Genomic DNA, 144,179 nt, shown 5'->3' on the forward strand with positions numbered 1-144,179 from the left:
CCACCGCCGACGTCGATGCGGTGGAGAGCTTAGGTTAAAAAAAACAGGAGAGCATTCTTACTTGCTATCTTATAACATGATGACAACCCTTCCTAGCTACCTCGGTAACTATGTAGTGCATACTCTGTCTCTGAGTCTTTTCAACACAAGTAAAGGGGGGGAATTTATCGTTGGTTCTATTCTCTTGCCCTTGAGGTACCCCCACCCCCCCTCACCCCCCAGCTCTTTTCACACAGGAAAGATGGCTGGTTTCACACCATTAGCACTCTGCTGCGGCTATGCAACTGATGCACACCTCACAACAACAGGAAGCAAGTGGAACGTCACCTCACAACGTGAGCGATGGAGATGTCCTCGGATTTACTTCTCTTAAAATTCTGAATAAATAAAGGTTGGCGCCAATGCTACCCGGCTAGTGCACCGCCCAGAAATCAGAACCCCACCTCATCAGGATAAAATGAGGGAGAAGACGATCTGGACTGGTATCTCTAACCATTGTAAGTCTGTGATTTTGATGCTATATTAACTAATTTTGCTGGATCCCGGACCCCACTTTGGGAAATCATGTCGCCAACCCTGAAAATGATAAAGGCCGACTTCGTACACAATCTCTGAAATGAAACTCGGCACCACCATTCTTATTATGAAATGTATGTTGACTTGATTATGAGGTGAATAAAAAATAAAACAAATAAAAAAATAAACATTCACTCAATATGATCTATAGCCCAGTGAGTGTGAAAAACATACTTGACACACGTGCGCACGCACTCACACATCCCTGATTCTGACTCAAGACTAAACGAGGTCTTAGCACCGAGATTTGACTAGTGCACATGCGAGCACTCACTCTCTCTCTCTCTCTCACACACACACACACACACACACACACACACGGTAAAAAGTGCCAACTGGCAAAATCTTCAGCACGTGCTTGAGTGACTTTCTACCATTCTAGTCAAGAGAGTTTAAGTGTGCTCCTATGATAGCTACCTCACTATTGCAGTGGTTCTCAAACTTTTTAATTTCAAGGACCCCTTGGTTTCATTTGTATACTCTCAGTGTTACAAACCTGTCAGGGTCAATTTGGAACCCCCACAAGGAACCCAGAGGGTCCCTGGACCCCACTTTGAGAACCACTGTTCTATTGATTAATACTGTATGAGTGAATGGCAGTCTGAAGGTTAAAGTACTGAAACTGATCATGACAATAGTGCTTCCTCTATTAGTGGACATTATGTTCCCCTTGCACCCACCGATACATACATACATACATACATACATACATACATACATACATACATACATACATACATACACACTGTGGCACGCACACAAGACAAGCAGACATGTGAACGACACCAGCTCTCGAAACAGGAGACCGTATTACTCAAGACGTACAAATAGTGTGACTTAGTGTCCTGGCAATGAGGTTGAAATTAAAGCTATTTGTTAGGTGACTGGCTAGTTTTATGTCTCTCCGCACCCAAACGAAACCACGCCGATCTCCAGCCCCCGACTGCTACTTCCCCACATACACTCCTCCGGAGTCTTTGGAATGACAACAAATGGCTCTTTTCGTACAATGAGGGGTTAAACCCAGAACCTCCCATAACCTGTTTAGGTTTCCATTGTAACCAGAACCACCCCTGAAGGGGGAGGTACGTCCTAAAAAAAGAGAATCAAACTCACAAAAAAGCGTGAGTTTGTAGATCTGTCATTTTAGACACATGTTGAAAGTATACGTTCTGAATTCTGGGTTCTCAGAACTCTGGGTTAGTACCACCTCCTGAGCAGGGCCCAGACTGGGATCAGAGGAACCAAGCCGTAGCGTATGGAAACAAATCCAGAACCTGTGAATAAATGTTTCACAGCACGGCATGGTTCACAGTTTGTGTAGTCAAAAAGAGCCAAACATTGTTCTCCTGTGCAGCGGCTGGTCGGGTGGTCTCTGCACCGCCTACTGACTGTACTGTCATTAGGCGTGTCCACAATCATGTTAGCAACAAGTGAATGAAGCATAGCATCTACAGTATTGCGCCAAAATAAATGGTGTATAATGTGCGTTCTGTGCATATGAACGCGTGTGCGCACGAGCGCACAGGTCTCCTTCTGCACGCCCTGTGGGCCGTGCGAGCGGTTCCAAGCACACGACAAACTCATACAGTACATACACAGTGTCTTGTAGTAATCGTTAAGGGGCAGACGGGGGTAAAATCTAAAGTGAATCATTGTAGTGTAGAAAAGTGTTAATCCCAAACATTAAGAGTTGAAAACGGAGCAGCCGAGGAAGTTGAAGTTATATAAAAAGCGGTATGATTAGTATCGCAACGAGTCACTGAGGCATCATGGGAACAGCCAGGAATCGAGAGAAGTGGCGTCCTGTGGCGGTGAACCCAGCCAGTGGGGTGCAGGACAACATGGGTGTGTGTGTGTGCGTGTGTGTGTGTGTGTGCGTGTGTGGATGAGGTTTGTCCATTGTAGTCTTCAGTCTTTTGGCCCAAGTGTGGTTGTAGGACTCTGAGTAATAAAAAAACAAAAACAAAGAAAAGAAAAGATAAATAACTGCTGCAATTTTTACAATTTGGAGTCCTGAACATTTCTCTAAAACAGTGGCTTCTCAAACACGTCACATTTCATGTCAAGGACCGTCAAATTGATATGTATTTGGCCGCGGACCCCCACCTGAAAAAATATTTTGCCAGGGAATTGATTTGTGTAAAAAAAAAAGGGGATTTGTGGGGGAAAATATAAAAACTGTTACAATTATTCAAGATTTTTCTAAATGCTTAAAAAAAGTATAATTTAGGGTTAAAGCGGTAAAACAATTTTGGATGCTTTATTAACCTATTCTACTGGGGACCCCCTGGAACCCCCACAAGGACCCCGGGGGGTCCCCAGACCTCACTTTGATAACCACTGCTCTAAAGGCAAACATTACTTTAAGTACCACATCATCAAAAGCATTTATTGAACATGGTTATTGAAGTTTGCATTAAAATCTACTCAGCACTGAGTGCCACAGCACTCCAGTTACACAGATAACTGGCTCTATAGCACACTTCAACCGTACAAGGTTTTTATAGTTTTCCAATTATTCATTCGTTTTTATTTTTATTTTGTTTTGACTTCATTAGTTTCTACACTGGTTTTGCTGGTTTTAGTTACATTTTTATTTTGTGTGAAGACTTAAGTTTTAGTTTGGATTTCATAACTTTTAGCGTTTAGCTAAAATAGCAGAAGTTTTTCTATTTATTTATTATTTAAGTAAGTTTTAGTTTTTCTAATCACAGTTTCAGTTGGGTATAGCATTGTTCTTTTTCTATTTCAGTTAACTAAAATGTTTTGTCAACTCTAGTTGGAGTTATTTAGCTAGTTTTTAGTTAACTATAATAACCCTGCAAGCATCTCACCAGAGTGGTGTGTCGTCAGACGAAGATCTTGGCGAGTGCGTCGGCCCCGGCGCTGGCGATGAAGGGCTGTGAGGAGTGGAAGGCCACGTCGTGGATGGCCTCGTCGTGCTTCTTCCTGTGGGCCGTGATCTCCTGCACGCACGTCCTGTTGTCCAGCATCCACAGGCGCACCGAGCAGTCATGGCCTGCAGAGGGCGAGCGAAAGGGTGAAGCGGTGGCAGATATAGAGATCAGCATGGAACACAATAGGCTCTGTGCATAACCGTTAGTCGTTTCCTGTTACGGCACATTTTGTGGCTGGCCAGCAGGTTTGAACTGGAAACACATAATGACACCTTCACATGTGTTTCCAGTTCAAAAGTATGCCACCTTCTGGAAACCTACAGTTATGCACACAGCCTATTACAACAAAAGATCTCTTAACTTGACTTTGTTTCTCTTTTCTTCGCTGTGAAGGCGTGGACCCTGAATAAGCCCTTATGCTGGGCATCTTCCCTTTCCTGCATAAATGTATGTACATAGGTATGTTGTCCACAACTAGTTAACTGCTGCCAACAGCGCCGGCTAGTGGTTATAGTAGTCGACTAGCTGGTGAAACCCCTAACCTAAGCGTTTCAAAACAATCAATACTTCACAAGACAATCAGGGCTGGTCAGTACAGTAGTTTTTAATATTTGCTCTCCCTGGAGGAGTCCGATTCCAAAAAGAAGTTCAGATGAACAAGTTCCTATTACTGTATGGAAGCAGTGGTGGAAAAAGTACTCAAATGTTTAGATTAAGTAAAAGTATCAATACTGCAATGTAGAAGTACTCCGTTGCAAGTAAAAGTCCGGAATTAAAAATGTACTTGAGTAAAAGTACAAAAGTATTGGTATCAACATGTACTTAAAGTACCAAAAGTAAAAGTACTAAAATGTTTGAAAATAGCAGATCTACAAGCTCATCGCGACGCGTTGTGAGCTTGTAGATCGGCTATTTTCAAATAGCCTTGGTATAAAATAGGGCTAAAGTGGTTAATGTATGTTTTATAATGTAATAATTTATATCTACAAAGTAACTAAAGTTTTCAAATAATTGTAGTGGAGTAAAAGTACAATATTTGCCTCTTGAGATGTAGTGGAGTAGAAGTAAAAGTATAGACAATTGGAAATACTCCAGTAAAGTAAAAGTACCTCAAAATTGTACTTTAAGTACATTACTTAAGTAAATGTACTTAGTTACTTTACACCACTGTATGGAAGCCAGTCAGAAACTTACTGCCAGAGATGAGGTAAGTGCCTTTAGGGTCTGTTGTGAGACAGGTGACTGCATCCAGGTGGGCCACCATTGAATGAACCACTTTTCCTGGAAACCAATACATGAAAGCAGTTTCAGTCACATGCCACCACATCCAGGATAGGACTGTCTGCAACTATCCATTATTTTCTGAGCGATTACTTTTCTCAAATAAGTCATGTGTTCATTTTGTCGACTAAGACTAAAAGACTAAGGTTTTTGATATTTAGTCGACAAAGACTAGACTTAAGACTAAACAATTTCAGAAGACTAAAATAGGACCTAAAACTAAATGGTGCGTTATTCAAAAGACTAAATCAGAATTTGCTTTCAAAATTAACACTGGAATAAGTGATTGATTGAAAAGCATATTTTTATATATCAATGAATCAACATGGAAAAATGCTGTGATTTCCTAAATTGATTAGTCTGATTAACCAAAATGGCAAATCCGATCTACAAGCAATATTTTTGCCATTTTGAAAATCAATAACTGCTGTAACCCCTAATCCAGGAACAAGCTGATGAAAGGAGAAAAAAAAAACCTTATAGAATCACGGATAAACCAGCAGGCACACCAACACACACACCTGTCTTGTTGTCGAGGAAACGGATGGTGCGGTTCTCATGTGCTGTGATGGAGACGGGCTCTAATGGATGACTGACCACACGGTTTATCAGCTCGCTGCCTACAGAGGAACACAAACGCACAACAATGATCCCTTGAGCCCCTGAGATCAACAACAATAGAATATCTTGCCGTCGGGCAGAATCCTCCCACCTCCATATTCTAACTCTTTGTGTTTTTTCGTAAATTAACCCTTTAAGACCTGAAGCCGATTCTACATGTCTCCTAAATCCCAACAGTTTTCTGAAAAACATATGTTTCTATATCAGTGGTTCTCAAACTTTTTCATGTCAAGGACCCCCAAAATTATATGTATTTGGCCGCGGACCCCCACCAAAATATTTTTTTTTTAGATAAAAATATTCGCTTTACAAATATATGTATATTCAAAGATTTTCACGATTTTTCAAAAATAGCAGATCTACAAGTTCATAGCACGGCACTCGGTGCCGCGCTATGAGCTTGTATATCTGCTATTTTTGAATAGCCCAAAGTGTAAAATAATGCTTTTTAGCTCAAATCTAAAAATGACACAGTTCCAGGTCTTAATGGGTTAACACCCTACTTGATCATACTACAGTACAGCGTCATACAAAAACATGGCGTTTTTTTATTTGAATCATGAAAAGTAACAGTTTCGGACATACGAGGTTTCCACCCGACAGAGACGATATAATGTTGCTGAGATGAAGCGTATTATGAGAGACGGTTTCTACAGCACTGTATGGTTCTGAGGACAAAACGACAGTACGGGGTTAGAAAAGGTTAGTATTGTAAAGGGAGGCTAAATGACTTCACAGCATTCATTGTCATGTCCGAAACCTACCGTCCTTGGTCTGCGTGTCGAGGACCACGATGCTCTGCTCTGTGTTCAGGTCATAGAGCAGCGTCTCACCAACATCATACGACACCACCACCTGGTTGGGGTCAGTGGTGACAAAGGCCACCGAGGTCGGTGTGCCGTGCTCTAGGAGAGGACACAAAGAGACAGGGGTCAGGACACCACACGATGTAGAGAAACAAAGTGCATGCACACATGCCCGACTGCCCGCACACACTCACACACACACACACACACACACGAGACACCACCACCACACAAACACTGGTACCTTTCTCCTTGTTGAACACTGACAGACAAGGAGCTGAGTTCTGGGGGTCCCAGATACGGACGGTGCCATCGGCTGAACAGGAGGCCAGTCGATGGTGGGCTCCCGAGTACGCCAGTCCCCACACACTGTCATCATGACCCACAAGGGTACTGCTTTCAATGCCAGGGTCTGAGCACACGCACACACAGAGATATATAAGAAACACAACAAACATTCAGCATGTAAACTAACTAACAAATTATCAACCTTAACATGTTCTGTTACTTTGTATTAATAAGATTATGTAAACTACCAGAATTCCAGAAGGGGAAGGTTAAAAAAAGACATGAACCAAACAAAACATGACTTAATGGCAGGGCGGTACAGAACTCACCATAGTTGTCATAAGGATCCACGTTGAGGTCTGGGATCTTCCAACCTCTGATGGTTCCGTCCAGACCTCCGCTGTAGCATGACTCTCCATCGTCTCCCATGGCCAGAGAGAGGACAGCCCCACTGGACATACCACAGAACAATGCATGTATGTAGGGGTGCCACAGTTCATAGCACTAATCCATTTGAATTGGTTATATAAAAAAACGTCTACAAGCCCACAACGCGCCCCATCGCGACGCATTGTGAGCTTGTAGATCTGCTATTTTCACTCTTTTCGCAGGATACTGTTGTGCAACACAGTAGGAAATAACATTTGTGTGAGTCTCTGCTCACCTGTGAGCTCTAAATGTGTAGATGGGTTCAACGTCCAGCGCAGCATTCCTGTAAGAAGACCAAAGTGCTTTAGTTTTCCATCAGCCCTGCTACTACCGTTGAGTTAACCATTTTCAGCCAGGCAAACCTTCTTATTTTGGGCATGTCATTATAGTCAAGTAATTCAAAAAAAAAATTATCCCACATTTTCAAATTGATTTCACTTGGGAAAAAAAAAGAAGAAAAAAAGAAAACACTAATCAGTGGTCTCCAAAATCTGCATCGGACCCAAAACGGTGGCCTGGGTGACTAGGGATCCTTACTTCTTGGAGTGCATGGCCTTGTTGAGGTTCCACAGTTTGAGCGTTCCGTCCTCGGAGGCTGTGAGCAGCACGGGCTGTTCGGGGTGAAAGGTCACAGCACGGATGGCATCAAAGTGGCTACGCAGCGTGAAACGAGGGTTCCACGTCTTCTTGAACTCCTCACGGTTGTCCTGCATCTGACAGCGCGCACACACACACACACACACACACACACACACACAAAGAGAGTGATCAGATATTTTAGGATGGGGGGGCTATGCGAAGATTCCGAAAGTCGATCTACAAGTTTGCAATACGTTGCAATGTGACGCACTGTGAGCTTATAGTTTGGCTATTTTCGCTATTGTTGCATGACACCTTTAAGCGCTTAATCAGAGTTTTTTCACCTTGATTCAATTTAAATGATAAAAATTGTACTTCTTTGTTATTCTATGAATCAAAAAAGCAATCAATAGAATAATCACTGAGATCAAATAAACAGTTACAGCCCTAATAAATAAGTCCACTCACATCCATGGAGAGGTCATTGTCATTGTTGACAGTGAGGTCAGCCAGCTCGCCCAGGTTCATGTCGGCTCCGGCCACGGCGTCCATGATGAAGACGTCAGAGGAGAAGCCCAGAGCGCCACCTGCAGGTTCCAGAGAAGGGGGAGGGAGAGTGCAACGGTCACTGCTGTCGCTCCGCAGCAACAATACCACCATTCTTTATTACATCACGCTGTCGAACAGACACACTCAGATGTTAGGCTAAGTTTTAACCATATGAACCCTAATGTCCCTATTCTGGGGGCGAAAACCCGGCAAAAATAGCCGATCTACCAGCTGACAATGTGTCCCGTTGTGAACTTGTAGACTGGATATTCTTGGCGAAGAGATTTGGTGTAGAGGGTTAAATGAAGGTGGTCAAGTATAGAGCCCTGAGCAACACTAGTCAACAAAGTATATAGAGTTTAAGTGCAACTTCCCTCATCTTCTGAGGAGGAATTTAAGTCTCCTTTAAATTAACTTAGAAAAAACAGAGAGATAAAGAGAGAGAATGCAAGACAAACCAAAACGATAAATGCTAAGAGTCAACATGTGATCTACAACCATGCGACTAGGAGACAGGGGAGAGTGAAGAGGAGTATTTGTGATGGAAGAAGGGGGTGGGGGGGGTCCTACACTGTAGGGATGGGGGATTCTTACCTTCCCCGGAACGAGCTGGTCCTGATACAGAGGGGGGTGGGCAGGGTTTGGGAGGGAAGTCCGACATCATGCCCTGTAACTTGTTCCTGCGGTTTTCTGAACCCGGCAACGAGAGAGAGAGAGAGAGAGAGAGAGAGAGAGAGAGAAGGAGAGAGAGAGAGACGGAGAGAGACACAGAAACAGAGTGTTGTGTGTGTGTGTGTGTGTGAGAGAGAGAAAAAGAGAAACACACAGTCATGCAGAGAGATAAGAGTGAGGACAGAGAAGGGAGAACAGATGGAAGCGAGACCAAGAGAAACGGACCCGTAGGGAAGACAAAGGCACAGAGGCAAATTATGGTACAATTTATACTGCACAGGAATAGAAATACATGTGGAGATGCCTGGAATATGTCAACTATGATTGAAAAGGAACAGATAGCGAAACGGGAAAATATAAATAAAAGGGGGTGAAAGACGGTAAATGTGCCTCAGAGTATCTAAATTGTACGGGAAAGCCTCATTAATACTGCATCTCATGATGGTGTCACTCACGGATTTTCACATTTTAACAGATTTTCAAGCTGACAGCTAACAATGCTGGCGGGCATTCGGGTGGCGCAGGGGGAAAAGTTCCTGAGCACCACTGCAGAGACGAGGGGTTTGATTAGTCCACGGTGCAACCGGCTTGGCCAGGCACTCCAACACACACAACTGGCCGTGGTTGAGGGCGGGAAGCCGGCATGGGAGGGCGATCTCTGTCACTACATTAGTGACTACAATAGTTTGGTCAGGGCAGCTATTTGGCCCTCCCAGTGAAAGTCCTCACCAGTGAAAAGAACCCGGACACGTGGTTGTCTGCACCATCCGCTCAAAAAAGATCACCAGCACACACTTGAATTCCTTTTAGGATCTGTTATTTATTGATGACCCGGTAGCAATTCAAGACACAGGCGTTTCGGCCCACGGCCTTCCTCAGTGGCTGTGGGCCGAAACGCCCGTGTCTTGAACTGCTGCTGGGTCATCAATAAATAAGAGATCCTAAAAGGAATTCAAGTGGGTGCTGGTGCTTTTTTAAGCAAGCGTTTCATGCCAGAGCGTGAACTGAAACTTTTTAACTGACAAGTGCTCGCAGTCTCTTTTTTAAGTTATCCCGTCTACACCTCAAAGGGGGAAAAATCCAATCAATCATTAGCCGTTAGCTTAAAATCAGTCGCTTTCAGTGAGTAACACCATAGTGCAAGGAAGTATATCTGAGGCTGAGGACAGACAACATGCACAGTGTCCTTTGAGCATGATCTCTGACCAAAAGAGACTCACAGAGAAAACAGGAGTGAAATCACAGCTGAAGAGCGACAGGATCGACAGAGTTCATGAAACAGGCACAGAGAGACGAGTGCTTGGGAATGACAACAGTTTTATTTGACAAAAAAGAGGAGATGCCAGGACAATAGCGAGAAAAAGATGGGGGGAGGGCAAGAAGAAGGAGGGGGGATAGATATATACACTGGTGGCAGTGATGGAGGCAGTGGTGCCAATGCTGGCGGCAGTTGGCGTTTGCTACGGCAACAGCGTACCTAACTCCCGTCCGTCCCCTGAGATCCGGGCCTCTCCCGCACCCTCCCCCTCCTCCCCCGAGCCCAGGAAGTCAAACTCGCTGAGCGCGTCCTCCGAGTCGTCCTCGTCCTCATCGTCCTCGGGGTCCAGCTCTGTGGTCATGGCCTCCGAACCCATCTGCAGGGACAGGACCATGCAAGTATGCAAGAGAGGAACACACAGACGGAGGGGGGAGATTATTGAGGAGTCCTGGACATAAATGTATTTTTTCTTACGCTCATTTTATATCTGCTTCAATGTTTTATGTATTATTTATTTTTATCATTATTATTATTTGTCATGTCTTCGCGCTTTTTTGTTTGCCATTCCGTCTATTAACATACAGTGCTTTTCATTCATGCTTAATATACAAATATTGCCACACTTCCATGGTAACGGACATGCTAATCTAGTCTAGATAACATCACGTTACCTTTAGTCATCCTTTTCATTGTTAACCATTGACTAATTGCATTATTAAGATACATATTGCTTTAAATAAAAGAAAGTCCTTCTCAAGCCGACCTTCAGCTTGTACAAGTCTTCCTTCATGACAGTAAACATACCTTGATGACGCGGGACTTTTTGTTCTTGCGTGGACCGTCGATGCAGTCCGTGGCCATGCCTTGGAAGTCATCTTCTTCGTCGCTGTCATCCTCATCGTCATCCTCACAGCCATGCAAGAACGGGATCTTGTCGAGAACTGAGCCACCCAGACGCTCCTTAGAGCTTTCTTTCCCCGCGTTCCTAAATGTGTACACACACATACACACACTTTAACCCCTCTGCTCCCCAATGCACAAAGTATGTGGTTAAATTAACCACTTAAACCCTACAAAACATACTTCGTACAGAACCTTGCTAAGTTATTTACTTCGGGTCATCCCTATGTTCCCCAGGTTCTATGTTCCCCAGGTTCTATGTTCCCCACTTACCTTAGGTTTAGGGTTTAGGGTTAGGTAAGCGGGTAACATAGAACCTCGGGAAAATAGATACGCTCCCCCTCCTTTCTTCCGTCTACACCAAATATCTTTGCAACGTGTCGTGACGCGGTGTGTTGTGAGCTTGTAGATCTGCTATTTTTGCCGAATGTTTGCCTATCATGACATGCCGAGAATAGTTAATGTAATATAATGTATGTGGTTAAAAAGGCAGCGGATGAGAGGAGAGTCTGCTGCACACTGCAAACTGCTCCCTTACAGTGTGTTCAGACTGCCTGTGACAAAGCAACAAAACATCCAAGCGTGGCCAGCTACATTGTCGTTGATTCGCTGTTGTGTTATTCAAGCACTCGTACCTCCACCCTCCATCAAGCTGCAGCTTTTTTTTCATCAGTGTCCCAGAAAAGTAAAAGGGTAGGGTTAAATAGCACAGGGTATGGGCTCAGGGCAAAAATTGGTTTTTCTTCCATTTTACGGAACAGAACTGGAATTAGGAGAAGACAGAAGAGAAGTGGCAACGGTGAAACAAAAACATATGATTGGCTGATGCTTCACCACGTCACTGGAGTCAGTGGAGTGCTGAAAGAAGTTGAAGCCAGCTCGGCTTTGATTTGTAGCGTGTCACGCCCATCATGCAGTGGTCAAGTGTCAGGCCTCAGTTTGTAGCTTCGTGTCGCTGGTTTCCACTAAAAATGACTTGTAGCCTGTTGCCTTGTTGCCGCCAGTCTGAACACAGCATTACAGAATGTCAGATTTATGACCGCAGGGTCAAGTAAGCGCAGTGTTTAATGTCAACGGCCATGCAGCTGCCCACATGCCTTAACCCAAGCTGTGTCAAAGAAATGACATCATAGTTCTAAGAAAAGGAGAACACCACACCAGTTTTCATGAGAGAGTGGGTGTGTGTGTGTGCGTTACTTACACATAAACTGAACTTTATTTTATTTAAACAATTAAGCCCTATAACAATTTTCTAAAATAGCAGATCTCAAGTTCACAAAGCATCGCAACACGTTGTGACCTTGTAGATCTGCTATTTTAGAACGTTTGTTTTTTGTTTTACTTTTGAAAATTTCCACCCATAATGACATACAAAAAATAGGCAGACCAGGTTGAAAGTGGTTAAAAATCTAAACACATAGGTTGCATGATTGCAGATACCGATGTTGTCAAAAAAGTCAAATAATGGCAGAGTGAACACATTTTTGCTGTTTCATTTGTTCGATGATTCAATGATATATAAGAAATGAACAAAATATATATTTTTAAAAAAAACTCTCTGCGATTATTCAATTAACCTACATGAGCAAGATTAAGCCGGTTATCGGTTGTACATATTCAATATATTTGGGGTTAATTGCCCAGCCCCAGACTGGAGTCTCACCTCTTAATCTGCTCCTCTATCTGTCTGACCAGCAGGGACTCCCCCCCTGCCAGGGGTTCAGGCTCTGGTGGGGGGTCGCTGGGCGGGGGGCCGTTAGCCTCAGGGCTGCTCCGGCCCAGTAGGGAGCGCACACGCTTTGAACGCATGTCCAGGATGGTGTCCGAGTAGCCCACCTCCTCCAGGTACCTACACACACGTTTGTATTACTATACTTGTGAGGACGTCTGTTTTATTAATACAGTTTTTACAGTTTTTTTGCAATTTCTAATCCCAAAGCCAAAAATAGTTGATTTAATCAAATTCAACTATACTTGTGGGGACATTTGACTCATTTGAAGTATAGTAGTATAGTATACACACACACACACACACACACAGAAACACACTAATTAGCCAAGCTAATGTACACAAGGTGTACGTATGTACACCAGATGGAACACAAGTGCAAGTACATCATGTCGATAATAAAAAAGGAAGGCTTACTTGCGTAGTAGCTGACGGCCCTCTTTCCAAGACATCTGATTGGCTTGCTCAGAATCTGACTCAGCAGGCCCATTGGGTACTACGGGAACAAGGAAGAACTGGTCATGATATATAAGAAATACTAATATTATAAATGATGAAAAAAAAGTCCTGCTTCTCGATTATTCAATTAACCTACATAAGCCAGATTAAGTCAGTGACTGTTCTTAATATCTTTTTCGATATGTTTTTGTCTAATTGCCCAGCCCTACAAGGACCACAAATGTAAACACATTAGGCCAGAATTCAGGTTGTGTGGCCAGGGATAACAGAGAGAGTGAAACCTATGATCTGAATAGTCATGCTTACAAATGATCTAATTGGGCTACTAGCCAGTGAAACAACGGTGACATTAAACTGTTCCTCATTTTGCTGAGGACCCTCTGGGGTCCACTGTAATACATACGTTGTTCTGCCTCCGTCTCGGGCTTCTTGTCTCCAGGACTCTGGTCACCACCAGTCTTCAGCTTCTGGTGCTTGGCCCTGCAAAGCACACAAAACGCCACACGGGGGCAGCATTACAAGAGAATTCCTCTAAAAAGGAAGACATCCAAAGCATTTCCATACATACAGAATGCATATTTGTGTGTGTGCATGTCTAACCTCTCCTGTTTGAGAGCATATTCCAGCATCTTGATCCGTCTAACCAGGTCCTGCTTCATGTTTTCCTGCCCTTTCCTCTCGCCTTGAAGGAACGCCACCTGAGCCTGAAAATACACACAAACAAACAGATACAGAGCAAAAGAGAGGTTGGTAATGGTAAGGCACATATCCACTGAATGCACACGTACACGTTAACCCAGTTTAGAATATCACATCTGCCTGAAGCTGTTGAAAAGCAGACATCGTTTCATTTAGTGGTGCAAACTAAATGGATTTAATTTATTATAAAAACAATCGATTGAAATATAATAATAAAATACTGTACTGAAATCTACTAGCTCAAATTGTGAGCTTGTAGACAGGCTATTTTCTATAGTTTTGCACATTGTACAACAAATGATGAAATAGGACATAAGTGGTTCGCTCTAATCGATTTAGTCGATTCATTGATACTGTGTATATATAAAATATTTTAAAAAACAAGCTTCTGGATTATTCAAATAATCTGAAGAATTAGACAGAGAATCGCTAAGAAAATAATCGATTGTTGCGGCCCTAGTTTCATGCTCACTATAGAGTTGTTTATTTGATTCATGTCAACAAAGTTTCACATAAAGAGAGGGTAGGATTTAAGGTTGAATTCTCCGAAACCAAAAAGGAATAAGTAGAGGGTGGCTGTTTATTTTTAAACTCCTGACCGAGCGAGCTCTCACCACACACACACATCTGCAGCAGAGAGGATAAACACGTCCTGGCCTCGCTCGCTCACATACCTACTCTCAAGTCACATCCTTCCTCTCTCTTTGCTTCCTTGCTCCAAATTTCCTTCCTTTTCCCTTTTCTGTGAGCTGATGGGAGACGAAACAGAAAGCTGTGTGTGTGTTGTGTGTGTGTGTGTGTGTGTGTGTGTGTGTGTGTGTGTGTGTGTGTGTGGCTGTGTGCCACTGGTCAAACTGGTCGATATTCGGACCCACCACAGAGAAGGGAAGTAGGGAGGGAAAAGGATGCAATTTGAAGACGACAGGAAACAACTGGGCCTTAAAGCTGTTATGAACATTCTTCAGACTACTGTTTCTCAACATTGGGTCCGGGGACCACCAGCGGTCCAAATGGACCCTTACAGGTACAGAATTTGGTTCCAATGGTACACAGGATTTTACAGTGTAGATTGGGACAGAGATTTTTATGGTAACAAATGGGGGTCTGTGGCGTGGACTAATTCATATCAAACTGGGGGTCCTTGAAATTTAAAAGGTTGAGAATCACTGCCTTAGATGTCTCCTCCTGTGACCTGCTTGAAGGATCTGAACAGACATGGATCCTTGAAGGACCCTGGAAGGTGGGAAGGTGGTATATTATTGGGTTCAATTAATTTCTCCTGTCAACACCTTAAACCTGCTAGCAATCAGGTGACATCTGAAGACAGAGGGGTGACTAAACCACAGTATATGAACTAAGTTCTAGTACAAGAAACCAAGAGAAGGGTTTGTAGCAGTCCAGCGGCAACATGGTGCCCTCTTCTGGTCGGGGTGAGATACATGCCAGGAACCACAGTGAGTCCAGTTCAAAAAAAGTAGGTTAATGAGGAACCCTCGCTCCAGATAAGCTTTTCATCTCTATCTGAACTCTGTCAGTGGAAGGGACAATGATTGGGCAGATGCCATCGCCATCGTCGTCTCCATCTCTCCTCGTTTGACTTTGTGTCCATCTCCCTGCCTCGCTCACCATGCCTTGCCAGCTCCCTCTGCCAAGCGGAGCTGGACGCTTCCACTCCACTCATTTCACAGTCCATTTACCCTCTGCATGCCTGTGTGCGTGCGTGTGCGTGCGTGTGTGTGTGTGTGTGTGTGTTTCTGCTCCCATACTCGCATGCAGTCCCCTAAAAATGGAGCAGCCTAAAAAGTGCCATCTCATGGGACAAGCACTCGGTCTACATGAGAGTACAGTCAATCATCCAGGACAACACACAGTCACACACACACACACACACACACACACACACAGTGTCATGTAACCCACTACACAGGCTACTGAAGGGTGGAAAAATATGCTTAGCAAACCTCACTTCTGCCGATGGTGAGCCATCCTGCTTAATGCAGCATGGTTTTACACGCTAATCTAAGCATCCCGGAGATCCCCGTCAAAGTCGGCATGTCAATGATGATGTGTGCCTGATCCAAAAGCTCTTTGGATAGAAATAGCTTACTAATGTCTACCCTAACTGAGGTCATACTGAATGACAAGCCTCCTGAAAGTAAAACATGAACACGCCACAAGATCTAATAATGCCGTTTACTACAAGGAGCATGTTGCTCACAGATTGAATTTTCAACTACCCACCTACGGGAACTGCAAATAACCAATAAAGAATCACATCTGTGTTGTACTGTACAAGAGGTTCGGGCCGCTACGCAGCCCTCACATCTAGTAGCCTACAATATAGGCTATATACTATTATTTGAATTATTGTGGTCATGCACATGGCTACATATTTAATGACAAATACGATGCAACAACAGAGGACGCACAACAGATGAGCACACACGTACACACACAGTCTGACTGGCCGTGCACGTGATTTTACACACACACACACACACACAGGCCTTTAAGATGAGATGAAGTACGCTAATGTCATTTTAATAAGAATATGAGAAGGGCTACTTGGGGGCAAGTATATTGCACTAGCGTAGATTCAAAGAAAGAGCAGGGATCGTGGAATGTATCTAGCTTGACAGTGGGACAAGCTATAACTCGCTTTCTCACTCACTCATTCCCCACCACACAGACACACGCACACAGATAACCATCAAACACCCCTGAATGACATTGTCACACTGTGCTCTGTGTTCCTTGAGAGACAAGTTCCCACCAGCCTTTTCCTACACTGGCGCCCAATAATCTCACAACTTTGACATGGCTTCAGTTCATTGGTCAAACAAGATGGCAAGTCGCATACAACAACACAGGCGTGCATACATACCCACTTACACATAACAGTGAGCACACACGTGTGTGTGCAAGCACAAAAACGAGCATAGGTCAAATAGTAAGTAATAGTAACGAAGTAATGGCTTTGTCAGATATGTTAAGTTGAGGCATGACTGTGTCGTTATGTTTGTACCACATGCCTCACCATGTTGCGTAATTGCCATCCTCAACCATTCCATCATGAATCACAATTATCTAAAGGGAGTGTTAAGAGAGTTAAGTGGTGTTTTCCGTTAAAATAAGTGTTCAATAGCTCTAAAGTCTGATAGTTATCATTGCTACAGAGTTTTTGTTCAACAGGGGTCTACCCATCTCTCTCCAGCTCATTGGTAAACAGAAAATACATTTTCAGGTTGGGAAACCAATTTCATCCAAAATGAGAGAACTCAGACAGATAAACAAGTGAAATCGGTGAAACAAGAATAACTAGCAGACAAATTTGAAACTGGGACGCTATAACATTGAAGCTGAAAAATGGGTTCTCTCTCCTGATTGGATGAAATTGATGACCCACCTGAAAATGAATTTTCTGTTTATTGAAGTACTGGAAAGATGGGGAGACCTCTGTTACTGAACAGTGAACACTATAGCAATGATTACACCTTTAATATTGATCCTCTCTTTTCTCCTCCATCCATTTCCTTTCTTCGACTACACAATAGTGCTAATAGGACTGAATGGGTAACATAAGTTAGACTCATTTATCTATCCAAGCACATCACTACTTATGAGGCTAACTCAAGGGCAGGAACAAAGTACGAAGATGGATGTAGAAAGATGAGAAGGGTGTATATGAAATGCTGAAACCAGGGCTGGTGATTCAATCAATACAATACACCAGTGGTTCTCAAAATGTGAGAACCACTGCTCTACACAACATATCACTTGTTTAACAGTGGCAATAGAGTAACATCAATGAGATTCCATATAACTCTACGGGGTTATGCCAAAACGATATATGAGCCATAGGCTAAAATCACTGACCATATTAAACGGTGGCCATTTTGCTCTTACGTCCTACTCAGGGGGTGGGAAACCCCAGCCTGTGGTGGGTGACTGTATAGACAATGCTGAGTGGACACAAAGTAAAAGGAAACGGTGACTAATCTCTGGTTGGTTCTCTGTAACATTATAACCTGGTTGGTTCCCTGTAACTTTATAGTGTATAATGTGTTATTTGGGTTCTGTAGATGAACAAATTAAAACTAAAACTGAGAAAGCAACCTCGTTGAGAGCAAACCTGCCATACTACAGGTGGGCGATATGGACAAAATCAACCACAATATTTTTGACCAACTATCTCAATATGGATATTGTGATTTGTGACGATACTGTGGGCATGACTATTGGAGCTTTCACAAAACATTTAGATAAATAGGCATAATCAGTAATTACAATATAATAACTAAGTGAGTAAAGACAAATAGAGCAGCTAGAACAGTTAAGTTTACAGAAAGAAAATTACATAACTTTACTGTAATGCAGCCTTTAAACCCAGAAAAAGACAACATTTAGGCCAATGCCATATCACAATATTATGATAATAATACAGTCTCATAACATGATATCAATAAACTGTATTGCCCAACCCTACATCATTGTAATTCCATTTGATCTCTGTATCCTGCAGGTGACTGTTGGTCTAGGGGTGCAACGGTTAATTGAACTAATCAATGATCAATAATTTAATAAAATAATCTATTGATAATCGCTCCCTGTTTTTGGCACGTCATTACTTAGAGGCGAAAAGTTTTAGTAGTGAAAATAGCCGATCTACAAGCTTGCAACAACACCTTGTGAGCTTGTAGATCGGCTAATTTAACTATTTTTGCACGACGCCGTTGTGTGATGAAGTACAAAATGAAGCTTATGTCGATTTGTTGATCAATATATTTTTGAATGGCTTCTAGATCACTTGATTAATCAAAAAAGAATCAATAGAATAATTGGTAAGAAAATAATCTGTAGTTGCAGCCCTAAGTTGGTCCACATAGCCTACCAGCGCTAACCTTTTCAGAGCCTGTGGACCGCTGAGGAGAGCAGACACATTTAGCCTACTCCGTCAGAACAGAACCACTCTCCTGCTATCAGAACAGGGTCAAGGGCGGCTTTCCTTTCCTCCACATCTCTTCTGCTGGCCTCCCTCCATCCCTTCATCTCTGCATAGCCCAGGAGAGAATCAATGAGCCAGCAAGTAGAGCACTCAACTTTTCTGGGACAGTGTTTTTGGAATCAGAGTGCGTTTAAGAGTGTGTGTATGAGAGAGACAGAGAGACAGAGAGAGAGAGAGAGAGATTGGGACATCACAGAAGTTACTGCTTACTGCCTGTGTATGTTTGGATGAGCCTCTACCAACATGCAGTCGAGTCAAAAGACATGAGAAGTAATCCATTAGAGTGCTATGCTAAACAAAGAGTGCCGAGAATGAATAACTAAATAGCACAGACTTTTTCAAAGCTTTGCAGAGTTGTATGAAAAGAAAGCCAGGTCTAACTGACACACACAGAGAGCATGTATCGCACTCACTATACACCTCTGTGTTAATGGACTCGTACAGGCTATAAGCTTATGAGGGCTGCAAGTGTGTGTGTGTGGGCAAGTGGCCCGTACTGTATGAGTACAGTACATAAGGATGTCATATTGTGTGTCGTTGCTGGGAGCACAGGGCTATTAATTATTAGACACACAAGTACCCAGAGGCCCGCTTGGCCACACTCAACAGGAAGTGATGTCATCTGGGTCACCAGTATTCTATGCTGTGATACTACTGATGTCACTAATGCATCTAAATGTGTCTGAATAACACGTTTGTCTTTTAACCACAAGAACCCTGGCGTCACTATTCTGGGTAAAAAAATGGCAGGTGCTCTGTCCTCTAATGTGGTACTGTCATCATAATGGTGACACTAAAAAGCATTTGGCCAGCAACCTAATGAAAAAAGATTCCTCAGACTTCATATTGTCATAGCATGAGAAAATGTGTGTATATCCAACAGGGAATTAGCTTGAACACAAACATTGCTTAAACCATCTCAAAGTTGTGTGTGTGTGTGTGTGTGTGTGTGTGTGTGTGTGTGTGTGTGTGTGTGTGTGTGTGTGTGTGTGTGTGTGTGTGTGTGTGTGTGTGTGTGTGTGTGTGTGTGTGTGTGTGTGTGTCTGGCCCTGGCCACCTGTCGCTCTTGCTGTTGTCCCACCTGACCCAGAGAGGGGTGTGGCTTCCATGCCTGGCCTGTCACTGGAGACATTTGACCACAGGTGTTAGTTTTTTAACGACCTGATCCGCACCAATAAAAAAAAGAAATGCCACATGCACTATTGCACTCACTGTTCGTGCATCATATGCTCTGTCACACTGTACTGTGTAACATAAGCGCATGTGACCTATAAAACACAGACACAACTACGCAGAATCCAACAGTGACGGGCCAAGACAGAGAATGATCTCCCATTAGTGTAACTGCCAAATTTTGCAGCCCACGCATTCACTTTCTTGGGTGACCCAAGGTCACCCAATTCAAACATAAACAAATGGGTCGCCCCATCAGCAAAAATTTAAAAAAGCAGTGGCGCCAGCAACATGTTTTGATTCTCTTGGTGATTGACTAACCTCTTGATATAAGGACAAACACCCTGACCCAACACAAATGGTTTTTAAACAATATTTGCTGTATTGGCTTGTTCAGTTTATGCAGGAGTAAAGTAAGGTTCCACACAGACTATCTACAAATTAAACTCTAAGAATGTATGTGCATAATATGCACATACATTATAATGTTATAAAAATCGCAGATTGTCCCTTCTTGCATGCACATTTAATGCCTAAAGCTACATGTGTGAGCTATGAACATGCATGTGCCTCTAACTCTATAGCACACAGCTGCAGTATGCTAATGGTCATACCGAGTGAGCCCAACATGCATGTTAGCAATATAGATAGGACTGTGTGTGTGCTTGTGTGTCAACAGTCAGTATATCTGACAGTATGCCCAATGTTAGCAGTCAGTGAGTATCTTTATGTTAGACAAACCAGTGGTTTAACATGGCTGCACAATGCATTACTCTCTTAATTTTAGTTTAGGACATGGTGACTGATAATTCGAAGACAGACACACACACACACACACACACACACACACACACACACACACACACACACACACACACACACACACACACACACACACACACACACACACACACACACACACACACACACACACACACACACACACACACACACACACACACACACAGCTTCCAACATCTCCGCTCATCCACATGTCCGTCTATAAAAGCAGTGAGCATACAGCACAGTCACTTTGTTATTGTTCATCCATATTTTATCATGCTTCTATTTATAACTACCGTCCATGGCTTTGAGTTGAAGGAAGAGAACGAGGCACAGACAATCAGCCAGTGATATGATGATTCTTCAGAGCTAATACAACTTTATGGAAACCCTAAGATAATATTGCAGTAAAGCAAACTGTGGTTACCAGCGAGACAGAGGGCTGAGGTCATTGAAAATTAAGAAACACACTTGGGGAGAGGGAACTTTGTCTGTGTGCAATGCATAACCTTTGTTTATCCAAGGAAGGTGTGATTATCATGCCTTGCTTTTTTCTTGCAACGCCCTGCACACACCTGCTGGGAGTCACCTAGCAAAACTACTGTCTTCAGTCTTTTTAGCAGCTCTACTTGAGCCACTGGTTATTAAATGCCTTCCTCAGAGGCATGTAAATCACTGTTTTGATGAAAGCAGAGTGCATCGCTCATTCTCATTCACTCTGTACAGATTTAGGAATTTGAACCTAACGCTCTTGTCTTGTGGTGAACAACCCTGCCTCTCCAGCGGTGTTGTTTGGCTACAACCATGTGTATGGTACAGTACAGTATACATACCACAATACCTCATGTTTTAGGTGTAGTGACTGAGGATGTTATATTCAGAATTGTTGTAACTGACAAGTCAGGATGTGCTCAGCTCAAAAAGCCTGGACAGAATCCCTCAAAGATAAACAACAGACATGGTGCTGTTGAACTATCACAGCCTGACTGACTCCTGACTCTTCCATCGGTGTGAAAAGCTGCATTGAACTGAAGCACAGATCCATCCAGGTGTGATTTGGTCCTCACATTGACACACACTTAATAACAAGAGACTTCAATAATTGTCCCACTGGGCTTCAACTATCTGGACAAACCATGTGTTCTCAACTTCTAACATCGGTCAAAATAATACTGGTAGGCTAACATACAAATCAAATCATGCATATATTTTTTATATTTACGTATTTGATATATAATAACCTTGTCATAGAAGGCTATACAGCTGTAATGTTAGCTACCTAGCATCATGTTATCCTGAACCAGCCTGGAGGAGAGACTGAAAGGGGGACAAACCTTGCAGGAATAATCACTTTGGTTTGTGGATCAATTGAATAACCTTTATTCTCAGTGTTGCCAGGTCTGCTATTATAAGCGACTTTGGGCTTGTTTAAAAAATGTTAATAATAATATTTAGTTTTTTGTTGTATGTGTATTTTTTGCTGTTGTGTGTGTGTTGCTGGCACAACATATTATGTTGTGCCAGAGAGACCCCCATACAAGAATTTGTGGATTTGAAAATATTCCTAGATTTTCACTTTTTTCTCCAAGATTGTTCTTTGAAAATAGCAGATCTACAACCTCACGTGAGCTTGTAGATCGGCTATTTTCAAATGGTAAATGTATATATATATAGGATTAGAGAGTGCTCATGTAGCTTCTTTTGGGCTTGTTTTCATAGACCTGGTTGCTTATTTCTCTCGCACAATCTGGCAACACGGTTTATTCTCCCAATCTCCTGCATGTTGCAGCAGCGCAAACGAAACGGGAACAAACAAAACGCTGAACTAAACTAGTAAATTACCCTGAGCTCGTCTCTCTCGGCCTCCCAGCGGTATTTCTCGGCCTGGAAACGTCCCCACTCGTACTGGATGAAGTGCAGGATCCCGGGCAGCGACAGGCCCACGTCCCCCCCGTCCTGCGGTTCCCGTTGCAGCGATGACCCGGCAGCCATCGCCCCGGCCGCCGCTGCCGCGGCTGCTGCTGCTGCCGTAGCCGCCTGACCGAGCGCCGCCTTCGGCCCGTTCGGGTTGCTGCGCCCCGCCACGCCGCCGCCGTTACCCCCTCCTCCGGAGTTCTGGTGGTTGTTCGGTCCGCCGGCCGCCCCGCACGATCTGTCCGCCTCCATTTTGCCCGTTCGACGCTGTCTGTCGGCCCACACACAGGACAAGGAGGTGGAACCAAGGCAGAGAGGATAATAATAACAACAACGACGTCCCCGTCCGTCTGCCTTTCAGACCCAGCAGCACTTCTCCCACTCCAGTCTAAACCCCCTTTCTTCCTTTGCTCGTTACGTATAAAATCCCTATTCACTCGCGACATACGACACTTCCGTTTCACAGCCAGTGTTGCCAGGTTTTGAGAGAGAAACAAGCGACCAGGTCTATGAAAACAGGCCCAAAAGAAGCGACTATTAGGCCACACGAGCACTAACCTACCTACCTGTATAATATATGCATCGGATTTGAAAATAGCATAGAAAAAAATGTTATAGAAAAAAAAATTACATTTGAACACAAATCTGACAAAATATTTTCAGATGGGGGTCATATTAATTTGGGGCTGTTGTGATTTCGGATGACCAACCATGTGGTCACTTAAGAGTCTCCATCTAACTAAGGGTGGTGAGTGATGTTTCTGTTCAGTCGCTGGTGCGGAGAACATGATCATGATGAGTGATGACACCAGGCAGTATCACACGACAAGCTCTGAAGTTTAATACACACATAGAGAATATACAGAACAGTATTGGACAGTGGACACGTGACGTGACCAGAGGATATGAACAAGGACAAGAACAGAATGGATTAGGAATAGAACATGCATCTCGTATCATTGTGCACAAACGTCAGTCTCTCACAAAGTATACTGTATGGTCATCGTATCACATGTATCTTATGCGTAGACGAGTTTTGATTGATTGATGTACTTTATTTAGTAAGACATGAGAACATCAGTACATGGAAGTATAGCCCTGAAACATGACTGTCATACCATGACAAGCGTCATGTGAACCATGGCTAATGGAAGAACAAATTCACAATACAAGGTCTACTAAACTGGGAGACTCATTAAGCACTGAGCTTGTTTAAGATGAGATCCCCATGCACACAAATCATGATGACAGACAGACAGATATACACACTACATGAGTGGTTCACCACATGTGTGTAGCCTGGGTCAAGCAGATAAATATCATAATTCATAACAGGGGGCCTTTATTTGAAGACACTGGTTTAAGCAACATTAGGAAAAAGCCCAAATAAGCAACTACACTTCAGAAACAAGCCCAAAAAAACGCAACCCGCAAATCTACGGAAAATCAAGCCCAAAATCACTTACAATAAGCGGACATGGCAACACGGTTTCCCCAGCCTTCAAAGTAAAGCGCCATCAATATTATTATCATTATTATTATTATTATTATTATTATTATTATAACAATTAGTATTATTATTATTATTATTATTATTATTATTAAAGTTCATTTGTTGAGCGCTTTATCTAAAGAAAGTTATAACGTGCTTTACATGTAAGACGAAACTGAAGAAAAATAAAATAAAGAAATAAATAATAGAAATATTCTTAATTATCAATGCTTGCTTTTTTTTGTTGTTAAAAGCAAGCATTCATACATGTGTAAAACTAATTGTAGTACAATATTTTAAGAGAATAAAATGCATTTACATCAAATGTCAATTGACGTTTCCACGGTGGAAACGTCAATGTGGAAACATTAGCTGAGATTTAGTTCTCCCGGATTTGGATTTGATACACTTCCTGCCATTTAGTGGTAAATTTGTTGAATTCCAAAGTAAAAGCAACGCAAATGTTGTTTAATCATTGTGAGAGAATCGTTCGTCCTGAGTGTAAGCCATTCTGACTACGTAAATAAATATTTACTACATAAATATTCTAGTTTAATTTGACGAATATTGCACTGGTGTACAGAGTATAGTCTAGTAGCCTAAAAGTGTAATATATCATATTTCCATCAAGTAAAAAATAAATGAGTCACAGTCCGATTCCTAAACATTCGAAAAAGATTAGGTGAAATAAATAAAATTAGATTTTCGGTTATGTTCGTAGAAGAAGTACGAAGAATTATAAATGATCCCTTATTTTGAAAAGTTCACACAGGAAGTCTAAACCGTTATACGGCTGACGTGACATATTTACGCTAAAGGTGCAGATTTATTCTAAACCGTTTTATTTAGGCATCAAATGTTGTTCATTTCATCAAATCGTGTTGAGTGTGTAGTTCCAACATAAGGATGGTTCCACACAAACATGCGTAGGTATCTGTGTTCTTCCACAGGATCCCTCCTGTACATAGATAGAATCCTACTGGATTGCAGATGGACCAAACAGCTATATATGGAAATGAAAATATAAATGGTTATCATCGATCGTGTCACTGTCATACATGGGTCGGAACTGCCGACTGAATAACTAGCACAAAAAAAAGAAGGAAAAAAAGGTGAGTTATGAACAACAATGTATGTCAATTGTCAAGCATGTTTTTGTGGCATTTTACTGCTCTAGCCTACTACTCTTAGCTCCAATAGGAACCTCTCCCTCCGCTGTACAGCTCCGAGATGAGGTTCCTCGTTTGTCGGTGCCGTTTTAGCAGGACATTTAAAATTTGTTAGGAATATTTTCCACTTTACATGTTTCTTACCCCTTTCTGCACATCGCATCCAAAAAGTAAAGGTTTTCTGAAATGCTCTCAGATGTTTTAACTTCTAGCGCGCAATAAAATCTATCCAACGAGTTGAATAATACTAATAATAGCTTATCTCGAGTCCTAAATGTTTTTAAGGCATACCCGGAAGTTGCGCCCGCCGAGAAAACATTACTGATTCCCCTACTGGTCAAATGTTGAATTGCATCTTCTAATGCAAAATATTATAGAACCGGCTGAGGAGAGAGGCGAATTAAATACTTTTTTCAACTCGTTGGATAGCTTTTATTGTGCGCTAGAACTTAAAACATCTGAGAGCATTTCAGAAAACCTTTACTTTTTGGATACGGTGTGCAGAAAGGGGTAAGAAACATGTAAAGTGGAAAATGTGCGACAATGTCCTACTAAAACGGTACCGACAAACGAGGAACCTCATCTTGGAGCTATACAGTGGAGGGAGAGGTTCCGTAGGGGCTACTCTACTCTATGTCCAGTGCATGTTAGCCCTAACAAGACCTACACTATACTGGACACAGGTGCCTGCTACGGATTATGCAGACTTCATAAAAGTTGTTTCTGTGCCTTTGAGGGCAATTCAAAGTCAGTGTAAATGGTAACTGGCCTTCTTGTCTGCACCTAAATTGTGGTAATAATCCAATAATAACATGTTGATGTTAATTATTTCCACAGTGATAGTATTAAAGCCATATGTGAACTATTTGGATGTGTATTGAAAAATGATATATTATGGTAAATGGGATATTGGCTATTTTAAATGTCCATGTGCTCTGGATTTCACCTTTCCCACAGCTCTCCCTGAACTCTCATGAGAGATACACAGCTCTCCAGCTCTACACTAATGGGGACCTGACTGCCAGCCATCTAAACTTCAACTACAGAGCTCAGACTCAGAGAGTCTTCATTCCTCCATTGAACCACTGAGACAGTAACCATCAGGTGCCATGCGTGTGAGCTTCTGCCAAGGCCTGTTAACAGCAGCCATTGTGCTCAACCTCCTGATTCTCTACTATGTTTCTCGAGCCCAGCAGCAGATGATGGAGAAGAGGAAAGACCTCGCCAGGGGCTCTAGGAGAGCTGCCCTGCCAGCCTCCGGACTAGGAGGAGGCCTCGGTGGTCTTGTGGGGGCCGGTGGTGGGTTGCCAGGGGCAGGAGTGGTCGGGGTGGAGGGAAACGGCCACGCGCCTCGCGTGACCGTTCTCATCCGGGAGTTTGAAGACTTTGAGAATTATGTCGGAGACGTGGCGGGTTCGTTCCTCCACCAGAGGCCCGAGCTTCCCTTCCTGGCTGTAGCGGACACCTACCCCTACCCTCCCCTGTTCCTCCCGGAGGGGGCTCGGCTTCTGGTGCTATCCCCCAGCCCAGATCAACCACCTCAGGCTCACAGGCCGGAGTTCCATGTCCAGACCGAGTTTGTGCTGCTGGTTCCTGACGGGGTGGAACTGGAGCAGGGCCGGGCGGTGGAAAGGCTGATAAGGGAGCTGGAAGGCGAGGGCGGGGGGCCCGTGAGGCTGGTGGCCGCTCCGGTGCTAGCTCGAAGCGCCGTGCAGTGCCTCCACCTACGGGTCAGCCTGAGAGAGTGGACAGCCACCTACACGCCAGCGGCGTCTGGGAGCAGTGGGAGTGTGTGTACGGCTTTACATGGGGATGCGGTGGTCCTCATCCGCACTGAGGATCTCTTCAACCTCTCTGTCCCACTGGGGCGGCCTCTTTTCTCTTCACTGTTCATCCAGACCTCGCTAAGAGGCTGGAAGGTTAAGCTGCTGGAGAGCCCCTGTTTCTCCGCGAACCACCGACCACTCTTCAGCTCGGCCCACAACCAATGGAAGGCTGACACTCGTCTGAAGGAGGCTACAGGGAAGCTCATGAGAAGCTTTGGCTTTAAGCGGCTTCTGTTGCCTGATGGGAAGGAACAGTGGCATGGCTGCAGTAAGGAGACCCCCCGTTGCTTTGGCACAGTGCGAGATGACACCCCCGACTACCTCTATCTGGAGCGCTGGACCCCACCATGTTGCCTACGGGCGCTCAGAGAGACCACAAAATATGTCATTAACATCTTGGAAAGCTCTGGCGTACGCTACTGGCTGGAGGGGGGCACCCTGCTGGGCGCCGCACGTCATCAGGACATCATACCCTGGGACTATGACGTTGATCTGGGCATCTACTTGGAGGACGTGCCCAACTGTGATCACCTGAAGAACCTGGACTCAGGCTCTCTGGTGGACGCCAATGGCTACGTGTGGGAGCGTGCGGTGGAAGGGGACTTCTACAGAGTCCAGTACAGCGAGGCCAACCACCTTCATGTGGACTTGTGGCCGTTCTATCCACGCAACGGTGTCATGACCAAAGACACGTGGACAGAGCACAAACAAGATGTGGAGTTCCCCGAACACTTCCTGCAGCCACTCGTGCCCATGCCCTTCGCCGGGATCACCGCCTACAGCCCAAACAACCACCGCGCCTTCCTGGAGCTCAAATTCGGAGAGGGGGTGATTGAGAACCCCCAGTATCCCAACCCTGCCAGGAAGAGACTGGACAGGAGCAGGCTATGAGAGCAGGCTATCGGATCAGGCAGAGAGCGACTCGTTGGCTTTTTGCATTTTTAATAGTGTGTTGTGTTTTTTTTTGTGGTACTGAACAATTCAACAGACTGGTCGCACAATTTCGAATTCAGCCCAAAAGAAATATGTGGAGATTCTAATACGCTGCCAAAATGATGAATGTGTTTACTGAAAGTGACACCAAATATTCTACTGTATATTATATCAATTCAGCTAACAATGCATCACATTCACGGTTGAATTTATCTGTTTATTATCAGAAATGGTGTTGAAATCTGGCTCTGCATTGGTTTATTACTTCTCCTTCAGTGTGATATGTTTTATTTCTCCCTCAGTGTGATATGTATCATTCACAAGGAGGAAAATGTATTTTAAGTCATGAATCATAAAGAGCTATCAAAGATTTTAGGAAAATTGTAAAAAAAAACAAGATAATAATAATAACTGTTTGGCTTTCATTTTAGATCTTGGACGTCATGTTGATTCCTTGGCCTATTAGTAGCATGCACAATACATTTGGTACGATCGGTCCAGTGGTTTGCAAAATTTGCCCCAGAAATATAGACAGACAGATACACAGACAGACAGAAAGGACAGTCACACACGCACACACACGCGCACACACACACACACACACACACACACACACACACCCTTTTCTAAGTGGGTCACCTCATAAGCCATGCCATAATAAGGGTGTAAAGGCTGAAAAAAGTAGATTAAACACTGACTATGAACAATCTCATACTGTAGATGCATATGCATCCCATTGAAAGCTGCATTATACATTGTATTTTTAGCATTATGTGATATGGTACAATAACATGTTACTGTATCTATCCCTTATGTTGAAGCGTTTACAAAACATATTTTTTTTATGAAGTATTATGTGTTTTTGCACTGACTCACTTTCTAATTTCAGGTTTACACAATTCATGAATGAATGTCTCTGAACATTGATGCCACTTGGATCTTGATGGACAGCAAAAAGAGGAACATGCTAATCCAAAACATCAGGGCAGGCATTGCAAGTACACTGTATAATCCTAAATGTCAATTTAACTGTGAAGGTGTGAAAATTGGCCTGTAAAAAGGCTGTTCACACCAAGCACTATAACTATATAACGATATATCATTCACCATTGTTATAGTTCTGTGGACTCTGCCATCCACTTTAGTTAGAACCATTTTTAAAACTATATCTTTATGTTTTAGTTATCATGCTTGGTGTGAATGGCTATACAGTCCATTATTACAATCTGAGAGTTAAATCAACACTGAGGATGTTGCTATGCAATGGGACAGGGGTTCTGGTATGTCTTCATTTTCTCACTCACAATAAATCTTACTTTAAAGGTTTTGCTAAATTTGACCCATTGGCTGTCTATGTGTGTCTTATGTAAATGGTGATACTACTGCGCATGTGTGCTGTATTGGAAGAAATGTTGGCTGAATTCAGTGAATCTTTAGAGAAAGGGAAAAAAAGAGAGAGAGAAATATAGATATGCATTAATGACAATACCAGCACTTATTGGAAACCTTAGTTTAATTGGTATGTTGTTGTTTAATATGTTGTTATTGTACTGTATACTTGTGTATGATGTACTGAGGTCTCTCTCCATTTCATTAACTAGGAAAATAAAGGAGTTCAGTCTAAGACCTGATATATTTTTTGAAGATTGTTTGTGAAGTGAATACCTTTGGTCACTAGGTGGCAGAAGACACTTAATGATGCTATTGTAAGTTTACAAGTCTTAAAATTGGACTCTAAAGTTGTACAACACTTACATGTGAGGGTGAGTTATGAACCATGTGGGTGACGCTTTGGTCACGGGACAATGTGTGACAGCACGGGACTGAAGATTCATCATCTTCCACAGAAAAGCCATGTGAGAAATACCCACATATACTCAAAAAACAAGTAGACAGTACTGCTTCATTTGTTGATGTGCAGACACATATTACATTGGTTGCATCATTACTTGACCCTAAACTTATGGAAGACCATTTTCACCGCTGAATAAAAATAAAAAGGCCTGAATTGTGAATTTCCTTCACAGTTGCAACTTTATATCACCTTTGAGATCACATTTGTTGGGATTCTGATATAAAGTTAGAAGAAAACAATATAAAGTTGCAAGCCAAGAAAACTCACAATTCAGGCCTTTTTATCTCTTCAGTGGCAGGAATGGGCTCTGATAGTAAACCGCCATGTACTCTTAAATCTCAGAATTCAGTGATATAAAGTCAGTTTGACAAATTAATGCTCTGTGCTCAGCTATGAACTCGGAATTGTGAGAACTCAATTCAGGCTTCTATATTTTTATTCAGTGGTGGAAATTATCTACCATAAAAGCCTGCACCATTAGGGAGGTGAAGTGAGAAGTTATATTTGGATGGGAAGAGTCGCAGTCAGTAACTCGATATGACACAACGATGACAGACATGTCACCAACATGACTCAAGTGCATCAACCTACCATGACGCAGACATGCCACAAATCACATGGAACCATATCAAAGACTAATGCTTAATTTATACACCATCGTACAACAAAGTATAAATCAGGCGTAACTGGGTGTAACTCATTTTCTTTCAGAGCTTAAGTCTATAATTAAGATAGAACTTAGAAACAACTAGAAAAAGGGCTCCTCGGAGCACAGATCTCCGCCAGGTCTGGTAGGTTATTGTGGGCCAGCAATGTTGGGAATTTGCCAATCAGGATGAAAAATCAGACGGATCAGTCTCCATCACTTGACTATAGAGATAATGTGTACCGATTTGCGTGATGTTTGGACCAAATTTGTAGGAGTAATATGAAAAAAATGTTTTGCAAAAATCTGCCTCCTAGTGGCGCTATAATAATAGGGTAATGATAAAAGGGTGGCATTTGTTCCTCAACGTAGTGCGAATGTGAGTGCAAAGTTTCACCACTATCGGACGCTGCGTTCATGATTTGCGTAATTAAACGGGCCAATCCTGCAAACTTTAGATGTCAAAAATTTGGTGTAGAGGGAAAATAGGAGCAGACCAGGTATAGAGCCCTGAGGATCCTGTTTATACGGTTTTAGTGGTTTAAAAAAATCCAATCATGTGGATCCAGATGGGAACGGCGTGGCTCCAATGTGGATCTCAGACTTCATGTGACATGTCATCAATGATGTCAGTCATCTATGACATATCACTATGTATGACTCCACATTTGTGCAAAATTTGAGCCTAATCATTGCGCCATTGACTTCCATTATAAAATGGGAATGAAAATGAGACAGAGTGTTTCTGTGGCCTACTAACAATGTGCATAAAAAGTTTGGTGTCAATGGGTTCAGCGGTTTGCGAGATTAGCTCTGGACCCAGACCCTCTCATAAATGGCTAGCCTCTTGGAGAGCAAATGGTATGTTCATCTGCCTATAAATGCACAAAATCTCTGTGTGTGGGTGTGTGTCTGTCCCCCACATATGTCGGGAACCGTCTGACCGATTGACTTTAAACTTGGCACGTGTATTGCCAAAGACCGCAGAGAGAGGGATGTGCCTGGTGAGACGCTAGTCGGATTGGCGGTTGTCCAGAAATGTCTATAAAGCCACACATTTCTGTTATCTGTCTTTCTGTGTCCCTTTTATGCCCCTATATGGAGATCCCTGATGTCATCAATATGATTTCATGGTACTGACATCATAGACTGACCTCCAAGTGCTATGATAATGGGTGCTGCACCTGGTACAACTGGTACAATGGTCATTGTACCCTTAGAGCCTGGTTAAATCAAAATGTGTCATGTCCTAATTGTTGTGTATACAGATACGTACTATTTACAAGCAATAATCATTATCATTCACCAACGTAATTATTGGTTCATCTATGCTTCCATGAAGCAAGAGTTTGTAATAAACAGTCACAGAGCAGCAAATACAAAAATGACTTTTTATTTTCTGAACTTAAAGGAGAGTACATTCAGTCTAGCCAGAATAAGAGTTGTAAAAGATGAACTTCAGGGACAGATGCAATCGATGCAAGCATTGTTTGCTTGAATTGATTGCACCAGCTTATACACCTGAAACAGAGCAGAAGTTTCTGTCATTTCATCCCCATTAATATGGAGTAAATAGTAAGGGATGTCAGATCTCCGATTAGCTAGTCGATCATTTTAAAATAAACAATCAATGTGCCTCCATTCATACTTTTAACAATGTCCCATTATATGGGTTGAATAAATGAAAAACTAGACTTTCAAGAGAGCATCATATTTTGTAATGTGTGATAGTGCTTAGTCTATTTGATTTTGGTGATTTATCAGATATTTGACAGATGAACAATTTCTCCCAAGTTCTCACAAACAAGTCTCTAAACAGACTTCAAGAGAAGTCTGTGAACAGAAGCATACAGTACCATCCATACACACCACATATACCGACACATGAGCAAAAAGTCAAAATCTCAACAGAAAAAAGTTATCCCCAAGCAATGGCTAAAACATGACATATCACAAAAATATTATTTTAAAACATTTTTAAAAAGGTCCAAAAGAAATAAAACAAAAATTGTGTTAGTGACAATCATTTGAGACAAAGCAATAAAATGATGTACAGAGAGGTCTGGTATACTCCAAACAACTCACTGTCTTATTTGTTTTGGATAGTTTCATTACAGAAATAAATATAAAATTATTATCAAATTACTACAAATAATGAATTCCCCAAAAAACTGGTAAAGCTGGCTTTTCATATTTACCTCTGAATTCATGACATTCTCACCCTTTCACCTCTAAGGATGTTTACGCTTTGGCAAAATCATCTTGCAGTGAAATGTCAAAGAAACATTTTCACTGAAGCAAAATTAGCCTTAAAAGTCCTCCAGCTGTTGAGAGCCCAACAGTCACAACCTGACCTATGTCCCCAAGCTACTGTCACTACTGTGACAATAGAGGTAGCCTTGTAGTGGAGGGAATATTGTTTGCTAAAAATTGCATATGTACATATTAGAGTTGGGCGGTAACCCAATTTCTGAAACCGTTAAAAATTCTCCAAATTTGACCTGACATCATACACGAAACATTGTCAACCCAGAACTTTGTTGGGCCACATAAACCTAGCTTTTAATTAGTTGCACTTTTGAATAGAATTCATTCTGCTAATCAGACTTTACTAAAAAACACTGAAGTCCTTCTTGGTCAACAAGCGACTATCTGCTTCTGCTGAAGAGATATTTGCGATCGTTGAGACAATTATATCCAGGGGATTTAAACGTAACACACACTGTGGCAGAGTTCTTTAAATGCTGTTGCTGACGATGTCGTCAAGATTCCATATTACCGCAGGATACCCTAACACTGTGTGTCTGGGACTTACGTAGGGCAACAACAGCAGGTTGGAAAAAAGAAGGGCGCTGGTTTCCATGGAAAATATCTTACAAACAAAGGTGTGGTAACAGCTTAATGATCTACTTCCTACTTGCTGGGTCTGTGTGAGTTTTGGTCTCAGAAGGTTGAAAAACAGACACGGGACAGTCTTTCAGCAACACAATGCCTGTCACAGTACTGAGGTCACTTTGCATGGATGGGTTTGGTTTACATCTTCAGCCCTTGAGAAAAAAACAGGTCCTTTGTTCAACTTCCAATAGATTTGAACTTCATTTGGTGTGTCGCAAGATATAAAATAAATTGTGAGTATGTGAGTGCTTCATCACCTTCACCCACTCTCAGAGAGGCATTGTAGTTCATTAGCAATAACATGGCATACATGGAGTAACAGACTGATCACAGCCTTCAAGAAAGGAGGAAAGAGGTTGGTTGTGAAATAAAAATAAAAATAATCTGAAACAATAAAATGCCAAATATGAAGACTAATGTTTCCAGATCAGAGACGCCTCTCACTTTTCTTCAGGGCAGATTGAAGCGAGAGAGAGAACTAAGGTTTCAAAGTGGCAGGGTCAAGAATGCGTTGGTGGTGGGTTCATCCGCAAAGTCATTGTCTTTCTTACATGTTGGATTCTCTGTCATCGCGGTGAGCCGAGGCGTCCCCCTCTGCCCGTTTTTTCTGAATGAGCGGCGAGTCTTCGAGCGCGGCCGACGCAGGGGTGTCTTCCAGCCTCACCTCACTCAGCTCCGTCCCTTCTGCGGCTTTGGCGGCGCTTTTGTCCACAAAATGCTGCAGAATGCCGGCTCCGAAAGCGTCGCCTTCCACGTTGAGCACAGTGCAGGTACGGTCACTGTGGAGGAACAGACAGAGGATGACTCCAGATTCATTACTCATGTTGAGTGGCTGGTTTGTGTCTGAGCATCACAACCTTTTAGGGGTGCAACAGTTAATCAAACTAATCCATTTAATATATTATTACAAAGATAATCTAATAAAATGATTGATTAATAATTGATCCCCCTTTTTTTAAATAGTGAAAATCTGCAAGCTGCGCTGTGAGTTTGTAAATAAGCTATTTTCAATATTTTTGCACAACACCGTTTTGTGACGCAATATAAAATAATGCTTTATTTCATACAGAGGTATGGTCTTCCTTCTAGGCCTTGGGCCTGTCGCACCTCCAACAGTGGTTAATTGATTTGTTGATATCATTTATAAATATATTTTATATTAAATAAACGTGCTTTTGGATTATTCAATTAATTGAAAAAGTAATAGATAGAATAATTGCTAAGAAAATAAATCGATAGTTGCAACCCTACAACATTTACAGGAAAAAGGAGATATTAAATACTCACACGAGCCAGTCGACAGCCAAAATGAGAGAGATATCATGGGTGGGCAGTCCTACTGCTTCCAGGATTATAGCGAGAGTCAATACACCCCCTGCAGGGATCCCCGCCGCTCCCACACTGGAGGCTGTGGCCGTCACTCTGACAAAAGGAGAGGGACATAGTCGCAACGTCAAAACAATGCTAACGAACATGCATGTTCAGTATGGAGTCAAAGTGTATGAAATGGATTCAGCCAGTACACAAGTGAATCGTTATATCAGTCTCATATTCACTTGTGATAGTCTGTCCGTATATCCATACGTATATCCATTGACCATAGATGTATATTCATGCATATATTCACTGGTGATAGCTTGTATATCGCTCAGAAAACAGTGCAGATGCACCATCCTGTCTTTCATGCTTACTGCTGTTGCTGCTATGACTTCAACAGCAGCTGTTTTGCTACGACTTCAACAGCAGCTGCTGCTGCTACGACTTCAACAGCAGCTGTTACTGCTACAACAAAAACCTCCACGCGGGGATCAATAAAGCTTTGTCTTATCTTAACACTGTTAATTCTGAAGTCTGAATTCTGATGGAGTCTGTGGCTGCGACTCAAGTTTGTGTTTGAGGTGGTGTTTCAATCTCACTGCCCTGTACATGCGTGCGTGTGTGTGTACGTACAGTATGGTGAAAATTTGGATGAAGTTGAGAGGGATGTCATTGAGCTGGGCGATGAACACAGCAGCCACACACTGAAAGAGCGCGGCTCCGTCCATGTTGACTGTAGCACCAATGGGCAGGATGAAACGGCTGATGTGTTTGGACACCCCGTTCTTCTCCTCCACACACTTCATCATCAGGGGCAGGGTGGCAGAGCTACAGAGAAAAACAAAGACGTTAAGCAGATGAATGACAGAGGCAGTGTGTGTGTGTGTGTGTGTGTGTGTGTGTGTGTGTGTGTGTGTGTGTGTGTGTGTGTGTGTGTGTGTGTGTGTGTGTGTGTGTGTGTGTGTGTGTGTGTGTGTGTGTGTGTGTGTGTGTGTGTGCGCGTGTGCGTGTATGTGTGTGTGTGGATAGTAGGTCTGGGTTATCGAACATCACAGCATTCTGTGTGTGTCAATAGACTGTGTGCATAACTGTAGTCCCAGATCTCAGAAGGTGTGCTTCTGGTTCAAATCTGCTGCTGAGCCAATCAAACAAAGCTATGGGGAAATGAACTGGAATAGCAAACGGGTATGCCACCTTCTGAAAACCTGCGACTACAATTATGCACAGAGCCGAACTTCGGCACTTGACAGCTGTTAGAAAAGTATAGCTAGGGTGAGCACTGAGCAGACTGATTATTCAGTACGGATTTCCGGATTTAACTGCTGGCTAATCTAAATTTACATATTTTACTTTCCATCCTCAATTTCTGTCGTTCTGCCAATTACCCTTGAACAGTGCACTACTACACTATACGATCCCTGTCGCTGGCAATCCTCACTGTTGTACTGGGGAGGGTGTGTAGACAACCTTTTTATTTACAATAAGAGAATAATAGCCAGCCCAGCACTCTAAACCTTCTTATTTAACCAGTTTCATCAGGAGGGCGTAACATGTGTGGGGAAACAACATCCTGCCAGTTCCACTCCTTGCCAAACAGATGCCCCCACCAACCAGTAGGAGTCGCTAGTGCAGTAGCATAGGCACAATACCTGCTTGGAACCCAGATGTATATTTGGAGGGAGGTAAACAAAAAGGTACAGTACTTCCTAAAAAAAAAATGTTTCCAATTGGGAGGTACACCAGTGTGTATCCATCTATAACTGTCTTTAGTCCATTTAGTATTTTTACTGTTTTTATGTCCTCCTGTCTGTCTTATTGTTGTTTACCGTTGTTTGTGATTACATAAACTCATCGACACAGATAATGAGCGTAGCCTCAGAACACCTCGAGCATAAATAAAGGTTTGAATGAAAAGCTCTGCAACACAAAAGCGCCCCCTGGTATAGATTATATAAATATTCAATACATGGGTATCGAATCCCAGGTATAGAAAATATTCCAATGTTGCCCAGCCATAGTAGAGATAAAGCACAAACACGTGTGGTTTGTCTGGAGACAACAACAGTGTAGATGAGAGGAAAGTTACCTAGAGCAGGTACCAAAGGCAGTTGCCAGAGCAGTGAATATCCCCCACAAGAAGGAATAGGGGTTCTTCCTGGTGATGATGAAGTAGATCGCGGGCAGCACCAAGATGCCATGAATGGCATGGCCAATGATACAGCAGGCTATGTATTTTCCCAGACTGGAAAACAGCGTGGCAACATCCTCCATCTCAACAATTTTACCCGCTACAAGGAACATAATACCCAGAGGGGCATACCTGGGAAGAGACAGAGAGAACAGGACATAGGAAGAAAGAGAATTAAGGGGAGTGCAATGTATAATTATTATGCGTCAATGGTAAGGCTTATTCATTATTATCCTATTGAAAAGGATCATACCAGTGTCACTACATGTCACTGTCAACATTGGAAATAGTTAACAAAAACCTTGAGGCTTTTTCTCAAAATTGCTTTTTTTAAATGCATTACATTGGTTCATGTTTTGTACACACATTACAGAATGTAACTGAACATTTTTGTCAACGTTACCTTAAAGTCATTGTATAATTAAAAGCCAGTTAAATCTGTCTCAACGGTTGTATTTAGAGTAATACAGTAATTTTAGACCTACAACTAGCAACTTTAAAGTCTTGTACAGTGTTTTTCCACAGTGCTTTTCATTGAAATCAGCAACAAACTTTGCCAATAGTGGCTTTAAGACTTAAAGGAACAGCATTACAATGTCAGTATAAAACCCACAAACAGCGCTGAAATAAACAACAGTAGTCTTCACTCAGTAAATTAAATCCTTTTCAGCACGTGCTAAAAAAATTATAAAGTCATAATAAACTGAGTGCAGATTAGAGTACTTGAGTAGAGTTTTTTGTATAAGGACTCAATATTTGTCCGATTAAACAGTCCATATATGTTTTACAATTATTCATTGCAAATGTGACTGTATACCATATACAGTACGTCCAGTAGAAGATGGAACGGCACGGGGCTTACCACATGATCCAAGACACCAGTATCATGGTGGCTTCATTGAATGAGTTGAAGAACTTGATGAGGATCTCTCCTTCCTCTCCAAGTTTCCTCAAAGCCACACCAAACACAATGGCAAACACCACCAGACCCAGAATGTTCATGCCGTCTTGGTCATATCCAAAGGGCACCTGGACACATAAACATATTCAGTTACAGACAATCAGACAAAAGCATGCCAATATAACAATATATTGGCTCTGTCATAATCTGTCATTATGTTGAGTAATATACTGTACAATATCTTCCTATATAATTTTAGGAAAGTCAGTCAGTCAGTCACACACACACACACACACACACACACACACACACACACACACACACACACACACACACACACACACACACACACACACACACACACACACACACACACACACACACACACACACACACACACACACACACACACACACACACACACACACACACACAGTCTGTCTTGCTTGGTTCTCCTCAGTGGCTGGAGCAATTGATCTGAATTTGCACACGGGCATTGACCATTATGTAAACACCGGAGATTCGGAGTTTGGGCTATGGGATCTATCGTCGTCATGGTTACAGCCCGCAAGCTATGGGTATTTAGGTTTTTTCCCTTATCTTTTATTTTTTGTTTTGTTAAAATGAATGTTAATTATCTCTATATTCTGATAGCAATAGAGTGTTTATTCAGTATCAGGGCTCTCCCTGCTCCAATGCCATTTTCAGGTCGGGATACCAATTTCATCCAATCAGGAGAGAGAACTTATACAGGACACAAGATAAACGGGTGAAATTGGAAGTGATAACACGAGCAGACAAAGTTGGAACTGGAACACTATAAAACTGAAGCTGAAAATTGGGTACTCTCTCCTGATTGGCTGAAATTGGCCACCACCCCAAAAAATCACTTGCACTACTTTTCTTCCCAATTTTAGTCATTGCCAATTCCCCCACGTGTACTAGGATCCCTGTCACTACCAACTACCACTGTTGGTCTGAGAGTTTGGAGACAACCACATGCCTCCGCCGATCCACATGGCGTCACCAGCCACATCTTTTCAACAGAGCAGCGTTAACACACATGGAGGTTCACGGCATCTTCAATTGTTCCCAGTTCCCTTCCCTATCCAACAGGTGAACCGACCAACCAGTAAGAGTCTCTAATGCAGCGTCAAAGACACAATGTCCTGTCAGCCTCCTCCTCAAACACTACCAATTGTGTTTGTTCCAATGCAGGACCTCCGGTTTGGCCCAGCAATGGAGCAAACACAATCAGCTCACAGGTCGTGAACCAGGGCCTTTACGGTGGTGGGATATTGTGATACCGAAATGTCATGGCCTTTTGTATGTCTGTTAAATAGCTCACAGTATTCATTCTCGTTTACCTTCTCAACAGTGACGTTGGGCTGTCCATTTGTGCCATTCCTGGTAATCAGCTTGTAACTCGTGGCATACTACCAAACAAAACAAAGGACTGAAAGTTTAGCGTTGTCAAATCTACTTAAATTATTTGTCAAATGTCAGATATACAATATGAAATTGTCACGTCACCAGAGACAACTTACCGACTGGAAGGCAGCAGACACCAGGTTGGAGGGAAAGAGGTTTCTGCAGGAAAAAATAAGAGGTATATTCAGTTTCTGAACCCTTCATGTGCTGGACTTTGGGCATCAGCGGTGGTTCACGAGATCTGAATCACAAGGTTTATCATGTGGAAATAACTGAGAGAATTTTACTATTAATCCTCTCTTGGTTTGACCTCGATATAGTACTGACTTGGATTAACATCCCTAAAGACCTGCCTCCTACCCATAGAGACCCCGATTACTAGACAGACTGCTGCTGAGGTGTTTACTTAAGAATTACACACGTACACACAGTCAAGTACAGTTCCTGGCTCACGTCAAAAGCCTCAAGAACTCAATGAACTCGACGTACCCCCATCCTCACCCTACCAGTACAATAGGTTTCTAGTAATGATGGATTCAATGGATTTTAAGTGCCCGTGTGCCAGAAATGTCCAAATTGGGCTACAGTCCAGTTTCTCTTATGGACTACCTACATTCTGTTCAGTACCTGGCTACCTGCCCAGATATTTGGATGTTCGTGCATACTCTTGTCTATAATCAAAATGATTTCCATAAGCCACTCCATGCATTCATAGTATACATTTGCTTTATTTGTGATAAAATAACTATTTTCAAATGTCTTCATAAATATCACCCCTTTAACTAGCAAAAATAGTCATGTACAGTGTATCCTTTAAGAGGTTTACAAAAATGGTAAATTATAAAACATTATACTTTTACTCTCACTCTGAGACCTAGGGCTGCTTAAACATTCTGGTGTGCAAGTGCACAGTGTCTAAGTATGTCAATGTGTGTCTCCACCCATTCCACGTCCCTGTTATGCTGAGTCACGACTACCTGGCATATCTGATGTCACCCCAAAATAAAAAACATCCATGGCGTTTTCCAGGAACATTCAGTGGCAGTATGCTATAGCTATACCACTGAAAAACACAAATAAACACATCCACAGTGTTTAACAGGAACATTCAGCGACTGTGTATACCACTCACTGAAAAACAAACTATACAAATAGATTCACTCTACCTCTTCTGGAAGCATTGCCTATGCCAAGCGTTCCCTCATTAACGCTGAGCTACCTTTAATACACTAAGAACATTGTGCCTATGTGGAAACACTTGATTTTATTTTATTTTATTTTTTTCAAGTTTGACTAATACTTTAATGGGAATAATGGCCATTTGGTCTATTAAATGGAATGGTTGAGGAATGCATTGAAAAGGCTGCTGTGACAACACCCTGTACACATACTGTCACAATCCTTCACAATGTGACAAGGCATGAGATGGGTATCATGGGAGTGTTGTTTATAATGGGTCTCTGAAGGTTTGAGTGTTTAATGCCAATTTCTTTGACGACATCCATCCTGTAATCGTGTCACACCTCCCCAGGCACGTGCACACTGACTGTACACTACAGTATAGACGCCAACCCGCTACCGAGCACCCACCTGTCATCATAGGAGAAGTGCCAATTTTCATGCCTGCATATTTTTTCTCATTCCTTTCTCTCTTGCTGAACTGAACTCATTCAATACTACGGCAAGACCAGGTTGTTTTGTTGACAGCGAGGGTCCCACATTTTCCCCTACTCCTGATAACACTGGTTTTAGGACATGCATAGCACATCTATCCCATGCACACATCACATCTAAAAGTGTGAACTTGCTAAGTAAGCTCTGTTGATAAGCTTTTTAATGTGTTAATACAATAGGCTAAATGATTATCTATTAATCACGCTTTTGTTTGACTGGGCCAAGGGCGGAGCTTCTCTGGTTTCTAACCTTGCTACTGCACTCTGTTAATGAATAGGCTATTTCATTTCATTCTTTCTATGAGTGTTGGGAGGGGGGGGGGGCAGCTGCCCTTACACTGGTCGAACTGGATCAACCTGCAGTCAAGTGCGTTGACATATCACATACACGCATTGTCACAAGGTTTGTGAGACCAAAACACTGGTGAAATAAAGAAATAAGACGCAACAGATCTTACACGAACACAATTCGTGTTACATTATTCAACTTCCTCAGTCTCTATTCACACTGTGCCTGTGATTATGTCCCTTACATAACATTGATATAATGGAAGGAGAAAGATGGCTTGGGCATGAATGATGCAACAAAACCTATACTTACATGGTTAACACTTACACATAACAGTTGTTTGAAGAAAAAAGGTGTTTTGTATTATAATGATATTATTTTGTTTCAGGGACCCCAGAAGCAAAGATTTGAGTTAAAAATGTTCTGTTAAAAAAATACATATTTGCACAAATGTTCACGATTTTTCTAAAAGAGCAGATCTCAGCTATAGCGTGGCATGAAATGACATGCTATGACCTTGTATATCTGCCATTTCTGAATAGCCAAAGTATAAAACATGGTTAAAATGATTGTGACACTATTGTATATCAACTACTAAAATGACACAGATGCTTTCCCGGATTTAATGGGTTAAAGCATCTGTCAAATGACACATTTGGGTACATCTGCATTGTGTTAACTCACATACATTGACATTTGCTGTCAATGTGACTTTTATCTAGGAAGTATTGCTTGTTCAACAATCCCCAAGTTTGCAGTGTAAACAGCATGGATCCCTGTGGAAGAACAAGCAGAAGGCAGGCGATGGGAGATATGAAAACTAAACAAGGACTTGTGGGCGGGGCTCCAAAGTTCTACATCCTTCTTTATAAAGTGACACAACCACATACATGCCACGTGTTGAGGAGAGAGCATTCATTCTCACGAAGATTAAGTGCCACAGATAAGATAAAGGTACGCTGGAACGTGTAAGAGGTTAGGTTATGTTTTTGTGTGTGTGTATAGTTAAGTCATTACGCTGTGTGCTGCTGTGCATCGTGGGTATGTAGTTAAAGGAAAAATGGAGAGTGTGTTTACGCTTACTGAGAAGGCCCTTAGTTTCCACTGTGATACACACAGCTCCATGGTCAAAAACCCCTCCGGTCTTTGTTGCCAAAACGTATTAAACACTGATTGAGAGCTCACAAGACACACGAGGCTCAACACCACCCAATTAGACGGGGACAGTATCTCTGTGTGTGTGTGTGTGTGTGTGTGTGTGTGTGTGTGTGTGTGTGTGTGTGTGTGTGTGTGTGTGTGTGTGTGTGTGTGTGTGTGTGTGTGTGTGTGTGTGTGTGTGTGTGTGTGTGTGTGTGTGTGTGTGTGTGTGTGTGTGTGTGTGTGTGTGTGTGTGTGTGTCTTGATACGCAGGTGGCAGTGGGTCTGCACGGTCCCAAAATGACTAATAATTCGGTTTTAGAATAGCAAGCTTCACCACGGGCATCCAGCTCAAAGCACTGAGGTCATGAGAGCCAAAAGACACTAAAACATCAGAGCACGGCTAGCTGAGGTCCTCCAAACAATACAGACCCAAGTCTAGTCTTTAAAAAAAACTCTGGACGGTATCATTACACATTAACCTGTCTTGCTGGGGGGTTTGAGGGCAGTACCTTTCTCACCATTTCTTAACTAGGTTTCTAGACTATTCCTTCAAAGTGTCTGTCAGAACAGATAATCTTTATCAACCAAAACTCACAACCATGCCTTGCCTAATGGGTGGTGTCGATTTTGGGTCAAATACTTCTTGTTTGAAATGCATCTTACTTGCAAAAAAGTAAACAATATCAAGTATTAAACATTAAGGATGAATCATTATGTCATGTTAATCTGTCTAGTTTTTTGCCCCATTACCCTTGCAGCATGACTGCTCTACATCTGGCAGTTTAAACTACTAGATGGTCAGACACCTAGTTTTTCAAGTGTCAATCAGTCCATTCGATTTAGAGATATCTTGTGTGCAATTGGAAGTTTTGGCCTAATCTAGAGAAAGGCTGATGGATCACCTAAATCACTATGGTTCATCCTCTGGGGACCATGTAGGACCTACATGCTGATGCTAGGTAGTACACAGCCAATTCCATGGCAATCCATCAAGTAGTTTAAGATATCTTGCCTGGGAATAAAATTTGTGCAAATTGAGATTTAGTCTCCAGGAAAGGCCATTGAGTGAGTCACCAAAATCAATAGGGGTCATCAACTGGCGATCATGAAGGTGCATAATAAATTCCATGGCATTGGCAATCCAGTCAGTAGTTTTTGAGATACAGAATGTTGCCTGGGACTAAATGGTGGACGGATGGACACTACAGACAGAAGGACGTATTACTTTGACTCATACAAGGCCTACACAAGCTATGTTAAAAAATTAACCGTGAGGAATGCTCAATGTATATGGACAAAAGGCAGGTGTAGTGGATTAGGGTGAAAACACACTATAACTACAACATAGGTGAATCTCAGTTAGGGGGAAATAGTTGTGTTCGTTTATGGTCTGTGTTGTGTCAATTATGACCCATACCAAGTTCCATACAAAGTTACGAGTAGAGTTACTAAACCACTAATGTGGCTCCGCTCCACCAATGAGCTAGGGAAAAAAAGAGTAAATGAGACCCTCAGCACATTCTAAACAAAACAATGGCTACAGTGTGGAGGCTGCTAAATCTACACTAGGCTACTTTCTAATCTACCTGAAGGGAACACAGGTCAGGCTCTTTATGTTCAGATCTGGCAGCAGAACAGGCTTTTCTTTCCCCAGAAATCTTCTGATAGAAGAGTAGGCTATAGGCTCATTACACGTATTAACTAATCAAATGGCTAGCCAAGGATATCTAGGGCAATCTGTGGCTCATTGGGCAAATGTTCGAGAACAAAACAACATACAGTATATCCATGGTGTGTTTGCACCTGTAAGTAAGACAAGGTGAAGTTGAGTACTATATTAACACAAAAACAGTACCATCTTCGCTCATTGCATGGTGGAAATACTGTATGCTCTCAATCAGAAATGTAAAATGAAAGTCCCCTTCAAATGACCCAAGTAGTAGTGTGGTTTGTGGAAAACAAAATTTTTACAACATGGCAATGTGTATTTAAAATGACCAACTTGTTAACTTGTGACCCACATTAGGTCTTCATCAGGGTTAGGCAGTATTGAGACCATTATTCCACCCATGAGCCCTTCACAACATGGAAGAAAACTAGTGCTACTCTGAACATCTGCACTGTGGAATGTTTCCATTCAGTTATTGCTTTTTTTGGGCAACATAGCGCCTGGCTGAGCTGTTGCACAAGAAACTCACACAAAGAGCTGCTTTAATACGTAGTTCTATTTGGGAGATTTGTGCAGGCTTTGAAATGCTACCTCCAGGTAATTTCAGTGGCCATGTTATCTAAGTGTAACATGCCGTCTAGATCAAAACAAAAGACAACTGGAAACTGCACAACACCCACCAAGAGTGGTTGAGAAATGAGTAGCCTGTCTCCCAGTGTAGACAGGGAGGTTAATAGATGTTTCCTGACATCAGAAATTTGAAATGGCAATAAAACCATTGTTTGGGCCATTTAAAAAACAGTTTGATGCAAACATGTTTGTTGTTATTACAACACCCGAAGACTATTACAACTGAATAAGCTTGCACAGATGTAATACAGACATATTGTGCCTTAGCCATTCTCTACACAGCATATGTCACTCATCAGCTAGAAAAATCATACCAAACTACAATGTTGGCTCAAGCTGATTTATTAAGCAAAAATATGGACTGAATGTGCCTCCTTGACATCTGCTTTTGACATAACAGTGGGCTGTCCCAGCCAGAGAGAGGCACTGAGAGGTCTCTACTCTACGTAGCCTAGTTGTTGTTATGACACAGCAGCTCACACGCTGAACTCCTTAGTACACGTGTATGTATCTTCAAAGTACCATATGGGTCTCTAACAGAACAGAGATATGAACATAAAACTGAATTATTTATAGACTGACTCTGGCATGTCTGCTAGAATATGGTGTGACGTCACAATGCCAATGGAGCCTGTCTGTCATCCGGAAGGAATTAAAACCTTGACGGAACACATGGCTCAGCTGATGCAACCAAGATCTGTCCTTGCAGCAAGCACACACACACACACACACACACACACACACACGTAGCTATGTAAAAGCGTGATAAAGTTTGATATTGTGGGGGTTTTTTCCTTTCTTTTTTGTGTAAAGAATTTTGGGCTGCATTTGATGTCATGAAAGATGTCAAATAAAGTTTATTATTATAACAACTTTTTCCTTTGTCAACTTGATTAAAACAGACAAAAACAGACATAAAATAGGGTCCTACTGTTAAAACTGCTAAAAGTCTCAACTATCTAGTGGCGGGTCTTATGTTTATTTTGTTCAATCAAGCATCTATTCGGGCAAAACGCATAGAAATACACGTTTTATACCATTATCACGCTAGTTTCACTTGAACCCTTTGACATTCATGTTGTGTTGAGGGGGGGGGGGTCGCCGTGTGTTAAAACTCTGCATTAATCATTGTCTCAGAGGATGGAGGATGGGGGGGGGGGCAGGTAGGTGTCTTTGTTCCATGTTTATCATCCAGCTGGTCACATGTGTATTTCACTCACTTAATAATAATGATGATAATGTTACCTGATCAGGTCTAGGAAAGAGTCCACCACCTCCTTGGCCTGGGGGATGTCATCGTCCAGCCCGGCCACCTTGGGCTTGGCCCCTGTGACCACCCCGGGGTTGATGATCAGGGCCATCACCACGCCGATGGCCGAGGCGATCAGCGTGGTGACCAGGAAGAACAGCATGGCATAGCCGCCCAGCTTGCCCAGGGCTTTGGGGTCGATGCTGGCCGCGCCGGACACCAGGCTGCACACCACCAGCGGGATGATGATCATCTTCAGCAGGCGGATGAGCAGCTCCCCGGGGAAGCCCACGTAGATCACCTGCGTGCGGCTCAGCTCCATGTTGCGCACGCCGAGGCCGATGAACACCCCGATGATCACCCCCAGCACGGTGAGGATGACCAGCAGGTTGGCCATCACTATCCGCCGGACCCGCTGGGACAGCGGCTGGGCTTTTTTGCTGCCCTTATGGTCCTTGAGACCGTTGGCCACCGCTGGCTCCTCGAGGAGCGCGTCGCCGTTGGACGCCTTCGCCTCCTCCATGTCGATCTTCTTCTCGGCCATGATTCGTGCGCCCTGGTGTCCAGAGAAACGGGAAACAAAAACTCGGCGTCGAGGAAACTTCAGTTGTAATGTGGATGTTACGGTTATGGATGGATGATGTGGTGGCAACGGCCAGTTAACTAGTAAAGAACCTCTTCTCGTATCGCGGAACAAGCGTGCGTATACTACTGCCGCGCCCTCTATGCTTCACCCCCATACACTAATCTGTCTCTGCGAGGGCCGCTCTACTGAAGGCAACCCCCTGTGGTGACGTAAAGGAAAGGGGAGGGACTCGACATCTGTGTGTGACTACCTCTATGAGTAGTAGGCTACCCTACACAGTCCTTTAATGCAGATTTTGTGGTCATCATTGATTCATCATCATTGAATCAATCAATCATCATCATCATTCATCATTGATTGATTTATATTGATTGATCATTATCATGATGACAAACGGATGTGAGTATAGGGTTAATCTGAGGTAAATAACATAACATCGAATTTGAACATAGTACCACACCATGACACGCAAATTTGTGAAGCGTTCCTCATTTCATCATGATTTGTGTGCATGGGGTTCTCATCTTAAACAAGCTTAGTGCTTAATGAGAGTTCCAGTTTAGTAGACCTTGTATTGTGAATTTGTAGCCTACTTACATGTACTGTTATGTACTGTCATGTACTATTCTCATGTCTTACTAAATAAACTACATCAATCAATCAATCAATCAATCATGTCATACATCTCGAAAATGGGCTCCCTCCGGGCACAGGTCTCCGCCGATTTGCGTGATGTTTGGACAAAAGTTGTAGGAGTAATGTAAAAAAAAAAGTTTAGCAAAAATCGGCCTCTGGTGGCGCTTTAAGGGCAATGTTTAAAGGGTGGCATTTGTTCCTCAACATAGTGTGAATGTGTGTGCAAAGTTTCACTGCAATCAGACGCTGCTTTCATGATTTGCATTTTGTTCAAAACGGTCAATCTTAGCCAATTGGGATGGAATATGAAAAATCGAACTGATCTGTCTTGATCACATGACTATAGAGATCATGTATACCGATTTGCGTGAAATTTGGATAAAATCAGAATGAGTAATATTTAAAAAATCTGTTTTACATAAGTCAGCCACCTGGTGGCGCTATAAAAGGCATTCCTTGGCCTTTAGGCAGTGCGCATACAAAGTTTTACACAGATCAGTGCAGTTATAGGTAAAAACACAAATCAGCCTGTTACAGGGCCACCATAAGGCTGATTTGAAAATGTTCAAGTGGCATTTCTTCCTTGGCCCAGTGGGAATGTGAAACCCACTAGGAAATTCCACGGAAACCGCAAGCTGTGTTTATTATTTGAGGCATTTTGTTCAAAACAGAGCACTCCTGCAAAGATTGGAAGTCAATCTTAGCCAATCAGGATGGAATATGGAAAATCTGAAAGACCCGTGAGACAATGAGAGAGGGTTCTACAATTTAGAATTTAGGGATTTACTCTTATCCAGAAAAACTTACACAAAGAGCATCATTCTAACTCTTCCAAATGATACTCTTTCAAAAGCTACTTTCTTTGACTCTTTGCCTTTGTAAAGCAGTACAAAAAGACAAAACTGTATTAGTACATATAGATATAGGCCTTAGACAGTAGCATTGATTGATTGATTGATTGATTGAAATTTGTATTAGGCAAAATAATGTAAAACTTTTGTCTAAAAGGTCAGCCAAAAAAGTCCTTGCGTACTTGTTTCCGTTGGGGTCCTTGAATTAATTTCATAGACATATATAGTAGCAACCAAACAGTTCAAAAATCAACATAAAAATTCAGAGGAAAAATACCACAATGTACCAAAAAAAAGCTTGAAAAATAAAGAATATATGCAAAAAAAAAGGGGGGGGGTCGTCTGTCTACAGGGAAACTGGTACTAGCTCCTCTTTTGGCCTCCAGAAAGATTAGTTTTTAGGGCTGTTTTGAATGAGCCCAGCAAACTGCATTTTTTGAGGGATGGGGTTAGACTATTCCATACCTTGGTGGCTGTGCTGTAGAAGGAGAATTTGCCCATGTTTGTTTTATGGGTGGGTGGTACCAGATTGTTGTTTGCGCTCCCTCTAGCTTCGTGACTGTGGGTGTCACTAACTTTTTCGAGGTATTTATACAGATATGCGGTTATAGGGGGCATTTCGGGCAAATCTGCATTTACAATTTTGAAGACCAGTCCCATTTTTTGTTGTTTAACCCTGTCTTCCACCCTGAGCCAGCCTAGGCTGGCAAAGTGAGTGGGAGAGAGGTGGGTCATGGGCCCCAGTCCGAGAAGTAGTCGAATCAGTTTGTTTTGGATTATAGCATTATACTTTTACTAATCTCTCAAGAACAGCTTCTGCACTGCGTTGGAATCTGTCGGGGAGGTTCGTCATAACGAGTGCGCATTCAGATCAGGAAGTAGGCCGCGCTTTACCCAATCACATGTAGTGGGCGGGATTCACATGTCCGTCGATCTTTCCCCCTCGAAACAAACCAAAACTAATTTAACAATAGCGTCCGCGGAGCAGACAAAACCACGGAAATATATTCACATTTTAACTTACTATTTCATCATAGAAACAAGTGGGCTTATAACCAAAACGATCCATGTTCTCTGGGAGAAGTGGTGTTAGTGTTCCGTGTAGAAATATTGTTAGTGGGAATGAAAACATAGTCGCACCAACCGGAGTTTGTGATGCGCTGAAGGCGCATCACAAACACCGGTTTCCTTGTGCTCTGGTGTTACGTTATCGTCCGCCCAGAGCCAACAGACATAGAACAAACAGCAGAGGGCGCTGTTTTTCATTTTCAGTTGGCGATGGGTTCCCAGATTGTACTTTTACAAACACATTTTGTACGTTCTTCACAGTCCGTTCTCAATGTTGCTGCTACGAGTCGACACCTGCATTTCCCCACGGGGATCAATACAGGTTTATCATATGAATGTGCTCAGCAAGTTTCAAGTCAATATCTTGTGTGCAAGTGGAACTTTTGACCTAAGAGCAACGATAGCGTAAAGGCTGGGGTCACCTCAGTGGTGTAGCCTATGTGCTACATGCCATATCTATCTAGAACATTGCAGGATACCATGTGCAAAAATATATGACAATATCGTTTTGTGGGAGCTTTGTGGCAACTTTAACTTTCAGTGATTTTGTTTAGCAAATACCAGGTAGAGTATAACTGAAATAAGATAAAGTCCACAGGCGAAGCCATCTCCTCTCCTTCATTCACACTTCCATTCATGAAATTCACTCTGTGTCTTCTGTGTTTGTTACTGAGCACTGCAAATGTGGGGAGGACCTTTGAGTTTGGCTATGATGACCCCGTAACCTTAACTGACCTGATTGACCAAAATTGCATATCGTGTCTTGCCGCCGCCCTCAGTCAGTTTTGCTGCAGCCTGCACCCGGACAATTGGTGCCTGGGTGGTTAACCGCTATCTATTGTTTACTTAGTTCCCACAACAAGCCAGGCAGCAGGAGAGATATAGCAGTGAGAATTCAGCGTGAGAACGGCTGTCCTGCAGGTACATACTAATGAGTGCAAACCTTTTCTTTTCTCGTCTACCCCAAATCATCCTGTGTGTCTAGTCTTTATTGTAGTGAGTATACTGTGTATATTCCCTACAAACTACTAGAATACACCGCTAGGTCAGCAAAATCAGCTGGGTTCATCCTCCAGGGAGCATGAAGGCGCACAACAATCCAACCGTATCTTGTACGGGACTGTCTGACCAATAGAAGTGGGCACAGTTCAATATGTCTGAGAAATGGAGCTGTACACAGCTGTACACAGAGCCGTACACAGCTGTGGAGGCTGCCACTGTCCTCTGATGTTGCATCCTCCTGTGTGTTTGTTTGTTCTCCTCACAAGTGCCAATTCAACGTGGAATGCTGATATTGTTGAATGTATAACATCAAAGGAAAGTGCATCTAAAAGATCAAGCATAGCAATAACACTGAGGAAACATCTGTGAGCTTGTCTGAAAGCAGTAAGGACAGTAATGGTCTGTCTTCAAGATTCAAGACAACCTCATTGTCTGTCTCACAAGTAAGTAACAGAATGTTTTCTTTGACAGCCATGCACATTTAGCACACATTTAAAAACACATAGTACAACTGACAGAAACGGTGTTAAAATAGTCAGAATGAAGTGCAAAGGGTTCAACAAAGGGTTGAAATCAGCCAATCACAGGACAGCAATTACACCTCCTCCCTCAACACGTAGTGTTTCCTCAAAATAGTAACATGTGTGGGTTTTCAACAATGTGCATGTGCACCGCATGCATTCCTGTATCACCTGCTTTATGCCTGATCCAATGATGGAGTGCCAGCAAAGAGTGGTTAAGAGGAGAGTGTGAAAGAGATAAACAATATGAAAGGCTATATTGCATTTCCCCTAATAATGCACCTGGCCCTTCATTTTCATAACTCCCTATGGCCAATGGCATTGACATTACAGTGGCACTACATACACACATGTACATTTGTTAAGGCAGGACCACCTCGCACAGCAACGTACACACACTACACAGTATTTACATTATATAAACAAATCCCACACACAAAGTGATATTATATTATAATTGTACATATTGGCCTGGGCCGCAGCGTAGCGGCCCAGGCACCCTAGGCTGCAATGCCAGCCTGACAGCGTGTCGTGGGTTCGAATCCCGTTCCCGACGACCTTTGCTGCATGTCACTCCCCATCTCTCTCCCCATATCCTGTCAGTCTACTGTCCGATCTATAAAGGCATTAAAGCCCCAAAAATAATAATAATAATAATTGTACACATAAATATATTTTTAAACACCCAAGAATTGTAGTCTCTGTACTTGCAAAATCTGACATAACAATAAAGGATCATGAATTGACAAATCGGAAGAAGAGAGACTGTATGTTGTCTGTAACAGGGGCCTCTAATAGTTAAACGGCTCTGCGTAGGTAGGGGTCCCCAATAGGCTAAGCTTACGTTAAAACAACAATCAATGCCCTTATTACATGTACTCATCAGTGGACATTTGTGGGAAAAGTGTCTTTGACACCAAGGAATGTCCACAGGGTGAGGATTCAGTGCTGCTGGAAGCCGTCCTCTCTGACCTGAGCTTGTTATCTCAAGCTTGTGCTTTGTTCTCTCCGACTGTGTGTGATGTTTGCTGGAAGCAGTGTGTTTCTGTCAAATGGTGCGTTGCTTTGTGAAAGAGTACATCTTTCACCAGCTTAAGCCAGCAGGCAGAAGAGAGCTGTGGGAGTTTTTCAGGTAGGGGGGGCTCGCTATGAAAACACACACACACATACACACACACACACACACACACACACACACACACACACACACACACACACACACACACACACACACACACACACACACACACACACACACACACACACATACACACACACACACACACACACACACACACACACACACACACACACACACACACACACACACACACACACACACACACACACTCACACTCACACACACACACTAACACACACACACACACACACACACACACACACACACACACACACACACACACACACACAGATGGGTTTGATGGGTGGGTTTGTTGCGTAAACCTGAAGCGGGGTCTCCCCTGAGCATATGAAAACATGCAGAGGATCTGTCTGCCTCTGACGCCTTTGTGTCAACACACGCACGCACGCACGCACGCACGCACGCACGCACGCACGCACGCACGCACACACGCACGCACGCACACACACACACACACACACACACACACACACACACACACACACACACACACACACACACACACACACACACACACACACACACACACACACACACACACACACACACACACTCTGAAGTCTGAAGTTCCCTGTCAATTGAAATCTGTAAAATAATATCGACAGGTCTTTCAAAAACAAATGTATTGCAAAACATTGTAAAGTATACTAGTTCTTCTAAGTAGTAGTAGAGAATATTCTTGGATTAATGACAAAAATGTACAGCAGTGGCAAACAGTTTCCATAATAACAGTTTCAATGTCAGGCTATAAACGTACATCATGCCAGAGATAAATATTGTATCAAATGGGGGTCCGTGGCCTAATGCTTATCAAGCTGGGGGTCCTTGAGAACCACTGTTCTATCTTATATTAAAATTGGCTTAAGGGAGGACCGGCTGGCAGGCGGCCATTACCATCTGTTTACTGGCAAGACAGTAGGCTGGACAAGAACTGCTGCCAAAAATGTCTAACCGGACGTACAGGAAGTACAGGACAGGGTTACAGGAAATGCCAGTTGGCAGGACAACATGTAGTCCCTCAAGACTTGAGGGACTTGAATTACAATTACATGGAAAAGCTACCTGTAACTGCCTACCAGAAATGTTCTGCAAGCTAGATAGCCTTCGATAAGCTTGTGTACGGACGAAAAGTGGGGGGAAGGCGGGACATCCATTATATTTTCTACTCACTTTCAGAGCTTCAGAATACAGACTTTTAGGTGGAAGCAGGAGCCAACACGTCTGTCTAGAAAGAGACTTGGCCCTGTATTTCCTGTACTTCTGGTAAGCCACTTTCGGCAGGTGTTCTTTTCCAGGCTTTTACACTTTGTGGGAAAGAGATAAAAATGGGAATAAGATTAACAAAACAGTAGCTGCATGCTTCACCTTCAAACATGATCATTTACTAGGTTTTCATGGTTTCATCAACATCAGCTACGTACATCATCTACTATACGTAAAATATCTGTGCGTGAGTGCGTGTATTGCGTCTGCAGTTCACCTATTGTGATGCAACACGTTGTGAGCTTGTAGATCGGCTATTTTTAACTAGCTGATGTATATAGGGTTAAAGTGATTAAACAGATTTTTATGCCACCGGTATATTAACTAAATAACTAATGTTGCTGACCCCTCTTTGAGAACCCTTGCTTTAAAGTGCAGAAGAGTCACTCATGTACAGTAGATGTTCTCCTGAAAGGAAAAGATGATCTAAATACAGTAAGGTACACATATCAGTCAGATTAGATATGGTAGAATTGCACTGGTACAGTTCTGTCTATATGGGTCTGGTCTGGTGTGCTATCCCGTTACCCAACCAGAGCTAGACAAACAGCACAGACAGAAAGGAGATAGCCCCATCATGTGACCTCAGAAAATGGGCCACAGAAAAAGTCTGCTTCCATGTGCAGCAGTGTCAGGTGTGATGGGATGAACAGGTGAGAGGCAGGACCATTGTCAACACTGAAAGAGGGGGGGGGGGAGCCATGAAAGGAAACTAGATAGCCTAAGTTAATCAAACTATCTGGGAATGCCTCCCTTCCTCTCACTTGTTGTGACTGCAGGCTAATACTCACTGAGGGAAATGCAACACTAGAGTTCTACACAAAAAGCTGCTACAGAGGCACCATATGGTTCAGAGAAAATACTTGTGAAGGATATCATTATTTATTCATCAAGCATTGATGCTGTACATTTCACCCTCAGTTTACCACATCAAGATTTTACTTCTAATGGAGTTTTAATGGAGAGTAAAAAGTGGATCTCTACACGGTATCCAGAGTTGAACTGTTTTGCTCCCAGAGAATGTCTGGCTGCAACGGCAGTGACCCACAGGTGACAAGTAAGCCCCTAAACCCTGTCTGATCCCCTAGAGCTCCATATGAACAGGAGGGGGACTCTGTGAAGCATTTACACATTTACAGTGCTTACAGATCTCTCTGTCAGTCATTTCATAATCACAAAGAACACTGAGGTAAGGGGTGCTGAACTCTCCCAAAAGTATGGGTTGTGATGCAAGAACACAGGGGGACACTGTTTATCGTCTTCTGACGATAAACAGAAATTCCAAGAGTATAAAATATAATATAATTCAACATTCAAGATTTAAATTTGTTACATCTCCTATACTGGTACAAAAGAGCAAAATTATTTGGAAATATATAATACTAGTAGAATCAGCTCTTTGGTAGTATCTTTAATACACTAGAGGTTCGGGCGGCTACGCAGCCCTCACACCTACGTCGCACCGCCGATCCGATCAAAATGCCCATATATGGAGATCTCTGTATCTGTCAGTCCTTGTCCCTTTCATGCCCATATATGGAGATTGCTGATTTGTTTGCGCCTGATGCCATGACGACACATTGAGGTTAGATATACACACTCTATATTTGGGTGTAGACACATTATAACCTTATATGGTTATGGCTGAGTCAAAGGGACATGAGCGTGACCACGTGGTCCGCCGGCCGGTCCTCCCAGCCAATTGTTATATAATTGGCTTAAAGGGGTAGTTCACCCCCCAAATAACTTTTTTTCTATTGATTACTCACCCCATGGAGCTATTTGATTATAATAAATTTAGCCCCATTGATTCCGGTAGGAGACACAAATGCATTTGTGTCTCCTACCGGAATCAATGGGGACACATTTATTATAATCAAATTATTGGCTTAGGAATGTGACAAAAACAAAAAAATATCTATGAATTCAAGGCTCCAGATGGTCAGTAATCAATAGAAAAAAAGTTATTTTGGGGGTGAACTACCCCTTTAAGGGAGGACATATAGGGATCTCCATATATGGAGATCGCTGTCAGTCCTTGACCCTTTTATGCCCATATATGAAGATCTCTGTATCTGTCAGTCCATGACCCTTTTATGCCCATATATGGAAATCCCGGATGTCATCAGTATATGTCCATATATATGGGAATGCCCCTTTTGTGCCCATATATGGAGCTGATTTGATTTGTTTGCGCCTGATGCCATGACGACACATTGAGGTTAGACAACACACTCCATTGGGCGTGGCTGCATTGGGAAGTCCTTATATGGTTATGGCTGAGTCATGGTGACATGAGTGTGACCACCGGTCCGTCCTCCCTTAAGCCAATTTTAATATAGGGCCATTTTCATATTAAGGACCCCAAATTGATACTTATTAGGATGCGGACCACCACCTGAAAAGCTATTGTGCCAGAGACCCCCATGATAGAAGCGTTAGTTGATTAGATTTAGATTTAGTACAGAATTTAGGTTGTCTGGTGTCTCAGCTAGTTAGTGCACAGGCCATATGCATGCTTGTCAGTGTGAGGACCTGGGTTTGAGTCTGACCCCCGTCTTGTCTAAAAAAGATATATTTAAATAGACTTATACAGGTAGAGAGTGAAACCTATGATCTGAATAATAATTCTTATGCATTCTGCCAATGGGCTAACTTCTATAGCTGATGTTGAATTAATAGTGAAATTAAACTGATCCTCATTTTGCTGGAACCTCCTCATGAACTCCTGAGGATCCCTGGACGCCACTTTGGAAACCATTGAAATAAAACGGGATGTATTTAGTAAAGGAATTCGGGTTGCTGAGGCAGGATTTTCCACCACACACACACACACACACACACACACACACACACACACACACACACACACACACACACACACACACACACACACACACACACACACACACACACACACACACACACACACACACACACACACACACACACACACACACACACACACACACCTTGGTTTTCAATGATTGGCTGGATTCATCTCTATAATAATGTATTGAATTTGAGACTAGATGATTCTTCAAACCACAATTTAGCAGCTACAATTAAGGCTGCAGTTTATTGGACATAATTGCTACAAATGCAGTTTTTTTTTATTCCTCAAAGAGAACAATGTATGTGTCATGAACATTACACCATTACACCCCACCCTTACATATTTTGCTTACATTGCTGCTTTTTTCTTTCCTTGGAAGGCTTGCTGCAGGGCTTGAAGGCTGAAGCAGTGGTAAGCTCTCATAAGCCTAAAATGTAAAGGTGGGCCTTTTAATCTCTGGGTCTCAGGATCTTAATGTAATGTAATAAATGTGTGAAACCTAATTCATGTTGAATAGTTTACATAACTTTGTTTCAATGATTCTGGTATTTCTGGATTTGTTTCCAAAACTAATTGCTGGATTCAAGACTTGTTTTACTCTAAATGCATGAGGCCAAATACTTATACGTATTTATCACAAATTTAGCAGCTACAATTGGAGCCACTGGTTATTGCAGAGAAATCATGCAAATTCAATGTTAATAGCCTAAAAGAACGTACTAAGTACAGTTGCAACTCACGTCCGTTTGTCTAAGTAGGCCTATAGAGGGTTTAAAAAACAGATTTCAGAGAGATGCGTTCATTCTGCCTGTATATATGTTGTAGAAAACTTTATGTCCCTCCATTTGCCCATGTGCTATAGCTTAAAAATAATGGTGTTTTCCCCCTGTACTATGCCCCATGTTTCCCAGCAGCTCAGGTATTTTTATTTGATCTACAATATCGTTGCTGTGGGGTGGAAGCGTTGTATGTTCAAAACAGTTACTTTTCAGAAAATAACCTGTGTTCCAATGGTTATAACCAGAGCTTGTCACAAGCTCTGGTTAATACTTTTTATTGGTTCAACATTTATAAAACCCACAGACACACATTTTCAAAAATAGAAAAGAATTGCAGATATGCAAACTCACAACATATCGCATCTCGACGTGTTGTGAGCTTGTAGTTTGACTATTTTTTCTACGTTTGTGTGCTCTAGTATGACGTGCTAGACTGAGCATTAAATTACTATATATATATATATATATATATATATATATATAGAGAGAGAGAGAGAGCGAGAGAGAGAGAGAGAGAGAGAGAGAGAGAGAGAGATAGGTATAGATATAGATGCGCATGTGTATGTGTACGTGCATGAGCCATAACGGCAACATCCCTGTTTTGAGTCCAATTAAAGACTTGTGTTGCAAGTCTTTCCTCACCCCTTTTCCTGTCTTATTTGTCATACATTATTTGTCATACAGTAAAATACACGTCAGCACAAGCTGGTCAAATAATAAGCCATTACGTTAGTCAATTATTAATAGCTGCTTCCTTCCAGGACTAACATTTACAGTCCATGCCAGCCAGTGGTGGAAAGTATGGAGTGGAAAGTCGAATGTACTCAAGCACTGTACTTAAGTAAAAGTTTGAGGTATTTTTACTTTACTGGAGTATTTCCAATCTTCAATACTTTTACTCCACTACATCTCAGAGACAAATTTTGTACTTTTACTCCACTACAATTATTTGAAAACTTTAGTTACGCGTTGTGAGCTTGTAGATCTGCTATTTTCAAAAGATTTGTATACATATTGAACTTGTGAAATGGGTCATTCTGCACAATGAGTACCTTTCCTTTGGTAGTTTAAGTATATTTTGATGCCAATATTTTTTTACTTTTACTCAAGTAAATTTTAAATACTGGTACTTGTAACTGAGTATATCTAGATTGTGGTATTGTATTGATACTTTTACTTAAGTAAAACATTTCAGTACTTTTTCCACCACTGATGCCAGGTATGTAGCTTGCTCTACATACTTAGTAGCACATCCTTTACGCTTTAATTCCTTGCCCTGTTTGTTGTCTGACAATGTTCATGGCACTTACTCTGATCGTGTACTTTTTAAGTCACTCTGGATAAGAGTGTCTGATGATTCGTGATGAATGCCTCATTTGTAATTGAAACTGAATAATCACAGATTAGTCCTTTGGTGAGTAGTGTTCAGGTTAACCTTTTTGCACGGCATGAGATACAGATTATCTGGGGTACAAAGAGGCAACAGAACATGCTGTTAACATGGAGAAAACCTATGCTTGGATTTTGTGAGTCTCTCTCACCCTCTGTGTTATGTCATTAACCATTATATTTGTAGGATCACCTCCCCCCCTTTACAATCTCAGACACTTTCTTCATCCGATAAAAATAGAAGATGCAACTGGAATTCATTTTTACAGTTTACAGTTCAGGCATTTAGCAGATGCTCTTAGCCAGAGGAACTTAAAGCTGAGAATCAGAGAAAGCAGAGTATAAGCATGAACCCTATAGTCAACAAATGACAGGGTAAATAGTCACATAAGTATAGTGCAAACAGCTAAGACAACAACGTAGTAGTACCTTCCCCATTTCTTCACATCCCCCTGCTATAGTTTATTTTGTATTGTTTTGTTACATTTTTCTCTCTCTCTCATCTTGCCTTCACTCTATCTCACTGGTTCCCTAACTTTTTAGCTCGAGAACCAAAAGAGAAATTTGGACCCAAGCTAGTGAAAATAGCAGATATACAAGCTTGCAACGCGTCAAGAAGCTTGCAGATCGTCTATTTTCACTACTTCTTAAACATTTGTTTTCTAATTTATGGAATTTCTTTGATTCTATTTTTGTTTATTCATGAAATTCTTTTGAAAAACCTTTGAATTTCTTTTTAATTCATGGCAAAATGGCGAGTTTTTAAATAATAATAATAAAAAACAAAATGCAGGAAACAAAAAATAAAGGGGCCCATAAAAATGTGTCCACGATCCAGTGTTTGGGAAACAGTGCTCTATCCCCCCTCTATCTGAGGTGGGTAGGGTTACTCAGCAAAGGTCACACACTATCTCTCAGTGGCCCAGCCACTGCGGCCGGTTGAAACACACGCTGTCATTGTCTCGATACACAGAGGTCCATCAGCTCTCACGCTGTGGTACTGAGTGAGGGACACAGTACAATACAGGCCCTTTCATGTGCATGCATTTTAATTACAACCTTAAGCACAATCATGATGCAAATGTGCACTTCTGCAACTCCTTTTGTGTGTGTGTTTATGGCTTCGGTTATCACTCCGTGTGCATGCTTAGTGTGTTTGTGTATATTTGCGTACTTGATTGCATGACCCTCATCAAGCAGAGGTCAATCAATATGAAGACAAATCAATGAGCAGAGAGTCCCATGTTGTTGTCTCTCTGTCTGTCTGCGATGCGGCGCGTTGTGAGCTTCCCATCGGCTATTTTCCCAAATTTTGGATAATTTAAGAAAATGCTTTTCTTAATTTATATTCACCTATAGTGACATGCCCACAAATAGGGACACAAGGGTTAAAGTTAAAATAGACACTGACCAGTGACTGACCAGTGATTCTTCAGAGTTCATTTACCTCACTGCAATGAGATGCATAACTACAAGCTCCCTGTGCTTTGCCAGGAATGCAATAAGTGCATGAGCTCCGTGCCACGTTTAATGCCCTCCCTGTGCCAATCCCTCCGCCCCTCTAACCCGTCCCCACTTTCTTCTTCAGCTTCGTCCTCTCTCCTTCCTTCGCCTTCCGTAACATGTGGGTCCCAGGGAAAGCGGAAAGGTCAGCCCCGGTGTGCGATGTAGAGGACGCTTGACATTCCAGATACGCATAACTCAAGTTGGGACACAGGCCGTCGATTCCAGCTTGGATATTCTCAGCCGGGCCTTGCCGGCTGGTGATACCCCAGAGGATCAGGGTTCAGAAAGAGAGAGAGAGAGAGAGAGAGAGAGAGAGAGAGAGAGAGAGAGAGAGAGAGAGAGAGAGAGAGAGAGAGAGATTTAATGTACTGTACCTAGCAACAGCTCTGTCCAGGGCTTGTTATCACTTACCCAACTTTGAGTCCCCAGTTGAGAAGGTATTATGTGTCCAAATGCAGTTCTTAAATATCATGCATTGTTCTTTTCCCCCCAATATTATGTCTAAGACTCTAACCTTCATATCTCAAAGCTATGAAGTTAACAATCCTATTCATTCTATTATCTAGGCTAAATAGTATTTACTGTAGGCTACATGTATATGAATAGCACAGTCACATAAGACTGCAGGAGTAGCAGTGAAGTGAACATTCTAAATGCAGCACAATACTCACAAAGATAGCAGTATATATAAAAATGTGACCAGAATCTGTACGGTTTGTGCTTTACCAGGAATGCAATGAGGGCATGAGCGCCGTGCCACAATGCCCTCCCTTGGCGCCTCACCCCCTCTACACCACCCACCTCTCTACTGTAATCCTGTTACAGTTTATATCACTTGTTTTGAGTTCAGAAGTCTCCTCGGCAACAACAGATGCATTTGCCAAATGTGTCTAACCATAAGCCAGGAGGTTCACAGGGTCCTGAAGAATCATTACATAAATCAGACAGCAGCAGAAGTCAAAGGCTAGAGCGGGTACAGAGGCATGCAATATAAAAACGCATACTGTAGGGAACACAACCTTCCCACACCAAAGTCTCCAGGGAACACACAGCACCAACCACAGGGAGAAGACGGGTTCTGATTGGCTAAGATCAACACGCCCGCCTCACCACACCCACATTTCCGCCTCTACTGTACCTCCTCCCTCCATGCTGTTCTGCTCTGGAGTCATATGATACTCTATGGCGGAAAACAGAGCTCAGCATTTCTTCTGTGAAAGGCCTCCATGAAGTGCCTCTATTTAATTTTTCTCTCTCTCCCTCTTGCCCTCTCTCTCTCTCTCTCTCTCTCTCTCTCTCTCTCTCTCTCTCTCACACTCCTACTCTCCTCTCTCCAAGTTTCATTGTATAAATGAGCAATGGACAGAGAATAAATGTTTAGAGAGAACTGAGAGAAAATGCCTAAATGTTATGAGAAATCATCATTTCTCATTGCCTTATGTTCTCAGCACCTCACCCCAGACACCCACTAATATAAGCAATATAAACAGTTCCATGGTGTGCTATAAGCTACAGAGAGCTCTTTTCATACTGTTGAGGTTTATGATGGAAGGTTATTCTTCCTACAAATCTAATCTTTTTGGTCTATGTTTGAGTGATAATATGACAATTACTATTGCCAAAATAAAAATGTATTTGTGTTGCTTTGCCGGGGCTGGGGATGGGCATGACTTTAAATACCTCCCAACCAGTACAAACAACTAATTTAGTATGAGGTTCAGAGGGCATAGCTCTGGCATGTTATGAATGGTAACTGTGTTTGCACTGGCATGGTGGCGTGCACACACAGTAATGTTTCAGGGATGTCCTAGGACAGTGGTTCTCAGCCTGTGGACCACTAGGGTATTGCAAGTTGGCCCCCAAATGATTGGCAAAACATTTTAATGAAAATGTATTTTTTTTTATTTTTTTCAAGTCGCTGTATTTCTTTCTTTAAAACCTTGAAAATGCACGTGGCCCACCCATCTGACCTGACATTGATTAGCATGATTAACCATTTAAGCCCTATATACTTTGACATACAACTGTTTGTTATAACATGTGTTATAACATGTGAATGCCTAAACTCCTACAATTCCAAGTGCTTGTTAGGGTGGGGGGTCCCCAGTTCAAATATGATTATTTTGGGGTGTCACGGCCTGAAAAGGTTGAGAACCATTGATTTAGAGCAGGGGTTTTCAACTGATTGTGAACCAGGAACCACTGTGTTGGGTAGGGATACGTGGGCTAAGATTAGTTCTTTGGTATCCCGGCCATGTCTATATATATACATACTTATTATGCATTATAATCTACTTATAACACAACTACTAGTGGTCCATGGAATAATTACAGGTGGTGCATGGGAAAACATTTTAAAATGTAGATAAATAAATACATTGTATCTTTGTTAAATGTATTACAAATTGTGTTTAAATAATATTCTTTTGCTTGAAATATTATGCTAGTGGTCCAGAGCTAAAGAAAAAGGGTTGAGAACCAACCACTGATCTATTCCTATTACTTTATCCAAACTTCCATATTAAACTCATGTTAACTGATACTATGCTGATTTGATTTGTTTTGATTTGTGAGCAAACATGCGTTTAAATGGGCTCGGGGGCGGGGGTGAAAGTCATTCAGCTTTGAGTGCCAGTGAAACTGTTAAAGTGCTGAACACGATGTGTTTTTTATTCCTGTGTTCCTATTGTACTTGTTATGACTGGTCTGAGTCCTTCACATGACCCTGAAACTTCTCAGATTATCAGTGTGGGCTTCTTTGGAGTACCTCAAACGTCCTTTTCATATTATGACATCAAATGTATTCATCTGGATTCATGACATGCCCAGTTACATTTGTGATATCGGCATCTTGCATATAGATGTTAAACCTTTAAAGTGCTGGCAATATGACTTCAACTGAATATCAAGGTTATTTAAAAATTTTGCCTCCATGACAATTAATGAACGATATTTTTTTTGGGGGGAAATTGCAGATCTACAAGCTGACAAAGCGTCGCGATGTGGCATGTAGATTGCTGTTTTCACTATTTTGTACAGCAACGTATAATACAGGGTTAAGTGGTTAATCAGACCAATCAATTTAGTCAATTATATATATTTTTTAAACTATAAAAAAAAAAATGTGACGATGGAAGAAATTGAAAATAATATGAAAAAAGTTGGTTATTGGTTCAAAATATCGGTCTAGATATTACTTTTGGTTAATTTCCCAGCCCTATGACATGCAGTTACATCTGTGATATGAGCATCATCTTAGGCACTTGACCCTCGCTTGATGGAATGGAATGAAATCAATATGAGTATGACCTCTGTCAGAGTCATGTGCTGCCATGGCAACCATGATGTCATTAGCTCCACAGGAAGGGCTGCTTGGTTGCAAGAAGCAACATTACGTTGCCATGGTCACAGCCTGTTACGTGGTTGTAGAATTTATACCTTGTGAATATCTACAGAATATCTACATATATCTGCAGAATGTTAAGAGATGATCTACTTTAGATGAGGCCCTTAACATCAATCAATAGCTCAATACGAAATGTTCTGAAACACAGGCTATGCTATAAAATGCAATCCATAACTACTCACTCTTACTAGTTTTCCATGCAAACGTACTGTGTGTTCAATATTATTTGAAATTATTTGAGATATGTATTTTTTAGGCTAAAATCTTACATTATTCCTGACACAACTTAAAGTTTGGGAGAGTATTGAAATGCAGATGAGTCTTTGGTCTGTGAAAGTGTCCTTGAAAGGCACATATACTGACGGTCAAAGCCTTATCTCTCTTTTAATATCACTCAATAAACTTCCGCTTATATTTCTGTGGACCTACGTTATCAGCTTTCTAATGCCCTGCTGTGTACCCTTTACAATGTGATGTTGCATACAGTCTAATGTAGGCTACTCCAGCGTAGTGATGCATTATTGGGGGATGGTGGAGTATGGATTCATACGATCCTATTGTGTTACCTGTTTTCAGTGACTGCTATAGGAAATGGTGTCTGTGAGTGTAGATTCTATTCTATTCTGGGAAATGTATTTTTATTTTTGTACTGGGGATAATTTGGACACAATCTGCCCCTACAGTGCAATTATCATTTTTATTCACTTAGCCTAATTCCCTAAAAATCCTTAAGTTCATCCAGAAAAAGAAAAAAATAACGTTCTCATGTGTGCTCACGTACATTGTTAGGTTAAGTGAATTATGTTTTAATATGTCCACCATCACAGCAGTCTAAGACTTTCCATATTGAGGATGAAGGGATATAATGCTTATTTAGTGATGCTTCCAACTGAGTCTGTCCAATATACTTTCATTAGACACTGCAGTTAAGAGGACTCAGTTCAAAATGAAAACGCAATATGAGGTCTTTCGACTCGGATACAAAACAAACATTAACTGCACCAGAGTTCCCTGTAATTATATGAAAGGTGAAACTTTGTTCATGTTTTCATTGGGATTTCACTATTCTATTCGTATGCTATACAAATAAAAAGCATAGCACCTGTTCCATAACATGTCACTTTCTCTATCATCCACCACAATCTGTTTTATCCCCTTCCATAGCTTACTAACCCTCCCTCCCAGGGCCTCCACCCGCATGTCACTTTAATCCCCTTGGGATGCGGTAATGCCTGTTGGCCCTACCTACTGCTAGCTTGCACACGAGATGCGTTGAGAGCTGACTTCTGTCACCCGCTATTTCAGCTCACCAGACAGTATCCGCCACAACTGACCCGCTTCCCTACTGCCCTAATCCTTGGCTGGTCTCTCACAGGGAGGTGAACTGTACACCACTGCTTCTCAACATCTGGCCCCAGGCTCCACCAGGGGTCCGAATTGACCCTTATGGGTCTGTAACTCAGAGAGTGTACAAATAGAACAAATATTTTTATTTTAGAGGTCTACACTGTCAAATTCTCAGTTTTACTTTACCTCTTAACTCTCCTAAGTGGTGTGATCTATTTTGGAATTTTTTGTACTTTTACTTTGGTACTGTAAGTATATAAATTTTTGAATACAGGACTTTTTTTTACTTGTAACAGTATGTATTGTGTATTGTATGTATTGCATTGTATGTATGTATTGTACTTGTAACAGTATGTTTGTGTTGTGGTATTTCTACTGCTTGCTAATGTTATGACCTGGCTCTCTAGGCCACAACAAATAAAGGGGAAACACAGAGGTATAAGCCAGAAATCTTTTTAGATTTTTAAAGAATTAAACAAGAATTTCAGTTTTCAACATATTTCAACATATGATTCATATCATATACTCGACTAATGAATACCGTTACAGAAAATAAGCTAAACAAAAATGCTCTTCTGAGGCTGCTGCTGTGGCCCAGGGAGGAATGAATCGGGAGAACCATAGAAAGGACAGGTATTTTATACTGTGTGGGGAGACAGTGGTCAGGTGTCTCCCCTTCCCCGACAAAGCACACAGAACCTTGACAAAGGCCCCAGGGGGCCGTCACACTTACTTAAGTAACAAATATCTGAGTACTTCTTCCACCACTGGTCATAGTAATTAGATTTAAGTTCCAGCCTCCCAGGTCTATAAGCCAGCTGCAGATAGCCACTGCATTAGCATAAATGTCTTACTTTGTCCTAAAGTTTCTAGTCCAAATACTCAGCTATCCACGCTGATCGTTTCTCTCTAGGCCTGGCTTGAGACAAATGTAGCTACAGTATGCTCCGTAGAACGATGTTGTCTTGCCAACATGGACTGATCTTCAAACTAATAACACGCCGCATAGCGATGCGTTATTAGCTCGAAGATCCTTTTATTGAAGAGAATATTATTTCCTTCATAAATGACACCTTGAATTGACCTTGAATCATCCCTGCAGTGTTCTCAAAATCCCAACATCACGTCTGGGCGACTTTTGATCGGAACAGTGGTTCTCAAAGTGAGATCTGGGTTCTCTGAGGGGGTTCCAAATGGGCCCCTTGCAGGTTTGTAACTCTGAGAGTTATGGGGGTCCCTGAAATTAAAAAAAAAGTTTTAGAACAACTGGATTAGAAGGACAGACGGTGGCAGGGGAGGTTGGGCCCCCTGGAGGCCCAGGGAGAGGTCAGGCAAGGGGTCAGACTGTCTAAGCCCCCATAGGGTGGAGATGCCCCTGGGTTAGGGTGCTGCAGACACACCATCCCGTGAGAACAGACGCAACGCACTGCTCCCCTGGGACATATTACATACGTACGTACATACACACACACACACACGCACACACGCACACACGCACACACACGCACACACGCACACACACACACACACACACACACACACACACACACACACACACACACACACACACACACACACACACACACAACACACACACACACACACACACACACACACACACACACACACACACACACACACACAAACATGCATGCAAAAGTCTGTCCCAGACAAACAGTATTAGGAGTGTCTTGTGTAAGGTGCACACACTGTTATTGTATGTGGGACATGGTCTTTGCAGTTCAGTTTTAAGAGGTGTTGCAGTTAACCTATATATATAGGTTTCCTAATACACAGATGCATAATGTTTCATATTCTCTATTGTGGGCATTTCATTAGGTCTATAGGCAAACATTTTCGTAAAATATTCAAAAGATTACTTCTTTATTTTAATTGATCAAAAACTGCTATTTGAACTATTCATCGTACAATGACGTATATAGGGCTAAGGTGCTTAGCTCAGCAGTGATGGCATGCCACATTTAACGGTATAATTTGTTCCTCCAGTTTCAGAATGAACCCCAAATATTTTTTCCCTCCCATAACAATTACATAAAACCCTCACCTATTCTGGACATGAGACCTGTTACCATAGCAACCACCTCTCAGGACAGTACATGCTATGATGTACATTTCTGAAAAAGAATGAAAGTAAAGCACATTGTACAGCACGTTGGATGAAAAGGTGCCATAAATGAACAAGGAGGTTGTAAAAATTTGTTCAAGGGGCCAAACAGAACACAGTGTCCTGTGCGAAAACCAGAGAAAAACAAGACACCTGTGCCAAGTGACAACGTTGTCTCAGAATGAAACCAGCAAAACTAAAGAGGGACTGGGAGGGGTCATGGGAGAGAAGAGAGAGAAAGGTCTGATGAGGACACAAGGCAGGGTTCAAACAGAGAACACAGGGTGATGTTTTGAACCTACAGCCTGATCTATGCTTGCTGTGTCGTGCTCAGTAAATAGCAGATCTACAAGCTCACAACGCGTTCTGAGCTTGTATATCTGCATTTTACGGCAGACAACACCAGTGTGCACCAGTGTGCAAAGTATAAATCAGGCTTTATTTAGCTCTTCTTCAGACCGATTCTATAAAAAAATATTCAAAAGATTAAAAAACAAGCTTTAAGAAGTGAACCCAGTGTGGTAGCACTTTAAACGAACATCCTATTAACAAACATTAATTAACCGTTAATAAGATACTTATAAGTCCTTACTTATAAGTAAGTAAGATGCTTATTAACCTTATCATTTGTCAATACAAGCTACGTTATTGTTTATAATAGCATTGTTAATACACTTGGTATATTATTAGACCCTAGTACACATTAATTAACAGTTAATAAGGCACTTGGATGTGTAAGATGTGTATTAACATTATTATTTTGTTAAAGCCGATGTAAGTGTTAATAATGGCATTGTAAAACAGATTTTTGTTATATTATAAAGCCATAATAAGCATTTAATTAGTAGTTAATAAGGCACTTATGAAGTTCTTATAAGCTGCTTATTAACCTTATTATGTGTTATTAATGCTACAAGTCTTGATAATAGCATTGTTAATATTTTTGTTCATAAAACATGTGTAAGCGGTTATAAGAGACTTGTTAATAGATTCTAGTTTCTAACACATTTGGGGTGATTTTAATGGCTACTCTGGCTTTTGAGTGCACCCCAGGCAGTTTTTAAATTACTTGGTTCAGTGTTTTGATATTTGATTACTTCCTTTATTAACCATGTTAGATTCATTGAAAACACACATCCTTGGTTCTGGTGACTGATATTGTCCTAATGCATGAGAGGGCCGTGTTTTCCGTTTTTCATTTTCAAAACAAATATATAAAAATAAATTAAAAAAGTACGGCCTAATATCAGTCACCAGAACCAGGGATATGTATTAAAAAGGAGTGTGTCTGATAAAATGAATATCTAAATATTGAATCAAGCAACTTAAAAACTGTCTGGGGTGCACACAGAAGCCTCTAAAAGTTGTTTATATAGCATTAACTAACAGATTCTCACTAACATTTATCTCAGTGTTCAACCTTTACTAAGCTGTGTTGTTGCGTTATTAACATTAAATCATAGTTTATTATGCATTTATTAGTGGTTAACTATGCACTTATTAACAGTTAACTATGCATTTAGCATCTACCTGGTCTAAAGTGGGAACAGTGGCTTATTAAGGTTAACAAATACTTTCTAGGCTCTGTGCTTAACTGTAGTGTTGTTATGCCTGTAGAGGTGTCATACCCGTTTCCTGTTTTGGTTCATTTCCCATAGCTTCATTTGATTGGCTAATTTAAAAAAAATAAAAAATAAAAAATAATAACAATAAACCGGAACAGGAAATGCATATTTTAATAAAGTATGTATTAACCTTAATACCGCATTGTTCCCACTTTAGACCAGGTAGATCAGCAAAATGCATAGTTAACTGTTAATAAGTGCATAATAAAGGATTTTTTAATAAAGTATTTATTAACCTTAATAAAGCATTGTTGCCACTTTAGACCAGGTAGATGCAAAAGGTATACTGTAGTTCACTGTCAATAAGTGCATAATAGGCTCTTCAGGTTTCCAGAAGCTGTCATATCCATTTCCTGTTCCAGTTCATTTTCCCATAGCTCCATATGATTGACTCGGCTGAAATCAATCAAATAAACCAATTAAATCAGCCAATGAAATGAGGCAATGGGAAAATTAACAGGAACAGGAAATGGGAATGCCACCTTCCAGTAACCCGGGACTACAGCTATGTGCAGGGCCAATAAAGGATTTTTTTTAATTTAAACACGGCCCTCTCATGCATTAGAAGGACAATATCAGTCACCAGAACCAAGGATGTGTGTTTTCAATGAATCTAACATGGTTAAAATGGGGTTTTATGTCACAATGGGTTTATAAAGGAAGTAAGATGAATATCAAATATCAAAATACTGAACCTAGAAACTTAGAAACTGCCTGGGGTGCACACAAAAGCCAGAGCAGCCATTAAAATCACCCCAAAAGTGTTTGAAAGTGAAATATCCCTTTTAAGCAGTCTAGAAACTGTTAACAAGTGTCTTATAACCGCTTGCAAATGTCTTATAATCTAACAAAAAATATTAACAATGCTAATAGCAAGACTTGTATAGCATTGATAACACATACTGTAAAAAGGTTAATAAGCAGCTTATAAGAACTTCATAAGTGCCTTATTAACTAATAATTAAGTGCTTATTATGGCTTTATAATATAACAAAAATGTGTTTTACAATGCCATTATTAACACTTACATCGCCTTATTAACTAATAATAATGTTAATGCACATATAATAATAATAATAATAAGGTTAATAAGCATCTTACTTACTTATAAGTAAGGACTTAAGTAAGTATCTTATTAACCATTAATTAATGTTTGTTAATAGGATGTTCACTTAACCACTCACTGATAATCTTCTAGGAATGCAGAATATCTATTCGCCGCCACTTTTGCTTTGTTGTTTATGTACCAACCCTGCTTCCTCAATAAGGACAAGAATGTCGACGAGGCATCGCTCTAAATCCCTAGCTTTATCTCCAAATTCTGAATGAAATGCGGTGGACATAATGTCCCTGTTAGCACACGCACGCGCGCACACACACACACACACACACACACACACGCACACGCACACGCACACGCACACGCACACGCACACGCACACGCACACACACATAAATATTCAGAGGAAGAGAGAGAAAAAGGAAATCCAGACAATAGCAGTACAGTTTCACCATTCAGCCTGACCACAATTATTGTTTTGTTTATTCAGTGGCATACTGATTACTCCTCTACTGCAGTGGTTCTCAAACTTTTTAATTTCAAGGACCCCTGGTTTGGTAAGCATTAGGCTACGGACCCCCATAACTCTGACAGTTTACGGATGGAACTAAACGGACCCATTTTGTACACTGTCAGAGTTACAAACCCATAAGGGTCCAGTTGGTTACAAAGAGACATCATCCATGATGCTTCTTCTCCACCTGACAGACCAAATCACACCCTCTATACCTCTCCAAACATTACCATCTTCACCTTCGATTGCAGGGTCTCCCTATCATCACTGTCACTGACATCATCCATAAATCTGTCTCCTCTGGGGACACTCTGAGGATGACACCACCGCGCCATCAACCAGAGAGAGCAGGACCTGAGCGTGATGCTATCACTCACTGCCTCATCACTGCCTGAGTGATTTGCTGCAGTGAGATTACAGCACCTGGGTGTCCTGGCTGAGGATCCAGGAACTATTAAGTGTCAACAAGGCAGTGGATTAATGTTGGGTGCTGATCACGGCCAGGTTGGAGTGACATGGCAAACGAGAAAAACGGAATGATTAAGGGGATTAGACTATCTGGTCCGAACCGGAAAGATTGGTTTGTATTTAATGTTTTAGTTTTTTGGTACAGGCATCCCAATGTCACTCGAAGAGCATTTGGAATAACACATGATGTGAATGGTGACATTTTCAAAGTGAAGATAAACTCAGACTTTGCTTGATGAATTATCATGATGGGAATCATTGATACTCATTCGAATGATTATCCTTCAGATAAGTGAAATCTTTGATAATACAGTATATAAATCAAAATGTAGGCTTTCTTCCCGTTTTTATTGGAGTACATTACCACCATACACAAATGTACTGTTTTAGCCCCTTAAATTATTTTTAAACTATAGTTGCTGTATTTATCTCGTGTCTATACTGTTAGTCCTTCTATCAAGTCAGTCACCTGACTCATAGAATTCATAGAATAAAAGCATGTCTCCACACCAAATTATTTCTTTAAATGTTTTGGTGGTGGGGGTACCCAGTTGTTTTGGCTTGCCCAGTCTACGTGTTAAAGGGCAAGACCACTTTGGTAGAGGTTTGGGTTGTGTAGTTACCTATTATATATCTATCTATTATATATTATATATTATATATATCTGCATATTTTGAATTATCAATTTCTAATCAATGGAGCAATTATTTTTGATTTCTTGCCCACCTTTGGAGTTACATCATGGCAAGGTAACTACACAACCCAAACCTCTACCAAAGTGGTCTTACCCTTTAAAGTGTCCCTGAGCAAGATACTTAACCCCTACCAGCTCCCCCTGTACACTCATCATGACCATCTGAACGGCCATCAGCTGAATGAGTGAAATTTCCTCCATGGGATCAATAAAGGTATACCTCACCTTAAATATTTGGATCACTGGTTGTCCCTTCAGTGGGAGATTGTGTGTAGCCTATGTGTGGGTGGTTAGGGTAAGAGAGGGGTTTAAGGTCAAATAGTGGACATGTACATCTACTGGACAGGAATGTGTGGCAACTGCAAATAATGTGCTGGATGAAATTATTCTCTGATTATTGAGAAAACAGAGAGGTATGTTGAAATAGGACTGTGTTCCTTTGGGTGCTTTGTTTGGGGTTTTCCCCTCACGGACTCGCTCCATAAATAAATAAAAAAAAAAGCTTTGGCCTTTGTCCCTCTATATATAGGAGACTAATTTTGATTAATTGGAAATCACTTACTTCCCCCTCTCACACTCACTGGATAAGCGAGATCTTGTATTGTCTAAAACTGGAAAAGATTAGTTATGGGGTCCATTCTTTCAATTTGTCCAGAATTTAAATCCATCCCTGATTGAGGATAGGTGAGGTCTGGTGGAATGTTGATGTGATGGGCTTGCTGTGGCGAGGGTGTTGTGCTGTTATACGCAGATTATATATGTGTCATGTTTTTTGTTGTTTGACTGATGTTGTTTTGTTTCTGTCTGTGTTTATCTGTTTGTTTTTGGGGTTTATTTTTTAACTAGTATTTCCTTTTATGATGAGTTTCTGGCCTTTAATTCAATCTGTTTATTAAATTAAAAAAAGTAATTAAATAAATGTTTGAATTTGATGGATTGTACTAGAGGAAGCTATTATGTATCTGCATAGTTAGTACCAATTCTTGATATTGAATGCTTCTGTGAAAAATCCAATAAACAAAGTAATAAAAAAAAAAGAGATAGGACCGAGTGACTATTAAAGGGCAGGAAATTCATATTCTCAAAATAAGATATTATTTTATTATTGTGTATTTAAGTCTTCCAGCCAGAGTGAAGCTTTAGGTGGATAGGCTGATTTCCATTCCAGTAAAATTCTTTGTCGCACTAGAAGTGAAGCAAAAGCAATGTTTTACGTCATTACCTTGAACCTCCAAAATAGCGAATGCATCACAAGGATGTAGATGAAATCTCAGAAACAACCTTGAACTGTATCAGGAGATTGTCCTACTTATTCAGTTTACTGCACTTTTCCAGGAGATATTCCAATTCCTAGATCCTCTGACCATGCAGACGATGACATTAAATAGATTTGATCGATTTAACATCTATCTTAAGATGTGAGGTGGTTTGCTACATAGTGTCAATGCAGACTTGGGTAAATTAGGAAAGGTTGTGCTTTGGGGTTGGATATAGTAGTAGCAGCAAATAAATATTTGATAGTTAAACTTGGATGAAAGCGCACTAAAAGTGGCAAAGGTACCATATACGAAAGCTAAAGCTTTATTGATGCCACATCTCTGCTGCTGTTCAAAAGTGTAGTATGAAGGAAAAGATGATTAGTACTAGCCATATTGAAGTATAATAGAGTGCACAGACAAGTGGGAAAGGGAGATAATACTGTAACATTGATCAAGTGTTACATAATAAAATACACTCTAAAGGGCTGGATAAAGCCTTCATGCAGAGATGGACACGCCCACAATGACATCACTCCATGAATTACCAGAAGAGAGACAGAGAGATCCCAAAAAAAAAGTCATTTTGAAACTTGGCAAGAGTAAGAAACATTCTTCTGCATACTTAAACACAAGACTTGTGTAACAGGTGTGTCGAAGAGAAGTCACTTGAGAAAACACGTTGAAAAGAGAAACTGTGATGGATGTAAGGAAGTAATGAGTGAGTTTAATGCTGCGTTCCCACTGGCAGATACAAAAGATACAAAGATACACAGCAGAGTTGTAGCTTTGTATCTGAAGTTGAAACCAGAGTTCAACTTTTTCGTAGCTGTTGTTTTGTGTTGTAGCAGCAAAGTCTGATGTGTCTTTGTATCTTCATGTCACTTGGCTTCCATTGAAAAATAATGGCCTGTATCTTTGTATAGATCTGCCTGTGTGAAGGCAGCATAACAGGCCCTCCCTCGGATCAATGTAGAATGCTGGTTTGCATATCCCAGAGAATCATCAGCTATGGAAGTGGTCTGTACTGCATGTACTGTAGGCAGTGGTGTAAAGTAACTAAGTACATTTACTCAAGTACTGTACTTAAGTAAACTTTTGAGGTATTTTTTACTTTACTGGAGTATTTCCAATTTTCAGTACTTTTACTTCTACTCCACTACATCTCAGAAGCAAATATTATACTTTTACTCCACTACAATTATTTGAAAACTTTTGGTTACTAGTTATTTTGTAGATTTTGATTTTGATACATTTCGGCCACTTGAAAATGGCCGATCTACAAGCTCACAATGTGTCGCATCGCGACCCATTGTGAGCTTGTAGATCTGCTACTTTCAAAAGATTTTTATACATTTTATACATTTGAAAACTTGTGAAACAGGGCATTCTGCATAATGAGCACTTTCTACTCTTGGTACTTTAAGTAGGCTACATTTGATACCAATACCTTTGTACTTTTACTCAAGTAAATTTGGAATTCCGGACTTTTACTTTAACAGAGTATGTCTACATTGCAGTATTGATACCTTTTCTTAAGTAAAACATTTGTGTACTTTTTCCACCACTGACTGTATGTGTGTGTGTGTGTGTGTGTGTGTGTGTGTGTGTGTGTGTGTGTGTGTGTGTGTGTGTGTGTGTGTGTGTGTGTGTGTGTGTGTGTGTGTGTGTGTGTGTGTGTGTGTGGAACTGAATGGATACAGTTTTAGAGTAGGCACCTAGGCGGGCTCTAGACCGGATTGGTAGCGGTTAAAAATGGAATGGAACCCATGCTTTCCACAGGTACTGCGTAAAGCCTGGTGATGCAAGGCGAGAGGAAACCACAGCCATTTTTAAATAATGTAAGCATGGTGATGGTCACGTGGCTAGCTATGAGGACAGCAACAGTTTAGAGGGATTACATCATTCAGAACAGGGTGCCAAACGACATTAAAAGAAACAACCAGATGACTGAACAAGAAGTATTCACATTTTGTTCCTCCTACCTAACTTTGAATTGATATTTATTTGACAAAAAAAAGTTGTCTAAAAAAAAGTGTAACCCAAGGATAACACAAAAAGTGAATTGTTTTATTAAGGTCCTGATCTTCAAGTTTAGTGAGATACAGTGCTTTTGTTTTCTCAGCCTGGTTCAGGGTTCAAATACCAGGTCCTGGCAGGTGGTAGAAATGAACTCCCTTAAGTGTGTATGAGGAGGATACACGTGCCTATATAGGACACTACCTATATAACACATGTGGCCAGGACAGGGGTTCTCAACCTGTGGTCCACATGATTTTGGGGGGGTCCCTAGAAAGATGACAGTAAAGTGGCAATTTATGGACTTTTAAGACCTTTTTAATACCAAAAAAGACATGAAAAAGAGCATTACTGCATCAAAAGTAATCGACAAACTATACTATAAAAACTGGTCAGACATTGGCCAAATTGTCCAAAAATATAGGAAAGAGGCAAAAATAAATAAATAGCTGATCTACAAGCTCACAACATCTGGTCTTGCGAGGCGTTATGAGCTTGTAGATCGGCAGACAGACAAACAGTCAGACAGACAGACAGACAGACAGACAGACAGAGCATGAGGAAAGGAGCAGCTGCAAGTATGCCTTCCTCAAAGAGTGGGCCTACGGGCTACATTCACACATAAACAAACACACAGACACAGTGGTGGAAAAAGTCCACAAATGTTTTACTTAAGTAAGTAAATTAGTAAATTAGTAAATTACAACATTGTACAAATACTCTGTTACAAGTAAAAGTCTGTTATTTAAAATTAAAAAGTACAAAAGTTTTGGCATAAAAATATACTTAAAGTGCCAAAAGTTCAAATGTATAAAGATCTTTTGAAAATATGCAAGGCATTGTGAGTTTGTAGACCGGCTATTTTCAAATGGCCGAAATGTAATGAAGTGGTTAAAGGTAGGCTAAGTGATATGTTTGGGTTAAAACAAAAAGTATTTTGTTAAAAGGTTAAAGCACTATATTCTGATAGTAATCATTGCTATAGAGTGTTTGTTCAGTAACAGGAGTCTCCCAGTCTCTCCAGCTCTTTAATAAACAGAAAATAAATTTTCCGGTAGGTGTCAAAATCTCAGCCAATCAGGAGAAAGTACCCATTTTTAAGCTTCATTTTGATAGAGTTCCAGTTCTCACTTCCAATTTCACTTGTTTAATCTATATCCTGATTGAGATCTCTATCCTGATTGGATTAAATTGGAAATGAAACTGAAACTGAAACAAAAATGCATTTTCTGTTCTATAAAGAGCTGGAGAGACAAGGAGACTCCTTTTACTGAACAAACACTCTATGGCAATGAGTACTATCAGAATATAGAGCTATTTAACACTTATTTTAACCAAAGAAAATCACTTACCATACCTTTAATGTAGCCTATGTTTTGTAATCAAAATCTACAAAGTAACTTGTAACTAAAGTTGTCAAATAATTGCAGTGGAGTAAAACGTACAATATTTGCCTCTGAGATATAGTGGAGTAGAAGTAAAAGTACTGAAAATTGGAAATACTCCAGTAAAGTAAAAAAATACCTCAAAATTGTACTTAAGTACAGTACTTGCGTAAATGCACTTAATTACTTTACACCACTGCAAACACACATACTCCCTCAACGCATTCCAAGGGGCTTTAGTTGTTCCATTCTGCCCTCTGGTGGCTGAGCATGCCATTACGGTGACATTGGTACTCAGTGGTTCTCAACATTTCCAGGCCGCGACCCCCCAAAATAATCATATTTGAACTGGGGACCCCAAAAATAATCATATTTGAACTGGGGACCCCCAAAATAATCATATTTGAACTGGGGACCCCCCAAAATAATCATATTTGAACTGGGGACCCCCCACACTGACAAACACTTGGAATTGTAGTGAATCACATTTAGTTTGACTCAGTTCTATAGTTAAATATTGTGAAAATAGCAGATCTACAAGCTCAAGGCCTTGTGAGCTTGTAGATCAACTACTTTCACAACGTTTATAATATTTGACAATTTGGCCAATGTTTGACCAGTTTTTATATAGTTTGTTGATTACTTTTGAATGCAGTAATGGTATTTTTATTTTCTTTCTTTTTGTTGTTGTTGAGATACATTGCAGATAACGTCTGACTATGTCCTTGACTTGTCCCCCAATAACAGACAGTTTCATCCTGTTAAAACTGTCTGTAGTCCAGCACTGGGCTCAGGGAGTCTCAACAACCGGTAGTTGGAAAGAAATGTGATCCTTTTTGCGGTCAAATGCAGAAATCTTGGGGGGTTCGCCATGGCTAGAGATTCACTAATATTACTCAGGCTTGGGGTCAGGTGTGTTACATCTCCTTAGGGATAATAATGGGCTAATAATAACAATAATAATAATAATAATAATCTATAAAAAATACAAATACCTTAATTTGTTATTGAAGGGCCTTTATTATAAATGTTTCGATGAATTGAATACACAGGACCCCAAAGGAAAAAAGACAAGCGCTTTCTTGGGTTTAAAATCCTCTTATTGAACTGTACTTTCCAGTGCATTTTTTGCAAACTGCTAATAAAGTACTCAATCAATCAATCAATCAATCAATCAATATTCATCTGTCACTGTGGAGAAATAATGTGAACATTGGTTCAGTAACAGAGAAGCACAGCCACCAGAATGTCATGCTACACTGAGGGTTTAGACGGCAACTCTATGGTAAAGACTAGGCAAGCTGATAGGCCTACAACATTATGGAAAAGGCCTTTTTGTTTGTCCATATCCATGTTATAGGGTGTTAGCGTATATGGAAGGGGTTTTGGGGGAATTCTTTGAACCTATATGATTTGATCTCTTTCAAGGTTTCTGCCGCATTCTGTTATGTTTTATTCTGGTTTTCATAACTCTTGTCTCCTGTCCTTCGCATGAGAGAACACATGATAGGTGGCACATGAAGTGAAATAGTGTACTCCCTACAAATAATGTACTCCCAACTTTTTTAAAGGCAAAAGCAGAAAATAATCAATAAAGTACACTGAATGCAGTGTACATTCATACATGCAGTTGAAAGCCATTTGTTCAATGGCAACAATCTACTGTGTTCAACATAATCTAGGACTAACTATTTATGGTCATACAAACTAGATAGCAAATAACTAATTAGTTGAATCCATCTTCTACAAAAAAGAATACTCTTACTATATGTACCTGTACATAAGACATAACAATAAAGATCACCTTGAACCTTGTCAGCTCATGTGCTGGCATCTCTGCTACTGCTCTCCCCCCTACGCTCTCCATCAGCTCCTTCAGCTGAGGATGATAAGAAACAGAGTGTGAAGTCAGTGAAGGGATTGTCACTAGATGGCAACCTTAGAGAGGAGCGACTTGGACGACACGCCAGCAGCCCATCAGGCTCCATAAAACCAAGCCTGACACCCATTTGAGAGCTCTAGGACTTGCACTGTCCATTACTGACTATTGACATTTTGACAAGGATTCTGAGCATTTCACACATTACACTGACATACTTGTGAGGATAACTGCCGATAGACTGAATATATTCATACATATATTCACTGTTGATCAAATGTTGATAGACTGTACATAGCTACATACTGTATTCATTCACTCATTGTTGATAAGACTGTTGACTAAAGATTCGTTCTAGATCGCAAGTGACACGTCATACCATGGAGTATAAATCATGCTTAATGAGGATTCAACACTTGAACCTTGGCATCACTATTCTGGGAGGAATATGATGAGCTATGAGCTTGTAGTTCGGCTAATTTTGGCAAACACATTTGGTGCAGAGGGAAAAAAGAACAGACAGAGCCAACCCCAATCCTGCAAGTATTAGTTAACTAAGTATAGACGGTTTACTTTAAGTGATTAAAGAAGGGGATATCATGTTTCAGGGACAACTGGGAGTGGATCATTCAGCAAATTAATAGCAATTTTGGGGGCAAAAAAGAACACAGTGAGACAATTCTGTTATCTTCTTTTTTTTTTCTCTTCTTTTCCCCCTTCTCTTGCTATTTTTTATCTCTTCATCCCCTGGAGATCTCCTTTTATCAAAGTCCCCTTTTCCTCTGGAAATTCACCCGTCCTCAGATATCCCTAATGTTCTCTCCTAGTTCTCGCTGAAATACTGTACATACAAGTCTGGGAGAGGAAGTTAGAATGGGGGAATTCCATCACCAACTTACCGTGTGACGTGCGTGTGCGTGCATGTGTGTGTGTGTGTGTGTGTGTGTGTGTGTGTGTGTGTGTGCGTGTGTGTAATATTGATGAACATTTGGGTCAGGTTTTACACAATAAATCCACAAACTCTTCATGTACAAAAACAGACACGTTTTAATTAAATATTTCAAGAAAATCACAAAAAATTAGGCAAACAATTTCTGTTCTATTTCTATTGCATTTGAAAGACTGTGTTATCCACAGCCATTATAGCATTAGACTAAATTTGTAGTTATAATTATTTACTCTATTCACACATGGCATTTCACATAATAAAGTGCTTTTTTTCTCTTTTAAGATAACCTCTCGTAACACCATCTAACACACTGAAACACCACCTTCAGGGCTCTGGAACTCTTCTCTAGACACATGCAAGCATGCATGCTCAAACACACTCACGCACTTCGCACGCACGCATGCACACACACACGCGCGCGAGCGCGCACACACACACACACACACACAGACAGACAGACAGACAGAGACACACACACACACAAATAGGCAGTGTTCTGCACTGTAGTTCACATATAGTGCATTCTAGCTCTGTGCTTATTAAACTCTCAGCGATTGTTTTTAAAATATAAATTAGGGTTATATTCACCTACTGTACATTCTGAGTTTGATTTATGCATGGAAAATGTGTTATTTGTTTTCTTAACCCATCATTAATTAAAATATAGGTCTGTTTTACTCCAACGTTTACAAACATTATCAACGTAAACGAAACCCATGACAATAGTTTAAAAATCTGTATCTGTTGTCTATCATGTTACTTCTTTTATCAAGAGCTGAGTCAATCACATACAGAATAACATGTCTCCACTAGTATTTTACATTTTTGGTGGTGGAGGGATACCCATTTGTTTACAACTGTATCACTGATTGGGCCTTTAAGGATATGAAGATTAAACTAAGGTACAGATTCAGCTTAATTCAATTTGTCATATTTTTTTTAGTTATTTTTAATTGCATGTCTGTCATGTATTTCCGGGGGGAATGTGATTAGATGTGAGGCCAGCAGATTCCAAAATCACATTTATTTCCGACTTTGAGAGAGAGACACGTTGTCTCTCTCTCAATCACTCACACACACATACACACACACACAAACACAAACACAAACACAAACAAAGACACACACATTAATGTGTGTTTTCACAGCTCTTCGTGCATTGCTTGCATTATCTCCAGTGATCTGTGCATTTCTGACAATGAGCTATACTGTACATACCAGTCAATCCATCTTTGTGTGCAGACTGTACATACATTTCAAAAACCTTTACTCCAGTGGTTCCCAACCTGTGGGCCAGGGCCCACTGGTGGTTCGTGAGGGTATAGCAGGTGGGCCCCAAAATAATTGTCTAACGCTAAGATTTTATTATAATCCAACATTAATATGATAAAAAAATAGACATGGTATTTTTTCTTTAAAACCTTGACTTCTTTTTTCTTCATAGTGATATCAATAAATAAGAACTTAAAAGTATACTACATCGTTTCCATTGATCCAAGCTGGAACACATTTGATTGATTGATCATTCAAATAAACATGCTCTGGAAACCTATGCAGCCCACCCATCTGTACACTTAAAATGCACTGGACACCCTGACCGCCGCGCGGATGCCGTCAAGATTTTCAAGTGGGGCCCTGATCCAGAAAAGGTTTGGGAACCACTGCTTTACACACACATTAAAAGACAAGAACCACATTGTTCATGCTGCTGATGTGCAGCAGTGTTAAGTTAAGTATAACCCACAATAAGATTACTTAATCAAATGTCACACACAGACATTTTGAGACATTCATGAAAGCACTTTCAGTTAAAACACAGTTTCAGAATCTAGCCGGCTATTGCTTGCTTTAAGTTTAATCGCGCGAGGGTGTTGCTTGCCAAAAAGAACCTACATATCTACGGTACATATGCTAGCAACGCATTGTTATCTTGTAGATCGGTTCTTTTTGGCAAGTGACACCATTGTAAGACGGAGTATAGTATAGATTAGGCATTACGCACCAACGGATTCCCTCTAGCACACGTTATACGTTATGTTGGGGGTCTCGCCTTTCAGTCTCTGCCCCCAGGTTCTGATAATCACTTTATTTTAAGTATTTCCCACTCAAGTTGATAGTTGGTGCTTCCCTAGCATCCCAATCTTGTCCTTTAAGGCGAAAATGAAAAATATCAAGATTTATCAAGGTTTATTTTTGTGGCCCTGACCGCTGGCGTAGCGGTCCAGGCACCTAGGCTCCCAATCCCGACTGCCTTTGCAGCATGTCACTCAGCATGTCACTCACCATCTCTCTCCCCAGTTCTTGTCAGACTACTATCCTTTCAATAAAGGCATAAAAACCACAGGGGGAAAAAAGAATGATTTTTGTCAGCATTGTGAGCTTGTAGATCGGCTACTTTCGAAATAATTTTGAAATGTTTTGTGATTAAGAGGTGAAATGCATGTGGTTCAGTGATAGCAACTTAACCCTGTATCATAATCCACCACAATGACATAATAAAGGACCACTCCCACCCCTTCGTCTTTAGATTATGCAAACATTATTGGTTAAGCTTACCCTGGCCCTCAATGATAAGCCTACTTTAGACTTTGCTGAGGAAAGGTGAAATCAAGTAGGTTTGGGGCATATACATAAACATTAGACACCCCTTTAGATTTTTTTAATGGACAAAATTAGGCTGGAGCAGAGAGAAGCAATGATTTCATATTACATCACCACAAACAGCACTGCTTATTGAAAAAGGCAAAACCGCAACAACAAAAATCTAAAAGCATGTCCATTTTGCCATGTAGTTCTCTTCATAGACCAGTGGTTCTCAAAGTGGGGTCCAGGGACCCTCAGGGTTCGTTGAGAGGGTTCCAAATGGACCCTATGGACCCTTACAGGTCTGTAACTCTGCGAGTTGCGGGGATCCTTGAAATAAAAAAAGGTTTGAGAACCACTGTCATACAGATGATAGGATGAGGAGAAGAACGATGTGGATCATCTTGCTGTGCTTCTCCTCACCTGAGTTCCACTCTGCCCCCCCCCCCCCCCCCCCCCCCCCCCATTCATTTCATTCCATTGGGTTCAGTCTCCGACACTCGGCTTGCTCAGCGGCCCGATCAGAAGCTGAGAAACATCAGCCTGTGAAGGAGGACTGACAGTTGGCAGTTTGACATCCGAAGAGCTGGGATGGAGCTTGACGTTTTTGATCGACGGTTCGCCGGCATTCTCCCTTTATGACTGTACTGTCTTATAGCAGCTTGGATAGGCATGTCACATGTTCAGAGCGCTGTCCAGTGATTAGGTCTTGCTGTTTTGAGGGACAGGCACTTGAACTCCCTTTTGACCTGTCGCTGTAGACACAGGAGAAGCATGTCAGTGGGAACCGCTGATACAGGACTTTGGTGATTAACTCAGAAATGTAATTGCCCGTAAGGTATCGTGAAAAAAAGAAAAGAACATCTCACCCAATCGGTACTTCTCCTTGGCCTCTGCCCTCTCCTTGGCATCAAAGTACCAGACAGTGATGGCATAGCTGTGAAGACACAAGGAAGACATAGATATAACACATGAATGTGAATGAATGAATGTAATAGTGTGTCTGTGTTTGAGATGCATGCTAAAGGGGTAGGTCTGCTCAACTCATGTCAGAAAAGCACGATGTGTCGGTCAGGCAGCAGAGGGTTAATGCGGATGGTTTCCTTCTCGTCTCTCCGGAGGGGCTGCGTTGTTTATTCCTGTCTCTCGTGCACCCCCACCACCACACCCCACCCCCCCAGTTTAGCACGAGTCTTGCAATCGAACCTTCCTCCCCCATCGCCGAAACCGCCTCCACCCGCCTACCCCCCCCCCCCCCCAGGAAACACGTATTTCCTGTCTCAAGCCCCGCCTTGCCCCCCAGCAGTCGGTCCGAGGGGAGAAGGAGAGGAGGAGGGAGTTCACGCTCCCAAACGCAGCATCACTGCAACTCGCCATCTTCATTATTTATTTTTTTGATTTTATTGCTGCCCACGCCTGTCAAAGAAGCTCCCAAGAACAAGAATTCCGCTGCCTAAAATGTTGCTACCTGCTGTATTGAATGTGACAATTAAATGTGCCGTTTAAAATAGCACAGTGGCTCTCAAACCTTTTCATTTCAAGGACCTAAACATAAGTGCTGATTTAGGAGTGAAATAGCAGGCTTTAGGAGTGAAACGGCAGATAAAAAAGTGTTTATTTAATTCTTGTTTCACAACACTACTGCCATGCTACAGAAACTCTTCCTGTGACAGTGCAGTGCAGTGGAGAGGATGGTGGATTCACAATGCTCTGTAACGACAGGAAGTGTGAGTGAACGGGTGTGTGCTGTGCATGCACGTACATTTTGTACAACACTTTCACAAAGCTGACAAAGACCGGTCTTAAGACCTGAGGCCATTCTTTAAAAAAAATCTAAATCCTAACAGTTTTTTGAAAAAAATATTGTAATTTTTTTTTCGTGATTTTTCAAAAATAGCAGATCTACAAGCTCGTAGCGCGGCACTCGGTGCCGCGCTATGAGCTTGTATATCTGCTATTTTTGAATAGCCAAAGAAATCTAAAGTGACACAGATGCGTTCCAGGTCTTAATGGGTTAACCACTTATATAACCCTATATACTATATTGACTGGCGTAACCCAGGGCTCTATCCTTTTTGATCATTTTCTCTCTCTCTGCACCAAATCTCTTTAAAAAGAAAATAGCTGCAATTTTCACTGAATGTTCGCCTTTTACGACATGCCCAGAAAAGGAACGCTAGGGTTGAAGTGTTTTTTTATTAGACCTTTATTTATACAGGTGCAATCCTATTGAGATACAAGATCTCTTTTACGAGGGAGCCCTGTTTAGGGTAGCAGCAGCACAAAACGTTGCTTGCAACTGACACAAGTAAGTCTGTCTGAACGCATTACTCTGTCTAAAAGTATACAACTATGTTTGGTATGTGGGATTTTTACATGCACCAGAGACAGCGAGGAAGCCAAAATTGAGCCCAGGTCTCCATGGCGGTGGGTGAGAGATTAATTCCCTCTACGTCTGCTTTAGAGTAGTTGAGCAAACTTAAACCTTTGGTCCTGCATGCATGTGTAAGCCTGTCACGGTTATTACATAATTGCCTGATCGCAATTATTTGAGATAATCGCACTTATTTTGCATAATTATCAGACTCGTCTCCGTGTTGACAAAATGTTCATACATTTTTCAAAACTTTTCAAAGAAATGCCTTTTTTTATGTTGAAAGTATAAAGTTATTAGATATCATATATATGGCCTATTTTGGCCACAGTACACTATTTGATTATGGGTACCGCTCATTGTCAGTCATTTCTTATATTGTATATTTATTTTTCATATCTGCCCTGTGCAATTATTGTTTACAAAGCTTAAAAGCCAAACAAATGTCATTTTTATTTATATGTTCCAAAGTTCAATGCCAAAAACACTATTAAATTGTTAATTGCAATTATTTGCGTGACAATTAATCCTCAAGTAACATGTCATGTGTGGGAGTGTCTGTAAACATGGTACATGGTGTGTATTATAGCTACTGACCGAGTGGCGAAGGCTGGCTTGACCTCATGTGGGTTCCTGCGGTCAGACCAGAAGATAAGCAGCCGGTCAAACAGCGGCTCAATGTTCGCCACTACATTTTTACCTTCGGGATAGATCTGCAGGAGGCCTCCTTGCTCCTAAACACACAGCAGATATGGGAGTAACCCATTAAGACAGGAGGCTGATTCTACAAATGCCTTCTAAACCAGTAGTTCTCAAACTTTCAAACTTTCAACTTTCATCTAAAACGACACGGATGCTTTCCCGGTTTTAATGGGTTAACAAATCTCACGACTGAAAACATTTTTCTAGGCCGTCCCAAACTGTGATTTGTTAAACAGCGTGAAAGGAGTAAACAATATGTAGAATTATGATGTTTAGGTATTATCATTCTTAATGTTCTTGTTGTTCTACATACAGCCAACCAGTTGGAGATATTGCAGATTGACACCATTAGGGTTTTATGGAAGATGTTTCTGAACATCAATTTACTATTTAAGCAATAGATGTATTCTGACCCTTTCTAATACTCTTTAATGTTATAAAAATGACAGAAATCTGTTGTGGCTATTGAGAACTTGCACTCACTCACTCACACACTCTCTCACACACACACACTCACTCACACACTCACACACTCACACACACACACACACACACACACACACACACACACACGACAGGGTCTCTGACATACAGTAGTGGGAGTCCTTTTCACACTCGACAACGCAAACATTCTCAATGGGTCCAAGTTTATTTCCTGTTGCAGTGTTTGTGAATATCAGTAGCTGAAAGGAAATAAAGTTGTATCCAAGCTGTCCCCTAGTAATGCAATTAATTAAGTTCTATTAACTGTGTTCTAGAAATGTATCGTTGCTGTTGGGCAGAAACCTTGTATCTCCATATTTCATAAATTAATTCCCTATGTAGGCGTGCAACAGTGTTGCACAAAAGTAGCAGAAGTAGCCGATCTACAAGCTGTGAGTGAGCTTGTAGATCTGCTACTTTTCTAGCTTTGATAAATGTTGAAAATGAAAGTCAAAGTGATTAATTCTGTCTGTGGGTTTAATAACTATAGAACCAATTAAAAGTATTAACGAGAGCCAACTCGGTCCATTGGTTCTTTGTTACATTTCCTGAAAAGTAGAAGTTTTTGGACACACAATGTTTCCACCTGACAGCAACGATATCCGACATAAATGTTTTAGTTTAGGTTCATAGCTTAGTTATGCGTATGATAAATGTTAATATTTGTATACGTGTCCATTGAGAACTGTCCAATAAACGTGAGTCAGAGTGAAATGTGTGTGTGTATGTACCTCGACATTCCAGTCCTTGTTGAGATAGTAGATGCAGGTGATGCAGCGGCCATCACCGTTGGGGTTGTCAACGTGACGAACGTACCCTGTCCCGTTGCCCGGGTAACATGCCACCATGGCCTGTAAGGAGGAAGGTTACAGTAGTTACGTTGCTGAACGAAAGACATATGACAGCAGCCTCTCTTTAACCCATTAAGACCTGGAAAGCATTCTGTCATTTTAGATTTGAACTTGAGCTTGTAGATCTGCTATTTTTGAATCATGATTTGTTTTTTGCAAATCTTTGAATAATTTTTTTGACACATTGCGTGCCAATCGCGTAGATCTACGTGAACCTAAATAATTGCGCAGCGTGCCAGTCGCGTAGATCTACGCGAAGCGGTCTTTTTTTTTCCCTCGCAGGTTCACATTTCATTGTAGCACACCCGGAAACAGAAATATCCGTATCCGGAGATTTTCGTTCCCACCCGCCTCCGCTCTAAAGCTCCCACTAATCCTCCATTTTCTCGGTTGTTGTTTTTCTCCTCGCTGATCGCTGTTTAACATAAACCGCGACAACTTCAAAATGGCCAATCGCCGATCGAAACGGTCTTCTCTGGGCCACTCACACAGCTACCCTGTGTGTCTACAAACAGTTTAACGCGCGATTTTAAGGTATTTAGCGAGGTCTGTGGCGACGTGAAAAAAACAACAATAAATCGCTGGCACTGGTGAGTACATTATGATATTAAACTCTGGCGTGGAATGTGTTAAAGCGAACATTTGTAACTTAAATCTTTGAATCTTAAAATTCAAATGCTCTGAAAATGCACGCGGCCCACCCATCTGACCACTTAACACGGCAGCCGAGTTGGGTGTGCCCGAACGCTGTTGAGATTTTGCAGTGGGCCCCATGATGATCCAGAAAAGGTTGAGAGCCACTGCTTTAAACCTCTTCTCTAACCTTTTCATTTCAAGGACGTTTAATTTTATTTTTTATCTCTGGGACCCTAATCTTCAGTTTAAAATCCTCAATGCTAATTTAACTCCAGCAGTGTACAAAATAACAATCAATCATTTAGCTGGGAACCCCCTGGAATATCACTCAAAGACCCCTGGGGGTCCCCAGACCACACTCTGAGAACCACTGCTTCAAACCAGACAGCTACAGCTTATTACTAAGCCTTATGTAAACCACCTGGAACTGCCTTTGTGTATGAAATGTGTTGCACAAATAAATATGCCTAGCCTTCCAACAGATAATCTCCTGTACAAAGCATTGTCTGGTGAGAAACGTCAGAATGCCGCAGAGTAAAATGTATTTAGTCAATCATTATGTTTACACCTTTCATCTCCCAGTTTGGTCGTTATTATGCCAATGAATCCTCCCCACAAAATTCCCCAAACTTAATTTAACCCTGAGATGGTAAAATTGGACCACGTGCACCGCTGTCACACACCAAATAATTACAGATCTACAAACTGTGTGACACATTGTGAGCTTGTAGATGGTCTATTTTCCGGTCCTTGACACCCACTTGCAACTAAGTATAAATCAGGCATAAGGGTGTAAACTAAAAAGTGACCAAATGTACCAGTAAGTATGTACTGTATCCAGTGGTGGAAAAAGTACTCAAATGCTTTACTTAAGTAAAAGTATCAATACTGCAATGTAGAAATACTCCGTTACAAGCAAAAGTCCGGAATTCAAAATTTACTTGAGTAAAAGTACAAAGGTATTGGTATCAGAATGTACTTAAAGTACCAAAAGTAGAAAGTACTCATTATGCAGAATGTCCCGTTTCACAAGTTTTCAAATGTATAGAATGTATAAAAACTCTTTTGAAAATAGCCGATCTACAAGCTCACAATGTGTCGCATTGCGACGCAGTGTGAGCTTGTAGATCTGCTATTTTCAAATGGCCGAAATGTATATAGGGCTGAAGTGGTTAATGTATGTTTTGTAGTAATAATCCAAATCTGCAAAGTAACTAGTAACTAAAGTTTTCAAGTAATTGTATTGGAGTAAAAGTATAATATTTGCCTGTGAGATCTAGTGGAGTAGAAGTAAAAGTATTGAAAATTGGAAATACTCAAGTAAAGTAAAAAATACCTCAAAATTGTACTTAAGTACAGTACTTGAGCAAATGTACTTAGTTACTTTACACCACTGACTGTATCTATATTCAGGGTCACACACACACACACTTTCAAACAGAAGCATGTGATTCTGAGTGGTGAAGCTAGTATGCACTACTCGTCTGACACAAAAAGGGAGTGGGGTTTGAAGAGAAATAGTATGTTAGAGGTCAGTCTGTTAAAACAATGGTCTCCTGCTGGGATTTCCCCTGTGTGACTTCTCTGTGCTAAAGGCTGTGGAGCAGGGGAGCATTCTCTATGGAGACGGAGGGATTTTTTATTTTTTTTGGAAAGATATTTTTGGGTATTTTCTGCCTTTATTGATAGTACAGTAGGTAGACAGGAAACAGGGAGAGAGAGATGGGGAGAGACACGCAGCAAAGGTAGTCGGGAACGGGATTCAAATTCATTAGAGCCTACGTGGTATGCGCCTGGACCGCTAGGCCAGTGGGCGGCCCGGAACCATTCTTATTAGAGTCCCATGCTCTACCTAGTGGGGCTAAGGAATTAAGACACCTATTGAGACATTGGTGTGTGCTTAATATCAGGATGATCATACATGACGTATGACACCTTATGTGGACCTTGCTTTTTTGACCGATTTTTTTTCCGTCAGGGAGATCAAATCAAATGAGATTCTACACTGACTGCAGATTAGCCAATTTAGACAAGTCGATTTCAATATGTTTTTTCAATCTACTATGCAGCCGTATTGAACATCACAAAATCAAACCATACATAAAGCCATATTAAAGCATCCACAAACTCAAAATCAACTATGGGCAAGGCTGCTACAGTATCTGCACTAAGGCAGTTAACACAACACAGAAGCGTGGACCAGTATTCATCATCTTTATGACATAAACCATAAGCCTTCACATCCCTGCTATGCCTCATCTAGCTGTCTCTGTATATTTCTCTTTAGCCAAACAGAAAAGATCCATGGCTTGATCTGACTGAGAATCACGCCATCACTCTAGGCTGATGGAGAGAGTTTTGTAGTTGATGATAGCGGGCAGCGTGTAGAGTAATAACTTCTTCTATCTCTCGAGGCTGACTGCGACAGACGACGCTGTCAATGACCTGAGCTCCATCACCCTGTAGCGGAAATGACACTTACAATATCTTCGGCCCTGTCTCACTTCAGCTCGTCTGTGGGACACCATCTTTCCAGGTTAACGAGAGAGACATAATACACGTGGAAGCTCCAGGGACGAGTTCTGCACTGCTAGAATATTGATTTAACTTGCCAGATCCTATCATTCATACTGTGGTTTACTACATCATGAGACAAGAGTCTCCAAAAGAGTCTCCCCAAGAGACAAGAGTCTCCACTTGAATGTCGACACTTTGTTTCAGTCGGAAAGACGTCATTTTTACGGAGAAGCTCTGTATGGGCAGCGCCATCTACAGTAGGGTATGTGAGTCTGTCTGTTGGCCTGCCCGGGGTTAATGTCGCAAATTGCAGGGCCAATCAGCAGCAACATTCTTGTACAAACTGCCAGTATGTCCCTGAATTGTTTTCCCAAGCAGGCTGAAAGCTTGCCCGAATATGGAGGTGACAGTACTAACGTCATGGATGAATAACATCATAGGTTGGCCACATTAAGTCAGAGCTCCACATGAAACCACCATTCCTTACAGTCTTGTACTCAGTGAGTGGTGGTGATCTAATGGTCAGATATTACATTATATTCCAAAAATGACTTTAGGTACTGGTGCTTTTTAAATACATTTATTCTGAGGTACCTTTTCACTTCCCCTGTACCACTGTCTCCCCAGCATCAGACACTCACCACAGACCACCTTTTCTCATTCTGTCTCCAGACCAGCACCATCCCGGGCCCAAACCCAGATGGGGCCAACCCTGCCCCTGCCCTGGTTATGGTCCCTCCAGCCCCAGCATAGAGGATGCAAGGCTCATTCCCTCTCTGCCACGACAGGGAAACAGGGCAGAGCATGAGGACTTCCCGCTGGCCCTGCCGGTCAATGTGGATGAATATAAAAAGGAAGGCCAGCTGACTGAGTGTAGCGAGTTTGTGTCTGAGAAGATGACTTGTCTTTGGCTCTGGACAGTCAGAGCTGAGCAAGATCTGATAGATAGAAACTAGGCTGTACAAAGAACAATAACTGATTGTGTGTTGACAAACCACCATTCTGTTATTAATAATACCCGTCACCCCATCTTGTTGTTGTATGACTCCTCAACAAAGTATAAATCAGGGCAGGTTGAGATTGAGATTAATTCAAATTTATGCCTTGATAATCCACTCATATCCACAAGTTGAGTAAACTTGTGGATATGAATCAACTATCCAGATATATTTGAACATGGCTGCCTTGTGTGTACTCTGTGTATACACACAAAACAATTCAGATCAACAGAATAACAGCCGATCTACACCAGACTTTTCAAAGCGAGCCTATGCGTGGTGCGTACAGCGCGTTAGTTTAGATCCAAGTGATTATCAATGATAGCGGCTACACCAGGCGCGCGGATATGCGAGTCCCCCATACGCAGACTTTTAAAATAGGACTGGATCTAAAAGTGTGCGTGTGCGTATATGCACGTGTGTGCGAAAATTCTCTGGTGTGTTTCCACAGTAAAGTGTACATCTAATTTGAGGGGTCAGTCAGTGTGCGTCACTCCTCATTTAGAGCCAAGTGGACTTGAGTGGTGTTGTGATGTGTGACTGCAGTCACTCAGCCACCATTGTCACCTCTCATTACTGACAAACGCTCACAGCCTGAGCTCATTAACCTCGGAACCCCTGTCTCTGGGCTCAAACTGGCATTCAGACATGCTGTGCACTGAGGGAGCACGCACACACACACACACACACACACAAAAGCTTGTACGCATACACCCACAGGCTTGTGTACAGACATCTGTGAATATAGAAACCGAGTTGATAATGTTGCCAATACCTGTAACAACCAATGATCTGCTACTAACAACTTCCCAGGTCATTCAGTGCATTTGGGCAAAACAGGTACATGCAGGCCCTTGGTCGTCTCCCCCATGTATTGTTTTCGTGTGTGAATATGTGGGCCCTTATACTGTATATTAAATGTGGCTTTTCAACTTACATGAAACCGGCTCAACTCGACTTGACTCTACTCGCATTTACGGCATGGCTCTATTAGAAGGCAGAATCGTCTAGGTGAGAGTCTGTGTTTTTTTGGTACAGGGTTAATATCGAAAACTGCTGGACCGATCGGCACCAAATTCCTTGAGCACGCTGCCACTGCCAGTAGGCCAAGGAAATACCTCAATGTATTTTTTCCCACATATGTTTTATGTCAACAATGGAATATTTAATTCTGACACTATAATGATGACATTGTCATCATAACACTTTATGCAGGAAAGAAAGAAGCAGTGCGGACCACAGTATGGTCTCAACATATTATGATAAATAGAAATTATTAAGAGAAACAGCCTTGCTTTTGTCTTTCACAAGAAATTAGACTAGTTCTGTCAGATAACTCACGAATAGATTGAACCAATATTATAGACCGAATATATTTAAGCAATATAATAGAATGAGAATACAAGTGTGGAAGTAATATTTTATCTTGGCGTTCAGGCTCTGCTATATTTGTTCTCCCTGCTCAGCACAATCATACGGCCATCATTAACCATTAAGAGCAGGGAGATAGATATACCATAACATAACAACCCCCCATGGGGAACAGACCAATAGCAGAGCCCACTGGTGGTGCTGGGGTGGTGGTGGGAGAAAACGCTGCATGACAACAAGCTAGAAGACACAACCGGATGGAATGCCCGATTCAAGAGAACTTAAATACCCGCCCAATTGGACAGCTGATTGCCACGTCTGTGTATGACGTAAGGATCTTGCATGACGCTGTAAACAGCCATATAGAATGAGCAATGCATGTAACCTCTCGAGTGTATGCTGCCAGAACTAACTCGCAGGCTACGTATAATTTCTGTCAGATAACTCACGAATAGATTGAACCAATATTATAGACCGAATATATTTAAGCAATATAATAGAATGAGAATACAAGTGTGGAAGTAATATTTTATCTTGGCGTTCAGGCTCTGCTATATTTGTTCTCCCTGCTCAGCACAATCATACGGCCATCATTAACCATTAAGAGCAGGGAGATAGATATACCATAACATAACAACCCCCAACACGCGTGACCTACGGTGAACGCTCACCGATTCATCCAAACAGATATCCTACTAAACTCCTTCAGGAGACAGTGACGAATATGCAGCTAGCAATTCTGGATCATGCTAGGATATTCTAACATAACCCCCAACACGCGGAACCAAGAACGCCCTACGGTGAACGCTCACCGATTCATCCTAGCAGATATCCCAATAGACTCCTTCAGGAGACAGTGACGAATATGCAGCTAGCAATTCTGGATCATGCTAGGATATTCTAACATTATGTGAACTTGAATGTGAAGCCATGGCTACGCTTGCCGTAAGCCTTATTCTATATGATAGGAAAACTATGTGTGGGGTGAATTCTCAAACCCATACCAATTGACCAAGCTGATATCCCATCCACCACAGACCAGCGTCTGGGATCAGCGAGGACATACTAACTTTATGTGAACTAAAACTATGTGTGGGGTGAATTCTCAAACCCATATACCAATTGACCAAGCTGATATCCCATCCACCACAGACCAGCGTCTGGGATCAGCGAGGACATACTAACTGTATGTGAACTAAAAGGCCTTAGCTGCCATGCACAGGCAGCACTTAACCATTCCTCTAATAGCCACATAGAAGAATATACTACATAAACTTAACATGCCTAGTGTTAAGAGTTGATGCCCCCAACCGCATCCTACTGATGCCCCCAACCGCATCAACTCTTATGCAAGCCAACTGCATCACCGTGATGCTATTACCCAACCGCATCAGCCATGATGCAAACCAACCGCATCAACCATGATGCCACTTTTTTGAGTTTGAGTTTGAGCAACCAGCTTAACTCTTTAGTGCCAACTAAAGAAACATTTAAAACTTAACATGACTTTGAAGTCACGCTACACCTTACCTTCACCCAGCGACCACCAGATATGCATGGTAATAACAGAACTACCATTTACATTTAGCTATTACAACACTTGTATTCATTACATCCTGAGCCAACAAAGAACTCCCCATTTTAGCGCACATGACGAACATGGCACTAAGGACCATTTTATTCAGAACGGTTGATCTGTGCACCAACTGATAATATGCAGATGGTTAAAATTTGTTCTGTTGAATTAAAGCTTAACTGAAGATGGGACATGACCTGATGAACAAATGAGCCACAGATAAAACATAATGCTGCTTGTGTGAGAACAGACTAAGATCTATGTTTTAACAGCTAAGATCTATGACTGCCCCATCTAACCATAGATTGACTTCTAATTAACTAAGAATACTGAAGCAGCTTCCAATGAGAGATTTAAGATATATTCATAAAATGTCCCTCCATAGAAATAAAACATCAGAAATCAAGATGCATGACTAACTCTTGATATACACTTAGATTAGACTCCACGTAGATGAAAGCAATGGTTATCGACTTATAGTAGTTAGTAGTACCAACAATATTTAATCTGAATCCAGTACTCCCTGTACATTACATGCTTGAAAAATTGCAACCTTGCTTACGAGACTGCAAGAAGAACCACGCCAACATAATACCAAGAATGATAAGCCACCATTTAAAGAACATAACATTAAATATTTGCCTCCTGAGCAGATTTTAATTAATGACCATACCATTCATTATCCAATAACTTCATAACAACAATAACGGAACTAAGTTTGGATTCCAAGAACCTTTGAAATGCCCATCAACCATGACTCTACTGAAGAGCCCCACCATTTATCTGGTAGCAATAACTTTACTCCTGTAGCTTGTCACACAACATGACATCAATTGTCAACCGCTTTTATAAGAATGCATTACATCCGGGGATCTGAACATATGTTGATCCCAAGATAAGACATGAGTGCCCTCATAAATTGCTCCCCTCCTTTATGCCCTGAGAGCATGAATGCCCTCTGCTGGACCATCTTTAATATAACAAAGACCATTTAGATGGGCTGCTATTGCTAAAGATAAAGAAAAGCAGTTGTTTTCTTTCAAGTGTTTCAAGATTTACTTAAGAAAATCCCTGTAACCTACCAGTCTCTTATCCAAGGTGTAAGCAGCAAAATGTATATCACCTTGACAGCAAGAATAGCTTAATTAGCTTTGCAATACAATAGCACAGGGGGACTTTAGAATGTAACCAAAGCTTACATCTAACCAAGCACTGCAGCCAACACAGTATAATAGCCCATTACTTACTTGATTTGCACAATTTACTTCATTATTATATTTACCAGCCTCCACTATATCTTAGAGGCAAATTATTACCAGAAAATGTAGGCTACATCAGATGGAAATAGCTATAGCCACCAATTAGCACATACTAGCTGCAACATAAAATATATTGCCACAATATAATGGCCATACTGCACACTATAGTCTACTTTAGTATAAAATTATGCACCATGAACCATAAGTTCTCTTTACAGCATATTTGAATGCAGTCTCCTAGATTTGAAAAACTGCTGAAAGAATGAATCACTAATATAAATAGCCTATATATATTTTAACCAACTGTAGATTAACTTGAAACATTATTAATTCCTACACTGAGATACCTGGTGCTATGCTGATTTACTCAAGTAAATCCGCAGACTACTGTCTGCAACACTAAAACGAGATCAAGAAAAATGACTATTAGTTATAACTTGTGCTTATAATAAGCGGACATGGCAACCCAGCACTGTGTTGCGTCTATGCTTGCAGTCCCATAGCCCGGAGGGAGCGCACTGACGTTGATCAGTGAACCACGACATGTTTGGAAGCGCAAGAACACACACACTAGCTCTTCTTCATCCACAAGTGTACTTTCTTATCCCACTCAAGATGACGGCCAGACTGTGCATTAATCGTTTTTAACCAGTAGGCTACATTATATGAAACATAAGATTTGAGCAATGCACTGCATAAGTGACACTAACTATTGGACCTCTCTCTCCCTCTCTGCTCTGAACAGCTGATCACTGATACGTGCAGTGATGCCGGTTTGAGAGAGAAATCAGCCAACCTAGACCACGAAAATACTTGTATTTAACCTGTATTATCCTAATGTATGTGCATTGTCATTGAAATAACCTAAAGTGAGCTTGTAGATGATCTGCTATTTCGAACTCTTGTGATAAAAGTGGAATATTTGGAATATGTATATTTTTAACTACACATTAATCTGGGGACCATGACAGAACCACATAAGAAAGCGATCCCAAAATAACTTTTCCCCAGAAATAAGCCAAACCACCAATAAGCGATTTGACGGAAAACCAGCCAATGTTGCTAATAATGAGATGAGGCCCCATAGCCCGGAGGGACACAACAGAAAGCTCTGCTGGCTGAGCTAAAACACCGCTGTTTTTCAGCTTAACTTTGAAAACATTAGCAAGGAGCAGTTTCACTACAATTTAAGTTGCTTTGCTTTTAGTAATAGAACAAGTATCATATAACAACCAGCGGCACCAGACCACCACTGAAACCTCAACAATGACATTAGCATCAACAGCATATTAGCTTTTTTTTTTTTTTTTTCCCCAGCAGCATAGAGAAGAACACAGCAGCCTTAGTAGATAAACAAACGCGACGCCATACCACCTGGCCTTCACAGTAGCCTATAATAGACAGCAGCTTATGAGCGGAAAGCATGATTCAAGTAGCATGAAGCAGTTACACCAGCAAACAACAGCAGCTTCTGGGAAGCATGATAGCAAGTAGCAGTAGCTCCAGCAAACAACCAAACAACCAGCCAGGAACAGCAAACGCTGCATGACAACAAGCTAGAAGACACAACCGGATGGAATGCCCGATTCAAGAGAACTTAAATACCCGCCCAATTGGACAGCTGATTGCCACGTCTGTGTATGACGTAAGGATCTTGCATGACGCTGTAAACAGCCATATAGAATGAGCAATGCATGTAACCTCTCGAGTGTATGCTGCCAGAACTAACTCGCAGGCTACGTATAATTTTTGGCCAAAATTGCATAATGCCAGCTAAAATCCATATTTTACGATGAATAGATTTGGAAAGTGCCTGAGGCTGTAAACAATTAGTTGATTTGTTGGGTATGAGGCGTTATATTATTGTATATGTTTGGCAGTGGGACACCATTAGCATTCTGAGAGATATAGTGTGGCATCAAAGTTCAAATACGATACTTCTGAAACGTGTGAAAACACCTTACATGGAAGCACATTTTTTGTCACCATTGACAGGGATTGCAATGGAAATGCACTGCACTGCTATTTACACTGCTGTTGCTTAGCAACGCAGTAGGTAGAATGAACAACGCAGAACCACATTTGTAGCATTAACAGGGATTCGAAAAGAGTAAGTCAGAGTTTTAGCAGCTTCAGCCAAAAACATGTCCTTGAACAACCTCTGCAATCTCAATCTATCCCATCACTCATTTATTACTGCATGAAAATAAGAAAGGGCAATACTATTATGAACATATCAACATACTATATTGACCCTCAAATAGAAGTGCTATCATAGTGTTGATTTGTGTCCATGAAAGTCTTTCACTTCGTCCATTGGTGAAATAATTAACTCATTTTGCAGACAAGGAAAAAAGGTAGTTGAAGGTATTTCACACGTTCCTGTGTACATATAATAATATATGACTCAATCACAAAAATAACAGTGGTAATTAAAAGGACAGAGTGTGATAAACCCTTGGGCGGACAACTTATAAGCCCAAGGGCTGATACAGCAGTAGCTGACCAATCAGAGCAAACTAAAGTGACCGGAGTCCACCAGAGTCTATAGTTTTTGGCCCTCTCCTTTCTTCCCTCTACACCAAATATCTTTGCCCAAAATAGCCGATGAGAGCTTGAAGATCTTCTATTTTCACCAACTTTTGCCCAGAATATAGGTTCATTTGGTTAAGTTACCCTCATATTACATAGGCTCTAATGCTGACACAGAGAGTCACTGGTTCAACTCCCAGGACTGGTCGGACCATTTGCTGTATGTCATGGTCATCCACTACTCTCTCTCCCTGTTTCTTGTACTGTCACTGGCCGGGTTTCCCAAACGAATTTCAGCTCGTGCGTAGCCTAGAAGCTGCGTAAGAGCCTCCACGCAGCTGCGCAGTAGCAACCCCGCTACGCACTATCTTCATTAGTAGCAGCTGGTTGTGCCCTACGTGCCATCTAAACTGGCTTCAGGAGACACCATCGTCGTAGGTTCTCGAGTGCACGGCGTTACGTGTATGCTAAACTAAATTCGGGAGACAGCACGCACGTAAGACCTCCTGGACGAAGCCTACGTAAACTACGTAGTGCTGTCCTACGCTACACAGCAGTTTAAACACCCTTTGCGAATATATAGCCTACAGTGAAATGGATCATAAAAATACCAGAGCCAACTGTCAGATGTCCTGAAGCAGTCCACTCCAAATACAACTTTTGAATAATATATTTATGAATTAAATTACAGCGGTGAGGTGATATCTGCAAGGTAAATAAAACACTAAAGTGTCCCCATTATGCAAGTAAATTAAATATACTTAAAATACCAAAAGTGAAGGTATGCAGAATGTCCCATTTCCCAAATTTAATATGTATTAAAATCTTTTGAAAATGGCAGATCTACAAGCTTCTACAACAGCTGTCACTTTGTGAGAGGAACTGGGGACTTTCATCATAACGTTTAACTATAAAACTTCGAAATTAAGGAAACATGTTTAGCTCAGCATCATTTATATACCTTTAGTTAACTTGGCATATGCTTAATATTTTTATCAGATGATCGGATCATCCGTGAGAGTACAATTTGTAAACTTCGGGTTCATGCATAGAGGACGAAGCAGCGCAGCCGCTCGCCCTACCCAAAAGAACAGATCTGCAAGCTATCGACACGGCATGTCGCAGTGCGTTGACAGCTTGTATGTCTGTTTTTTTGGGTAGGCATCGCACGTTATGCCTACCCAAGGCATCGCCCGGCCGTAATCTTTTTTTGTATATATATATATAATTTATATATATATATATATATATATACATTATATGCGTGTGTGTGTGTGTGTGTGTGTGTGTGTGTGTGTGTGTGTGTGTGGTCGGTCGGTCTTTTCATAGATCTATTTCGCTACGATGGGTGAACTACTCCTTTTAAGAAGAAAAAAAAGAAGTTACCCCCATGACACCAGTCTGTTTGGAAACAGCTGCCAGTCTGCCAACCGCCTGCATTAATGGCTTAATAGGCATACTGTGTAGATAACGGCACTGCCAAGGTGATGGCCATGCACACAGAACACACTGTTCTGGACAAGAATGAAAATAAACGGCATTGCTGCACGCATATTCTGATAAGAGGCACAGCGGAGGGGAGGGGGTCAAGATAAGACTGAACAAATACAGGTCCTGCTGCCATTACTGGAGCAAGAGAAGAGTGAACGCGTGCGCGTGCGTGTGTGTGTGTGTGTGTGTCAAAGTGACGGAAAGAGAGAAAGGTTGTTGGTAGATTCTGTAGCAGCAAGTAAATTTCGCTGTAATCTACAGGCTGCTAAAGGCTGGCCTGGTATCAGTGCCAAGAATAACCCATTTAAATTCTGTGATGCATACAAAAGGTGCATGACGTGGGCTTTTGCTGGGAAACCGAAATTAACTTTTATTCCGTTGTACCATGCAGGGCAGGGAAATTATCTATTAGAGAAAAAGAAAAAATACACGTGTGCAAGCTGTGTGCAACTGGGTTGAACTTGACTGAGCTTTACCGTCTGCTCAAATTCGATATGTTTAGAGGCCTATATGGACAGAGATGCATACCCAACACATCACAGGGCCAGATGGTGAAATACAAGCTCATTATCTCCACCAGTGAAGTTGGACAAGGCTTATGTTTTCAACCAATTCCGTTGTTTGTTTGACTCGAGAACAAATGGCCATATTTTCATGAAACTTTGTGGGGGTGATGAGGGAAACAAAAATAAAAAATTGAGCTACTGTATATCAAAACTGTATATTTGATTGAGCCCCAAACCTAATGCACACAGATCAAGAGAGGTGGAAATCTGGCTTAAACTACAATTGACCAAGAATTATGGTCAGACCTTTGTCAGGAGGATAGTCATTGTGCTGCAATCTCTTCCAGATGGAGTTGGGCAATTAACCGGAAATATATCTAAACCAATATTTAGAACCAATAACCTACTTCATCTTCGAGAATCGAGAAGCAAGTTTTCTTTTTCTAATACATCAACGAATCGAAAGAGAAATTTGAAAATATGTTTTATAAATCGACTAAATCGTCTACTCCAGAGGTCTTCAACAGGGGGTCCGCGGAGGTACTGCAGGGGGTCCGCGAAATTGTTGTTTGACTAAACAATATTTTTGTTAAAAAAAATAATAAAACAAAACGTTTTTCCCCAAAATGTCAAATTGTCTTTAAACATAACATGAATCCATAGCAAACAGATAAATGGAGGCACAATGCACAATAACATGGTATGTTTATACATATTTTGTAGAGAATCTTTATTTTGCACACCTACTGGGGCAAGTGCGTAGGAGCAGGCAATATAAAACACAATTGTATACATAACATAAATATACAATATATGTGGTAGCCCCCCTACCCTACGAGGTAGGGGGTCCATGCTCCATCTCCCCATCAGTTTGGGGGTCCCTGGCCTGAAAAGGTTGAAGACCCCTGGTCTACTCTGATTAACCACTTAACCAAATGTAATTGTTTTGGGCATTCTATCAATAAGCAAGCAGAAAGGATTTGATAATGAAGATCTGTATGAAATTTGTGATTACGTAACAAAATTACATAATCACTCATATCTCAGGTTACTGAGTACAATATTTCTAAAAAAACAGAAACAGAAAGTCAATGACAGAGAATAGAGAATACAGAACAGATTCTAGGTGTTGAAAGATCCATGTGGAATCACTACAGTAGTTACAGTCCATACCGATACACTTGATTGATGCAGTCCCATAGCTACTAACAGGTAGGCAAATAAGATAATATATATCAGGTTAGCAATAACAAATAGTTTCCATTTGAGTATAGTGATGAGTCCTGGGGGAATTAAACTGACTTAAACTGAATTCTGATCAATCATGTTCAATAATCATCAAGTGATTTGTCACTGCTAGCTTATCCTTCCTCTGTTCCCTGGCTCCCATCATGGTCTATCATTTATCTACTGTAGCATTACCCCTGGTACTGTAGATATTCTAGATAACAGCTCTTCCTATATGCTGGATAATGGGGCTGTGGGGCTACTGCATCATTGGCTAGGGTACTTAATAACTGTACTTCTGTGTGCTCTGTGTGTGCGTGCTTGCATGTGCGTAGAGACAGAGAACACAAAAGAGAAAGTGGTAAAATGGTGCTCAGCCCTGATGAGTCAATCCTACTGATGAAATTATGTATGAGTCACCCAAGAACCCAATAAGGCTAAGAAAAGCTCTAGAAAAGCAACTATGAGCACAATTAATGATTAAGCAATATCACACTCGAGGTTGGCTGTTATACTGGATATCAGCACGTCTGCGATTTGACATACAAACGCAGCTGAAGGTAATACAACTAATTGTGGATATGTTTAATTGAGTTATTGTAGTGTGTACAAGCATTGACAACTGCTATACAGTCATCGTCATGCTGGCACACATAAACTGAAACTCACCCACATTTAGCATTATTACCTTTCTTTAGCTGTATTTTTACACATCAAAATGTTTGCTTTGAAAAGGGTCCATTCAGTCGTAGGATAAACATGGCCGTGTTGATAATGTTATATCAAAATAAAATAATATTTTCTTCCTGTAAACCAAAATATATGTGCCTAAGTAGGGTTGAAAATTTCAACCTTCAACTTCCACGCAGTTCTCCAGGTTTGTTATGACATGCCCACTTTCCAACGTTCAAATTGAATTCCTTCAAACATTAAGTCCATCCTGCCTATCTCGTTCCACTCAGAAATACGTCACGACACGGACGTTTTCTATACTCTCCAAATGCCCGTTTCATGTGGACTTTGACCTTTAGCTGGATTTAGCCTCTGTTCTGACTTGGCATTGTACTGTATATGAGTAATCATTTGAGAATTGTGGAAACTGCTCTGTGGCTTTCAACAACTTATCTATGGTGCTTTTATGTGTGTCTGTGTCTGTGTCTGTGTGTGTCTGTGTGTGTGTGTGTGTGTGTGTGTGTGTGTGTGTGTGTGTGTGTGTGTGTGTGTGTGTGTGTGTGTGTGTGTGTGTGTCCGTCCGTGTGTGTCTGTGTGTGTGTCAGCACAGTGATTCAGGCACTACTGGTCAGCAACTAAAACCCGACATTGCTGTGGAATGGAATGGAAATGGGCCAAACCGTAACGCACAAAATGCGTTTCAGTGTAGATCACAAAACCTAAGTCTAAAAGAATCTACGCAATCATTCATTTCACCCAATTGATACGATAAGCTGCATTAACACTGAAATTCATTGCGAAAGATGCTGTGGGTTAAAGTAAATGTTATCATGAATCAGAGGGGATCAATGACTGCAGAAAGCAGCGAGTGGATAATGTAGAGCGAGAGAGGAGCTAGGATGCAGCAGACGTTGTCATAAGGACAAGGTGCTGCAGTGAGTCCTCAGATGCCCCGCCTGCTGCTCAGCATTGCTACTGTGAATTTGCACCACAACAGCATTTTTAGGACCATACTGGACGAAGAAAAGATGGCCGGGCGGGTGCATCCCTGTGACTCGACTTCAGGGTGCATATATTATATATCATAACATAATGTGTTATGTTTCTGTAAAACCATAACGAAATCCAACTTTGAAACTCATACATCTCTCTCTCCCGGGGGACCAAATGTTGACAACGATGAATGCATCACTGACGAATACAGAAAATACATAAATCAGAATTGTACAGCCAGATTAATATAATTCACTCTTTAATCATCATTAATATCGGCCTACTGAGGTTGAGAAAAACTGATTAGGAATATATTCCTTTATATATAGCAAACACTAAATTAATCATGACAGCCAATGAGAATGAGTTGACACACTCTTCAAGACAAGTCTCCATCCATCGTTTATGTACATTTAAGTTATTTGACGCTTGCTGCCACTAAGCAAACCCATCTGCCACTATGGCATCGTTAGCCTGCCGCTAGCTAGGAATGCCAACACACGCTACTCCAGAATTCCTTTGTTACGGTTGCCTACTGTCTTTCCCACACAGGTGCAGTTTCAGTGTTTGTGAGAGTGTCAGGCAACACCGTGTGTGGCAGCAGGGGGGGGGGGGGGGGCATCTAAGGACACACTGCAGCAGACATTTGCATCGAGCAACAGCATCTGCAGCGTGGCGTCTCCTCCTGTTCTCACACCCCACAGTCCAGCTCCTCTCATCCCACCCCTTGGCCCTACTCTCTGATTTCCAGTATATCGCCTCCCCCCTTGTATGTGTATCATTCACTGTTCTTCCCATAACCACACCCCTTTCTCATTGACGCGTAACGTCATGTTGTATACTGTAGAAGGTACTGTGGTGTTAATAAGGTACTGTGGCAACTACTGATGAATGCTGTTGGTGAATATGATATGCCAAGCTTATACGTACATTGTACAAACACTGATCTATGTTTATCATCACATTAGTATTGACACTTTTTTTTGCTCTTGTTTTTGTTCATGCTCTTGTCTTTCTTTTTTTTCTTCTTTAATCATGACCTCTGCTGCTATATTGTCTGAAGGAAGGCGAGCAAAAATACGTTTTACTCTTATGTACCTGTGCACAAGGTGTAACAATGTACAACCTTGAATGTCACCATACGTCTTGTCCCCCCCCCCCCCCCCCCCCCACTCCCCCCACTTCCCATCTCCTTTAAATCCAGCATACTACCATGCTGATTTCATAAGACACCAGACGGTGTCTGGGTTTGCAGCAATACGAGCCAGAACTGGGTTGACATTATTGTGGGCACTGCCAGTGCCAGCCCCTCTCTCTCTCTCTCTCTCTCGCATTACACACTGCAGAGCTCCTCTCTGTATGGGCCCGTTACCAAGGAAACAGTGGGGAAATATTTCATCTGAGAAGCTAGTGAGGGACTGGTGAAGGAGAGAGGAAGAAGAGGGCAGGGGGACACTGGTCAGGACGAACGTCTCTAGGAGATAGTGAACAAAAGGAAGAATAGACAGGGAAAGCAATGCAGACAGAAGGAGGAAAGATAAAGGTGTTGTAACCTTGTATCTGGCTGCAGTGCACACTCATCTCCGATTCCCCCTTTCCTCCTTTCCTATGACGCCTTCTCGTCCATCACTCCATCTACGCCTGCTTCGGTACGCTCTTTACAGAGGACGGGTCAGGATAAACTGTGTACGACAAACTACAGACCTGATTTGCCTTTTCTTTTACCCTTTTTTTTTACTTTAATAATAATTTTACTTAATTAAAACCGGGAAAGCATCTGTGTCATTTTAGATTTTTGCCTTGTCTATTCAAAAATAGCAGATATAAGATACAAGCTTACTTTGCACCTCTGTGAGCTCGTACATCTTCTATTTTTGAACATTTTTGAAAAATGTGAGAACTACTGATTTAGAAGACATTTGTAGAATTGGCCTCAGGTCTTAATGGATTAAAGGGGGGGGGGGGCAGAAGAACGAGTGCAGGTTGTATTGACTGTGCAAATCGTCTTGCAGGAGCCAGTTGATAACATCTGGGTCACAACTACTGAAAGGTTATTATAGGACCACCCCCTAAGACAAAAACAAAAGTGTGACAGACATGAATCCGGACCGATCACGGACGTCCTTAGACCAACCATGGACTTCCGTAACAGCACAGCCAATCAGAGGATTACCTGAAATTTTCTATGACAAAACCCTGACATGTTGACCGTGTGTTATTCAGATTTCAGACCCTCGGTCTTGGTTGTGTCTGACTGACCACGTGACATTATTGTACAGCTGACTCACAATACGGTATCTATCCACATTGAAACCAACATGCAATCCAAGATGGAACAAGTAATTAGGAGGCAATAAAAAAAGCAGACTTTCACCAGCTTAAACACATAATGTCTTCTCCAGTCTCATACGAACGCACGCACTGCTGACTGTAACTTTCCTACCCGTCTGTAATTTCACTGCGACAGCATAAAATAGATGAAGTGTGGCCTTCGACCTCCAAGCGCCAAAGGCCACTCAGTTTTAGCAGGGCAAAGGCTGATGATAGGAGAGTGAGACCTACCAGTCCTTGTTTGAACACAGATGACGGGGTAATACAAACTGATAAGACTGGCACATACACTGATGGCACATACACACATGTGCGTGGCATGGATGTCGGGCACATACACACATGCGCAACATGCGCAGAGAGAGAGAGAGAGAGAGAGAGAGAGAGAGAGAGAGAGAGAGAGAGAGAGAGAACATAGTTGGAAGTTATGGTTGCTCTAAAGTAGGGGTCTTAGCTCTTCTCAGTGCACCAGAATAGGACTATCCTTGACTACAGATTATGTATAAGTATGGCCAATAAGAGTATATGGATTTCTTTCTCTGCAATATCTTATGTTACTACTATATGCAACTCAATTTCCTTGTGTGAATATGGTTTTAAACAGATCATTTCCAATTGTATGTTCTGCTAACATGGATTAAAGATTGAATTATACTAATCATTTAAACCAACACTATACACATATAACCTAAGTTACAGTGGATGTTGCTACTGTGGAAAGAAAATAATCTCAGGGCCAGAGGTTGACGGAATGTTTAGAAAGCATTGGGTAAAACCGTCTAGACAGGCCTGTGATGTGATGTTTTACTCACAAGTCACAACTGATAGGAAAACAGGAAGAAAAAAAACACACTAGGCCATGAAGGCACCATTCAAGAGTCAAGAGTCCAGAAAGATCAGACAGCAAGTGTGAGAGACTAGAGCGATAAACAGACAGATCAACTGAAAAACAAAACAGATAGGCAGATAGATTGATAGCAACAATTGATAGCAACAAAGGGTGTCAAAAATAATAGGAAAAGAAAGAAAAAAGAATAAGAAAAATAATGGGATCGTCAAACAGACACGCAAACAAGTGTGATGAAAAACATTTGATCCCAAAATCATTGAGGAAAAACAAATGTGTTCATGTTATTTGGCTAAATCATTTTAGCAGAAAACATGCAGCACTACCGTAATCCCCTACATTCCTACCCTACATTTTTGTATGTCATTTTGTCAACATCGTGCAGTCTATGGATGCAACTATCAATTCTTTATTTGCGTAGCGATGATTCATCGATTCCTTTGTCAATTAATCGAATAATCGATTTTAAGCGCTTAAGGTAGGGTAAGTGATATTTTTGGGTCAAAACAAAACGTTTTTTGTTAAAAGGTTAAAGCACTATATTCTGATAGTAATAATTGCTATAGTGTTTGTTCAGTAACAGGGGTCCCCCCATCTCTCCAGCTCTTTAATAAACAGAAAATACCTTTTCAGGTAGGTGACAATATTTCAGCCAATCAGGAGAGAGTACCCATTTATCAGCTTCATTTATATAGTGTTCCAGTTCCAATTTTGTCAGCTAATTTTTTTTTGTCACCATTTTCACTTGTTTAATCTGTATCCTGACTGAGTTCTCTATACTGATTGGATAAAATTGGTATCCCCACATGAAAATGCATTTTCTGTTTAATACAGAGCTGGAGGGACATGGCGACTCCTGTTACTGAAATAACACTCTATAGCAATGAGTACTATGAGAATATAGAGCTATTTAACACTTATTTTAACTAAATAAAATCACTTACCCTACCTTTAAGCACAACGACGTCATGTAAAAATAGTGAAAATAGCAGATCTACAAGCTCACAAGACGGCGACGAGTTGGAAGCTTGTAGATCGGACATTTTCACTTTTTCTTATTTCTTTGAGATTTATCGCCTACAATGACATGTCCAAAATAGCGATAAATTATTGATTGATTATTTTATTAACCTATCGGTTATTTTTTATAATAGATTAAATGGATTAACTCGATTAACTGTTGCACCCCTAATGCAGTCCTACTGGAGTGGAGACAGATTGATACAAATGTCAGGGTAGATAAGAGCTGGGAGATATGGATGGATAAAATAAAAAATGATCCCGACTTCAAAGACAGCTGGGCAGAGATTGTCTGTCTGTCTGTCTGTCTGTCTGTCTGTCTCTAGCGTTGTTCCATTATGTATGACATAAACCTGGCTCAGATAACCCCGGATCGCATCAGCAGGGTCACTTTACCAACTAGTAACATTACTACACCGCTCTGCAGGCAAAAATACCATGGTTTATGGGTATGTACCGGTACTAAACTACGTTGGCCAATGCAAACAGTTTATGCTGTGGCATATTCACTTGTCTCATGAAGAGAAAATAACTGCACAAACCGATATGGGGGAAAGCAAATTACAAACACACACGCCATGCCAGCTTCAAGGACGCCTTGTTTGTGTACGGTACGGGCATAGAGATCGAGATAGAACGTCCTCTTCAAAGCCACAGAGACAACGATGGCAGAGGAGATACCTACAGCCAGCGAGGTGCCAATGGAGTGGTAGCAATGACAGGGGCAGACTGAGGCAGGCCTGGACTGGGGCACAGAGCCAAGGCCACAGGAAAGCCAGGTTGGCGTGCAAACTGGTCATTTGTCTTGTTGGTATGAAGTTGAGGAGGCTGAAACCAATGATATGGGACGTAACAAATACAATCTGGAATCTTAGCCTGTATCAATATGTCAGGTTTTAAGCCAGACTCAACCTGACGATTACACTTCCCACCCCTGCTGTGTGGTGTGTGTGTGTGTGTGTGCGCGTGTGTGTGTGTGTGTGTGTGTGTGTGTGTGTGTGTGTGTGTGTGTGTGTGTGTGTGTGTGTGTGTGTGTGTGTGTGTGTGTGTGTGTGTGTGTGTGCTTTCCTGTCTACCTGCTTGTCTGATGCTGATGTTGTGAAACACAGAATGAACTGGTATGGAGCAAGACACAGAGACACTGAGAGGTACTGGTGATGTCAGACTGTCATCAGAAAATTTCGTGCCTATATACCAGCTTTGCTTTGCTGCAATCACCCTCCCCCACACTTCCCAGCTGTCTTTCTTCACTTGGTATAAATGTCAACAACAATCACATAAGATCCCCCCCCCCCCGCCATCTCACTTTAGCCCTTCTTACGAGGAGCATGTTCCTGCAATTCAGGAAGATGCAGTTTCAGGACCACAGTCCTAGGACCTCTAATGCAGGAGCATAGCATCGTTTCTCACCTTAGTGCGACCATTGATGACGCAGTCCCCCAGCTGTCCATTGGCGGCGCTGTACATGATGGCCTCATCGATATGAGCCATCAGCGCCCCGATGCTCTGGCACCCCGGTTCACGTCCTTCCACCCAGGCAATCTGGTCGCCCCGGATGTTCCGAGAAGGAATACTCTGGCTGACTAGCTGGCCACCACGGAACTTTCCGGTGCTGTTTAGGATCTCCACCTCCTCGAGAACCCGCTCTCCCAGCTGAGAACCAAGGAAGTTCTCCTTCACACATATGCCATAATACTTCAAACAGGGGACAATGTACTGCTGAGCGACGCGCTCCACCGACCAGCCGGATCCCGCGGCAAACTGTAATGGCGGGATGATGCTGGCCTCTACTGGGGAGGTCTGGCCGGCTGCAGAAGATGGGCAGAGCGACGCCAGCTTATATCCGATGTGGTGGAGCTTTGTGTTGGGGGGGGCATGCGGTGAGGTAAGAGGCTGAGACACACTATAGTGCAAAGTATTGTTGTGGTTCATTTGGTTGCTATGGATAATGTTATTGCCATTGACAGCGAGTGGAGCAACAACCCGGGGCATTCCAGAGGGGTCTGAGGGTTTGTGAAGGATATTGTCCTCTGCAAGCCGCCTCCTTTTGAAATCTGCAGTCGGTGAGTCTCCTGAGCAATAAGCCAGGGCCACAGAACTTCCTAACCCTGACCCCGATAACCCCATAGGACCATTAATAGTCACTGACTCGATTTCCGGATTCTCCCCACCTTTCCGTTTCTGTTGTTGCACCTGTCTGGCCTTCAGCTCGCCGTTGACATTTTTCAGCAACAAATCACATTTGTCAGGAACTCTTCTGTCTCCATTCTCCATCACACATGCTCTGCTGAAAAGGGGGTAACCATTCAGCGCCTCCGCGGCTGTCCCTTCCAATGGCGGAGGGTAACCTTTGGGCGTTTGAGTCAAAACGCAACTGTGGCTCCCCTCGATGCTGGAGCATGGAGACACCACTCCATTACAATGAGGAATTACCAATTTAGACTGTATCTGTACAGCTCTAATCCCATTGGGAACAGTTTGGGAGGCGAGGCCCGCTAATAATTCAGATGCTGTGGGACTGGCCCCCTTCACTGTGCAGTAGCGGTTCAGTCCCATGCTTTCTTCTCGATACGGCTGAAGCTCACGCGTTGTCAGTCTCTCCTGAGAGGCTCTGTGGGAAGAGCTCGGATTTAAAAGGTCCATGTGTTCCCACCTCTCCATTTCATAGTGTACGGTGCTGGATGCTCACGTAGCTCACGTCCTCCTCGCTTCATTTTCTAACCGTGAGTCACAGTGAGAGTGCAGCACAACAACTGCTCCCTCTGAGGAAGAGGAGCTTTGACACCGCTTCTGGAAGTTTCACATCGAGGACGTCTTCTTCCATGGGATTTTCTTTCATCCATCATTCTGGATTAGACTACCATATACATTTACTCATTGTGTCCTGGGTGGCATTGAAGTAAACAAAACAGAAAACAAGATGTTAGTCTGATTGATAGCAGACAAGGATAATCAATACACTTTATTGATATTGAGTTGCACCAGAAGCTTTAAAGTAGGCTGTATAGTAAATATACAGACCACTTCTTGTACTAATCTATAGTCTACTACTGTCAGTAATTAGCCTATATGTCTGTTTATATTTTCTGAATGGCAATTCTTGAGGTAGGAATTGTTTGACTTTCTGTAGGCTAGGCGAATGTAGTAACAATAAATGTTTTTATTTATTTGTTTCAAAATTGAAATATGAATCGATTACGCACTGAAACGCCCAGCAGGTCTTGATGATCTCCAATGATTATTGATTCAGCAACAATTTGGGTTGGTATTAAAAAAATAAACTAAGATCTTACAAGACAAGACATACACAAATATAATTCTATAAAAGAAAAGTCCTGGTGTCAGCTTGTAGTTCTGTTTTTCCTTCCTACTACAGACTATATAAATAAGACATGAGGTTACCGTAACAAGCAGCGGTCTTACCTTCCAGAGCTACAATATAACAAGCAGCGGTCTTACCTCGGCAGAGCTACAGCAGCCTACGTGACAGGCTGCGGGTACGCATGCATCGCATGTTCCGGGATTGTCTTGATGCCGCTCCTCGTCCCATGCTATTTGTATTTGTTTTTTTTTACTCGGTTATAAATATCAGAGAAACCGACACCGTTTGCTCTTCGGCGCTAGTAATATTATGTAAAAGCAAAGCGTCCAGGGGGTACAGTAACAGTAGTCTAACATATTACACACACCCCAACAACAACCAAAAAGTCCGCTTCGTTCCGCCGAACGTGCGCCTCCACTGGTAACTCCCCACAGTTCTCTCTCTCTCTCTCTCTCTCTCTCTCTCTTTCTCTCTTTCTCTCCCTCTCTCTCTTTCTCTCTCTCTAGTTCCCTCCACCCCCCCCTCTCTCTCTCTCTCTCTCTCTCTTTCTCTCTCTCTCAGTGTATCTCTCTCTCTCTCTCTCTCTCTCTCTCTCTCTCTCTCTCTCTCTCTCTCTCTCTCTCCCCCTCCATTCCCTCTGCTGTCAGTTACACGTGCACAGAGGTCACGTGACGTGTTTCTACTACAGCTCATGTGGAGGGCTATAGGCACCACATACCATAAAAGTATGCCTGCTCTGCCTTTATTCCTTAGCTTAATGTTTTGCAACATACCATCAGATTATTATTTTGTAATAGTGAAAATGTCTGTGGAACTATTGTCAATAGTTTCTCTCTTACAGACAGAGGGTCTATTGAGTAATAAAATGATGTCTTCATCGAAAGTGGATTTTGCTGTAGTAGGCTAATGCCAGCATTTGTTTGGGACCAGACAGCAATCTTTGCTTCAACCATCTTCTACATACATCAGTGATTCTAAATGGATCCTTACAGGTCTGTAACTCTGAGAGTATACAAATGGAACCACATTTTGTTCCATTTGTATACTCTCAGAGTTATGGAGCTCCTCAAAATGTAATTACAGAACCACTGATATATATGTACAGTATTGTTAAGGGGAAGTGAGGTAAAATCTGCCACTAAAAAATGTGGTGGATTATTATGCCCCACTCAGAGGGATTATTACTAGAGGAAGGGGGAGGTCTTTTTTTTTTTTACAAAACGTTGGTATGCTATACATTTATACAGCATGGACATATGTGATTGGACAGCAGCCAATGTGTACTACTGGCTGGATCAGCAGGGGCTTCTCACACCTCAGCGCACGCACGCACACATACACACACGCACACACACACACACACACACACACACACACACACACACACACACACACACACACACACACACACACACACACACACACACACACACACACACACACAATGAGATGTTGCTAGTCATACTTACATATTTCCACATGCAATGCATAAGATTTTGGTCAAAGGGTCAAAGTCACAATGCCCTGCAGCTTTTCATTGTTCCACAGAGTTTCACTTTGAATGTCTTTTTGTGGTTAGGGACGGGTGAGGGTTTTTACAGTAGTTCAGCAATAGGTAACTGGAACAGCCTCTACAAAATGCATGAAGTCACACACATTTATACAAGCCTTCAGTCACACTTTAGGGCAGCAAAGTAGCAACATACATTCAGGTTCCAACTTACAAATGTTTTTTACCATCTTTTCTCATTCATTCAGTCAGTCAGTCAGTCAGTGAGTGAGTCAGTCAGTCAGTCAGTCAGTCAGTCAGTCAGTCAGTCAGTCAGTCAGTCAGTCAGTCAGTCAGTCAGTCAGTCAGTCAGTCGTTACAAAACGTTGGTATGCTATACATTTATACAGCATGGACATATGTGATTGGACAGCAGCCAATGTGTACTACTGGCTGGATCAGCAGGGGCTTCTCACACCTCAGCGCGCACACGCTCGCTCGCACGCACGCACACACACACACACACACACACACACACACACACACACACACACACACACACACACACACACACACACACACACACACACACACACACACACACACACAATGAGATGTTGCTAGTCATACTTACATATTTCCACAGGCAATGCATAACATTTTGGTCAAAGGGTCAAAGTCACAATGCCCTGCAGCTTTTCTTTGTTCCACAGAGTTTCACTTTTAATGTCTTTTTGTGGTTAGGGTGAGGGTTTTTACAGTAGTTCAGCAATAGGTAACTGGAACAGCCTCTACAAAATGCATGAAGTCACACACATTTATACAAGCCTTCAGTCACACTTTAGGGCAGCAAAGTAGCAACATACATTCAGGTTCCAACTTACAAATGTTTTTTACCATCTTTTCTCATTCATTCAGTCAGTCAGTCAGTCAGTCAGTCAGTCAGTCAGTCAGTCAGTCAGTAAGTTCAACTGCTTAACCACTCAAACCCTAGGCCTATATACTTTATGATGCAACGTGTTGTGAGCTAAATTTATCTATTTCTGAACATTTGGAAATTTAGGGATGCCAAGTTGAAAGTGCATAGATGAAGGCTGTGTATTCATAAGAAATTCAGTGAGTGTATATTCAGATTCAGAGTGTTCAGATCATGGCTAACAGATTGTGTAAATAGATAACAGATCTGTATTGAACTTTGGTTTGTAGTCTGTAAGAGAACAAGTAAGAACACTTATTTGAGGATCAACATGAAGAATGCTACGCAGCGACGGATCATGTTCAGGAAATGTAACAGTATCATATTTGGTTATTATGTTCCTGGAAATTGTATCATAGCCACAGATTGCTAAAGGTAAAACAAATGATAAAGGCTGCACACACACTTCCTGTGTAGCTGGATGGAAGATCTTTTTTTGTTTGTTTTAGCTGTTTATGGTAGTTATCTTCACATGCATTAATCTCACAACAGTCAGTTAATGGAGGGGAGCTTTTATATTATATGGCAATAAAACAAAATCCACACAAACTCAATGGAAAGTGGACTTTCCCCAATTCCTTCCCTTTCAGTAAGGCTCTAAATGTATACAGTCCACAATCCACTCCATCATATTTTCCATTGCCAATCAGCCATAATCATGATAGCTTATTATTAGAAACAATGTTTCATAGCAGTGTGAAATGTAAGATGCTTGATTGTACACTCTTTAAAAGGATGTGTCATTTTTGACACATCTGTGTGACTAGGTTGGCTTGGTAGTTTTCATTATGTTGCTGGTATCAACAAAAGATGTGATGAAACAAATGGAGGTTATTACAAAGTAAACATAACGTGTTGACATAATGTTGGAAAATCATTCTTTTGTGGGTGTCAGTTGGTATTTTAGGAGCGTTGCTTGGTGCTTTAACAACAGATCAATATTGGTGTTTGAGTTTCTGACAAAAAAGTTTTTGTTCTGAATTGAAGTTCAACTTGATTACTGCATGAGTCAGTGAGACACATACACACATGCACGCCACTACAATGTTATTGATACACTAATGGAGCCCAGGGAGTAAACAAAATCCAAGAAAAAAAAATGGTAATGCTGGATCAAGAGATGAAAGGAAATCACTATCATAATTAAAGGAAACAACAGGCTTGTTGTGCACCCATAAATAACTCTTCCTTCACAGCTTCCCATCCGGAGTCCTGCAGTGTTCCTAATGAGGGAGCTTTCCCAATGTTTTTAAGCAGCTGGAATCTAAGCTTGGCAATGATGATCCAGCCGTCCGTCCGTCCGTCCGTCCGTCCGTCCGTCCGTCCGTCCATCTGTCTGTCTACCACTTGGTCCCAAACCAAAAAAGTACACAATTATCTGAAAAACTACTGGGTGAATTACCATGGAATTTGCGTGCACCTTCATTCTTGCCAGGGGATGAACCCTACTGATTTTGATGGCCCCATGGCCTTTTCTCCAGGACCACCCTTAAGGCTAAAATGTCCCCTTGCACACAACATCACAAAATCAAATGGCCGGAATGCCATGAAACAAGCTGTGTGCATTCTAGCTCCACGGAGGATGAACCCCACTGCTTTTGGCCTTTCCTCTAGTGCTAGGCCAAAATTTTGACTCTGGAAGGCGTGGTGAGGTTATGGTTAGGGTAAGGATCTGGGCAGTGGTGTGGTCTAGGTTTTTTTTCGGAGGTATACGATAATCATTCCCTGCACGAGATGCGCATGGTCGTGGGTATACGCTAGCGCGTTTTCAATGGATGAAATGGTTAGTAGACTGTATACGCTTTTCCCCAAAAAAATCTACACTGTATACGGCGTATACAGCGGGACACGGTAGAACACACCACTGGATCTGGGAGGGTGTTCAGAGGGCCTGGCAGTTTACTAGCGTTTTCTTTACTAAAGCTGTCTGACGGCTGAATATCCAGTGCCAAAAAAGAAAAAGTCATATTAGACAGGTAACTCAACACCCCACCCAAGCTTCCCTTAAGTTCAATTAATTATACGTGGGCGACTTTGTCTGTTGACTAGCTGACACTTAACACTTTCTTTTTTTCCAGGAACTGCAAAACAGTGCAGTCACTGCCAAGGTCAGTGCTCCCAATGCAGCTGGACTGGAATATCCCAGCCTGCACAACACAGACTAGTGCAAATCTGCACGTATACACATCTCCTCCTCCTCCTTCTCCTCCTCCTATCTGTCTCTGTCTCTCTCACTCTCTTTCCCTTTCTATATATATATTTATCTCCCTCCCACTCCCTTTCTCAGATGACACCACAGAAAACAATCAGTTAAGGAAGGAACTTTATGTACAGGATCAGCCTGGTTGATTGTCTTTTATGTTTATGTTCTCCTTCCAAGCTATTAAAAGACTAACAAAAATATTGAATTATTACCTTCAAAATGATGCACATGAGCAACATGTAGTATTTATATTAAACTACCATTAGTCTGAATATTGTATACACAATCTATGAATCTGGCTATGCCGTATACACACGCTCTGCATGTTTGTAGCACATATTTAATATTTGCATGCTAGTGTGCAACCTACAGTATAGGCTTACATATTCTGGTCACATTCTATAAGTAGGTCATGCTGTATCGCTAGTATTGTGTGACGAGTGAAGCCTAATTCATGATTCATCGCGACAGTGTTGCTCGTCTCTAATAACCTAGCCAGTATGTTGCATACGTATGCTATATGACTAGATGCCTGACAACATGTGGCTTAGAAGCCCACGTTTTTCTAATGCCCACATGAATCCTAGCGACTTTTAAGTTTTAAGTGGTTTAAGTGGTCAAGTGCCCCCCTTTTAATGGCCAGAAGGTTATTGCCCCCCTTTTGACGAAAAGATGGATGTAAACCTAAATTCAGTCATTAGCCAACTAGAAAAGATGCCCGCCAATCCGGGTTGCATACCCAGGGCTGTGTTGCAACCTGTCGTAACAAAATGTGTAGGAAAAGTAGGCAAAACTGTGTTTTGCACAGTGTTTGATGTGTTTGATGGACAGCATTTCGTGCAAAACGGGCTACTCCCACAAACATTGGAATCCAACCTTATCCAATCAGGATAGAAATGAAAAATCTGACAGATAGGCCTTTGTCTTGATCATATGACTATAGAGATGTGTACAAATTTGCGTCAAGAAAAGAAGTGTACTCCTTGGAGTACAGGTCTCTGCCAGGCCTGGTTCGGGTTGCCTACCTAGGGCCAACATTATCATCATACCCTCAACTACTTTCATCTATTGGCCTATACAACATGTAGTGGATGAGTTCACAGAGCGCAAGGCTCGTCGAGTCCCCTTCAAATAATGGTGAGTAGGTCTAGAACCTTACGTGACATTGAATTTTATACTTTTGTACTTGAACTAATGGGCCGCCATACCTATTTTTCCCAAGTATTCTATCATCTAACTATTGATAATTTAGCTCCAATGTTACAAAATGTCATGGTCACTGCTCATGGAATTGAACTAAAATGCTTGTAAGCCCAGCAGTTGCTGGAATGTCTGTTGTAAAGCGGGGGGAAAAAATAGTTCAAATATAAGTTTGAATATAAGTTCAAACTTTAATTTATTATGTAGGCCTAGCCTAGCACCACAATGAAACAGTATAGGCTTTTTCCACCGCGACAGGACTGTGTGTAATTTGGCGAGGGGGGGTCTGGTCATGCACCATGCCCCCCGGCCCGGCTTTGACTTGTTCCACCACTGTCTTTTTGTTCGCGGGCAATGCAGTTCCCATACCAGGTGACACAGCCTGACTCAACGCTTTTGATGGAGCTGTTGTAGAACAACGTGAGGATGCGGGGAACCACTCCCGACGGATCCAGTATAGTTGCTGCTGAGGCTTTTTCCTCATATGCGTGGTGTGTGCCCCACTTGAGTTCCGATGTGTACGCCGGGGTACTTGACTTTAACTTTAACCTTTCCACCTCAATGCCATCGATGAAGATGGGGTTGTGCTCTCTCCTCAGCTCCTTGGTCTTGTTGACGTTGAGGGCGAGGTTGTTCTCCTGACACCAGAGTACCAATGATCTGATCTACTCGTCCCTGTAGGCAGACTCATCATTGTTGCAAATTTTGCGATAGTAGCAATGAAAAACTGCTCAACTGGAAGAAACGTCAGGCAGGACCAGGCTCTAGGACGGACGGCCATCTGCCTCGACCATGTCGAGGGGCGGGGGGAGAGTATGTCGAAGTTTTAGTAGATATAGATAGATGCTTTATTTGTCCTTGCGGAAATCCATTTAGCACAAGGACAATTATGAAGGACAAACTCACAATTGTCTTAACAGGCTTAACAGTAACAGTGTCTTTACAATATATTATGTAATAGGCTGAAGGCGCCAAGACAGAGAGCATGCTAACCTTTGCAGCAGTAGACATCCTGAGAAACAAGAGAGGTTATATGAACATCTGCCATGTCCACATTTTGCACGGTATTTAAATCAATATTGATCAAGTGAGTGTGTTAGTTACATACTGTAGATACCTGCATGGAATCAGCCAATTACACGACGCATAGGCTTTCTTTATGATTTCATCTATTGTTTTTATGATTGCCTGTGACTACGTGCAGACACGCGATCGTGGGTGTGTGCTTAGGTTAAATAACATCCTTGTACAGTGTATTTATAGGATGTTAGGTTGTTAAAATGCTGTATATCACAGCAGGGGGTGTGGCGATGGCGTGTGTAGGTACGACACCCCCTTATCTTCAGGATATGAGCCAATCCCACGCCCCTTAACGCTCGCTTATGATCGGCTAATACAGGAAGTCTTTTCGTTCCTTCCTTAAAACACCCTGACCAACGCTCCACATGTCCTAGGCTGTGTCTCAGGTCCTTATCCTGCTCTGTCCTATAGCTCCTCTATCCTCACTCCTACAAGGTTATGTAAAGACGGAATGGACATCTACAGTAGGCCTATATGAAGGTGTATATGTTGCAATATTTGAGAGCTTGTAGATTTGATTTGAGCACTCAAACTCACTGAAATTTGAAACATAACCTGTAATCCACACACGTAATCTTGAGAAATAAAACTTTAAGTCAGAGAAAAAAATACAAACTTGCAGATTGACAGTTGCACAACAAGTATTGTTTATTCTTTGTGACTTCAAATATCAATTGACATGTGTAAATGAGTTTCCATGTCTGAAAACTCAACTCTTCAGACTCCATCTGACCCATCTGATTCTATTTTGATAGATCCTAGTTGTTGACCTGTTTTTGTTATTTAGATTACTTTTGCTTGACCATAAATGTTAAGAATGTTATTTTAGTCTGACAATCCCTGAGGCGTGGTGGGAGAAATATTGGTCCAAAATATTGTCTAGTATATACATACATTCATGAAACCACCTAATGACCCGCTGTCAGGTTATTATTGAAATGTAATCTATAGGCCTAGTGTACGTAATTGAACTTTGTTGCTTAGGTCACTGTGTGTGTACATTAGAATACATGGATTTGTGGTGGGCTATCATCCCTATTACCATCTTGCTGATATTTTAATACGCAGAATTATGATATAATGACAGAGGCTTGCAAAAAGGCATGTTCTGAATATTTGCAAACATAATACTCAAGTAAAGTCAGTTACTCTCCAGATTATCATCTATCAGGAGGTAGAAGTGATAAGCATCTGCCAAATTAGCTCTCAGTTCTGCAGGAACTGGTGCTGTGGTAGACTATTCGTGGGAGCTAGCTCACCATTACTTTCTGCTCCTACATCCTTCTTCAGAATGTCCACATTATTTTGATGTGATGTGATCAATGCCATATCAATGTAGGCTCCCACAGCACTAGTTACCATGAGCTGGGAGCTCATTTGGCAGATGTTTAACTCTTTTACCTCCTGATGGATGATAATCTGGAGAGTAACTGGCTTTACTTGAGTACATAATTGGTTGCAAATATTCAGAACATGCCTTTTTGCAAGCCTCTCTCATTATAACATAAGTCTATTTATTAAGATATCAGCCAGATGGCCATAAGAATGAAAGCCATACTTGTTCTTCCAAAAGATTATGTACTCAAGCATAATGTACATAATAAAGTGACCTTATTCTGAAAAATGCTCAAAGGTCAGCAAAGAAGGTCAGCAGTTGGAAATGTGTTATCAACCTATTGAATGACCAAAATCACATTTTGAAGAACTCAATACCCGAAGCATAACCCACACACACTCCTTTTGGACTTTTATTGGCCAGCAATTGGTTAATTATGCTAATGAATGATACGAATTGATCAACTCTTAGCAACAAAGTTTAATTTCATACACTAGGCCTATAGATTACATTTCAATAATAAAAGCTAATAGAAATCAACATTTCTGGGACCAAGACATTTCCAATAATCTATTTTTGTAATTTTGTAAAAAAAAGGATTGCTCAATGCTGACAGCGGGTCAGCAGGCGGTTTCATGAATTTATTTATAGACAATATTTTGGACCAATTGAAAAGAACTATAGACCACATTTCCCACTTCAGCCAAAAAATGCCCCTTGGCTGCCTATTTAGATAGGGCACCCTAGTTACTTTGAAACTCTAAATCGTTTTCTTTGCACTCTATTTATGTGACAATTTACCCAGTCATCATGCCATTTACTCTGATTTTGCACTTTGTAAGAGCAAGATAAGAGTGTCTGCTAAATGATTAAATTGATCTATGTGTAGGTGGTGTCATGATCTTCTCCTCTGATCCCTCCAGCCCAAATTTGTCATCAGCCCGTTTTCCAGGCCATGGACACTGTCACCATCTGTCACCACATTTATTCCTCTGCACTCTCCCTCGCTCTCTCTCTCTCTCTCTCTTTCCCAGTCTTGTCTCACACGGACTCTGCTCTCTCTCTCTCTCTCTCTCTCTCTCTCTCTCTCTCTCTCTCTCTCTCTCTCTCTCTCTCTCTCTCTCTCTCTCTCTCTCTCCTGTATGTATTGTGTACTGTCCAGTTTCTACAGCTCGATGTTCAGCATGTTCACGTTCATGTCTTAGGGGTTTTGTAGTTCAGTGTTGTGTGTGTTTCATTACCAGGTGTTTCTTGTTGGAATGAACCCAGGTGTTTCCTGTTTGTAATCTTCCCCATGTTTTCCGATCATAGTTTTAGCTTCCATTTTTATTACAATGTCAGCACAGCTGTCACCTTCTGTCCTAAGTTTTTGTTTTGCTCCTGCATTACAAAAAAAAACATCCTGGTTTGGTTTTTGCACCGCCACCAGCTTTTAGCCTGTTCTTCTGTGTTTGGGTCCTACTATTCCTACACACCCGTGAGCGGTGGGGTGCGTAGGTGCAAGCGTGTGGCAAAATTATATACAGGCACACCATCTCCTTCTATTGTTACGCAGACAATACACAATTATATCTTCCGGTGATGTCCAACAACCCGACAAACTTATCCCATTTAGTTAAGTGCCAATGAAATAAAAAAATATGTGCATACTGTGCCAGCAATTTTTAAATTTTCTGTAGTCACAGAATATTTATCTCCAGTATAATCGATCCCCTGATGGGTGCTAATCACTGAGGGTTGCACTGTGTGGTTTCACAAATGTCAACGAGGTCATCACGATCTTGTTGACATTAATTGTCTGCCTTTGAAAATAACATGTCTGGGCCAAAAATACATCGTAAAGAAAAGTGCTCAGGAGCCGAGATACAGCCTTTTTCAGTAATAAGTTAAACAAGAAGTGAATGGAGCAGCAAATCTTCAGATAATGATATCTTGGGTTCTGAAAACAACAAAAAAACATGAAAAAAAAAATCAAAAACACGTCAAACACGTCATTGGCACGTTGGCGGAAAAAAAAGTCGGTAAAATCAGAATTAAATAACATAACCCTAACCTAACCCTAATCCTAACCCTAAAACCGAAATGAAGTAGCCAAAAACGTATCATAATCCGCCCAAAACCCGGTCCCTTGCGACCGCCACATCAGAGGAATCTCGCCTAGAGCGCTGATCAGCCTAGAACCGGCGCTGACTGTAGCTAGAAGATATTAAAGACTGGTTGTCTAATATTTTCTTTCAATTGAACAAAAATAAAAATGTGTATAACTGGTGCAAATCCTTTGCATTATAAAATTGGTCCTTTATCCAGAAATGTCAGGTCTATTGCCAAAAACCTTGGTGTCTTATTTAATCCCACGATACGATACGATACGATACGATACGATAATACTTTATTGTCAGTTCACACTGAAATTTGTCTTGTGACCCAACAGCCATGTATGCAACACATACACAATACACACATTTGACATGACACAAAAAACAAAAATACATACATAAAGACATATAAAGACAAGAGCAATGTCCACCACTCAGCCTACCCCTGGCCTAAACTCCTGATTAAGCCTCAATGTCGTCTGATGGACAAAGGACCTCTTCAGTTTGACCTTATTGTATGTTGGAACACCGTATCTCCTTCCTGAAGGCAGCAACCTACATTCTCCATACAAAACATGGCTAGTGTTTGAAGTGATATTCCTTGCCAACCTTAGCATACTGTTATTATAAGATGTATAGATCCTCTGAAGTGGTTGTCCAACAATCTTTGAACAAATGTTCAGTTGCTGCAGCAGTTGTGACTTTAAGGCTACAGACAGACATCCATACCAGGTGGTACAGTACTGAAGAACACTCAGACTCTATGACGCATTGTGAGTTGCTATTTTTTCCAAATGTTTGCCCCAAAATAGGGACACTAGGGTTCATGTGGTAAAGGCACTTCATGGCTTGGCCCCAAATTACATTTTTGAATTATTAACCCCTTATGAGCCTGTGTGCAGCGGCAGCCGCAGGACCCTGCTAGTTGTTCCTGAGTCGATGCTGAAGACAAAGGGTGACCATGTCTTTGCTGTCACGGCTCCTTTACTCTGGAACGACCTGTATGAGGAGCTCGGGCTTGATAAACCAGTGTCTTCTTTTTAAAACACTACTTAAAACATAAGTAGTAGTACGTCTTGCTGAGCCATGTGGCCTACTGTATCTCCTGTTTCTGTAGCGTGAGGCGGCTTGATGTACAAGTACATCCCTCAGCCATGATGTACAAGAACACCCCCTGGACATGAGGCTAGTATGTCGTAGGGACTTAACCCAAATCCAACCCTTGATGCTGAGTGCCAAGCAGGGAGGCATTGGGTCCCATTGTAGTTTTTAGTCTTTGGTATGACCCGGCCGGGAAATCGAACCCCGACCTGAGCGACCTCCCTATTTCAGGGCGGACACTCTAACGACAAGGCCACTTAAAACATAGTTTTATTAAAAGGCTTTTCCATCATTTAAAAATGTGAAACTTTATTGTTTCTTTCTCTTAATGATTTATTTCTCACTGCGATTCAAATTTTATATTTGCCCACATTACACCTGGTGATAGTATGTCACTTCGCCAGCATGGACGGTCTTGTTTGTTTATGATTTCAATATTGCCCACTCGGCACCTATTGAACACCTGTCCCCCCTTGAAGGGGTCCCCTCTTTTGTCATCCTTAGTTCTCAAGGTTTCTTCCTTTTTTTCCTGTCAAGGGTTTCTTTTCTTGGGAGTTTTTCCTTGCCTGATTGAGGGTGTAAGGATGATAGGTCTTGTTTGTTTTCTTTGTTAATCACTTCTTTGAAGGCCTTTCTATAATAAAAAATGGTATTGTTTGATTCTCTTCTTTTTTCGTGGTCTTTTTCTGCCTTTACAGTTGACTGACAGGAAGTGGGGAGAGAGAGATGGGGAGTGACACGTTGCAAAGGTCGCCGAGAACGGGATTCGAAGCCGCGGCACGCTGTCAGGCTGCAGCCTAGGTGCCCGGACTGCTAGGCCAGTCGTCCAGGCCTTGTTTGATTCTCTTAATGTTTTTATTTCATACTGCACATTTTATACACATTTCTTATTTTGTGTAAAACTTTGTAACTTTGTTTTTATAATTGTTCTATTAGTAAACTTTATTATTATATTGTTAATATTACAAGTAACACAGCTATGCCAATAGCAGGATACAGTAAGTACTTTTATAGGACCTGTGTTCCGCCTGTCACATGCACAATAATCATTCTCCTCCCTTCAAATAACCACGAATACACACATGCACACGCACACACGTTCAGCTCCATGTGCGTGTGCGTGTGCGTGTGCGTGTGCGTGTGCGTGTGCGTGTGCGTGTGCGTGTGCGTGTGTGTGTGTGTGTGCGTGTATGCCTGTGCCTGTGCCTGTGTGTGCGTGACATCATTTTCCCATTGTGTGGAGGATGATGGCGTGAGAGAGACCAGTGGGTCAGCTGCTCATCAGATCAAAGGTTTGGACACACCCCTGCATAAAATGCACACACACACACACACACACACACACACACACACACACACACACACACACACACACACACACACACACACACACACACACACACACACACACACACACACACACACACACACGCAAAAGTACAAACATTTCTGAGGCTCGTGTCCAGCTCTCCATGCTGATAACACCAAACAATCAGGTATGATAGGTGTGGTCTTCTTGGGTCCCTGGGAGACAAAAGACCCCCTGCGAATTGGAACTGGCTTCACTGAGGACAGAGGACACACACACACACACACACACACACACACACACACACACACACACACACACACACACACACACACACACACACACACACACACACACACACACACACACACACACACACACACACACACACACACACACACACACACACACACACACACACTATTACTAGGTATTATAATCTAGTTAATACTCTGTGCACAAGCACAAGCACAGCCAGCAGACAGAAAACCCACTGGAATAAACCATATTATAAGAAAACAAAAAGACCGCTATCTGACATACTGGAAAGTGTCAACCCAAAACCAGAGCGAAATGGAATGCTATTTGGCTCTAAATAATACCATAGCACTGTGACCGGTCCAAAAATAAGGAAAGCTTTGACTAGGTACAGACTCAGTGAACACAGCCTCAAGACAGGCCGCCACAGGCAGACCTGGCGAAGAGAAGACAGACTGTGCAAATGTAGTGAAACAAAGACATTAAAAACGCATAATTCCCACAGATGACAAACACTCAGGGTTTTGAAAACCTGACCAATGACAAAAACATACCACAACACTGATGCAAACACAGCAGCAAGATGTGTTAGCTGTTGTGACAGGAGAAGGATGACCAATGGAATACAACCACCTTAAAGGAGTAGTTCACCCAAAATAATGACTTATTTTCTATAATCTTTGTCGCATTCCTAAGCCAATAATTTGATGAGACCGGTGGAGTCTCTGGTAGACCTGTAGGAGACTCTTTTACAGGTCTACTGACTGATGACCCGGTCATCAAATTATTGGCTCAGGAATGTGACAAAAACATCTCCATTAATTCAAGGCTTCATGGGGTGCGTAATTGATAGAAAATAAGTAATCTTTTGGTTGAACTACTCCTTTAAGGACTACTAATCATTATGTGTATACCTGCACTTTGTACGGAGCTGACCTTGGATACAGATGTAAGTGAAAAGTGTTGCTTTTTGTATAGCTACTATTTGAAAAATTGCTGCTCATTGTCCCCATGGATTTTGAAGTATATGCCTACTCTGTAGGCAAATTAAGTCAGTTTTTCCTAGTTACTATTTGACACAGCTCTGTTTACACACTGCTGTACTCCTTCAATTGTAAATTGACCTTTTTAATTGTTTTCATTTTGACACTTGCTTTGGCAATTTAAACGTTTGTTTTCTCTTGCAAAATAAAGCTCATCTGAATTGAATTGAACTGAATTTAATTATAGTCTTGTGTCCTAGCGCCCCCAGGTGACTTAAACATGTCATCACATGCTGTGTTCCAGAAAGTATTTCAGGCACGTCAAAAAAGCAATCACTCACAGCAGTGGTTATCAACCTGTGGCTCATTATTTTGGGGGGGTCCCCAGATGAAAGTGAAGTGACAATTTAAAAATGTAATACCTAAAAATGGTTTTAAAAGATAAAAGACCATTACTGCATCAAAAATAATCAACAAACTATACTATAAAAACTGGTCAAACATTGGCCAAATTGTCAAATGATACAAGAAAGTGGAAGGCAAAACGTGTGAAAATAGCCGATCTACAAGCTCACAATGCCTCGGAATCTGCTGTTGTCTCAGTCTGAAAAGGTTGAGAACCACTGATATACAGGATAGAGCCACATTGACTATACCAAAAAATATCATGCATATTATTAATCACACATAATAAATACATCACATCTACTTAAGCGTGCATGTATTTCTCACCAACCTTACATAAGGTACTGTAGCAGCCAGCTACTGATAAATACTGATGGTGTATATATATAATATACCATGCATAAATAATACATTGTACGTTCTCTATTTTTTTATTATCCTGTTACAAAAACTACTGACTTTTTTGCTCTTGTTTTTCTCTCTTTTCCCTTCTTAACTAGTATTATCATACCAATACCTACTGCTACATTGTCTGAAGGAAGCCTAACAAAATAAGTTGTACCTGTGCACAAACCTTGGACCCTTGAAACTGGGCTCCTATCGATTCCGATTGGAGCTATTCAAACTACTGACTCTTGTTTTTCTCTTTCTTTCTTTCTCTTTTCTTAACTAGTATTATCATTACCAATAGGCTACCACCTACTGCTACATTGTCTGAAGGAAGCCTAACAAAAATAAATTGTAGTGTGGCACAAGATGTAACCTTGAACCTTTTGAGCCTGGGCTCGAACCGCAGGATGGCGCTATAACATCCGCGTTACCTTTTTCAGAGAACACCGGATGCCCTCTTCTCTAAAGTCCTCTTCCTGGTGTCGGCGGCGGCAGCGGTGTGTGAAGGTTCATGTTGTGATTGTTTTCACTACATGTGATGTGATGATGATGAGGACGATGATGGCTGCCTGGAGTTTGTTTACCAAGAGGCGTTTTCTGCCTCAGGTCGCGACTCAGTTTATACGAGTGGTGCGGCTGCCGCAGTACGTTGGGGGTCCGCCGGTGAGGAGGGGGGTCCACGGGTCCGCACGTAGCCGGGTCGGGGAGAAGCAACCATGGGGGAAGAGCAGTCCCCAGCAGCAGCAGCAGCAGTATCAGCGGCTGGATGAGCTGGACAAGGCGGATGCCCTGGTGAGTTGCAACTTAAAAGTACAAATGATAGAAGCCTCATATTATGCAGTGGTGGAAAAAGTACTCAAATGTTTTACTTAAGTAAAAGTATAAATACTGCAATGAAGAAGTACTCTGTTAAAGTAAAAGTCCGGAATTCTACATTTACTTGAGTAAAAGTACAGAAGTATTGGCATCAAAATGTACTTAAAGTACCAAAAGTAAAAGTACAAAAATGTTTGAAAATAGCCGATCTACAAGCTCACAACGCGTCGCGAGCTTGTAGATCTGCTATTTTCAAATAGCCTATGTATAAAATAGGGCTAAAGTGGTTAATGTATGTTTCGTAATATCATAGTTTATATCTGAAAAGTAACTAGTAACTTAAGTTTTCAAGTAATTGTAGTGGAGTAAAAGTACAATATTTGCCTCTGAGATGTAGTGGAGTACAAGTACAAGTATTGGAAATTGGAAATACTCAAGTAAAGTACAAATACCTCAAAAGTGTACTTAAGTACAGTACTTAAGTAAATGTACTTAGTTACTTTCCACCACTGATATTATGACAGTATACATTATTTGACCCCAAGATCCATAGCCGCAAGCTTTAGATTCTATTTTTGATATCTGACTGGAATCTAGTGCAATACCAACCCTGTGACAGCCCATACGTCCAAACAGAAAAGTCCTGTCTGATTGTATTAAACGGCTTTTAAACTCACCAACATTGCAGCTGTAAGGAAAGCTTGAATTATCCTCTTAATATCTGCAAAGTATTTTTTTCATGAAAATCCACCGTAGACATTATGAGCTCCTTTCTGTCAAGAAATACCGTGCAGGTGATCATTTTTCAAAGTGTTGGAGTTTGGAAGCGCTCGTTGGAAATCACTCAACTGTCCTGCATTTACCATCTGTTTCTAAATGTCACATAATGCAGCAGGGCGTTGCGTTATTGAAAACGAGCGCTTCCCAACTCTGACCAGGGGTCATCAACCCCTGGGCTTGTGATGGACATTTTCCTTAAACTATATTTTTGCCAAGGACATACAAAATGAGTGGTCACTAATATTACCATAAATACAATATTAATGCATACTAGTCCAGTATACCACTGGTATTTCTGCATGAATTAAATCAGTGTCCTACCTATTCTGAAGAAAACCTGGAGATTGGCAAGTCAGCCACTGTATACTGGCTCAAGTATTTTTAATCTTTAAATATATTTTTTGCCGCGGACATGGACAAGTCTTGCCACGGACACGTCAGTCCGTGTATGGACACATTGATGACTCTGACTCTGACACTTAATCACCTGCACTGAATTTCTTGACAGAAAGTAGCTCATAACATGGTGGATATTTATGAAACAAAAACTTTGCAGATAGGCTCTAACCACCCAAAATAATCATATTTAAACTGGGGACCCACACCCACACCCACACACACACACACACACACACACACACACACACACACACACACACACACACACACACACACCAGGGTTCATCACCATGCCAGCTTATAATGGACATTTTCATCAATATTGTACTTTTGTCATGGACATACAAAATAACTGGTCAATAATTTTACCAGAAACCCAAATGACAAGCCCTAAATGTAATGTGCCATAGTGTCTATGCCAGTGTGCTACACATTTTAAAACTATAGACTAGTATTCCTGCATAAACACTAGTGCCACAAACATTGAGCCACTCAGTGTGTATGCATATACACATATATATATATATATATATATATATATATATATATATATATATATATATATATATCTTTATCCGGAAACGAAACACATTTGTGAAGGGAGGACTAATTCAAGAAGGTTAGAACAGAAGGGCCCCCTCTGGGCCCCAACTGTCTCATTGTGGCTCGTGGGCATGAGATCTATTTTGCCACTGCCTTTTCATCTTATTATAGACCGTCAATTCAAATAATGCAAAGAGAATAAGTCAATAGTTTAATATGTATAATTATGAAAGAAATGTAATGCATCTCAAACAATAATAAAAACATGATTTATGATTAACATACTGATGATTGCACTGGGAATTGCACAATTGTCATATGGTAAAAATGGTTGAAATTTCAGTTCCTTAGTTTATTTCCTTTTCTCAGTTCTCTGTCTACTGGAAATGTCTAGTCAAATGATTTGTGATTTGACTGAATGTTCCGAGTTCCCTTTCTTCACTATCTCTGCATAAAGTTGTTGCAATTCAATTCATGACTTCTGTTCCCAAACTACTGATGTCTTGTCTCATTAGTTGTGGTTGAAAAATGGTAGTAGCTTAATACACAGCCACAGGTAACCTGTACCATTGATATGCTGCCAGTGTCAATCCTGTGTTAATTCGACAAATCTCCTGCAGCGTATTACTGAGCATGTTATCCCGACACTTTATGAGTCATCAAAATCATTCAAACAAATTCTTAAAAAATATATTGTGAATATTTAGGATAGATATTTACACATTATAACCAAAATACAAAATCTACCATGGACATGTCTTGCCACGGACACGTTTGTCTGTGTACGGACATGTTGATGACCCCTGCCCCCCACCCTGACAAGCACTTGGAATTGTAGGAGTTGAGGCATTATATTTTGTTTAACTCGGTTCCACAGATAAATATTGCAAAAATAGCAGATCTACAAGGCAAGCTCACAATGCCTTGTGTTGCGAGGCCTTATGAGCTTGTTGATCGACTATTTTCAAAATTGCCTCTTTCTTATATTATTTGGGATAATGTCTGACCAGTTTTTATAGTAACTGTTAATTACTATTGATGTAATAATGGCCTTTTCTTTCTTTTTTTAGGTATTAAAAAGGTCTTGAAATTCCTTAAATTGTCATTTAAATGTCATCTGCTGGGGACCCCCCCCCCCCCAAAAAAAATGTCCCGACCCACAGGTTGAGAACCACTGTATTCAACGACGATAAACTCACCAATATTGCAGCTGTGCGGAAAGCTTGTACTGTCCTCTTGGTATCTGTCATGACTTTGTTTCATTGAAATCCACTGTTGTCATGTTATTATGAGCTACTTTCTGTCAATAAACTTGGTGCAGCCATGATTTTTCTGTGTTTGAGTATGGAAGCACTCAACTTCCTGAATATGTACAATTTCGAAACAGATGGTAGGCAGTAGGCAGGATGTCGAGTGATTAATTACAAACAAAAAGAATGTATTGACAGAAAGTGGTTCATAATAACATTACAAAGGTGGATTTATATTTTTATGAAACACATCTTTGACAGCGACTAAGAGGATAATCCAAGCTTTCCATACAGCTGCAATATTGGTGAGTTTATCGTTGTGTAATTATACTATCGGATAGGACTTTTCTGTTTCATGAATGGGCTGTCAATGGCACTACTGTTGCAACCTAGATACAGATGGCATCTAAAGTTGCTTGCGGCTTGGACAGGAGCCTCATAAAGCAAATAGCTGAAACCTGACAATGTCATGCAGTTTCCCTCATGTACTTAAATTCCTTTCAGTTTCATTCTTTCCATCTATCGATCACCATTTGTCAACTTTGTATCGTGGCCTAACAGATGAATTGACATTTTACCCTTCTTATTTTGGCAGATCCTGAGAAAGTCACATGAAACAGGTAACGCAACTGCTTGGCCTCTGTATTCACAGTGGATTAAGCTACAAGCATAAAATAAGGTGTAACCACTGGTAAAACAGGAACTAATTTCAGATTTTATTTCCATGCTGCACATGTGGTCATGGCTACTGTTCCCTCAGCCATAATATGGCTGAGGGAACATATTATGTTCCCTCAGTTTGGGGTTGGGGTAAGGGGTTAGTATTAATGTTTTTATGGAACATAGGGCTGAGGGAACAACATACCCTACACAGAACAAGATACCTAACTTGATTAACAACTTGATTCAGACTACTGGCAGCCTGCTGCAGGTAGCTTACCTGGATGATACCATTCACCAGGGATGATTTCTAACAACAGACCAGAGATAGATCTAAACTAGTCGCTCTGTGCCAAACTGTTGACTCACACAATTTCCAAATGCTTCCTTTCGCATTTAGAGATTGTGGAATAATAATAATGTAATGTATATTCCCATAAAACCATCACCATAATACATTCACCATAATACATTCTGTGCAGAACTACTTGGCTACAAAATTGCCCACCCCATAAAAACATCCGCTACTAAACAGAACATAACTCTACAAGTCAATTCACTTTCCTGCAGTGCACACCCCTGCTACGTTGTCCTGCTCTGGAAAACAGAAAAACCGCACCTCTAAAAGACATTCGTTTTCAGATGAATAGAAAAATTTAACATTCCCACAAGTCACCAACTGTGGGAAACATAAGCCATAGTCTCACATAGGCAGACAATCAGAGATTCACTTAATACAGTGAATGGGCTGCCTTAGACAGCAGAGAAAACCAGCAGTAGCAAACCTATGAAGCAATGCCTAAAAGTCTTTGCATGGGTTCTGTGATGCTGTTATTATTTATACTATGTATAAATTACACTTCTTAATGTCACAGGGCAAATTGTACAAAACTTCTCACGAAGCTCACAGCCAGCATGCGCACACAATGAACACACCATCTATCCTGCCAGACTGTTCAGCTTTGACTGTGACTGTGTGTCTGTGTCATTACAGGCTTCCTGTCGTGGTTCAGGAACGGTCTGCTGGCCACTGGGATTGGAGTCATAGCCTTTGTCCAGAGTGATGTTGGTCGAGAAGCTGGATATGGTATGGCGTTCACGTTTCTGTTTATCTCTGCAAGGACCTGGCTGTAACCACAATTATAATACAATTATAATACAGCAGAGTTAAAGAGTTGCATTGTGAAACACGCACACATGAGCTGAAGAAACAAATGTTACCGTTAGTATTAGTTGACTCTACTATGTAAGGTCCTGGGGCTGATCTTGTAGTACCTAGTGTATTTCAGAGAGCTATGGATGCATGATTAATCGTTCATCATATCTGCATCGTTCGATATTTACTTAAAAATGCAATATTGGCAAAATTGGTGTCGCAATGTTTTATTTTATAATGTTTTTTTTTATGCAAAGCTGAAAAAATATTTTTGTGATGAATGAAGACTGCAGATTCAACCGGTGTTTTCTGGGGAAACTTTCAAAAAGGTCTACCTGTAGAACGTTAAGTTGGAAAGATTTTAAGTAAAAAATACATTTCCAAAGGGCCCTTACAGGTCTGTAACTCTGAGAGTGTATGAATGAAACCAAAGGTCCATTTGGTTCCATTCATACAGTCTCAGAGGGGTCCTTGAAATGAAAAGGTTTGAGAACCACTGGTGTAGCCCATGCTGTTATAAAATTAAATGGTACAAGTGAGATTCTGGCCCAGTAGGTTCACAAAACCGTTAACATTGACATTAACTCTTATCTCTCCTTCCACTGTTCCTGCCTCAGCCTTCTTCATCCTGGGAGGCGTGTGCGTGTCGTTTGGCGCTGCGACATACGTTGGGAGTCTTCTCACCTTGCGGAGGCTCATGCTGCTCTCTGTGCCGGCAGTGCTGCTCCACGCAGCTGTGGTGGGTAGCATCACCCTCTTCTGGCTGTGTGCGGTATCGCTATATATCGGCCGGCTGGAGGTGGAGATAATCCACGACGACGAGGAGGAGGGGGAGGAGGAGGACGATGAGGAGGAGTGCCGGGAGTGTCGGGAGAGACGTGAGCACCGGGGTTACCGGGGTTCCCATGACGATAGACACGGCAACAAGGGCAATGACAACAAAGGGCAGAACAAGTAGAGCTCTCCCAGAGGGGGAGGGAGAAATGTGTGATGGTGTTTTGTTTTGAGTTGGGGTTTGTGTGTGTGTGTGTGTGTGTGTGTGTGTGTGTGTGTGTGTGTGTGTGTGTGTGTGTGTGTGTGTGATCTTTAAATGATAATAAGACTGCTATTCTATGTTACTGTATATTGATGTGTAGACGGATTATTACAAAGACTAAAATCTATATTTAGGACTTTTTTGGAAAACCGGTTAAAGTGTTGAAGCCAATTTAATTTGGAATTAATTCCAAACTGTTTATTTTAGTTGCACGAAACCCTTTAGTTATACTGTACATCGTCAATCAACACATTGCATCAATCAAAAAAAATTATCCATATAAAAATTCTAGTGACATTTTCATTTTTTAACTTTTTACATTCTCACACACATGCGCACACACATGCGTGCGCATGTGCACGCAGTTGCCTCCAAATATTTGCAAATATAGGGCGTGCCTGGAAGCTCAGCCAGTTGCATGGACTATATATGCTCCTTGTGAGCGTCAGGACCCGGGTTCAAATCCAACCCCCTCATTTTGTCTCGCATGTCTCCTCTCTCTCTACGTTGGTTTCCTGTCTCTCAATGCCGACCTAAAATGAAGCATACAATGCCATAATTACATTATTTTGATAAAACATGCATTTACAGGCATATGAGTATGTCACTCTTGGTTGTGTTTACTTTGAAGAGTTCTGTAACAAATTATTTCTTTGCTTTTTAATTATTCACTCAGAGCTAACATCTGTGGATGCTGTTAATCTGACTACTTGAATTCTTCATAGAAATCTGGGAATGATTTACGCTCACATTGGTATGCTGGTATGATCATCTTTTTTTTGTATTCCAAAAATATATTTTCAAAAGCTTATTTTTTTAAAGAGCAATAGCACTTTGACTTTGTTTGTTTCTTGTTCAAGTTAATCAAGACATTTTGTAGACTTTAGGTGAAAATGTTTTCATAAGAAGCTTGGTAAAATGTTTGCTGTTTTCATAATTTCCTCTTTTTGTGTGTGTATGTGTGGATTTTGTTGTATCTATATATAACCCTGAGCGTCGTTACTTCTTCCCATCAATCTCAAACTGTCACACGGTCATCTTTGCAATTGTTTTACACTGTAAAACTGTTTTATTCTGTAAAACAATTCCAATGTATTTTTTTTACAAAATGATGCAATGTTTTGGCATCGTTATAATTGCGTGGACATTCTTTGTGGACTGGGGTCCTATTGCATTTGGGATTTACTGTATATTTGTATGTACCGTATGCATGGCCCTCAGTGCATGATCTTGTACATAATAAAATTCTGTGAATATGCACATAAACGCGTGTTTGCTTATTTATTTATTTTTGGTGAATTACTGTGGGGAAATCAACTATATGTTTGCACGTACAGGCTGATGCAATACCGGGTGACTCACAGTGATACTGTATTTTTTGGATGATGCAAATAACATGCAACAATGTGTTACAGCAACGGTTTCGTCTAAAGTAGGAGCTGTACTATAATGTGAGTGTATATGCATACTGTATATACTGTCAGTGCTTTTCAACCTGTGGGCTGGGACCCGCTGGTGGGCCGTGAGAATACTACGAGTGGGCCCCAAAAATAATTGACAAATATTCAAATGATAATATAACATTAACACAAAAAGTATCATTTAGATTTAATACCTTGAAAAAAAAGTTTTATTGTGATACAGTACCAATAAATGTCTTCGAGATTATCGTATATAGTTTTGGATGGTGTATTGTATCAGTCTGAGAATTCAGCAGGTTGCATGTGCTGTGTGTGTCTGGGGGGGGGTTGTTGGTGATAACTATCACTGACTGGGTTAGGGCGAGGGTCCCAGGTATATCTCTGTCATCGACAAGGTTGCCGTTTAATCTCACCTCAGAGTCGGCCTCTCTTTCTCTATCTCGATCTCTATCTCTCCTCTCTGTCTCTCTCCTCCAAACTCCTTCCTTCCTTTCTTCCTTCCTTCCTACCAGTCGTCCTCTCGAAGATTCCCGAGGCGTTTCGGTGCAGTTATGCTTCTCATGCAGGGTGTGTCCTGAATGGGTGCTGCAGTGTGACCAATGCATCCCCTCCTCCTCCTCCTCCTCCTCCTCCTCTACCTCCACTTCTTCTCCTTGCACCTCCTCCTCGAGTCCTCTCCTCTCCTCCCTCGGATCCTCTTCCACCCCCTCGCCCTCAAGTCTTTTTCTCTCTGGGCTCCTCCTCACGTCGCCACCCCCCCCCCCCCCCACACCGCTGCGTGGCTGCGTCTGACTGCACAGGTCTGTTTGGCATGCAGGAGGCTCCCGGGGCCTGGCGCGTCTAAAGGGCAGGGCGCCCAGAGGCAGGAGACGCGCCCTCCCTGACAAACACCATCTACACCCAGACCCCTAGGCAAGCTTTAGCAACCATGACTCCAGTCTGCAGACCAAACTCCAAGCCATGGCCCCCTGGGTCTGGGCACAAACAAAGTGCGAGGGCTTATACTTTATACTCACTCACGGTGCCTCCTGCCAAACAGAACCGATCTTTCCGGCATTGTCACTATAGCATGTATATAAATTAGGCTTACATCCAGCCTTATAGAGCTATAGAGCCTCAACCCTGTAGCCAAAAGCCATCATAACCTTCGTGTTGTTTTGAGACTAAAGGATGGCTCGTCTGCTCTCAGGTGTTAAATGCCACGAGCACGGATCAGAAGGCCTGCCTAGAGAACGCCATCAACACAGAGGATCAACCTCCCTTCTCTTCCCCGACTGGGGAAAGTTGAGAAGAAGGAAAGGGGCGAGGATAGGAGACAGGCGTGGTGGCGTCGGACAGAGATGGTTGGTTGGTGTGCGTTCAAGGAGAAAAGTGTCGAGCAGAGGAAGATGACGGGAAGCGGAGATGGAAATAGAAAGACAGACCGCAAAAGGAAAAAAAGAGGCGAAGGGATAGAAGAGAGAGAGAGAGAGAGAGCTGTCTTGGAGCCCCCATTCATCCCTCTCCATTATTCCTAGCCATATTTTTTCACTCTTTTCAACTGCATTTACATGTGCTCAGGTATTTCCCCCGGGACTGTGACTCCAATTCAAGGGGCAAGATAAGCCGTCAGAGTCACTGACAGAGGGGGCATATGGGCGCGTCAATGACAGGCTCAGGTAGGAGGCGGGGAGGGCAGATGTGCCACAGCGCACGTTCGTACACGCACGGACACGCACGCACGCACGCACGGACACGCACGCACGCACGTGCACGCGCTCACACGCACACTCGTGCACTCGCACTCACACACTCACACGCATGCACACACACACACACACACACACACACACACACACACACACACACACACACACACAACACAACACACACAACACAACACACAACACACACACACACACATACATTATCGCAACCCTGCGAGCCAGTCCTTTGCTATCACTAGGTAAAGGCTATCAGTGGTCGGCAGGGGTGAAATCGGGAATGTTGAGATAAAGAACCTCAACCACACGTTTTTTTTCTTCCCTTCTGTCTTTTTTGTCTCTGCAGAGACACACACACACACACACACACACACACACACACACACACACACACACACACACACACACACACACACACAGAGACACAGAGACACACACACACTACTGTACCTGCACACGCACGTGCGTAGTACAATATTGAACACAATTTAAAGGAGGGTAAGTGATTTTTGGTTAAAATAAGTGTTAAATAGGCAGCTCTATATTCTGATTGTACTTATTGCTATAGAGTGTTTGTTCAGTAACAGGAGTCTCTATCTCTCTCCAGCTCTTCATTAAACAGAAAATGCATTTTCAGGTCGGGATACTAATTTTATCCATTCAGGATAGAGAACTCAGACAGGATACAGATTAAACACGTGAAATTGTGTGTGATGACACAAAGAAATGAGCAGACAAAATTGCCTACCTGAAAATAAAGTAAAGTAAAGAAAATAAAGTTCTGTTCATTAAAGAGCTGGAGAAACTCTAGCCCTGAAACATGACTGTCTTTCATGTGAACCATGGCTAGAGAGAGCTGCTACCGAACTAACACTCTCTAGCCTATACCAGTGGTTCTCAACAGAACGTGACCCCCCAAAATAATCATATTTGAACTGGGGACCCCCGACAAGCACTTGGAATTGTAGGAGTTGATCCATTAAATTTAGTTTGACTAGGTTCAACAGATAAATGGAAATGGAAATGAAAATAGCCACATGCATACAACGTGTAGATCGGCTATTTTCACAATTTTTGCCTCTTTCTTTTTATAGTTGGTTCATTACTTTTGATGCAGTAATGGTCTTATTTTTAATTATTTGCGGATGGAGACCCCCCCCACTGGTCTATATACCAATGATTACTATCAGAATATAGTGCTTTAACCTTTTAACAAAAAAAACGTTTTGTTTTAACAAAAAAATATGACTTAGGCTACTGGCTCTTGTGAGTTTGTAGATCGGCTATTTTCGCCGAACAACAACACCGTCCATTCATTGTATGGGGCTTAATACCTACAGCAGCCCTGTGACGACTCCGTCACAGGGCTGCTGTGTGGCGCTTGCCGACAACACCAATGCATCGACTCACTGTACATTTTAAGCCTAATTTATGCTTCTGTCGTGCGACGACGTAGGCCTATGAATCGTTCTCTTTTAGGCCACGCGGTCTCCATTGCACGTACACCGGCGTTTTCTCCCCAACAACTGCTGTGTGTTTCTGTTTAGTATGCGCTTCCTTTGGTGTTGAGAAGGAATGATCCTCACTCTAATGAAGCGCGGCCTGCCACTTGAATGTAAAACAGGATTTAACCCGTCTTCAATGTCAGAGCCCCTCCCCGGGGCCGCTTCAGACAACACACACACACCCGCAAATTCATCCAGACGTACACGCACGTCACACGCGCACGCACGCGCAAGCACACGTGCGTGCACGCACACACACACACGCACGCACGCACGCACGCACGCACGCACGCACGCACGCACGCACGCACGCACGCACGCACGCACGCACGCACGCACGCACGCACGCACGCACGCACGCACGCACGCACACACGCACACACACACACACACACACACACACACACACACACACACACACACACACACACACACACAAACACGCGCGCACACACACACACACACACACACACACACACACACACACACACACAGCACAACCGGGCCAGCTACACTTTGTGCCTTTGTCTTAATTTTCCAGACCCATTTATAAGAGAGAGAAATGTTGTTTTATCATCCAACATGGCCTAATGGCCAGACAGTCAGTGTCCTCTTCTCTCTGCATCATTCCATGACAGGGTCATCCCTCAGCTGCTTTATAATTCTGTCCAACATCTTACATTTTAAACATTTCCTCAGGCTTTCGTTCTCAAGTTTATAAGACATTCTATGGACACCCGGGCATGCAAGCAAAGAATGTACCTTAAGTTGTTTCCATTAGGCTATTATTATTAGCCTATTATTAGTATTATTAGTATTATCATATTGCTCTATTCAGTTTTTATGATTAGACCAATTTGTAGACAATGCTTAACATTGCTGTTGTGTGGGCACTGTTGTGTTCCTTGTTATTGACTTTCCACAAAAACATTGTGTGTTTAATGCAGTCTATTGTTTATGTAATGCTGATAGATAAGAGGTATACATCTCCTTTTTTTCTCCTGTCTTAATAATTGTGTCCCAAATGATTTATCTTTAACAATGATTTTAACATCTGTGGGGGAAAAAACACTCTATGGCATGTAAATTGATAGTTGATAGTTCACATAAAATATTGTTTAATAATGATAAGAGAAAAGAGAACTTACAGTTGTGCTCCTCTAGTGGAATATTTTATTGTTATCTGTATCACTGTTTATTTTTTTCTGTTTACATTGCTTCATTTTTTTATTTGAAGAGGAGGATGGAATATTCACAATGACGAGAGAATATGTTAGATTCACAGTGATGGAAAAGAGATTAGCTTTATATCTGAACATAAAACACACAAGAACACAGATACACATATACTCTCTCTCTCTCGCTCGCTCTCACACACACACACACACACACACACACACACACACACACACACACACACACACACACACACACACACACACACACACACACACACACACACACACACACACACACACACACACACACACACACACACACACTCCGGAGACAACGTGTGTGTACACACCCTGGTACGAGACAGCTACATTATGAGTGTATCGTGTACATCGGCTCTATGCCATTAAAAATATAACAAACTGAACCCTTCGCTCACAAAACAATTTGTCATAAAGATTCAGAGATGCTCCCATGAACTTATATTACATTGCAAGGCAGGAGACAATTTTTTTGACAATGTACTTTGAGGTGATTATTTTCTGTTTTGTCATCATCGTGGTAATTACCATGATCATTCTTAAACAATAAAGAATAATTTAAAAACAGATGAATTTCAGTTCTTTCTCTTTTTTTTTTACAATACAAAATAACCCCAATTTATATATTTTTCACATTTTCAATTCTAATTATGATCAGCAATTGAAGGACAACAATTTAAAAGGCTTTTAACAAAAACAAAGAAATTGAAATTACTAACAGTGAAGTTCATTTTTATTGACCAATAATGGTCTCCTTTTAACGACCACATGTGGACCAAACTACTGTAGTCTGTTAACCACTTAAACCCTCTATACTTAGTAAAACGGACCTGAACTGCAACTGTACTCGGTACGCTCTTTTTTCACTCCACACCAAATCTCTTCACCAAAAAAAAAGCAGATCTACAAGCTCACAACGCGTCGCTTTGCAACGCATTGTGAGCTTGTAGGTTGGCTATTTTTGGCAATCAGAATATGGATGCTGGGGTTCAAGTGGTTAATTGACCACATGCATGCTTGTCAAATCGGGGAATGAGGGGTTCTTTTTTTTAAAAGATGACCATTAACTACATTCTGCGGTCAGGCTGCGGTATTAGCGACCACTCTGTATTAATTTCTGTTTTACAGTAACGTTACCACACTGGGAACAATAAGTGATGAAGTGCTTTGAGTTCCTATCAGAACAAATTTCATAAGTGCTCAGACAAACACACAGAGGCTAAATTAAAAAAAACAACATTACTCCCCTTTTCCTACACTGTAAAATCAGTGTACAAATCTAACCAAACGGACCCTAACAGTCAATTTAGTTACATTTATACACTATCAGAGTTACAAATGGATAAATTAACACTGAGGATTTTACTGTGTATCGACTTTCCCTCCTAAAAACATCTTTACAGAATCTTTTTTTTTAAAGAATAATATAAAAGGCATCTGGACAAAACTGTGCACCCAGAACACCATTAATGATATATTGCCCGTCCAGACACAGCTTTTCTTCAACTCTCTCATCTGCGATGAGTAAAATCTTCAGTAGCAAAATGAAAATAAAATTAATAGTAAAAGTAAAGATACAACATAAAAAAACAGGAATATGGCTTTCATAAAGAACCACAATCTCAGGATAATACAGTTTATAGTCAAATTTCTTGGCTCAGTTAAAGTAACTTCTTACAATCAAAACACTAACAGAACAGAAATGCTTGTACTTGTCTCCAGTTCATTGCTTTTCCCCCCACAAATAATGGAATGTCTGGGACTACATTAGTCATATTTTTTTGTCTTCAATAGTGTGCTTTAATTATGGCTGACTCGTGAATATTATGGCATTATTTTTAGTCCATCTTTTTGAGCCCACAATTGTACAAAAACCGCTAGGGGAAACCTAACGAATTAACCGCCTACCTTTCAACACAGCATAAGAGATGACTTCTATAATACTGCAATAACAAAACTCCTTTTCACTTTTTCAAGCTCATTTCATCCCCACGGGACGAGACCGCCCATCTCTTTCTCTGCAGACGTCGGATTAGTGGGATGACGGAGAGGATTGTGGGAGCTGCGGGGGTGTACTGTATGGTCCTGTTCCTATGTACAATATGGCTTCTCTGAGTGGAAGAGACACAGAAATCAACACAGTCACCGAGACAAAAACAGAGAGTAGAGTTCATTATTGGTCTAGAGAGAGAGAGAGAGAGAGAGAGAGAGAGAGGGGACATGTCTCCCGGGGAATGGTGTCCACGTGTTGTTCTCCCTCACAGTTGCTGTCACCTGTCCATGACGGTCAGACATGACATATTTCTATGTGGCAGACTTGTCACACATTTTAGATTGCTGTTTTTCAACTCATCGTCCAATTAGTGTTGTCCTCAGAGGCTCGACGTCTTGACACTTTGTCTGCCAGGCCCCTTTTCTAATGTCTCTCTCTCCATCTGTCATTCTGTCCCTCATTTCTCCTCTCGTTGCCCCTGCCCCCTCCCCTCTCTCTCTCTCATCTTCGGAGTCTCCTCAGTCCTCTTCGGAGCCAGCGGCGCCTCTCAAACCGTTCATACAGAAGGGGAGGCCGGAGGAAAAGGGGTTGTCTGAGGGGGAGAATCCGCTGAAGGGTGGCAGGCCGGCCAGCCTCTGGAGGTGGGGGAAGAAGGTGGGCGGCGGACCCTTGTGGTGGTCCGAACGCAGCTGCAGCCCGACGTCGTGTCCGGCCGAGTGGTGGTGGGAAGGGGGCAGCTCGGGTGGCGCGTAGCGGATCGTGCTGGGGGCGTAGAGGCTCTGGGGCCCCTGGGGGCCGAGGGCCAGAGGGTGGAAGAGAACCCGCCCCGCCGCGCCACCCGCGGCCAACCTCTGGAGCAGCTCAAAGTCCGGACCGGGCGCGCCTCCACCGTTCCGACTGACGTGGCACGACGTGGCCCTGTCCTCGCGGGGCAGCGGGGAGGACACGGACATGGCAGGGGACAGAGCTGGAGATGGCGGGGTGAAGAGACCCTTCGGCGGCGCTTCGCTGCTGGATGAAGAGTCGGGCATCGGCGTGGTGGGGCTGTCGCCGTTGAGGCTGCCAGAGGGGGTGTGCGCGTGCGAGGGCTGGGTCTGGGTGGTGTGCGAGGTCGTGCGCGATGCGGCCGTCTGCGTGTGCGCTCCCCAGCGCCCCCCGGGGGCCAGGCCTTCCTGTTCAGTCTTGATGCTGGGCGTCGCAGACAGAGAGGAAGGGCTCACCACACTCTTCAGCTGCTGGATGACGGCCCGGCCGTTATGAACCCGGCCTCCCCGTTCCCTTCTGGTGGGGGACTCTCCTCCCCCGCCCCGCTTAACCCCGGTCCCTCCCTCTTCCTGTTTCACCCTCTCGCTGTCCTCCCACTCCCTCTCCTCGTCCTCGTCCCCCTCGCTGTCGCTGGCCAGGTCCGAGGAGGCCGATACGCTCTCCTCCGTCTGCCGGAACTCCTCCAGCCTGCGGCGCGTTTCAGGGGGAACGCCTTCGGTGTCGGACCGCAGCGGGCGCTTCCTCCTCTCCTCTGACTGGACGGCGACCGGGTTGTATGTCTCTCTGCCTTTGGGTTCGGTGTCGTTTTTGCTCACAGAGCCCTTCATCGACTGGGAACCTGAAAAGGAGGAGAAAGATGATTGTGGCTTGGATATATTTAGGGATGAAACTCTTCATTATCTTCTTAGCTTCTTATATTATACTAGAGGTTCATATCTACATCACATCTAGAGTTCGGGGCGCTACGCGGCCCTCACACTTACCGCCAATGCGACCAAACTGTCTGAGTCATATTGTCGGGGGCTTTGTCAGAGTACCCGTTGTGCTCGTCTGTCTGTGTCCCTTTTGTGCCCATATATGGAGATCCCTGATGTCGTTAGTATATGCCCATACCCTGTATATTGGCATGCCCATATATGGGCATATTGGTTGGGTTCTGGACAACTGGATATCCATACGGTATATGCCCATATGGACATATCGGTCGGATCGGCAGTTCTGGACAACCGCAAATAATTCAACGGCGGGCACCACACTCCCCCTCGAGTCCTTGCTGATGCGCGTGTCGAGTTTGAAGTCAGTCAGTCCCATATATGCATATAGACCATATATGGGCATAGTGGTCAGATCTGTGGCTCTGGACAACCGGATCTCCATATATGCCTATATATTGGCATATCGGGTTTGTTTATGGTTATGTCTGAGTCATAGTGAGCTCACAACATAGTGAGCTTGTAGATCTGCATTTTTTTAAATCGATTACTTTATTAAAAAACATTTCTTTTTTATAATCGCTTAAATTGATTAGTTCAATGAACTGTTACACCCCTAAATGTGTTCAATAGTTAGGTTAGGCAGGGTTTTTGCATGACGAGGTGACAGTGAACGGAGTCATTACCGCGGGCCAGTGCGGATGGGTTGGAGGGGGAGGAGCTGACTCGAAGCCGTTCCGCTCTCAAGCCCTCTGGAAGCTGCAGCAGATCTAGAGGAGTGTCGGGCAACTCTGTCCGACTGCAAGACCAAAAGAAAGAGGGAGAAGGATGGATGGATAGAGGGACAGAGAGGGAATGGAGGGAGAGTGGGAGAGAGGTCATTAGGTCATGGACAGAGGTGGATAGATATCGTCGCTGTGGGGTTAACCTTGTTTGTCTGTTACTTTTCAGGAAATGTAAACAAAGAACCTGTGTTGGATCCATTTGCTGTTATTAATTAGTCACAAGTTCTTGTCCCTATTTTAGGCATGTCATTATAGGTTCAAAATGTTTCATAAATGGTGAAAATATTGTGACACATTGTGAGCTTGTAGATTGCAACTTTTACATGACACTGTTATACAGCAAAGTATAAAAAAGGGCATCACAGGGTACAGGGTACATTACAGGATACAGGAGATACAGGGTATCTCCATATTTAATCGATATGCAATGTAACACAATAATCACTGCGCCACCGCCACTCATACACCAGTTCATTTTATAGTACTGACCATGATACTGACCATGATACTGACCATGATACTGACATGATACTGACATGATACTGACCAGTATACTGACCATGATACTGACATGATACTGACATGATACTGACCATGATACTGACATGATACTGACATGATACTGACCATGATACTGACTAGTATACATACTGACCAGTATACTGACATGATACTGATCATGATCCTCATCCTCCTTGACCTCAGCGCCGCTTTCGACACCATCAGTCACTCTATCCTCATATCACGCCTCCACTCCTCCCTCGGCTTATCCGGCACTGCCCTCTCCTGGATGAAATCATACCTCTCAGACCGCCAACAATACATCTCAATCAACAACTGCACTTCCCCCACTGCCCCAGTCACTCACGGAGTCCCCCAGGGCTCAGTGCTTGGGCCCCTGCTCTTCACCATCTACATCCTTCCCCTCGGACAGATACTACGCAACCACGGACTTCAATTCCACTGCTACGCCGACGACACACAAATCTACCTTTCCACCAAAACCATCACCACAGCCACCCATTCCACCATCACCGCATGCCTCACAGAACTCAAAACCTGGATGCAAAACAACTTCTTAAAACTCAACTGCAATAAATCTGAAATAATCATCATCGGCCCCGACTCCCTCACCCGCTCCACCCAGGACTTCTCACTCAACATCGACGGCTCCCTCATTAAAACCTCCCCCCACATCCGCAACCTTGGTGTAATTTTTGACCCCACCCTGTCATTTCTCCCTCATATAAAAAACATCACTAAAATAGCCTTTTTTCACCTCCGGAACATTGCCCGTCTCCGTCCCTCCCTGACATCTTCCGCTGCCGAAACCCTCATTCATGCCTTCATTTCATCCCGGATAGACTACTGCAACAGCATCCTCCACGGTATCACCGCCAAAACCCTCAATAAACTTCAATATGTACAGAACTCAGCCGCCCGCCTGCTCACTCACACCCGCTCCAGAGACCACATCACACCAGTCCTCCGTGACCTCCACTGGCTCCCGGTCAAACACAGGATAAGCTTCAAAATCCTCATCATCACCTACAAAGCCCTCAACCACCAGGCACCCCAATACATCTCCGACCTCCTTCACAACCACGTCCCCACCCGTTCCCTCAGATCCAGCGATGCCAACCTCCTCAAATTCCCCACCAAAAAAACCAAGCACACCTGGGGTGATAGGGCATTTTCCGTTGCAGCACCCACCCTCTGGAACCCACTCCCACCTCACATCAAAACCGCCCCCACCCTTGCCGTGTTCAAAACCTCCCTCAAAACCCACCTCTTCAGAACTGCTTTTCCCACCTAGCCTGATCTCCTACCACCTTTTCAAACTGCCATCCAAATTTGTTTTATTCCCTGGCCCTCTGCAGCCTTTTTAACTTTTTAACTTTTATTCTCTAGATTGATTCTCTTATTAAAGTTGTTTTGTTTTGTTTTTATTTTGCTCTTCTTAGTTCTATGTAAAGCGTCTTTGAGTATTCAGAAAAGCGCTATATAAATCCCAGGTATTATTATTATTATTATTATGATACTGACCATGATACTGACATGATACTGACATGATACTGACATGATACTGACCATGATACTGACTAGTATACTGACCAGTATACTGACATGATACTGACCATGATACTGACCATGATACTGACTAGTATACTGACCATGATACTGACCATGATACTGACATGAAACTGACATGATACTGACATGATACTGACCATGATACTGACCATGATACTGACATGATACTGACCATGATACTGACCATGATACTGACATGATACTGACCATGATACTGACATGATACTGACCATGATACTGACATGATACTGACATGATACTGACCATGATACTGACATGATACTGACACGATACTGACCATGATACTGACCATGATACTGACCATGATACTGACCATGATACTGACATGATACTGACCATGATACTGACATGATACTGACCATGATACTGACATGATACTGACCATAATACTGACATGATACTGACCAGTATACTGACATGATACTGACCATGATACTGACATGATACTGACCAGTATACTGACATGATACTGACCAGTATACTGACATGATACTGACCATGATACTGACCATGATACTGACATGATACTGACCATGATACTGACATGATACTGACCATGATACTGACATGATACTGACCATGATACTGACATGATACTGACCATGATACTGACATGATACTGACCATGATACTGACATGATACTGACCATGATACTGACATGATACTGACCGTGATACCGACATCATCAATATTATGAGTAATTTGACAGTCATTTGACTGCAGAGTTCATGAAAAAAAGTCTAGGATGAAAATTTGCACTTAAATATATTAAACTGCTGCACCCCCAAGAGCACCTCAGTGCCCCCCTTTGAAAAAAATATTCCTTCCAGCACTCTGTACACCCCCTGGGGGGCTGTACTGCCCTCGTTGAGAAACACTAGTCCATCCCATCTGCTTCAAATTACATTGTCAACATTGTCAAGCGGTCAGTGATCTACCTGACACCAGGGTCAAAATGTTGAAGAACAGGGAGATCACCTCCGACCACTGGAGAGTGCTAGTTATATTATATATATAATCTACCAAACATATTGTTTAAAACAATATTTTATTCAGTTTAATAAGTATAGCTCTAAAACAAAGAATCAGCCCAACTCTTTGTCTATTAGACTCCACCCAATACGCCCCCAACCAATCAAAACAACAGCCCTTAACACACATGAACAAGCACAGACTCAAACACAACCTGATAAGCAACACACACGCACACACACACACACACACACACACACACACACACACACACACACACACACACACACACACACACACACACACACACACACACACACACACACACACACACACACACACGCCACTCCACACCACACTCTACTCAGCAGCCCTCCCATATATAGTTAAGCTCCAACAAGGAAGAGGCTGTTGGATCAGTTAATGAGCTCTTGTAATTACAGCACTAATTAACTAAAACACCATTCAGCCCCAAAATTCTGACATCCATTTGTAGTAATTATATAGCTTCAGTCCAATTAGTATTGAAATTCAGCCTACTCCTCTTGTTTTTATCCAAAACCTCTCTCTCGTGCGTTGTATGCACGCTTCCGTATCACGCAGGGTATGGCTGTGTGCGGACGCATGCACAAGTCTGTGTACTTGAATGTGTTTGTGTGTGTGTGTGTGTGTGTGTGTGTGTGTGTGTGTGTGTGTGTGTGTGTGTGTGTGTGTGTGTGTGTGTGTGTGTGTGTGTGTGTGTGTGTGTGTGAGTGTTACAAG

General features: G+C 41.8%; 6 protein-coding genes and 1 long non-coding RNA gene across 11 annotated transcripts in view; 2 read left to right on the forward strand and 5 right to left on the reverse strand.

Annotated features, from left to right (window-relative positions):
* The window catches only part of LOC308085667, a 3,446-nt gene extending 2,166 nt beyond the window's left edge, over positions 1-1,280 (reverse strand). Inside the window, exon 1 of the long non-coding RNA XR_013933203.1 lies at positions 12-1,280. This is a non-coding gene — a long non-coding RNA (uncharacterized lncRNA). The remainder of the gene's footprint in view (positions 1-11) is intronic.
* Positions 1,281-2,421: 1,141 nt separating this feature from the next.
* On the reverse strand, positions 2,422-23,022 carry strn4 (striatin, calmodulin binding protein 4). Of its 2 annotated transcripts, none has more exons than XM_080428909.1 (18): positions 22,550-23,022; positions 13,648-13,751; positions 13,451-13,527; positions 13,006-13,084; positions 12,523-12,708; positions 10,764-10,944; positions 10,179-10,335; positions 8,624-8,719; positions 7,949-8,067; positions 7,439-7,608; positions 7,137-7,184; positions 6,802-6,923; positions 6,429-6,596; positions 6,143-6,283; positions 5,279-5,377; positions 4,671-4,757; positions 3,414-3,598; positions 2,422-2,520 (listed from the first exon to the last, which is right to left on the reverse strand). In XM_080428909.1, exons 1-17 carry the CDS (start codon positions 22,871-22,873, stop codon positions 3,429-3,431), a joined length of 2,328 nt encoding a protein of 775 aa, XP_080285035.1. In that variant the 5' UTR covers positions 22,874-23,022; the 3' UTR covers positions 2,422-2,520; positions 3,414-3,428. The 2 variants fall into 2 exon arrangements, with proteins under 2 accessions (XP_080285035.1, XP_080285034.1); XM_080428908.1 differs by having other exon boundaries at positions 7,439-7,614.
* A 438-nt stretch (positions 23,023-23,460) lies between these two features.
* fkrp (fukutin related protein) lies at positions 23,461-29,613 on the forward strand. 2 transcript variants are annotated; one of them, XM_080428657.1, is made up of 3 exons: positions 23,461-23,592; positions 25,044-25,225; positions 26,240-29,613. In XM_080428657.1, exon 3 carries the CDS (start codon positions 26,392-26,394, stop codon positions 27,997-27,999), a length of 1,608 nt encoding a protein of 535 aa, XP_080284783.1. In that variant the 5' UTR covers positions 23,461-23,592; positions 25,044-25,225; positions 26,240-26,391; the 3' UTR covers positions 28,000-29,613. The 2 variants fall into 2 exon arrangements, with proteins under 2 accessions (XP_080284783.1, XP_080284782.1); XM_080428656.1 differs by lacking the exon at positions 23,461-23,592 and having other exon boundaries at positions 24,914-25,225.
* A 2,306-nt stretch (positions 29,614-31,919) lies between these two features.
* On the reverse strand, positions 31,920-46,667 carry slc1a5 (solute carrier family 1 member 5). Its single transcript, XM_080429481.1, has 8 exons — positions 45,921-46,667; positions 39,391-39,433; positions 39,211-39,279; positions 37,805-37,971; positions 36,841-37,074; positions 35,388-35,582; positions 34,725-34,859; positions 31,920-34,216 (listed from the first exon to the last, which is right to left on the reverse strand). The coding sequence occupies exons 1-8, from the start codon at positions 46,466-46,468 to the stop codon at positions 33,985-33,987; spliced, it is 1,623 nt and encodes a 540-aa protein (XP_080285607.1). The 5' UTR covers positions 46,469-46,667; the 3' UTR covers positions 31,920-33,984.
* Positions 46,668-77,225: 30,558 nt separating this feature from the next.
* egln2 (egl-9 family hypoxia-inducible factor 2) lies at positions 77,226-109,020 on the reverse strand. 3 transcript variants are annotated; one of them, XM_080428928.1, is made up of 6 exons: positions 108,680-109,020; positions 106,631-108,104; positions 85,125-85,244; positions 83,806-83,942; positions 81,704-81,771; positions 78,332-81,589 (listed from the first exon to the last, which is right to left on the reverse strand). In XM_080428928.1, exons 2-6 carry the CDS (start codon positions 107,879-107,881, stop codon positions 81,537-81,539), a joined length of 1,629 nt encoding a protein of 542 aa, XP_080285054.1. In that variant the 5' UTR covers positions 107,882-108,104; positions 108,680-109,020; the 3' UTR covers positions 78,332-81,536. The 3 variants fall into 3 exon arrangements, with proteins under 3 accessions (XP_080285056.1, XP_080285054.1, XP_080285055.1); XM_080428930.1 differs by lacking the exons at positions 78,332-81,589; positions 81,704-81,771 and adding an exon at positions 77,226-77,302; XM_080428929.1 differs by lacking the exons at positions 78,332-81,589; positions 81,704-81,771 and adding an exon at positions 82,335-82,544.
* Positions 109,021-123,866: 14,846 nt separating this feature from the next.
* On the forward strand, positions 123,867-131,268 carry tmem160 (transmembrane protein 160). Its single transcript, XM_080428514.1, has 4 exons — positions 123,867-124,160; positions 127,752-127,776; positions 128,811-128,903; positions 129,590-131,268. The coding sequence occupies exons 1-4, from the start codon at positions 123,912-123,914 to the stop codon at positions 129,928-129,930; spliced, it is 708 nt and encodes a 235-aa protein (XP_080284640.1). The 5' UTR covers positions 123,867-123,911; the 3' UTR covers positions 129,931-131,268.
* Positions 131,269-138,365: 7,097 nt separating this feature from the next.
* Positions 138,366-144,179, reverse strand: part of npas1 (neuronal PAS domain protein 1) — a gene marked incomplete at its 3' end in the record, with an annotated part of 75,981 nt that continues 70,167 nt past the window's right edge. The window contains exons 11-12 of the mRNA XM_080429204.1: positions 140,231-140,343; positions 138,366-139,450 (exon numbers count right to left, since the gene is read on the reverse strand). Of these exons, the coding sequence (XP_080285330.1) occupies positions 138,366-139,450; positions 140,231-140,343 (1,198 nt within the window). The remainder of the gene's footprint in view (positions 139,451-140,230; positions 140,344-144,179) is intronic.

Source organism: Gymnoscopelus braueri (assembly GCF_963280865.1).
Source record: "Gymnoscopelus braueri genome assembly, chromosome: 5".
In the NCBI taxonomy this organism is placed as follows: Eukaryota; Metazoa; Chordata; class Actinopteri; order Myctophiformes; family Myctophidae; genus Gymnoscopelus; species Gymnoscopelus braueri.

Coding starts and splice junctions, on each gene's coding strand:
- strn4 (XM_080428908.1), bottom strand. CDS start 22,873: ATGGAGGCGGACAGATCGTGCGGGGCGGCCGGCGGACCGAACAACCAC. Junction 7,615..7,948: donor ACAATGACCTCTCCATGGAT/GTGAGTGGACTT, acceptor GCGCGCTGTCAG/ATGCAGGACAACCGTGAGGA. Junction 3,599..4,670: donor CACTTACCTCATCTCTGGCA/GTAAGTTTCTGA, acceptor CGCCCTCTGCAG/GCCATGACTGCTCGGTGCGC.
- fkrp (XM_080428657.1), top strand. CDS start 26,392: ATGCGTGTGAGCTTCTGCCAAGGCCTGTTAACAGCAGCCATTGTGCTC.
- slc1a5 (XM_080429481.1), bottom strand. CDS start 46,468: ATGGCCGAGAAGAAGATCGACATGGAGGAGGCGAAGGCGTCCAACGGC. Junction 39,280..39,390: donor TGTCTGCTGCCTTCCAGTCG/GTAAGTTGTCTC, acceptor TTTGTTTGGTAG/TATGCCACGAGTTACAAGCT. Junction 37,972..39,210: donor CCAACGTCACTGTTGAGAAG/GTAAACGAGAAT, acceptor TTATGTGTCCAG/GTGCCCTTTGGATATGACCA.
- egln2 (XM_080428928.1), bottom strand. CDS start 107,881: ATGGAGAGGTGGGAACACATGGACCTTTTAAATCCGAGCTCTTCCCAC. Junction 83,943..85,124: donor ACAAGGACTGGAATGTCGAG/GTACATACACAC, acceptor CTGTGTGTTTAG/GAGCAAGGAGGCCTCCTGCA. Junction 81,590..81,703: donor CAAGGAGAAGTACCGATTGG/GTGAGATGTTCT, acceptor CTGTGTCTACAG/CGACAGGTCAAAAGGGAGTT.
- tmem160 (XM_080428514.1), top strand. CDS start 123,912: ATGATGATGAGGACGATGATGGCTGCCTGGAGTTTGTTTACCAAGAGG. Junction 127,777..128,810: donor GAGAAAGTCACATGAAACAG/GTAACGCAACTG, acceptor GTGTCATTACAG/GCTTCCTGTCGTGGTTCAGG. Junction 128,904..129,589: donor TGGTCGAGAAGCTGGATATG/GTATGGCGTTCA, acceptor TTCCTGCCTCAG/CCTTCTTCATCCTGGGAGGC.